General features: G+C 36.8%; 11 protein-coding genes, 2 long non-coding RNA genes and 1 pseudogene across 16 annotated transcripts; 8 read left to right on the top strand and 6 right to left on the bottom strand.

The window, feature by feature from the left end:
* The first annotated feature begins 17441 nt into the window (after positions 1-17441).
* LOC110887301 lies at positions 17442-19069 on the top strand. Of its 2 annotated transcripts, XR_002563215.1 has the most exons (3): positions 17442-17532; positions 18671-18767; positions 18850-19069. It is a non-coding gene; the product is annotated as an uncharacterized LOC110887301 (long non-coding RNA). The 2 variants fall into 2 exon arrangements; XR_002563214.2 differs by lacking the exon at positions 17442-17532 and having other exon boundaries at positions 18391-18767.
* Positions 19070-22152: 3083 nt separating this feature from the next.
* On the top strand, positions 22153-24660 carry LOC110891036. The gene is made up of 4 exons (XR_002564966.2): positions 22153-22383; positions 23011-23102; positions 24262-24358; positions 24441-24660. It is a non-coding gene; the product is annotated as an uncharacterized LOC110891036 (long non-coding RNA).
* A 6530-nt stretch (positions 24661-31190) lies between these two features.
* On the bottom strand, positions 31191-33798 carry LOC110891035 (ferredoxin). The gene is made up of 2 exons (XM_022138698.2): positions 33647-33798; positions 31191-31828 (listed from the first exon to the last, which is right to left on the bottom strand). Exon 2 carries the CDS (start codon positions 31813-31815, stop codon positions 31342-31344), a length of 474 nt encoding a protein of 157 aa, XP_021994390.1. The 5' UTR covers positions 31816-31828; positions 33647-33798; the 3' UTR covers positions 31191-31341.
* Positions 33799-45726: 11928 nt separating this feature from the next.
* LOC110888737 lies at positions 45727-48058 on the bottom strand. The gene is made up of 3 exons (XM_022136248.1): positions 47488-48058; positions 46010-47298; positions 45727-45933 (listed from the first exon to the last, which is right to left on the bottom strand). Exons 1-3 carry the CDS (start codon positions 48056-48058, stop codon positions 45727-45729), a joined length of 2067 nt encoding a protein of 688 aa, XP_021991940.1.
* Positions 48059-55549: 7491 nt separating this feature from the next.
* Positions 55550-58030, bottom strand: LOC110891034 (60S ribosomal protein L10a-1). Its single transcript, XM_022138697.2, has 6 exons — positions 57895-58030; positions 57166-57190; positions 56452-56671; positions 56194-56359; positions 55879-56084; positions 55550-55788 (listed from the first exon to the last, which is right to left on the bottom strand). The coding sequence occupies exons 2-6, from the start codon at positions 57168-57170 to the stop codon at positions 55735-55737; spliced, it is 651 nt and encodes a 216-aa protein (XP_021994389.1). The 5' UTR covers positions 57171-57190; positions 57895-58030; the 3' UTR covers positions 55550-55734.
* Positions 58031-65381: 7351 nt separating this feature from the next.
* Positions 65382-67000, top strand: LOC110891033 (beta-1,6-galactosyltransferase GALT29A). Its single transcript, XM_022138696.2, has one exon. The coding sequence runs from the start codon at positions 65682-65684 to the stop codon at positions 66813-66815; it is 1134 nt and encodes a 377-aa protein (XP_021994388.1). The 5' UTR covers positions 65382-65681; the 3' UTR covers positions 66816-67000.
* A 2829-nt stretch (positions 67001-69829) lies between these two features.
* LOC110888736 lies at positions 69830-74041 on the top strand (annotated as a pseudogene).
* Positions 74042-79626: 5585 nt separating this feature from the next.
* LOC110891031 (patellin-3) lies at positions 79627-86240 on the top strand. The gene is made up of 4 exons (XM_022138695.2): positions 79627-80603; positions 82632-82756; positions 85466-85616; positions 85718-86240. The coding sequence occupies exons 1-4, from the start codon at positions 79728-79730 to the stop codon at positions 85970-85972; spliced, it is 1407 nt and encodes a 468-aa protein (XP_021994387.1). The 5' UTR covers positions 79627-79727; the 3' UTR covers positions 85973-86240.
* A 2250-nt stretch (positions 86241-88490) lies between these two features.
* Positions 88491-93205, top strand: LOC110891030 (protein SUPPRESSOR OF K(+) TRANSPORT GROWTH DEFECT 1). Its single transcript, XM_022138694.2, has 8 exons — positions 88491-89156; positions 90175-90280; positions 90779-90977; positions 91054-91122; positions 91205-91279; positions 92373-92471; positions 92561-92716; positions 92879-93205. The coding sequence occupies exons 1-8, from the start codon at positions 88676-88678 to the stop codon at positions 93002-93004; spliced, it is 1311 nt and encodes a 436-aa protein (XP_021994386.1). The 5' UTR covers positions 88491-88675; the 3' UTR covers positions 93005-93205.
* Positions 93206-93885: 680 nt separating this feature from the next.
* On the bottom strand, positions 93886-95827 carry LOC110891029 (probable arabinosyltransferase ARAD1). Its single transcript, XM_022138693.2, has one exon. It carries the CDS (start codon positions 95431-95433, stop codon positions 94054-94056), a length of 1380 nt encoding a protein of 459 aa, XP_021994385.1. The 5' UTR covers positions 95434-95827; the 3' UTR covers positions 93886-94053.
* A 2262-nt stretch (positions 95828-98089) lies between these two features.
* Positions 98090-100070, top strand: LOC110890945 (60S acidic ribosomal protein P2). The gene is made up of 4 exons (XM_022138586.2): positions 98090-98195; positions 98334-98422; positions 99554-99780; positions 99870-100070. Exons 2-4 carry the CDS (start codon positions 98335-98337, stop codon positions 99894-99896), a joined length of 342 nt encoding a protein of 113 aa, XP_021994278.1. The 5' UTR covers positions 98090-98195; position 98334; the 3' UTR covers positions 99897-100070.
* A 5337-nt stretch (positions 100071-105407) lies between these two features.
* Positions 105408-111627, bottom strand: LOC110890946 (histone deacetylase 9). 3 transcript variants are annotated; one of them, XM_022138588.2, is made up of 15 exons: positions 111368-111627; positions 110386-110498; positions 110171-110288; positions 109529-109603; positions 109226-109445; positions 108285-108348; positions 108106-108198; positions 107909-108017; positions 107759-107808; positions 107581-107671; positions 107391-107461; positions 107013-107111; positions 106804-106870; positions 105847-105900; positions 105604-105743 (listed from the first exon to the last, which is right to left on the bottom strand). In XM_022138588.2, exons 1-14 carry the CDS (start codon positions 111402-111404, stop codon positions 105869-105871), a joined length of 1239 nt encoding a protein of 412 aa, XP_021994280.1. In that variant the 5' UTR covers positions 111405-111627; the 3' UTR covers positions 105604-105743; positions 105847-105868. The 3 variants fall into 3 exon arrangements, with proteins under 3 accessions (XP_021994279.1, XP_021994281.1, XP_021994280.1); XM_022138587.2 differs by lacking the exon at positions 105847-105900 and having other exon boundaries at positions 105408-105743; XM_022138589.2 differs by lacking the exons at positions 105847-105900; positions 110386-110498 and having other exon boundaries at positions 105408-105743; positions 111368-111626.
* A 1797-nt stretch (positions 111628-113424) lies between these two features.
* Positions 113425-118470, top strand: LOC110890947 (tRNA dimethylallyltransferase 2). Its single transcript, XM_022138590.2, has 11 exons — positions 113425-113653; positions 113722-113776; positions 114408-114487; positions 114583-114651; positions 114775-114841; positions 114933-115054; positions 115143-115217; positions 115634-116008; positions 116844-116919; positions 117086-117246; positions 117964-118470. The coding sequence occupies exons 1-11, from the start codon at positions 113483-113485 to the stop codon at positions 118081-118083; spliced, it is 1371 nt and encodes a 456-aa protein (XP_021994282.1). The 5' UTR covers positions 113425-113482; the 3' UTR covers positions 118084-118470.
* A 411-nt stretch (positions 118471-118881) lies between these two features.
* LOC110890948 (protein SRG1) lies at positions 118882-122593 on the bottom strand. The gene is made up of 4 exons (XM_022138592.2): positions 121995-122593; positions 121258-121505; positions 120067-120391; positions 118882-119282 (listed from the first exon to the last, which is right to left on the bottom strand). The coding sequence occupies exons 1-4, from the start codon at positions 122247-122249 to the stop codon at positions 119040-119042; spliced, it is 1071 nt and encodes a 356-aa protein (XP_021994284.1). The 5' UTR covers positions 122250-122593; the 3' UTR covers positions 118882-119039.
* Positions 122594-143567: the final 20974 nt, after the last annotated feature.

Below are 143567 nucleotides of genomic sequence, written 5' to 3'. Positions count from 1 at the left end.
TAGTATTCTTCAACATCAATGCATAATATTGCCAATCCATTTCATCTGGCAATGAATCAAACAATTTGTCGATTAGCTCATCTTGAGAATAGAAAATTTCATGCCTCGCCAGTTCCAGCTTCAGGTGCCCAAACCTTTCAATCATTTTAGAAACTGATTCATTTTTTAGACAACCAAATAACTCAAATTCTTTTCTTAGCAGTTTCTTTTTATTTTTCACTATTTCTGCACTTCCCAAACATTTAGTTTTCAACTTATTCCAGAGATCTTTAGAAGTCTTGTACTCAATCAAAGATATTATATCTTCTCGAACAGATTGAAATAGTAATGCGAGGCATTTTTGCTCAGCAACAAACGTTTCTATTTCTTCAGATGATGTTAAGCTTTCACTAGTTTTGCCTCCATCAATGTATCCGTTCTTTAGACTCTTCCAGCTGGGATAAGCGAAAGCCTTCAACCATTCTTCAAACTTCTTTGCCCACCGACTGTACTCTTCAATAGCCATCAACTTCGAGGGTTTGTTATAAGTTCCGAAAGCACTATCTATACCCAAAGCATCTAATAAGCTTTTCTTTGTACTTGGCGTGTTCTCATTGGTGTTGTCAGAAGAAGTATCGTCTCCAGAATTTCCAGCAAAGGCATACATGTTGCTAAATGGATTCATGAATAGATCATCCATCTTGCACGTACCTGAAAAATCAGCAAACACTTAGAAAAATTTTGAGTTTTGAAAAACAGCAAGTTTCGAGCGAAATCACTTGAAGCGGAATCAGCTTCAAGCGAAATCAACAAGTATGTTCAAGCGGAATAGCTTTCGAGCGGAATAAGAAACCAACTTTCAAGCGGAATCTGACTTGTTCTGATTTCGCTTGAAAATACAAAAGTATTTCAAGTGGGATCACGATTTCGAGCGAAATAAGAACAATAATCTCAAGCGGAATCTGATTTCAAGCGAAATCATACTGTTCTTTCAAGCAAAATATGATTTTACAACCGAAATCACCAAACAACTTTTCAATCGGAATTAAGTTTTTAGACCATTTTTACCAGTTTTAATCCGAATTTTAGTTTGATTCTTTGTAGGGTTTGCTAAAACTATGTTTTACACAATATACGTGAAAATCAGGCCATTTCAACCGCTAGAACTAGTTCAAATCAGAAAAGTATGAGAAGAAGTGAGTAGAAATAAGAAAATCTGGTAGAATCAAGCTGAATTGGTATGAACTCCTCGTCCTGAGCTCTGATACCACTTGTTGGATCGTGTATGTGACCCTAAACAGTCAGTAAAGGCAGTTCATCATTGATTACTAAGGCGGAATCAAAGCAAACAACGTCAAAACAGCTTGTATCCTTTTATCTTTCTTTCTATTGCTTTTCTAAGACTTTACACGTGTTTCTGAACAAATTTTAGCAGCACCTCGTCTCTCTCTACACACAAGATCTAATTCCGCTCCAACTATTATGAATGACAACACAACACACCTATATATACTAGTTCTGATTCCGCTTGAAACTACACAACCAGTTCAAGCGGAATACCTATGATACCTGTTTGAGCGGAATCACAAGTACTAGTTGGAGCGGAATCACAAGTTTAACAAGATTTCGCTTGAAATGACTTCTGGTCATTTCAAGCGGAATTACATCATAAAACCACTAAACTTGTTTCCAAACCCTATTCAACCTATCTAGACCTAAGACTCGATTAAGACGTAGTAAACATACATTCGGTGCACCAACAAACGTTGCTGTTTAACCATTATGGAGGCGCCAAAATCAAATGGCGACACATGAGTGCTACTCTATGCTATTCGCTATAGCGCTCGCTATGAGCACTATTAACAACTATGAGTCTGAATATGTGTATCTTAGATATGTGGTTGTTTTTTTACCTTTAGACCAAGAGCACTCGCATTTAGGAGATTTTGTAGGATAGTTGCGTTAAATGCGTTTTCGGGTAAGACCTCCCCAAAACCCTGTGTAAAAGAAGTAAAGATTCACCTCCTATAATATTTCATGTTGCGATGAATGGATCTAGGGGCGGGTCATGGAGCAAGTGACAGGGGTACTACTTGATGATAAAAGGGTCACAGATATTGGTGCAAAATAGGTGATTGGGTCACGGGTCAAAACAGGTACTTAGTGTGGGCCGGGTTGGTTGGGTTGACTGAGTCAACTTGACTCGAACAATTTTTGTCCAACTTTTTGAATTATATTTTATAAATATTAGCGTGTCAAATATGGATACAAAAGTCAAGTGAGTTCATTAGAAATCTTATGCATTAAAAAATACTTTAGGAGACTTTTGACCTGTTTCATTTTAGGCTAATTTCTTTCGGTTTTACCCGTTTGACCAATTAGAGATTAAAGACAAGCCACATTGACAAGTCGTAAGTAAACAGGTAGGAGCCACAGTGCACCAAATTCAGCTTATTTGTTAGATTCAGGAGCTTACCAACATAAATAAAGATCCTCCCTTTAGCAGCCTTTATCTTTCATCCAGATTGTCATGATCATAAAAATAGCTATTTAGCATTTCACTCAACGATCAGGTGAGATAATAAATATTCTGGACAAATAATAAGATATAAACAAATGATTGCAGTGTAGATTAGTCTTCTTCACCTTGAGTTGCAAAGTTTCCTCAGAAACAGTAGGTGGATCACTATTAAGTGGCATATCTATTAATGTTGTTATCCCACCTGGTATAAACGAAGATAACACATAAGGTTCTAATTGCAACAAAAGTATACGAATTTACATTTCATAAGATACTAAGTATTCAACATACCGGCAGCAGCAGCCCTTGTTCCTGAAGGAAACTCTTCCCATTCTTCCCTCCCGGGATCATCGAGATGTGCATGCCTGTGGTCAACACAGTGAATCACGTTTTACATGTAAAAGATTTAAAATTTGTCTCACTTTGATTTTATTAAAGTTCACATGTTTGATATTATATTAAAACAATAACATGTATATCAGAAGTCCTAGAGTTTTTTAAATGCAGCCATAAGCCCCGCAGCTAAAATCTGCAACATGAATGTAATCATGTACCTGAAATTAATTTAGAAATAGATAAACAATAATATAATCAGACACATTACTTGCTGGACAAAAGACATAAGATTATTTGGGGTTACAAGATGATTTTCACCAATATATTCACTTGGATGTGCCCTACTGGGTTGACATATCTTAACATTATTTTCTCCATCCAAAATCCAAAGCATATATATGTGTATATATATCATGATAAATATCCTTAATCATCAGTTGGATGGATTATAAAGATTAGGTTCATACTTATTACAAATATGTAAAACAAAGTGATCTGTAAATGAAATAAAAAACCTACGATGTGTAAATAGACTACAATAAACTAAACCCATAAAACCCAAATAAATTGCTTAAAAGCCCAAAAAAACTAAAATCAATCAGATAGAGGACCTTTGTTCATTAAATTTCGCCTTCGTCGCTCTTCAATCTCATGGTTGGGAGGCAATGGTGTCCGTATGGAACTCGATTGCAACAGAAGCGAGATTTGGGGCTATGATAATTGAAAAGGAATTGGTCATTAATATTAATTTACAAACATTAAGAATCACACTGATGAAAAGAAAAACTTAACCTAATTTCTAACAAACAAAAATAATGTATATTGATGGTGTTTCGGTTTGCTTCTCCTTTTCTTCTTTTTCATCTCCTATTTGAAAAAGTTACAACTATCTAACTTTTTCTTTTCTTTTTTTCAAACCACTAAAACTCATTCTCAAAACACATTATCCAAATACTACAGAAATGAGCTATTAACTTTTAAGAAGTCAAAAACTTAAAAGGAGCTCAAAATAAGCAATCCCAAACACCCACATTTAAAAAAATTATCAAATAACTAAATAATAATTACAATTATGTTTATTATATGGCAACGAGCGATAATGGTTGGGTTGAATGGCAGGTTGAAGCGGTCGGGTTACACACCAGTATACTAGACCAAACATTTTGTTTCTTTATATAAATTTTAAAAACTAAAATATTTTTAAACATACTGTTATTTAACTCTATAGTTTGGGACTCATGTCTTTCGCTCCTCCAACAAGTGTATGTCTCCACGCAAACTCAGATGTACGGGAATGGACTGTATCTAATTTAATTTTATGTACGCTTAATATAGATTAGCTTTGTTGTTCATGTTAGGGATGAGCTCGGTACCGTCCGGTACCGAAAATCCCCAAAAGTGGGTACCGGTACCGAATATATCTGGTTCGGTACGGTTTGGTACCGGTACGGTACCGGTATTTGAGGGTAAAAACTGGTAAATACCGGTACCAAACCGGTACTGAAGGGGTAAGGTCCCAAAAACCTTATAAAAAGTGCTTGGGACCATACCACAATTTTAATTTTCAGCCTGGCACCTTGCGCGGCCGCGCACTGGTCTCACAAAAGAGAGGTTTAAAAGGCCCACAACAGTCAACACTTGCGCCCAAAGGGAACCATAAAACCTTGCGCCTTTCCTACACAAAATAAAGGATAAGAATCCGGAGTTAGATACTTCCGCTTAATATTCAGACTTGGATATTATTTGCCCAGACTTGGGATTTATTCACCTGTTTCCACACGATAAGGTGTCACACCAGATTACAGCAGTAATCTTCTAGAAATAATACAATCGTGCACCACCAAGACGGTTACAACCGTCTGGACACATGTCGCTATATCAGTCGTCCCCAAATTCACAACGAATGCATGCAAATGAAGAATAATCTCCACTTAGTCACTTTACACGTGGCTAATCCCTAGCCCGTGATCTAAACCACGATCCGTGTGCTATCACGTCGGATCGAGGAGCACTACCGGAAGGAAACATAACCGCTTACGAGGTTAGCATCTTTCGTCTTCTTTTCACTAACGGGTTTTCCCGCCTTTGAACGACTCCCGGCTATAAATAAGAAAAAAAATCAGGTATGAACACAAGTTACACACACTTCTCAAATACATCTTCTTCTTCTTCATTACCAATACTTATTCTCACACCGGAGTCAGGTCAAGGAGAGAACCCTCTTCTCCCCTTGGTGAGGCTAACGGTGCTCTTTTTTGCAGAATTACCGGAGAAGAAGGTCTGTTAGACCTGAATCGATCGAGTGGAAACCAACCTTTTTATGCGGATTCAAACCCCCTAGATATCTCGGTTCCGACCATTTATCTAGTGTTTCTTCATTGGCGCCCACCGATTCCTCTGTTTTTTCCAGTTTTCATCTCGTTTCGATTTAGTTCTTTTCATCCTCTGTTTTGCACATGGCAAAGGATTCATTATTCCACTCATCAGACCCCCGATCCGAGTGTGAAGGTTCTACAACCCAAAACACTCAAAACAACGGTCATTCAGATAGGGAGAATTTCTTAGATCTAATCATGAAAAAATCCCCATCACATTGGTTCAGCAGATGTCAAGCTGCTTTAAACACAATCGTTACATAAATCGCCAGATCTGAGGTCCCGAACATCAGATCTGGTGAAGAAAGCAACATTACAGTATTGGACCCACCAACACCCTGTCGGGGGGACATCCAATCTAGTCGTAACATTGAAATGCAATTCAGAAATAGCAGCCATCAGGAAGTTAAACCAAAACAAATAAACATGATTCAAGGAGGTCCATCACGAAGGACAAACAAACGAAGTTATGACCAACATTGGAGGGAACAGCAAGTCATATTTCCCGTCGTCCCAAGCGGCCCTCAGGAAGAGCGACCAGTAATTATTACTGGCATCTTCGGTCATTATCGAACAGACTACATGTTTATAGATCCGGGTAGCTCGATGGACATCATATACGAGCAGTGTTTTAAACAACTTGACCCAGATGATAAAGCACGTCTAGAACCGGTCGATTTTCCCCTCACCGGATTCTGCAATGAAGCTGTATTCCCATTAGGGCAAATAGCTTTCCCCGTGACTTTATCGGATGGCGAACATTCACGAACAGTTACAGTTAATTTCATGGTCATGCCGGCAACATCACGTCATGATGTTCTGCTCGGAAGAAGATCACAAAGAGAGTTCAGTATAATCACACTATCCCACACGCGGCATGTGGGTTCCCAACGGAAACCAGAGTTGCAATTCTGTACTCAAGCAAAGAAGTCATGTACGTGGACGATGAGCCACCAGCAAAGGTAGTCAAACCTTCAGCATCAAACGAACCGGAGAAATGGGTCCTGAACGAAGAATACCCAGAGCAGACCATCTCACTAGGTCATGCCATCTCACCAGCAACACGGATACAATTAAAAGCATTATTGTCCAACAACAAAGATATATTCGCTTGGTGCCCAGCAGACATGACTGGGGTCCCACGCGACATAGCGCAACATTTCCTGAATATTAAACCATCAGCGGAACCTGTTGCCCAGGCGAGGCGCAGCTTTAGCAAAGAAAAAGCGAAAGCCATGGACGAACAAGTAGTAGAGCTACTCAATGCGGGAATCTTGCGCGAAGTAAAGTACCATACATGGGTTGCCAATCCAGTAATGGTACAGAAACATAGTGGCGGATGGAGAATGTGCGTCGACTTCAAAGACCTGAATAAAGCATGCCCAAGAGATTGTTACGCACTTCCGGAGATAGACAAAAAAGTCGACTCTCTAGCATCTTTTAGATGGAAGTGTTTTTTCGACTGTTACAAAGGTTATCATCAGGTCCAGATGAAGGAAGAAGACGAAGACAAAACTGCATTCCGCACAGATAAAGGCATCTTCTGCTACACTAAAATGCCCTTTGGCCTGCGCAATGCTGGCGCAACTTATTAACGATTAATGGACACAGTTTTCAAAAACGACATCGGCAAGACAGTTGAAGTATACATGGATGACCTCGTCATCATGAGCCATGAGGAAGACTCAATGCTCAACAACATTCAGCGTACATTCGACTTTCTGCGCAGCGTAAACTTAAAGCTCAGCCCAACTAAATGCTCATTCGGCATGGAAGAAGGAAAATTTCTGGGCTTCATAGTCACAAGAGAGGGCTTCAAAGTAAACCCAGAAAAAGTACAGGCTATCCAGCAAATGCCCTCACCCGCAACAATAAAAGAAATGCAAAGACTCGCCGGACGCTTAGCAGCCTTGAACAGATTCTTGGCTAATCATGCGGCTAAATCTTATCCATTTATTAGTACGCTGTGAAACTGCGGGAAGAAAACCCCCTTTCAATGGACACTTGAAGCAGAAGCAGCATTCAAACAAATGAAAGAATGTTTAATTCAGCTACCAACGCTGACTGCGCCAAAAGAAAAAGAGCCACTAATCTTATACCTATCAGCCGCGGAGGTAGCGGTAGGAGCAGTATTAATGGTGGAACGGGAAAACGTTCATACTCCAATTTACTATATCAGCAAAATGCTCACCGGCCCAGAAACTCGTTACTCAATGATAGAAACATTGGTTCTAGCACTAGTACACGCATCCCGACGCTTGCGCAGGTATTTCTCGGGCCACGTCATCACGGTTCTCACAAATTATCATTTAGGCCAAATCTTGTCAAAACCCGATGTGGCGGGAAGATTGGCTAAATGGGCCATAGAGCTGGGAGGATACAATATCTTTTACAAGCCAAGACCAGCAATCAAAGGGCAAGTTCTAGCAGACTTCGCTACTGAAGTGCCCATCGATAAAGTACAAGAATGCATGGCAATCCTGAACCCTACACCTGTTTTCGATGACAGAGTCTGGACCTTGCACACAGATGGCGCTTCCAATGATGACGGAGCAGGAGCAGGCCTCCGATTGGTCAGTCCGGACAATCACGAGCTCACATATGCCATACGTTTAGACTTCTAAAGTACCAACAATGAAGCAGAATACGAATCATTTTTAGCAGGCCTTCGTTTAGCGCTCAAAATGGGGGCAAGAAACCTTGAGGCCAACGTTGATTCAAAACTAGTAGCCGAGCAAGTTAACGGTCACTACGATGCAAAAGGAGAAGCCACGGCATTATACCTTGAACAAGCACGGATGTTAATCAGCCAATTCCAGACATTCAAGGTTAACCATATAAACAGAAGCGAAAATAAGCACGCAGACGCGCTTAGCAAATTAGCCGCTACCAGCTTCAAGCACCTAGCAAAAGAAGTGCGCATAGAGGTACTGTCTAACCCATCAATCCATCTCAAGCAAGTAAACGTTATAGAGGTCGGTAATCCATCCTGGATGTCTCCGATCATCTTATACCTACAACACGGGAAACTCCCGGAAGGAAAAGCAGAAGCCCGGAAACTCCAACACAAAGCGATAAATTATGAAATGGCGGATGGCGTCCTTTATCGAAAGTCATTCATGGGACCATTACTACGCTGTGTCGACAAAACAGATGCTCAATACCTGGTCAGAGAAATCCATGAAGGTTTATGTGGAATACACGCGGGAACGCGCATGTTCGTGGCAAAAATAATGAACGCCGGATACTACTGGCCAGGAATGCATATGGACGCAGTTGATTTATTAAGAAGATGCGCAGCCTGTCAACGCCATGCACCAAAGACACTCCGACCAAAAAATCCGCTAGTGCCTGTCACATCCGCCTGGCCATTCCAACAATGGTTCATCGATCTTGTTGGCCCATTCCCTGATGCGTCAGGCGCAGTAAAATTCATCATTGTAGCGGTCGATTACTTCACCAAATGGGTGGAAGCTAAAGCCTTGGCTTCAACCACAGCAATGGTAATTCGCAAATTTATATGGGAACATATCATTTGCAGGTTTGGATTACCATTGCGCATTATCTCTGACAACGGCACAAACTTCGCCTCAGAAGATCTTCAAAAGTGGTTCAAAGAAATGAAGATCGAGCATCATTTTGCCTCCGTCGCGCATCCACAAGCGAACGGTCAAGTAGAAAGTATAAACAAACAGATCGTTGACGGCATAAAAGCACGAATAGGGACAGCACGCAGAGGGTGGGTCGACGAACTCCCCAGCATCCTCTGGGCGCATTGAACAATGCCAAAGACTAGCACAGGTGAAACTCCGTTCAGTCTAGTCTATGGGTCTGAAGCCGTCATCCCAGCTGAGATTGGCTTACCATCACCACGCATGATAGCCATGGAAAAACAGAATAATGAGCAAGAACGAAGATTGGATCTAGACCTCCTCGAAGAACGGCGCGAGAATGCCGCTATCACAGAGGCCAGGTACAAATCCAAACTCGAAAAATACTACAATGCGCGCGTCCGCATATGTACATTCGTTCCGAGTGATTTCGTTTTACGCGATAATGAAGCATCAAATGCTGAAAAAACCGGGCAAATTAGCGCCAAGATGGGAAGGACCATATGTCATTAACGAGGTCCTAGGCAAAGGGGCATATACTCTCAAAAGAATTGACGGGACTCTAGTCCCACGCACCTGGAATGCGCAGCAGCTGCGCAGGTGTTACATGTAGGTCAAAACATTCACAGGCAATGTATTTCCTATTTACTCCTATATTACAAGCCTCGCGCTTTATCAATACAAAAAATTATTTTCATACTTGTTTCTGTTTGTTACAAATTGCATGAAATTCTTTGGGCTTACGCGAAAACAAAATGATAAACATTGTACACCTCATGAACAGTCCAAACCAGGCTATCACGCCTTTTAGACAAACGTTCACACATGAGCACAATACCATTTCTCATTCGCCTCACCTATCCAAAAGCAATTAAACACATGCAACATATTGTAATCCAAACATAGAAGTAAAATCTTACAGACTAGTAGTATATCACCATATACATATCATCAAAAAGTCCAGCACAAACACTTAACAAGATCATAGCAATGATCTTCAAAAAAAATTGTTTAAGATTTACAAAACATTAAACAAAAACTAAGTCCTATGGATAAACACCTAACCAGCACCAGAACCTTCGTCAACGACAGACACCTGTGCACACCGGCGAGATTTCCGGCGTTGATACACCAACCAGCATTCTTTCTTCCGAAGCATCGGAAACCGAGCTATCAAATTATCAGCATCCAGCACAATTCTAACATCATCAGCAACACCCGTATGTTGAGGAACTTTGCAGACAGAATCAACAGCTACCGGCGAAGCAGGTTTGATCAGATCCTTTTCCAGAACAGCAACACAAGGTGGTAACCGAGAAAGTAACACGAGGCCTTCAGCAGCTTCATAAACCGTAGGAACATCCAATAGAAGACGAGTATGATAAGAACGTTTCATCTTCTTCAAAAATCAACGAGGCAAAAAGACATCTTGAATGTACCTATATATAGAACTCAGCTTCGAAAAAAGAGAAATTTCAAATCATCATGATTAAATGTCAGGAAACATCACATCCTAACGGCGCTACAGGAACAGGAGTCTTATCTCCATTAATGAAGTCTGACAAAGCGCCAGTACGTATCCCAATGTAAGAAAAACAAACCCTCGCAAATACATTATGATATCATCACACGTCACATATAATCATAATTTTCAAAATCTTCCTTTTTCTTTTTTTTCTGACAAAATTTAAATCTTCTCGTAGAAGATTCTTTACATACCACACCCAAAAGCATTCCCTCTCATAAGTCCAGTGCTCCACTTATTTGCAAAAGTACAACACTAGACTGGGGGGACTTGAAGGGGTAAGGTCCCAAAAACCTTATAAAAAGTGCTTGGGACCATACCACAATTTTAATTTTCAGCCTGGCACCTTGCGTGGCCGCGCACTGGTCTCACAAAAGAGAGGTTTAAAAGGCCCACAACAGTCAACACTTGCGCCCAAAGGGAACCATAAAACCTTACGCCTTTCCTACACAAAACAAAGGATAAGAATCCGGAGTTAGATACTTCCGCTTAATATTCAGACTTGGATATTATTTGCCCAGACTTGGGATTTATTCACCTGTTTCCATAAGATAAGGTGTCACACCAGATTACAGCAGTAATCTTCTAGAAATAATACAATCGTGCACCACCAAGACGGTTACAACCGTCTGGACACATGTCGCTATATCAGTCGTCCCCAAATTCACAACGAATGCATGCAAATGAAGAATAATCTCCACTTAGTCACTTTAACACGTGGCTAATCCCCTAGCCCTTGATCTAAACCACGATCCGTGTGTTATCACGTCGGATCGAGGAACACTAACGGAAGGAAACATAACCGCTTACGGGGTTAGCATCTTCCGTCTTCTTTTCACTAACAGATTTTCCCGCCTTTGAACGACTCCCGGCTATAAATAAGAAAAAAATTCAGGTATGAACACAAGTTACACACACTTCTCAAATACATCTTCTTCTTCTTCATTACCAATACTTATTCTCACACCGGAGTCGGGTCAAGGAGAGAACCCTCTTCTCCCCTTGGCGAGGCTAACGGTGCTCTTTTTTGCAGAATTACCGGAGAAGAAGGTCTGTTAGACCTGAATCGATCGAGTGGAAACCAACCTTTTTATGCGGATTCAAACCCCCTAGATATCTCGGTTCCGACCATTTATCTAGTGTTTCTTCAGGTACCAAAAATGCTAAAGGTCGGTACCGAAAAAGTACCCGGTTCGGTAAATTCGGTACCGGTATCGGGAACGATTTGCTCATCTCTAATTCATGTTGTTACTATAATACATCAACGTAACCCGTCCACCGGAAGGGTATTAAACTAGTTCCACATGGAATGGCTTCATCTATCTTGCAGATCTTCGAGTTTGCTAATTCAATGTTTTTAAAAAAGGAAACAAAAAGATTCTCAAGGTGGTTTTTCTTACGGCTTCATGGTGCATATGATAAGCAAGGAACGATAAGTTTTCAATACCGAGGAGATATGCTCGAAGAAAATTATAGAGAAGACATGGTCGGTCCTATATTACAAGTATCCCAAGCTTGGGCATAGGGCCCCCGCCTATGAAGATGAATGTGAGTTTAAGGGAAGTGAATCAACAGATTCTTCTGTGCTTTGATATATCGCTACAAGACTACAATTCTGGTCATTTAAATTGCTTGGCTACAGTCATCAAAGTCATTTAAATCAGTTGGCTACTTCATGTAGGCTAATTCTGGTTGAACATGGTTCAATTGTTGAACCCGATTATTAATGATTGAATCGCAATTCTTTTCTGTTCGCAAATCGCAATTCTGCTTCTTCTCTTTTGGCTTCAACTGACTCAACAAAATAACATGTAATTTGATTGCTTAAGTTGATTTGTCGATTGATTTAGCCATTTAGGTAATAAAGTGATTACTTATTAAACTATTTTTGAGTTATTAAACAATACTCACCCATTCTATCAGCAATAGATGTAATAGATGATAAGTAATTTTCTTTTAATCTGACATTTAATATGTTGGCATAATTGGGTGTTGATGTTCGTGGATTAGGTTTAACCATAGAGGGGTTTGGTTTATAACAATCAAAAACGGACAAAAGGAACCCAAATTTTCATTTCATTTTAGGCCCCCAAAAAAATTGAGCCAGCCCTAGGAGGAGATCAAGGTTCTTTCACTAGATCAAACACAATGCTAATATAATATGGCTAGATTGGGAAAGTGGTGTAATTGATAGTTGATCTCTTTGTTGTTAACAAATGGTTAAACGGATCAACTATTAGTAAGTTACGCACCAAACCTATTTGGGATTGGGGTTGGTAAGGATGAGGTATCAAGAATGGCTACTATTTTGGGTTGCAAGAGAGGGAAGTTACCTTTTATTTACCTTGGCTTGTTAGTTGGTGCAAATATGAATAGAATTGCAAGTTAGGATTCGATTTTAGAAGTATTTGAGGCTCATTTATCTATGTGGAAATCCAAGATGCTATCTAGTGGAGGAAGACTAATATTGCTAAAATCAGTCATGGAAACAATACCAACATATTACTTCTCACTATTCAAAGCCCCGCTAAAGGTTTTAGAAAATATACAAGCAAAACGAAGATCATTATCTTGGGGAGGGAACTCGGAAAATGGAAAAACTTGTTGGGTTAAATGGAGAAAAATCACTTCACCTAAGGAGGCTGGTGGTCTAGGTCTCACACTGCTTAGAGACGCGAACATTTCACTAATAACGAAGTGGTGATGGGGTTTCAAAGAGGAGAAAATGCATTGTTGAGAAGAGTGATTGTATCAATAAATACATCAAACCGGTCATAGTCAATCCTTCCGCACCTAAAAGGCACAACAGGTACTTGGAACACAATTGCACGAATTGAGAACCAGTTGACAAACACAAACATTAGCTTGGAGAATTTAATAAAAGGTGCGATCAAAAACAGCATGCAAGCAAATTCTCGATTGATGCATGTTTATTTTAATCAGCCACTCAAAGTCTCAAAGATGCTTTCCCAAACATTTTTAAATTGGAATGTCACAAAAACAGATTGGTTGGTGATTCTTTAATTTGAAAGGCAAAACTCTTAACATTACATGGTTATGGTCATAGAAAAGGCCTCCACAAAGTGCTTTGGAGCTACAGGCGTTACAAGATTGCACTAATATCCTACTTAATTGTTGTACAAATGATAAATGGGTTTGGTCAGAAGATAAATCGGGTGTGTTCTCGGTTTCATCAATGAAGAAGGTCCTACACAACGCTAAAATGGTGAATAGTGGATATGTGATGTCTTGGAATAATTGGGTACCAAAAAAAGTAATATCCTGCTATGGAAAGTGGAATTGGGGCGGCTTCCAACGCTCGATGGTTTGGCAAAGAGGAACATACATCACACCTTGAAGGCTTGTTATTTATGTGGGGAGAATGATGAATCAGCGTATCACTTTGTTAACAGAATGCTATACATCAGCATTGGTGTGGAACAAAATTAGTTTATGGTGTAAAATACCGCAAATCCATGCTTTTTCGGTGCAAGGTCTACTAAGTTCCTAAATGTCTTCTATTGCCAAAGACAAGAGGAAATTGATTCATGCTATCATCATGGTGATGTGTTGGAATATTTAGAAAGCAAGGAACAAAAAGGCCTTTTCTAACAAAACACAAAATGACAATGGCGGAAAAGATTGTGGAGGATACAAAATCACTTGCCTTTCTTTGGATTAAAAAATATTCTTCTTACAAATTGTCTGGGTGGAATGATTGACGTAATTTTAATTTTGGTTGATTCGTAATCCTTGTATTGTTTTTCTAGCTCCTTGCTAGTGTCTAATGAAAGTTATCGTTAAAAAAAGGTAAGCTATGCATCATATTCAAGAATTACACCGATAAACAAACAAGTTGAATTCTAAAGAGTCAACAAGGTGTGGAAAAGAACTTACATGTAGGAACTTGTAAGGATAAATGTGAGGTTTCTACTTTCTAAATTAGAAAGGTTTTGAGAGAAATGAGTATTTCTCCTAACTTTCCTTTTTGGAACAATTTTCTTTAGGAAAAGTTACCAAATTGTCATTTGACCAACTTGATTTACAAAAATGTCACCTTCATGTGTCGATGGAGAAGGGCTTAACACATGCCTTGCGTCCATCGTTGTTATAGCTACACGTGCCGAGAATCTGGGATGAGTCGGCGGTCGGCGCATCAAAGCCAAAAAGGTGGCTGATGCGTTGGTCTTATGGCTTGGCTGACGCATCGAACATGGCTTGGTTTGGTTGGTTTTAGTAGCTCGGCTAACCACTCTAACGTAGACTTCTTTGGGTGGAGATTGATGCAAAGCATACTTCATATCTTGATTTTTTTTCTCAATGTGGTTTTTCTTACGGCTTCATGGTGCATATGATAAGCAAGGAACAATAAGTTTTCAATACCGAGGAGATATGCTCGAAGAAAATTATAGAGAAGACATGGTCGGTCGGTCCTATATTACAAGTATTCCAAGCTTGGGCATAGGGCCCCTTGCTTAATATATACACACATATTAAATAAAGGTTTTTTAAATAAGAGAATTAAGAATAGGGTTTTTATAGAGAAGGCAAGCAAGCAACGAAATCAGGCGGCTATGAAGATGAATGTGAGTTTAAGGGAAGTGAATCAAGAGATTCTTCTGTGCTTTGATATATCGCTACAAGACTACAATTCTTCATCAAAGTCATTTAAATCAGTTGGCTACTTCATGTAGGCTAATTCTGGTTGAACATGGTTCAATTGTTGAACCCGATTATTAATGATTGAATCGTAATTCTTTTCTGTTCGTAAATCGCAATTCTGCTTCTTCTCTTTTGGCTTCAACTGACTCAACAAAATAACATGTAATTTGATTGCTTAAGTTGATTTTTCGATTGATTTAGCCATTTAGGTAATAAAGTGATTACTTATTAAACTATTTTTGAGTTATTAAACAATACTCACCCATTCTATTAGCAATAGATGTAATAGATGAGGAGTAATTTTCTTTTAATCTGACATTGAATATGTTGGCATAATTGGGTGTTGATGTTCGTGGATTAGGTTTAACCATAGAGGGGTTTGGTTTATAACAATCAAAAACGAAAAAAAAAGGATCCCAAATTTTCATTTCATTTTTGGCCTCCAAAAACGTTGAGCCAGTCCTAGGAGGAGATCAAGGTTCTTTCACTGGATCAAACACAAAGCTAATATAATATAGCTAGATTGGGAAAAGTGGTGTAATTGATAGTTGATCTCTTTGTTGTTAAACAGATGGTTAAACTGATCAACTATTAGTAAGTTACGCACCAAACCTATTTGGGATTGGGGTTGGTGAGGATGAGGTATCAAGAATGGCTACTATTTTGGGTTGCAAGAGAGGGAAGTTACCTTTTATTTACCTTGGCTTGTTAGTTGGTGCAAACATGAATAGAATTGCAAGTTAGGATTCGATTTTAGAAGTATTTGAGGCTCATTTATCTATGTGGAAATCCAAGATGCTATCTAGTGGAGGAAGACTAATATTGCTAAAATCAATCATGGAAACAATACCAACATATTACTTCTCACTATTCAAAGCCCCGCTAAAGGTTTTAGAAAATATACAAGCAAAACGAATATCATTATCTTGGGGAGGGAACTCGGAAAATGAAAAACTTGTTGGGTTAAATGGAGCAAAATCACTTCACCTAAAGAGGTTGGTAGTCTAGGTCTCACACCGCTTAGAGACGCAAACATTGCACTAATAACGAAGTGGTGGTGGGGTTTCAAAGAGGAGAAAATGCATTGTGGAGAAGAGTGATTGTATCAATAAATACATCAAACCGGTCATAGTTAATCCTTCCACACCTAAAAGGCACAACAGGTACTTGGAACACAATTGCACGAATTGAGAACCAGTTGACAAACACAAACATTAGCTTGGAGAATTTAATAAAAGGTGTGAACGAAAACAGCATGCAAGCAAATTCTCGATTGATGCATGTTTTTTTTAGTCAGCCACTCAAAGTCTTAAAGATGCTTTCCCAAACATTTTTAAATTGGAATGTCACAAAAACAGATTGGTTGGTGATTCTTTAATTTGAAAGGCAAAACTCTAACATTACATGGTTATGTTCATAGAAAAATGTAACGCCCCAAAATTCAAATTATCTAGTTGTTAATATGTTAGCACGTTTAAAAAAAAAGAAACAGAATAACTAGGTTATTAAACCTAGTTAAAAGTTTGGTTAAAATAAATAAGGATAAGAAATCTAGTTATATAATGAATAGGTTACAAACATGAGGGGTGGTTTTTGAATAAATAGAAAGATTATATATAAAATAAAAATAAAAACCCCAACTACCCATATCTGGGCGTGGAACGATAGAACAGAGAGGAGAAAGAAAGGGGTGAAACCCTAATTCATGAGCAGACCTTCAAATTGAAAGGGGAATTGAAGCCTAGTTGAATGCATGAACTAAGAATGATGATCCTCTAAGCATACCCAACATCAAGTAAGTCGAAATTTGCAATTTTGTGATGTTTGATTTTGTGGGTCTAGTATAATTCGGGTATGTAATGCAAAAATTGGTATGAATAATGGTTGCTATGGTTGCTAAAACATCAAGAGATGTTAAATTTTGAATATGAGCATGGATTAGGCAAAACCCACTTGTATGTTAAAAGATGGTTAAAAAGTTGTGAAATTCTACTTGCAATTTAGATAAATGTTGATGATATTATGATTAATAGGTGATTTAGAACAATATGCATATGGCTAGGGTGGCAAATTGTGAAGTTGGGATTGCTTATGTGAATCAATGGGTGAACTAGGAAGAATGTGCTACAATTAGTTGTACAATGTGCACCAAATGGTGTACGCACACCAAGTGTATGATGAAATGCTTATGTGATGGTTTTAGATGAAATTGTACATAAGTGATGGATGAAAATGTCTAGAATGTATTAGTGAAGTGATCAATGATAGACTATTATGAGATATGAGTTTTGGTTAGACTTGTTGTCACAATTGTAAGATTTATGTAAGACATATGATACGTGTTATATGTATGTGTGTTTAATGCGGTGGTGTGATGAATTACATGAGAATTAAAGGATGTGAAATTGAGTATATGCTTTATACTTATTAGAATTAATTCATGTACCGCACGAGCATGGAAAGCAAGTGGTAAAGAAAAGAGGAAGCAAGGCAACGGAAGCATGTACGAAACGGACACTCGAGGTAAGTGATTCTAATTTCACTTCTTAGCTTGTTTAAATAAGGTAGTGTTCTAGATAATTGAGTATGTTACGAAGTCAAACATGGATTTGGTTGAATGAAAACGATGGTTCTCGCTAAGTAGATCGAATGGGTCAAATGAGGTTTTGTTGTCATAACATAATGAAGTGTAAGTAAGTTCCGAACCTCTTTTTAGTATTTAGAAAGATTTGTTAATTTTGTCATATGTTGCGAATAGTGAGATATCTAAGAACGTAAGATCAAATGAGGTTCTAAGTTTAGTTTTGTGGTAATGGGTCAAAAATGTTAACTAAGTCGGAAAGTGTGTATTAAAGATCAAACGGGTCAAAACTAGGTAGCGGAGTAAGGTAAGGATTCGACCATTAAGGCATGAGTGTTAGTATTAGAATGATTTAGGGGCTTGGACAAATGTTATTTTACGTTTTGGGACGTTCGGGGTGCACGAACAGGGGTCGAAACGGTGAAAATAAGCAAAAAACGGAGAGCAGATCTGCAGAGGGGCGTCGCCGACGCTGCTACCAGCGTCGCCGACGCTGGTGGGTTTTGGCCGACGCCCTATGTTGCTAGTTAAGTCAGTTTCTTTGTTTTCTTTGATTCTCGGGCCCCGTAAGCCCATTCCTAAGCCCCGTTAAACCCCCGTCATGCACCCTAACTTTACCAAATAGTTGTGTGAGTTATGGATGAGTAAGGAACCCGTTTTAAAGCTTCCGAAATGCAACCCAAATTTAAGAGAGAGTTTTTATCAAGTATGGATAAGAAGGGAACTTGCTTGTAGGTGTGCATAAGGATAAAATAAGTAGTTATACATGTGGGTATGTGTTTGATTGTATGTATGTAATTGGAACTCGTAGGTGAGTATGACTATGAACGCGTAAGTATGGAGATTTATGTGTATGTAATTTACATGTATAGACGTGTGTGTTTAGGACTTGCATGTAATATTGTGTAAGATGTAAATTGTAAGTATTTGTACGAATAGAAAGGTATGTATGCATGGATTGGAATTTAAATATATGCACGAATGAATGAGACTTGTTTATGCGTATATGTGGACTTATTCATATGAATGAAATCTAACGATGCTAACCGTTTTTCTATTGAGAATCAAATGGAAGTGCAGGTATACAAATAATGGAAGTTGTAGGTTTGACACTAAAATCCAATGATGGTGTTCGAATGGATGGATGAATGGATTAACATAAGCGAAAGCATGAGATGTTGACGCCTAACTATGTATGTTTAAAACTTATGTATGATGTCACTGGTTGCTAACGATGTGATTGTATGTGGTGTCTATAGGTTGCGTGGATTTAGCATCATTATGAAGGATAGAAAGATTGAAGATCGAGTCAAGAGCAAAGGATTGTACGGGAAAGATCGGTCACATAGTTTAGCAAATGTAGGTCCGAAGTATTAATATAATGGAACGTGGTAAATCCTTTTTAATGAATGTATGACATTTGATATTCGAACTTTCCTGTAAGTACTATGTCTATTAAAGAACGAAATTTTGGGTTCATATTTTCCGTTGTGTTGTATTTTTAAGTTATTACAAGTTAGTCTTACAGGGAATTGTTCATAATACGAATGGTCATGCCCGATTTTTGTTAAATTATAGCATGATAATATTACTTTCGGATTAAGAAATTTGGGCGTTACAAGTTGGTATCAGAGCCCAGGTTTGAGAGAATCAAGTAACGGGAGGTAAATACTTGAACTCAAACCGGTGTGCTCTCGTGACCAAGAGCCCGTACAATCCAAGACTCGATCGAGGCCTAAAGTTAAAAGCGAATGTATGTAAGTATTAGATTACGTAATTGAAGGAAACTAATAGTATGTTATGTGAAGGGTAAGCGCAATTGTTGGGAGAGATTAACTGTGAATGCGGTCTGGGACCGGCATCAAGGCAAGTAATGAGGCGAATTGACCCCAGGTACGTAAATCTGACGTGTGGGTGTATGAAATGGTACAATTAAGTAAGTGAAAGAAAAATTTTAAACAAATTATAATAACGACATGGTAAATAATTTTTGAAAATGTCACACATGCCGAAACTAAATCATTCGGACATAAGGTGGCGATTATGCGAAGACACGAAACTAGTACGTGGAAGGTGTACCTGGCCAGTACACAAGAAACGTATGACGTTCGTGAGACCGTGATAATTGTTACAGGTATATCCAATAGAATTTGGTAGCGGCTAGGTGTGTGTGTGAAATGGGTAGTAAGACTCTCGGGAGGTTGAGAGTACTATGTAAGGGTGAAAGGTATAAGTGATAAGAATGAAATATTGATTCCATAAGAAAGTATGGATTGATAGTGTATGAATGCAATGCTTGAGTCCGCGAGACGGATTCAAGGAATGAAAGATATGAATGCAATGCTTGAGTCCGCGAGACGGATTCAAGGAACGAAAGATATGAATGCAATGCTTGAGTCCGCGAGACGGATTCAAGGATAAAAGATGTGAATGCAATGCTAAAGAATGATGCAAATCCCTTGCGGATTTGGTTATGCTAAAGAATGTTATGATAAGCTATGCAAGTCGACCGGTTCAAGTTGAACAAGTCGAGTAAGGATAGGGTACCATCCGTTTAGAACGGGTGGTCGTGAATGCAATAATGAATGTATGAAGCTCATCCCGTTATACGGATAGAACGAAATATTTATGTTGAACACAATTAACTCGATGTTACCGAGTCGTAAGTGGTATGCTTGAATCTCATTATGAGAATATATGCCATTACCCATTTAATTGGATACTCGAATGCGTAAAAGAAATGAAAGTATATAAGCGAATGGAACTAAAATGTTGGTATTGTAAGCGAAATAAGTATTATGACTAACCTTTAAAACGGGAAGGGTAAGTATTTGCAAGAAAACACTGGAACAGTGAAGCTATGAGGTCGTAAGCATGTTTGAATTGAAAAAGAGTACAAACGTGTACTTCGATACGCATGTATATAATAAGAAATAAGTGGCAGTTGACCTTGAAAAGTCAAACTGCAGAAGCTGAGAAATAATTTGGTTTCAAACCAAGGGAGTGCTAGAGAAGAAAGGAAATGTGTAGTGTAGTACACCAAATGAGTTAAAGAATTACGAAATAATGATTATGTGTTTACCCATCAAGAACGGGTCAAACAATAAGAATGATATATATATTAAGAAATGGTCATGTATTGACCCGTTATAAATAGGTTTAACACACTAGTGCTTTAAAAAGAATCTTGGAAGTAGTAATATGTAAACAAGGAGAAGTAATAAACATCATGTTTAAATGAACTTGAATGAAATGTGATAATCCCCAATCTTATAATGAGTATGGCAGATATCATAGTGTGATAAACCTATCAAGGTCAGTGGAAGAATGTTCATAAGCGAAAGCTCGTCACACGGAAGAACGAGGTCAATACGAAACATGGTATGGATGGTGACGAAGAGGACCGACTCGTTGCTGCATGTTCAAGTACTGCACCAAGGTAGTAAGGTTAGCAAATTATTTAATATATGAATGTACGATGCTCGAATCCCTCAAACCTACGCTCTCGTGAAAGTGTGTTCGTTTCTAAGCGCCACGCAAGTAAGTGATTTAAGGATTTTGAGCTATGCTTTTAGATGAAAACGGAAATGGGTTATGGATAAATTACTATTATAACCTGGGTTGGGACGTTGTGGGATGTTATGGAAGGTTTCGGGACTGCCCGAGACCATTTCAGGTTGGAAAAAGGACCCGGGAACAAAAAATTTTGGTCAAACAGCGTCTGCACACCAGAGAGCCCGTCGGCGACGGCCTTTATGCCGTCGGCGACGGCACCCCTCCACCCGACGCGGTAACTGTCTGTCTACGGGCAATGTTCAGCGACGGGACCTTCCCGAGCCCGTCGGCGACGGGTCCCCCTTATCTGCTTATGCTGAAATTGTTTGTTTATTAGGCTAAGGTCCTTAATTCAGTTCTAGCATTCATTAAACACTAAGAACACCCCAGATTGATTAAGAAGCTAGGAAATTCAAGACAACTATCGTGTTTTAATGATGAATGTGTGGGAAGTTATGTATGCGAACGAATGAAATAAGTAACACATCTAGAATGTTTGTAAAGAAAGATTGGGTAAGTTTATAAAAATTTTACACTATCATTGAAAAAGTACCTCCATATGAATAGGTATGATATGTTTAATGTGTACGAATGAACGAGATTGTATGCGGAAATGAATAAATTAATGATGATTAGGGATTGGCTTTCGCAAAGAAATTTAAAATCTTGATAACTATAAATAATATGCCAGGATGCTGGTTTTAAATTATGGACTATGGGATGTGTGATTAGCCAATTCCTCATAACATATTTATGTAAGTCGTCCAATGTAACTTGAATGAGTGGACGAACGAAGAATAAGACTAGACGGGTTGTAGAAGAAAAGAAAGAGGTTTCGGGACGAAACCTTCTTTAAGGGGGGGTAGATTTGTAACGCCCCAAAATTCAAATTATCTAGTGGTTAATATGTTAGCACGTTTAAAAAAAAGAAACAGAATAACTAGGTTATTAAACCTAGTTAAAAATTTGGTTAAAATAAATAAGGATAAGAAATCTAGTTATATAATGAATAGGTTACAAACATGAGGGGTGGTTTTTGAATAAATAGAAAGATTATATATAAAATAAAAATAAAAACCCCAACTACCCATATCTGGGCGTGGAACGATCGAACAGAGAGGAGAAAGAAAGGGGTGAAACCCTAATTCATGAGCAGACCTTCAAATTGAAAGGGGAATTGAAGCCTAGTTGAATGCATGAACTAAGAATGATGATCCTCTAAGCATACCCAACATCAAGTAAGTCGAAATTTGCAATTTTGTGATGTTTGATTTTGTGGGTCTAGTATAATTCGGGTATGTAATGCAAAAATTGGTATGAATAATGGTTGCTAAAACATCAAGAGATGTTAAATTTTGAATATGAGCATGGATTAGGCAAAACCCACTTGTATGTTAAAAGATGGTTAAAAAGTTGTGAAATTCTACTTGCAATTTAGATAAATGTTGATGATATTATGATTAATAGGTAATTTAGAACAATATGCATATGGCTAGGGTGGCAAATTGTGAAGTTGGGATTGCTTATGTGAATCAATGGGTGAACTAGGAAGAATGTGCTACAATTAGTTGTACAATGTGCACCAAATGGTGTACGCACACCAAGTGTATGATGAAATGCTTATGTGATGGTTTTAGATGAAATTGTACATAAGTGATGGATGAAAATGTCTAGAATGTATTAGTGAAGTGATCAATGATAGACTATTATGAGATATGAGTTTTGGTTAGACTTGTTGTCACAATTGTAAGATTTATGTAAGACATATGATACGTGTTATATGTATGTGTGTTTAATGCGGTGGTGTGATGAATTACATGAGAATTAAAGGATGTGAAATTGAGTATATGCTTTATACTTGTTAGAATTGATTCATGTACCGCACGAGCATGGAAAGCAAGTGGTAAAGAAAAGAGGAAGCAAGGCAACGGAAGCATGTACGAAACGGACACTCGAGGTAAGTGATTCTAATTTCACTTCTTAGCTTGTTTAAATAAGGTAGTGTTCTAGATAATTGAGTATGTTACGAAGTCAAACATGGATTTGGTTGAATGAAAACGATGGTTCTCGCTAAGTAGATCGAATGGGTCAAATGAGGTTTTGTTGTCATAACATAATGAAGTGTAAGTAAGTTCCGAACCTCTTTTTAGTATTTAGAAAGATTTGTTAATTTTGTCATATGTTGTGAATAGTGAGATATCTAAGAACGTAAGATCAAATGAGGTTCTAAGTTTAGTTTTGTGGTAATGGGTCAAAAATGTTAACTAAGTCGGAAAGTGTGTATTAAAGATCAAACGGGTCAAAACTAGGTAGCGGAGTAAGGTAAGGATTCGACCACTAAGGCATGAGTGTTAGTATTAGAATGATTTAGGGGCTTGGACAAATGTTATTTTACGTTTTGGGACGTTCGGGGTGCACGAACAGGGGTCGAAACGGTGAAAATAAGCAAAAAACGGAGAGCAGATCTGCAGAGGGGCGTCCCCGACGCTGCTACCAGCGTCGCCGACGCTGCTACCAGCGTCGCCGACGCTGGTGGGTTTTGGCCGACGCCCTATGTTGCTAGTTAAGTCAGTTTCTTTGTTTTCTTTGATTCTCGGGCCCCGTAAGCCCATTCCTAAGCCCCGTTAGACCCCCGTCATGCACCCTAACTTTACCAAATAGTTGTGTGAGTTATGGATGAGTAAGGAACCCGTTTTAAAGCTTCCGAAATGCAACCCAAATTTAAGAGAGAGTTTTTATCAAGTATGGGTAAGAAGGGAACTTGCTTGTGGGTATGCATAAGGATAAAATAAGTAGTTATACATGTGGGTATGTGTTTGATTGTATGTATGTAATTGGAACTCGTAGGTGAGTATGACTATGAACGCGTAAGTATGGAGATTTATGTGTATGTAATTTACATGTATAGACGTGTGTGTTTAGGACTTGCATGTAATATTGTGTAAGATGTAAATTGTAAGTATTTGTACGAATAGAAAGGTATGTATGCATGGATTGGAATTTAAATATATGCACGAATGAATGAGACTTGTTTATGCGTATATGTGGACTTATTCATATGAATGAAATCTAACGATGCTAACCGTTTTTCTATTGAGAATCAAATGGAAGTGCAGGTATACAAATAATGGAAGTTGTAGGTTTGACACTAAAATCCAATGATGGTGTTCGAATGGATGGATGAATGGATTAACATAAGCGAAAGCATGAGATGTTGACGCCTAACTATGTATGTTTAAAACTTATGTATGATGTCACTGGTTGCTAACGATGTGATTGTATGTGGTGTCTATAGGTTGCGTGGATTTAGCATCATTATGAAGGATAGAAAGATTGAAGATCGAGTCAAGAGCAAAGGATTGTACGGGAAAGATCGGTCACATAGTTTAGCAAATGTAGGTCCGAAGTATTAATATAATGGAACGTGGTAAATCCTTTTTAATGAATGTATGACATTTGATATTCGAACTTTCCTGTAAGTACTATGTCTATTAAAGAACGAAATTTTGGGTTCATATTTTCCGCTGTGTTGTATTTTTAAGTTATTACAAGTTAGTCTTACAGGGAATTGTTCATAATACGAATGGGTCATGCCCGATTTTTGTTAAATTATAGCATGATAATATTACTTTCGGATTAAGAAATTTGGGCGTTACAAAAAAGCCTCCACAAAGTGCTTTGTGCTTTGGAGCTACAGGCGTTACATGATTGCACTAATATCCTACTCAATTGTTGCCCTACTGATACAAATGATAAACGGGTTTGGTCATAAGATAAATCGGGTGTGTTCTCGGTTTCAACAATGAAGAAGGTCCTACACAACGCTAAAATGGTGGGCAGTGGATATGTGATGTCTTGGAATAATTGGGTACCAAAAAAAGTAAATATCATGCTATGGAAAGTGGAATTGGGGCGGCTTCCAACGCTTGCAATGGTTTGGCAAAGAGGGACATACTTCACGGCTTGAAGGCTTGTTATTTATGTGGGGAGAATGATGAATCAGCGTGTCACTTGTTAACAGAATGCTATACATCGGCATTGGTGTGGAAGAAAATTAGTTTATGGTGTAAAATACCGCAAATCAATGCTTTTTCGGTGCAAGGTCTGCTAAGTTCCTAAATGTCTTCCATTGCCAAAGACAAGAGGAAATTGATTCATGCTATCATCATGGTGATGTGTTGGAATATTTAGAAAGCGGGGAACGAAAAGGCCTTTTCTAACAAAACACAAAATGACAATGACGGAAAAGATTACGGAGGATACAAAATCACTTGCCTTTCTTTGGATTAAAAAACATTCTTCTTACAAATTGTCTAGGTGGAATGATTAATGTAGTTTTAATTTTGGTTTATTTGTAATCCTTGTATTGTTTTTCTAGCTCCTTGCTAGTGTCTAATGAAAGTTGTCGTTAAAAAAAGTAAGCTATGCATCGTATTCAAGAACTACACCAATAAACAAACATGTTGAATTCTAAAGAGTCAACAAGGTGCGGAAAAGAACTTACAAGTAGGAATTGTAAGGATAAATGTGAGGTTTCTACTTTCTAAATATTCAAATTGTGTACATGTCCAATTTAAAAGTGTAATCCGCGCTAAAATAGTACCACATTTGACTATGTGTTATAATACTCTAAAGAGTTAGGGGCTGTTTGGTAGCCTCTTAATGACTATTCAGATGGTACCTCTTAATGGTTTAAAACCTCTGAATGAATAAGAGGTAACCTCAAGTCTGAATAGTTAAGAGGTAACCTCTGAATGGTAAATCATCACATGTCACATTCTTCTACCTTCTCATTGGTAAAAATTCTTAATGGTTCCATTAAGAGGTAGCCTCTTAATGACCATTCAAAGGCTACCAAACAGCCCCTTAGATTATATTTTTCGTTCCTATGGTTTAATGGAATGAAGTGAAGAGAGCTGGAAAAGGTTTGTGTTCTAAGTGCATGTTTGGCTAAGCTTTTCAAACCAATTATTGGCTTATTGACTTATCAAAAAGCCAATAAGGAGTTTATAGTGTTTGGCAAATGCAAAAGTGTTTTTTAAAATGACTTTTTGATATGATGGAAAAGGAGTTTTTGAAAAGTTAAGAGATTGTGACTTCTTGATCAGCTTATAGCTTTTCAAACAACAAATTACTAATATACCCCTTATTTTAGTCATTTTACATCAATAAGCTAAGTCAAACACTTTTTAAAAAACAACTTATTGACTTATTGGCTTTTCCCACCCCATAAGCTAATCCAAACACTTTTTTTAAAAACTGCTTTTCAAAAAGTCCTTTTCCTAAAAGTCTTTTTTAACTCTAATAGAGCTTAGAGCATTCAAATCCATTCCACTATATTTTCACCCTAAATTACACTAAAAAACACTACATTTTCTCTCTCCCTTTCAATTAAATAATATTTTTTATACCTTTATTATTACCTTTTCTCTCTCCTCCACTCACAACCACTTTCAAAATATATTAAAAAATTATAGGGGGTTAACAGTGTCCCCCCAAATATACAGATGAACAGTAACATTTTCTCTCTCCTTCACTCACAACCACTTTTTATACTTTTTATATTTTAAAAACACCCACACAGAATTTAGTTCTTTGGATGTGAATGCTCTTAGCCAAACATGCCCTAAATTTCTTAAAGAAAGGAAGTGGAAAGAAGAGAGAAAGATTTTTAAAAATGAGTATTTTGAGAAAAATAAGTTTATTAAAGAAAGGAAGTGGAAAAGGTTTGTGTGTTCTAGAAGGATTTTGAGAGAAATAAGTATTTCTCCTAACTTTCCTTTCTAGAACAATTTTCTTTAGGGAAAATTATCAAATTATCATTTGACCAACTTGATTTATAAAAATGTCATCTTCATGTGTCAGTGGAGAGGGGCTTCACACATGCCTTGCGTCCGCAATTGTTATAGCTACATGTGTCCAGAATCTGAGATGAGTCGGTGACCGGTGTTATAACGATGCGTCAGGCGGCGCATCAGCTTTGTTGGACACGTGTCAGATCCACGTTAACGGACGCCATAACTGATATGATCGACACAAGACATGCTTGAAGCCCCTCTCCACCGACGCATGAAGGTGACATTTTTGTAAATCAAGTTGGTCAACTACCATTTTTGTAATTTTCCCTTTTCTTTATCTGCCTTTCACTCATACAACAGATGCCTTATATAGGCTACAACGCAAAGAGAAACTACCCACCCGTACTAACTTACTCCCTGAAAATTAACAATTATCTTACTCACTACTTACTAACTAAAGAAGACTAAACATAAAACTTAAATATGGAAGACCCAACAGAACACTGTTATTGCTAAACCTGAGTTCTAATGTGCATGAAGCAGGGCGGATTTAAGTGGGTTCCAGGGGTTGCCCGGGATACCCCTCAACTTTCTTGGCGAAATGCAATTTTCTTTTTTATCTCGGTTTTATTTATCATGGATACCTCTAAGCATGTATTATGATACCCCTAAATGTATGTGAGGATGAAATGAAATGAAATTTTCCGGGTGACGGTCGAAGAAAACTTGCAGCGGCATAGTCAAAAGATGGAGAAGAAGATGAACTTATTTAATATATAATCATTTATTTAATTTAGGTTTGTCTTATTTCCACACCCCCTAAAGTCTTATTTCTACATTCTTTTCACTTTATCTCTCTCTAAATCTATATATCTACATTCACAGACACAGAGATAGAGTAAAGAAGTATAAGAATATCAACACCCTTAATTTATTGTAAGCATTGGAAACATGAATATGAAAAAGGACACACAACTCTGAAAAAGTAAAAACTAACATAGTCAATAGTCAAGCTTCTTTGGATATAGAATCATTTATTTAAGAGTTAAATCTCATTTTATTTTAGTCTGATTTGAGTCATTTTGACAATTTAGTCTAAAGGTTTCATTTTTTGCTTGTGTGTATAAAAAAAATTTACCGTTGTCATTTTAGTCCACTAGGTTAACTTCATCTATTATTTTTGTTAACGAGAAGGGCAATTCGGTCATTTTACATGGTGAAATTGTCCTTCTAGTTAACAGAATTACATATAAATGACTGAATTGCCCTTCTCGTTAACAGAAAAATGGATGAAGTTAACCCAGTGGAGTAAAATGACAACAGTGAAACAATTTTGGACCCACAGACGAAAAATGAAACACTTGGACTAAACTGGCAAAATGACCCAAACTACAGAGACTAAAAGGACATTGAGTAAACTGCCATTTTGGTCCCTGTGGTTTGGTCACTTTTGCCACTTTAGTCCAAAACTCAAACTTTTTGCATCTGCGTCCCTGTGGTTTCAGTTTTATTGTCATTTGGGTCCAAAAATGAAATCAGATCATATTTGTCTTATAAAATCCTGCAATTTTGTCATTTTCCTCAGGGGTAAATCAGGTCATATTTGTCTTATAAAATATGGTATTTATTTATAAAAGAGAAATGATTATTTTGCCCCTGCGAAAAATGACAAAATAGCAGGATTTTATAAAGTAAATATGACCTGATTTCATTTTTGGACTAAAATGGCAATAAAACTGAAACCACAGGGACCCAGATGCAAATAGTTTGAGTTTTGGATTAAAGTGGCAAAAGTGACCAAACCACAGGGACCAAAATGACAGTTTACTCAATGACATTTAACTCTTTATTTAATTTACTGTAAACATTTTTTGTTTGTTTTACTTCTTATTACTTTGTTTATTTATCGTATTAGATTTTTACTTTATTAATAAGTTTTCACTTCTTTTTGTTAAAGATATTTTTGTAACCAACTAAATATTATTTATAAAACATCTAAATTACATTTAAAGTTTTGTGAAACAAATATTTGATAATGTTTTTGTGTGTGGTATGCCTATTAATTAATATATAGTAATTAAGATATGCTTTAGAACGTAAAAATCAAATTATATTTTGATCTTATAATTAAATTGTTTTCATTCTCCCAGCGATGACCTTAGGTAAAACAAAAATTGTAGGGCCCATTTTTACTAGTCGTACACGGACTCCAAATGCCCTCGAATTCTCAAGGGCGCCTGTAGATAAAAAAAATAAGATGCCCCTTAAGTTTTCTTCTAGATCCGCTAGTGGGCGTGGGTTGGGTACGTATCAAAAGATAATAAAACATCCTATATGATGTAAAGAACATTATCGAGGATTGAAGACACAAAAGTAAACTTAAGATTATGAATCTCGCCTATGGGAGTTGTGAACTAGACTTGTAAGGTTGAGATTAGTGAAAATGGAAACGATGCTAGTTAACATGTGTAAGGTATATGAACTTCAACTTCATTGTTTGAAATGGTTAAATTGTTTACAAACACATTGGATAGTCGTGAAGTACAATTGATAAGACTGGGGAAGATACATAAGCATAAGCATAAATCATAATTTTATTGTAGCTTGTGTCTTGTGTGGACATGCACTCTTGGGCCTAATGTTTAATTGGTTGACTACTCGCGACCCACTTCTTCCCAAGTCCAAATCCCACAAGAACCATTTAAACTTTAATCAAGAGCCCAACTGATCTAAAATTTTAATAATTTTTATAAAAATAATTAACTTAGCATTTTGTAAAATAAAAATATATATATTTCATTTTTATAAAGTTAAGTAATAACTAACTTATCATTTTGTAAAATAAAAATAATTTATCGCATTTTTATAAAGTTGAGAAATATATGATTTGTATGTTAGATGAAGTGTGAAAGTAGATTTTTTATAAAATCTTTGTAGAGTTCAAAACTTTAAAAATATTTTCAAGATCTAATCTGATATTATTAGAAGTCTTATAATTTAAGGTAGACAAAGATGTAAAAAAAAAATAAGTTGTAATTTTATTGATTTATGAAGGGTTATCCGTACCATCTTTATTTTGATACCACCCGCGCCCCTACTTGTGAGGGTGATCAATACACATCATTGTGGCATCAATGACATGGCCCCACCCATGACGGTGAGCTAAGATTACGATATTTTGCATGCTTTACTATGAATAATAGTTGTTATTGAGACGTATGAATTGATACTAAGTTATTATTATAATTTACCTAGTGGTCACACATTGGCACCATACTTGTGTTCTGCTTGTTAGCATTTATGTCAACTATCGAGCTCAATGGGTTTTCCTTAGAAATAATAAGTTCATAAAATCTGTCATGTAATTATTTGTTTGCTAGGAAAATTGCTCTTTCGCTTTATTATGCACGCATTTTGAAGGCTAAATGAGAGGTGTGAAAAGAGTTGGAAAATCAGTTTAGCTGCCAATATAGTTTTTGACCGACTAATATTAAATCTTATGTAAACTCTTACATAAGATTTAATCTACTCTTAATTCTAGTCAACAGTCCATAGTTGACTCGCACCCTCGACCTCTGTGGGAAGAAACACCATTTTTAGTTCTTTTAATGGAATTAGCTTTGGAACAGTTTTAGAATTTCTTTACCAAGAGACACTAGGATTTCCAATTCTGAATACAAGTTGAACTCTAAACGACAAACCGTTCATAAGTTTCAGGTAAACATATCCGAATAAACATATCGAACTCAGTAAAGATCGCCTTCTTTGTGTATGTCCGGTATGAAACGCAAGTCAACAAATGACCCTCTTTCATTTGGTTCTTGTCAAGAAACAACCAATCAAATTGGTCAACGCCTTTGATTCTTTGATAGTGACGTCATATCAAGATCGTGAAAACGGCAACTTACACACTCATCTAATCTACTCTTAGGGGTTGTTTGTTTAGCTCTTAATGGTTTGATGTTTGTCTTTGAATGGTTAAGCATTATAGTGAATCTGAATGGTTAAGGTCTCTTGTTTGAATTGGTCAGACATTTGTCTTTCAATGGTTAAACATTGTACTGCCTCTTAATGGTTAGCAACATACTTACACATTCTGGAGTTGCCAAACAGCCACTTAGTTCTACTCAACAATCCACAATTGACTCAAACCCTCGACCTTCACGGGAGCAGACACCATTTCACACACCAAGAAACTACTGGGCTAAATGCCCTTTGTACAAACGCGTTTCTTTGATGGAGTTGGCTTTGGAACACGTTCAAAATTTCTTTATCAAAATCATGTGACAAGATTTAAAATGCTTATTGCTACCAAGAAACACTAGGATTTCCAATTCCAAATACAAGTTCAACTCTAAACGACAAACCGTTCATTAATTTCAAACAAACATCTCGAACTCAGTAAAGATCACCTTCTTTGTGTGTGTGAACAACACAATCACCAGTCGGGTATGAAATGCAAGTCAACAAGTAACCCTCTTTCATTTGGTTGTCGTCAAGAAACGACCCATCAGATTGGTCAACAGCACCAGTATGCAGCTTTCCGGCACATGTTGAGCATGCACCCGCCCTGCAAGAGTATGGCAGCTCAATTCCCGCAGCCTCAGCTGAGTCAAGAATGTAACAATCATCAGGTGCATCAAATTCGTGTTCACCATCAGGTGTCACGAGTTTAACCCTGTATGTAGCCATCGCAGTTGTCCTAAAAGAAGAGCCGGATTTTAAGCCAAAGGTTTTTGAGATACTCTTAACCGTCGGAAGGGTGGATGGGTACTTTAAGAAAGCACTGACAATGGTTTGTGGTGCGGTTTTGACCATGGTTTGGGGTGAGGTTCTGACCATGGTTTGGGTAGGAAGTGTGAATGACGACATGTTGATTGTTGACCTGGATATAAACGAAAACAAAAATTAATAAAGTTGATATCAATATAAAGTTGATTGCAATTTAGTATATGGGTTTTTTTAAGCGACACGGATGTTCTTTTAGGGGGTGTTTAACTATGTGTTTTTATAAGTAATAACGTGATATCGTAAAGTTCAGGAACACTAATTTAAGCACACTTGAGCAACCTTTTCTTTTCTTTTTAGCGAATAAAATGAAACAGAATCAGCATGTTTCACAGGTCATAATTTTTAGTTTTTATTTCTTCTCTACAAATGATAATTTGCAGAATTCTGTATAAGTTTTCCTTTAAAAAAAACTCACGTTTTACAAATTAAAACTGGTCAACACCGGAAGGCAGGAGGATCTGCCAACACTCTTTGACCAGCTTTACAAAGAATCTGTCCCCACAATAGATCACAAAGCCATTTCAAATACACTCTCTAACTACACCAAAACTTATGGTCTACCAAATAAAATCATGAAAACTAACATATCAAACAAATCATCCATGTGAACTTTGCAAATAATCTCTCATGCATGTAAGCCTCTGTCAAAACAAAATATTCCTTAAATTCAACGGAAGCAAGTAACGATTACACATTACTCCAAAGAGTAAATCGGTGAAACAGATCTAGCCGAAAAAACACAATAAAACCTAAGAAAACTTGATCCAAAGGACCAAAACTCAAACGAACACAAAAGTAACCAGTAATTACATTACATTAAAAACAAACAGAAACAAAAAAACAAGTACCATAATAACATCAAATCAAAAAAATTGATGAAATTGAAGAATCTGGATGAACCTACAGTAATAAAACCTAAAAAACTGCATCTAAAACTCAAAAAAGCACAAAATTGACCAGTAATCAAATTAAAAACAGACAGAAACACATAATACTATATTATCGATTAAAAAGTAGCGTAATAGCATTAGATCAATAAACACACGAAATTGAAAAATCTGGAAGAACTTACAGTAATAAAACCTAAAAACAGCATCTAAAACTCAAACAGGCACAAAATCAACCAGTAATCACATTATGAAATCAAAGGATTTGAAAGAACTTACAGTAACAAAACTTCATTTAAAACTCAAACTAGCACGAAATCAATCAGTAAACACATTAAAAACGAACAGAAACACGTAATACTATGAATTAGATCGAAGAAACTCATGAAACTGAAGAATTTAGACGAACTTACAGTAATAAAACCTAAAAACCTTCATCTAAAACTCAAACGGACACAAAATCAATCAATAACCACATTAAAATTCACAGAAACACATAATAATCTGAATATCGATCGACACAAATATCGTAACAGCATCAGATCAAACAAACACATGATATTAACGGATCTGGTTAAACTTACAGTAATAAAACCTAAAAAACTGTATCTAAAACCCAATCAGGCACAAAATCAATCAGTAATCACATTAAAACCGAACAGAAACACATAATACTATGAATTAGATCGAAGAAACTCATGAAATTGAAGGATCTAGACGAACTTACAGTAATAAAACCTAAACACCTTCATCTAAAACTCAAACAGACACAAAATCAATCAATAATCACACTAAAAACTCACAGCAAAAACACATAATACTATGAATATCGATTGAAAACAAGTAACGTAATAGCAATGATGAAATTGAAGGATCTGAATGAACTTACAGTGATTAAACCTAACAAAATTTCATCTAAAAACTCACAGAAACAGATAACAGCTACGAGTATCGATTAAAAACGTGTAGCGAAATAGGATTAGATTAAGGAAAAGTTGATGAAATAGAAGGATCTGGAAGAACTTACAGAGGCGAAATGCAGTTAGCGGAGAAATCAAGAGGTGAGTGAATTGGAGTGTGGAGGGTTTATTTATAAACGGAATAATAATATTTGGGGGTTGTTGGGGAAGGTGGCGTCAGGAATCAGGAGAAGTGTGTTAGGCAAAAGATACCCTAACTCCAAAGACAAACTCAATTTTTCTTTTTCAGTTTTTGTAAAATGAAAAGAAAATGAGAATGAAAGTGACTAATATAATAGTATAAAAGAATTTGTGCATATGTTGTTTTTCAATTAGTTTTTTTATTTTTTTGAAAAGTAATTAGTTTTTTATATAAGGCGTGTAACTATAAAATTATATCATTATGATATTTGTTTGAAAGCTTTTTCTTTACTAGGAATCTCTCTTTTAACTTGCTACACCAAATGTTGTGACCGAACTTTCTATAATATAAAGAGGGTAAAAAATGATTGTGAGTGGAGAAGAGAGAAAATATTACTGTTTATCTGTATATTTGAGGGGACTATTCACATCCTATATTTTTTAATATATTTTGAAAGTGGCAATAAGTGGATCATAGAAAAAGGTAATGATAAAGGTATAAAAAATATTATTTAATTGAAGAAGGGAGAGAAAATATAGTGTTTGTTAGTGTAATTTAAGGTGAAAATATGATGGAATGGATGTAAATGCACTAAGGATTATCGTGACAAATGCTAACGGGTAGATAATCGACTTCTTTCAACGACTATTAACCGAACAGGCTATTTGTTGACTTTATCAAACTAACTAAGATAATAACCGGTTTGGTTAACAACTTATTCGAGCATGCCTAAAAACCTAACATCTCCAAGCAAGTTTCTAACCTATGATGTTTATAACCTAAACCAGTTACTAGTGTAATGGTTAAAAATTCCGGTTAGTAACGGATACGATTATATAACTTGTTATTTTTTCATATCGATCTACGCACTGATTGTTGGTAATAATCACTTTTATCTGACTAATATGGCACCAATGTGTTTATTTTTTTCGAAAAGTCACAATGTGTTGAAAAGTTTCAAGGCATTTTTCACTTGGCTATTATTCATTATTCAAATTTAACATACCATGTTGAAATTATGACATGTAGAGTGTTACTCTCACGTTTTACACATCTCACATGTATATTTCATGTAATGCAAGACAAATGTAATCGGTTTTGCTACTTATCTTAGAGGTTGTTTGTTTTAGCTTTTAATGGACACTTAATGGTTCAGACTCCTTATTGGTCAGCACTTAATGGTTCAGACTGTTTGTTTCGCAAGCAGATATCTCAATGGTATTGAGTCTGAATGGTTAAGACCTCTTATCTGAATTGGTCAGACATTTGTCTTTGAATGGTTAAGCATTATACAAACTTTTAATGGTTCAGACCTCTAACTAGTTCAGCACTTAATGATTCAGACATCTTATTTGTTCAAACCTTACTCATTCAGAATTTGTCAAAGAACCCTTAGATTTAGATGTAAAATCTACTTCACAACATTGGTTGTATCGATTGTACGTCCAAAATAGGTATTACAACTTGCACCAACCATAGTTTGCACTGATGTAGCCTTTATTTCAAGCATATGACTCCAAACGTATAGTTTGGCGGTGTATAACATTAAATTATACCAATTGTACGTCATGTTAAGAGACTTATATGGATTAATTCAATATGGTAACATTTAAAATATACCAATGGTATCAGGGGCGGATCTACCATTATACAAGGGGTAGCCTCCGCTACCGCTTGGTCGGAAAATTTTTGACATTTTTAATGTAAATTTTGGAAAAATTTGACGTTTTTTCGATTTCGTTACCGCCTATTTATAAAACGTTCCCGCTTGGTCGGAATTCTAGATCCGCCACTGAATGGTATGTCATGTTAGGAGACTTATATGGACTAATTCAATATCTACTATATAAAATTATTGTATTAAATATAATAACAAAATGATAATAAGACGATCAAGCAATAAACCAATAAACGTTGCTCATAAGTAACATGATTCAATGGTTGTTCACAATAATCTTGTGATTACAATTGTAACCGTGCAAAATCATCTTTTGGTATATGCTACTTTTCAACATTGGGATGCTTATTTTTAATTGTTAGTTTTTGCTATTGCTCATTAAAAATATGTTAAACATTTAATTGAATTGCAAGCCAAAAACCATGTATTTTGACTTTTGAATAGAACCAAAAGTCCAAATAGGACATCTACAAATGATTAAGTGCCTCTTAACCATGACTAATAGTTTTTTCTCTGTTCATAAAGTTGGCAACTTGCGATCATGATTAAGTGCCTCTTAACCATGACTAATATTCAACCCCTACTCAACCTAAACAAAAAGGCGCTTGCTTACACTATTGTTACTCCTTTTTTGTAAAAAAATAAATAAATAAATAAATAAATGTTAGGGGTGATAAAAAACCGATAACCGAACTAAAACCAAATCCCTGACAAACTGAACAAAAATAAACGATTCAAAACTATAATTCGATTATTCGGCTAAAAACTCATGTCTATTCAGTTATGCTATTTTACCAAAACGGAAATTGTGGTTCGGTTTCGACTATACCGAGTTTCGAGACCAAACTAACTATGTTTGCATCTTTGTTATTTGATCTTAGAATCAACATTCATTATTTTGTAACAAAAGTTTCAGACACAAGTTTATTAGTAGTTGGTTAACAAAATAATTTAGGACATGTTTTCAGACACAAAATCGCTTTTTCAGTTTAATTTTTTCAGGCTAAAATGTAAAACTATTAGTGTTGTTCACGAGCCGAGTCGAATCGAGCGGACCTTTGCTCGTGCTTGGCTCGTTTACAAACCAAACCAAACCAAACCGAGCGGAGCGGCTCATTTCAACTGAGCCTCAAATCAAGCGAGCATTTTCCAAGCAGTAAATATTCCGAGCGAGCGTCGAGTAAAGTTCGAGCGATTTGGAAAATCGTGTCGCCCGATTTAAATTTGCTGAGAGAGATAGTGACAATGTCGTGTCTCAAGTTTTTATGTCTTTAAAAACAGACACGTTTCATGGCATAATATTTTTCTTATGAATAACAAAGTTGTGGCCGACGAAGCGATGATCTTATTGCACGAACCATGACGTCGAGAGCAGGAAATGATCGACTTAGGGTAACGACATGAAACATTGAGGTAATGAGCAGATTGTCGTTTATTAGTTTTGGGTTTAACTTTTAGATTTTATTTATATTTAAGTGTATATGTATGTGTGTGTATATATAGGTGTGTGGGTGTGTGGGTGTATATATATATGTATATACATGTTTATGTATGTAGGTATGTGTATATGTATAAGTATATATATACAACCAACTAGGGTAGCCCAGTTGGCCACCGACACCCACCTCTTCCCAGAGGTACCGGGTTCGAGTCTTGGGAGTGACATATGTCGCCCAGGGTAAGAACTTGGCAAGGGGAATTCACCGCGGAGTTAGCTTGGTCGGGTAGCGGCTCTCGGAGTGGGATCACTCCGACGGTTGGGAGGACCGTGCACTATCCCCCCCCCCCCCCATAAGTATATATACTAATTAGAAATAATAATTCGAGCCGAACCGAGCTGAGCAGACCTTTGCTCATGCTTGGCTCGTATACAAACCGAACTGAGCCAAGCGGCTCGTTTACTACCGAGCGTCAAATCGAACGAGCATTTTCCGAGCAATTTCCATACACACATCGAACGAGTAGCGAGCAGTTTGAACGGCCCTAAAAGCTATATGTAAACGCCTCTTCTCTTTTGTTCTAAGAGAAGATATTAAACAAATAGCGTCTTTTCTTTTAACACAAACAAAGTTGCAAACGGATTGATGGTTGGTCAAAGCCTAATTGACATGTTAAAGTGAAACCAGACGATTAAACGCATAGTCGCATATCATCGCCTAAACAGAGCCCAAAAGCAAATTTTTTTGAACAGCAAGGTACAGCGTGCCAACCACTGTGACATTGGGCGTTGTGGCCAAGGTCGACTAGTCAATACCCGCCAGCCCCTTGGCTCTCCCAGATGCGCGGAAACCCGACCTCCACCCGCCCGAAGGCACGACAGTGGAATAATCGGTAAAACCTCGCCTCCCATCCAAGAAGAACCGGCGCCACCCGTATTCGCCCTTCAACTGGATGCCGCATAAATTAATGGGGAGAGTGAGAGTCGAACTTGAGCCACAAGGAACATCAAATTTTCCCCAACCACTCCACCACTACCTCATTGACAGCCCAAAACCAAACTGATGAAACACCGATTAACACAGGGCTTATCGATGGGGTTATTTCGTCTATGGGGTTCAACCTCTTTTCTTGCTCGTAACAATGGCTGGAGATCTGCAAAACAGTAAACACCGTTAGTCTCGTTAAGAGGGGGAGAAGGGGGGTTTCCCTCTTAACCAGGCTCCGGCGTGAGAATAAGTACTGTTCTGAGGGAAATAAACAGTGTGTGTATAGGGTGAGTATGGAGAGAAAAGGATCCTGAACCTGAATGATGAAGGGTCCTATTTATAGCCGGAGGGTGAAGAAGGAAGGAGCAGCTGTGCCAGCTGTGGGCGCGTGCCAGCTGTCCGACCAAGGGGAATATCCTCTTGGTCTGCTCTGTCACGGCAGGTGTAGTGGTACACGTGGTGTCGTTACATTTGTCCACGCTAGATACCTCGTACTGGCGTCGTCAGCCCTGCTCCCTGGTTTGCCGCAAGCCTATGTGGCGTTCTGCGTGTGGTGACACGTGTCATCCTTTATGTCGGATAGGGCATCTTTGGTGCTAGCTGCGAGTCTTCCAGAAGTTTCTAGAAGCTTCTGGATTGCTTCGCTGATGTGGACGCCTTGTATGCTCAAAAGTGGTGTGGTCCCTGCCATGTAGGCAGGGAATTGGGACCATACCTCTTCAAGTCCCCCAGTCCAGTGTGCCTTCTAGTTGAGTTGATCGTCTAGGAGGGATTTTGGACTTATGAAAGTAGTGAGCTTTTGCGGCATGTGGAGTTTTTTGGCCTTCTATATATAAAAATGAGCCAAGTGGACGCATGGCGCATGGGTTTTGGCCTTTTGGTACAAGTTGAGCCAAATGGACGCATCGCGCGTGGGTTTTGGCTTTTGAAAAAAGTGAACCAAATGGACGCATCGCGCATGGGTTTTGGCCCTTTGTAAAAGGTGAGCCAAATGGACGCATCGCGCGTGGGTTTTGGCTTTTTGGAAAAAGTGAGCCAAATGGACGCATCGCGCATGGGTTTTGGCTTTTTGGAGAAAGTGAGCCAAATGGACGCATCGCGCATGGGTTTTGGCCCTTTGTAAAAAGTGAGCCAAATGGACGCATCGCGCATGGGTTTTGGTGCTTTGTAAAAAGTGAGCCAAATGGACGCATCGCGCATGGGTTTTGGCCCTTTGTAAAAAGTGAGCCAAATGGACGCATCGCGCATGGGTTTTGGCCCTTTGTAAAAAGTGAGCCAAATGGACGCATCGCGCATGGGTTTTGGCCCTTTGTAAAAAGTGAGCCAAATGGACGCATCGCGCGTGGGTTTTGGCTTTTTGGAAAAAGTGAGCCAAATGGACGCATGGCGCATGGGTTTTGGCCCTTTGTAAAAAGTGAGCCAAATGGACGCATGGCGCATGGGTTTTGGCCCTTTGTAAAAAGTGAGCCAAATGGACGCATGGCGCATGGGTTTTGGCCCTTGATGTTTCCTTCTGGTGGAAGTTTGGTGGTTATGGGGAAGTGTTTGGTGTGACTGTCTGACATCCCTGTCTTATCGGAGGTGAATAGTTGCTTTTTCAGTGACTTTCTGTCACGTCAGGCGGCCCTGTCGCTCATGCTTCCCGAAAAAAGAGATGACGTCTTCTCTCTCTTCTGACGTGTCACCCCTTTATTGGCTGCTTTTTAAAAGCTCTGACGGTCTACTACCCATCGCATTAAATGCGATGGGTATAAATAGGAGGCGGTTACCCTTTCTCCTTTACATTTTCAAATTTCAAGTGTGTTTTCCATCTATCTTCTTCCCTTATTCTCCGTTCTTCAATAATTTTCTTGAGTTCTTATCTCCCACTTCTTAGTGCTTACACCATGTCTGAGAAGAACCCTACCAGTCGGAAAAGAAAATATAAGGGGAGGGCCCCTCCTGGTCCAGATCAGGCTGTTATCGGGTGGAAGGAGGAGGAGTTTCTTAATCTTGTCAGGGGTATGAACTTCCATCCCGAGTGGGGGGCTCAGTACCCTCCTGCTGGATCTACTGCTTTGGATGCCCCTCCGGGCTATATCACCTTGTATGTAGCGTTTTTCCGGGAGGGTAGTTTCAGGTTGCCGATAACAAAGTTTACTGCTGCTGTGTTAAGGTGTTAGGGGCTTCATATTTCACAAATTAATGCGATTGGGCTTCCACGCATTACCCATTTTGAATATGTCTGTAGGGCTTATCGTATTGAGCCTACTTTTGAGATGTTTAACGTATTTTATAGTGTTACCTACGCCAATGGCTTCTATTCTTTTCAAGCACGAACGGGTGTTGCTCCGGTTTGTTCCGTGCCGTTAAAGAGCCTTCATGACTGGAAACAGAAATTCTTTTACATCCGCCGTGGTGTAATTCCAATAGATATGCCGTATAGGCATGTGAGTCAAGGGGTTCCGAAGGTGGATGTTATGGGAGACTTTGCTGCTCAGGATTGGTATAGGAAGATAACCTATAAGGCGACTGCCATTTCTCAACTGGAGGAGATGGCTTTGGTTGGTGCAGGGATGAGTTTGCTGTGGGTGCCTAAGCATCCATTGGGTCAACCTGTGTACAGCCATCAGGGCAAATGTATGTTTCTTTCATGGCTTATTGTTGATTTATTCTCCCTTATGTTTAGTATGTTTTTGTGTGTTCCTTTACCCTCTTGCTCCTTTGCAGTTGGTTATAGCTTGATCAATGTCTTGGACCTGAAGGTAGCGGGCGCCATGGTTGAGGCTATTCAGGCTGATGGGAACCCAACCTGGTTAGACCAGATTCGTGGTCGTTTTTTGCATCCTACTGATGAAAGCTTGGGGAGATATGCTAACGAAGTTTTAGGTGAAGATGCTTGGAATGACCCTGTCGACTCGGGTCGAGAAGAAGTCATTGTTCTTTCTAGTGGAAGTTCTGACCAGATTCTTGAGGGTCTAACTTCTCGTTGCGCGCGTGCAGGTACCGCGCGGGGTGATGTTTCAGAACCTGTGCTTGGTATTGATGATGATGACGATGAAGAAACGGTTGTTGATCTTTCCGTCCAATTGGAGACAAGGAAGAGGGCTAGGACGAGTAAGTCTGGGAAGAAGGAGGGAAGAACTGAGGGTAAAGCTGCTGGTTCTTCTCGTAAGCAACCTTCTACTCTTCCTTGTCTAGATTATGTTGTGGTTTCTGACACGTTCTCTGGCCTAGGGGTTGGTGAGAGGAATCGAGAGTCAGATCCTGATGATGGTGCTACATTGTCCGAGCATATGAAGAAAAAAGCCCTTGCGGATCAGAAACGCCAACTTGATGAGCAAGCTGCTGCTCTTCTTGCTGCTAAGAAAGCGAAGCTTCAAAAGGAGCCCCCCCCCCCCCCGCACCCTCGGAGTCTGAGGTTGATTTGGGTGTGTTTAGTGGGGTGATGCGTGTGTAGTGTAATATAATTTAGATATATAATTAAGCCCTTTTTACAACTTTAGCCAAGTTTTAAATTTATAAAAACACGATATTCACTAACACTAAACACACATATGGGCAAGTGCACCCATCGTGGACGTAGTATAGTGTTGGTAAGATACCGAGGTCGTCCAAGGACACAAGAGCTTTTAATACCGGTTTATCCTCAACGTCTAATCAAATCAAAAGTTATAAAAAATGTTTTTAACTAAGAAAATAAAACTAAGTAAATGCTGAAAAATAAAAATAAAATAAAAACAGATAGACAAGATGAATCACTTGGTTCCGACTCGTGTATTAGTATAACCTTTGATTATTTTCGCACTTTTGCACTTGTTTAAGAGATTATCTTAGTTATTGTAGTAGGCCCCTCTTTTGAAGGCGACGTTACCCTCAACCCAGTAGTTTGAGTCAGCAAGGATACAATCCTAAAGGGTTAGATTATTGGAAGATAATGAATTAAGTTATTAATGCAAATTATGGTAGGCCCCGCTTTTGGCGGTGACGTTACCCTCGGCAAAGTAATCTGAGTCAGCAGGGATACAGTCCTAAATAGCTGGGTTATAGTATTAATAGTAGTTAACTTATGAGGGGGTCAAAGAGTTTGGATCCCCGCCATCCAATACCTATGGGCATTGAAGGAGATCCTACTAAATTTGACCCAGGTCCCTTGCAGGACCTCTAAACGCTGAACAAGGGCAAGACCCTTACCAAACCGTTCCCTTAACCCCCGACCAGGTAGCCAACATACCTCCATATAGACCGTGGAGATATGAATGGTGAAAATCTTTTATTTTATATAGACAGTAAAATAATGCCAAGACACCACGGACAAACGATAAGGAAAGATCACCTTCAACATAAGCAACTAGTTATTAAAGTCATTAATACAAAACCAAATAAAAAGTGCAAAAGATTAAAAATAAAAAGTATTATACTAAACACTTGTCTTCACCAAGTGATGTAAGAGACTTAGGCAAACATGGCCTTGATTGTCAAGAACTCTTACTATCAATCTTGGATCCCGAGACAACTCACACACTCTACGATGGACAATGGATGATGGTGGTGGATGATGGTGTTATGGTGGTGGTGGGTGGTGGATGAAGTGTGAGAGAGGTGGTGTGCCAAGGGATGGATTGGAATGAAACCAAGCACTCCTATTTATAGGCTGAACAGAAGGCTGGGCACGGCCCCGTGTCCGCTGGACACGCCCCCGTGCCCGTCTGACACTATCTCTCTTCATTAATTGTAATTCGCAATTACAATTAATGCGCCTGCTGTACTTTCACCACGCCCCCGTGCTCACTGGACACGGCCCCGTGGTGGGCAATAGAAGCTTCTACAGGTTTGTCTTTTCTGCTGCTTCTTGGGCACGGCCCCGTGCTGGCTGAGCACGGGGTGTGTTCAGGCTTCTGTTTTCTCTTCTTTGCTTGGGGAGATGCCGTTGAGGGTTCGGGCAGTCTACTTTTATTCCTTTTCTTGTATTTATGTTAGAATTAGCTGTCTTTTTGCTTCTTTTGTGAATTTGAGCTCATTTCATCCTGAAAATACAAAAGGAAGACAAAAACACTCTTTTTCCAACATTAGTACTTAAAAAGGGTTAGTTTTATGCCTTAATTGATGTCATTTATATGTTGCATTTTACACACATCATGGGGGTCGTAGAAATCTTTTGGAGGAGATATATGCTGCATCTGCTCCTCCCCCTGGTAATTCATTTTTCTTTGTACGTTTGTCATATCTTTCATCAAGTTGTTTTTTAATTGTTGTCTTACGACAGTGGTCAAGACTGGCAAGAAACCTCGTGTGGTGGATATTTCTCAAATTACGCCACCTGTTTCTCCCCCATTGAGGACAGTTGGTTTGACCCCTCCTCGTGATGATGTTGATGTGGGCACAAGGGGTGGGGAAGGGTTTACTGAGGGTGTGGTTGAAGGAGGTGCTGATGCTGGAGGTGATGGTGGAGGTGATGGTGGGGTTGATAAAGGTAAGGGTGTTGAAATGGAGATGGAGTCTAGTGAGACTACTCCACAACAAACCGTTTTGACCAAACGTCCTCCTGGTGGAGGTGGGGCTACTTCTGGCGTGGTGCGCAGCCCGCATCTTGAACATGACCCTGCTGATTCTTGGGGTAATCCAGCTTGTGATGACTTGCCTCATGCCCCGCGCTGGAACCTTACCCAGGGCTCCAGGATGAATGATGTCAGCAATTGCCATGAGTTTTTGCTATGTCCCTTCCTCCTGCTGAGAGGATGTTTCAGAAGAACCGCAATCGTTTTGCCCTGTTGGACGATCACGTTCGTGCTGGGGTTAATTTCTTTGCTACCTCTCAGGAAATTCTTCGCGAGTGGCGGTTGATGGGGGAGGAGACCCTCGAGTTTGAGGAGTCCAAGAAGTTGTTTGTTGAGGAGAAAGAAAAATTTAATGCAGAGAAGAAGGGTTTGCAATGGAGGGTATCGGATGCTGAGCAGAAGCTTGAAGAGCAAAAACAGCTGAATGCTCAGAAGCAGAAGGATTGGGAAGCTGCGTGTGAGCGCACAAATGCTGAGATGCAGTCTCAGCGCGATGCGATTGTTCGCTTGTCTGGTGAGAAGACGAAACTTGCTGAGGAAGAAAATCAAGCGCGCCTTGCTGCTGAGAAGAAAGAAAAAGAATATGTTGATCGAATCGACAAACTGGAGGTTCTTGCACAGCAAAAGGCGACTGAGTGTGAAACTGCCCAGCGTCTTCTTGCTGAGAAAACGGCTGAGTGTCAAGCTTCCGAAGTTCTTGCTGAGGAGGCCTCAGCTGACAGCAAGTGGTTGCTTTCTCGTGGTGTGCCTTTGGTAGTGCTCTTTTCTTGCCTTATTTTCTCTTTTTCTTTTGCTTTTGCTTCGTTTTATATTTGAGTTCTCTTTCTTATTCGATCTTCCTTTTTGTGTAGCTTGCTGATCGTATTTTGCATTCGACTGAGCTTGCAACATATATGTTTGAGTTGGGTAGGGCGGCTTACAACAGTGGTCGGAAGTTTGGGTATGCTGAGGGCAAAACCGCGGTCATTAATAAGGAAAAAAAAGATTATCATTTTGATCTGTATAAGGAAGACTGTGAAGGTGCTTTTACTGCCAAACGCAAGGAATTTTCAACCCTTGAATTCGCTGTTGTTCGAGCTGCAGAGAAGTTGGCTCGCAAAGCGGATGGGGTTGCCTTGTTAAAGAAAGCTTTGGGAGAAGACGGTGATGCAGCAGGAGGTGCTGGCACAAGTCAAACTTGATTGACGAGTTCCGGCCTGTGCGCCGTGTATGGCCATGGATAGGCCTGTAATGTTGGCTGTTTAAGACAATTTTAATTTTGTTTACCTGTGGGTGTATATACATGATCTTCTGGTGAATGTTTTTATCGCTTGCTTATGTTTATGCGAATTTTGTTATCGTCATAATATGTGCATGTTTAATTACTTTGATCAGGTGTCACGAATGAATGATGGCGCTGACAGGTGATGTTATGTTACTACAACGTTTTTATTCTGTCGTTTGAATGTGTGCGCTTATAGGTGACGTACGAAGTGATCGAGTTGCAGGTTATTGTGTGGGCTCAGCTGTGTTCAGCCTTGGGAGCATTACAATGTTTAGTTACCTTGCTATCGATATTTTCGTGTTTATGTGGGCACGAAGTTATATTTTGGTGTTTTGTAGGATTTGGTTGTGTTTCTGACCCGGCTGTTCACTTGGTTGTGACGAGCCTTGGAGGTCTACAACGTTTCCTATGGTCGAGCCATTGATGTTTTCGTGTACGCCCAAAGTAATAAATGCAGTTGTCACAAGAAATTTGCATGAAATAAAAGTAGCCAAACACTTCTTGTATTAAAGTAAATGTGTTGGCTGTACGCCCTTTACGATTACATGGTTGTGTTACATGTAGCACTTTCGGAGTTTTTGGGCATTCCAGGTTCGTGGAACCTCTTTGTCGTTGATGGTGCGTAGTTTGTAGGCTCCCTTGCCGAGCACTGCATCGATTATGTACGGGCCTTCCCATTTGGGAGCCAGTTTTCCGGGCTTTTCTGCGTTGGAAGCTTCATTGTCCCTTAAGACATAGTCTCCCGGGTTAAAAGTGCAGACTCGGACTCTGGAGTTGTAATATTTCTCCAGCTTCGTTTTGTATTTGGCCTCGTTGATTGCTGCCATCTCTCTCCGTTCTTCTAGGAGGTCTAGGTCGATCCTCCTTTCTTCTTCATTGTTGATTAAATTCATGGAGAGCATCCTTGGAGATGGCAGCCCGATTTCTGTTGGGATAACAGCTTCAGACCCATAGACCAAACTGAACGACGTTTCGCCGTTGCTTGTTTTTGGCATTGTTATATGGGCCCACAGTATGCTGGGTAGTTCGTCGACCCAGCCTCTTCGTTTCTCGCCGAGCCTTGCCTTGATGCCATCCACGATGCTTTTGTTGACTGCCTCTACTTGACCATTCCCTTGTGGGTGTGCAACCGAAGAGAAGGTATGTTCGATGTGTAATTCTTTGAACCATCGCTCGAGGTCGTCTGCTGTGAAGTTAGTTCCGTTATCGGTGATGATTCGGAGAGGCAGGCCAAAGCGGCATATGATTTGTTCCCATATGAATCTCTTGATGACCGCCGAGGTGGTTGATGCGAGTGCTTTCGCCTCTACCCATTTGGTGAAATAGTCGACTGCGACTATTATGAACTTGACTGCCCCTGGTGCTTCTGGGAAAGGGCCTACCATGTCTATGCCCCATTGCTGAAAAGGCCATGCAGTTGTTACTGGTACTAGTTCATTTTTGGGGCGCATGGTCTTTGGTGCATGTCTCTGACAGCCGCTGCACTTTCTCAATTCCTTCACGGCATCAAGATGCATCCTGGGCCAGTAGTATCCAGCATTCATCACTTTTGCCACCACCATTCGAGGCCCGTCATGAATACCACAAATTCCTTCATGCACTTCCCGGATTAGGTAACTTGCGTCGTCGGCGTCTACACATCTCAGTAGTGGGCCAAGATATGACTTTCGGTACAGTAGCCCGTCTGCCATCTGATAATGTTCTGATTTGTACTGGATCTTTCGCGCCTCGGCTTTGTTTTCGGGAAGTATCCCTGACTGTAAGTACATGATTATCGGCGTCATCCAGGACGTTGTTCCTGTCTGGATGACACTTACTTCTCTGAGTGGCACGGATGGGTTGCTCAAAACCTCTATGCGCACATCCTTTGCTAGGTGCTGGAAGCTTGTTGATGCGAGCTTGCTTAGTGCATCTGCTGGCTTGTTTTCGCTTCGGTTTATGTGGTGCACCTTGTAGGAATAGAAGGTTTGCAGCAACGTTTTCGCTTGGTTGAGATAGAGTGCCATTATATCGCCCTTGGCTTCGTATTGGCCGTTGATTTGGCCTGCTACTAACATGGAGTCCACATACGCTTCGATGTGTCGGACCCCCATTTTGATCGCCAATCGTAAGCCAGCCAGGAAAGCTTCGTACTCTGCTTCGTTGTTTGTGCTCTTGAAATCCAGGCGTATGGCGTATGTGAATTCGTGTTTGTCAGGGCTTACCAACCTCAGCCCTGCGCCTGCTCCATCTTCGTTAGATGCACCATCTGTGTACAACAGCCATGGTTCTTCTGTTTGTTTTTTCTCAGCTTTCTCCATCGCTTTACATTCCCTTTCTTTGTCATCTGGAACTTCTGTCATAAAATCTGCCAAGACATGGCCTTTGATCGATGGTCGTGGTCTGAAAACCACGTTGTGACCTCCCAGCTCTATTGCCCATTTGGCTAGTCTTCCTGATATCTCTGGCCTTGCAAGGATATTTCCAATGTTGTAGTTTGTTAGCACGTGGATGGTGTGATTGGCAAAATATCTGCGCAGCCGTCTTGAAGCGTGAATCAGTGCAAGGACTAGCTTCTCCATGATTGCATATCGGGTTTCTGGATCGGTCAAGGTTCGTGACACATAATAAACTGGTGTTTGGACACCTTGACGATCGACGAGCAGTACAGCCCCGGCTGCCCTATCGGAAGCTGGGAGATAAAGTACCAAGGGTTCTCCTTTGTTTGGTGCGGTTAGAGTTGGCAGTTTGATGAGGCAATCTTTCATCTCGCGGAACGCGTTTTCTGCTTCCGGAGTCCATTGGAACTGGCTTTTTTTCATGCAATTGCGCAAGGTTTTGATGAATGGGAAGGATTTTGCAGCGTGATTAGCTAGGAAACGATTGAGTGCGGCTAATCGTCCTGCTAATTTTTGCATGTCTTTGATGTTTGACGGTGAAGGCATCCTTTCTATGGCTTGGACCTTTTCTGGATTTACTTTAAAACCGTCTTTTGTGACGATGAAGCCTAAGAACTTTCCTTCTTCCATTCCGAACGAGCACTTTGCTGGGTTCAGCTTGATACTTACGCTGCGTAGCGTGTTGAAGGTCTTTTGGATGTTGACCAGCATCGTGCCTTCCTCTTTGCTCATAATCACCAGGTTATCCATGTAAACTTCTATGTACTTGCCAATGGCGTCACTGAATGTTTCGTTCATTAACCTTTGGTATGTTGCACCTGCATTCTTCAAGCCGAAAGGCATTTTGGTGTAGCAATATAGCCATGTTGGCGTGCGGAATGCGGTTTTATCTTCATCTTGAACGGCCATTTGAACTTGGTGGTACCCTTTGTAGCAATCCAGAAAGCACTTCCACCGAAATGTTGCCAAAGAATCGATTTTCTCGTCTATGTCTGGTATGACGTAGCAGTCGCGGGGACATGCCTTGTTTAGATCTTTGTAGTCGACACACATTCTTCAGCTGCCGTTTGGTTTCTTTACCATTACTGGACTTGCTACCCATGTTTGGTATCTGACTTCTCTGATGATTCCTGCGTTTAGCAACTCTAACACTTGTTCTTTCATGGCGTCGTGTTTGACATCGCCTAAGTGGCGTTTGGCATGCACCACCGGCTTTGCGTCTTCTGAGACATTCAGACGGTGTTCTGCTATGTGCCGTGGAACACCAACCATATCGGCAGGTGTCCAGGGGAACACGTCCATGTTTTCGTGCAGCAATTTTTTGAGCGTCGCGCGCGTTAAGTCAGACATGGCGGGCCCCAGGGTGACTGTTTGTTCTGGGTATGCGCTGTTCAATACCCATTTTTCTGCCTCTATGCGCGGTGCTGGCTTGCTTGCTTTGGCTGGTCTGATTTCATCTGTTGCTAGAACTTCTTTACTTGCATATATCAGCGCAATGCCTGTTTCAGTGGGGAATCCAACAGCGGAATGTGGTGCAGAGCAGATCATACTGAAGTCTCCTTGGGATTCTCTCACTAGGAGGATGTCGTGTCTTGAGTGTGCCGGCAGGACCATGAATGTGACTTCTTCAGTTCTTGAATTTCTTCCATCCGAAAGTAACACCGGGAATGATATTTGCCCTAGGGGAAAGACGGCTTCGTTACAGAAACCAGTCAGTGGGTAATCGACTGGCTCTAAGCGCGCTTTGTCCTCTTGGTCAAATTGATTGAAGCACTGTTCGTATATGATATCCGCGGTGCTCCCCGGGTCGATGAAGATGTAGTCTGTTTGGTAGTCGTCAATCACTCCTGGGATGACTATTGGTCGCTTTTCTCTTGGACCCACTCTAACAACTGGAAAAATAACTTGCTTCTCGCGCCATGAATCATCCTGCGCGCGCTTGTTGTAGTTTTTTCTCGGTCTTCGTGGACCTCCATGCACCATGTGGGTTTCTAGCTTTCTGAGCTTCTTGTTATCTGGCCCTTCGTCTCTTCTTTGTATTTGGCGGTAATCTCGTTTTCCCCCTTTGACTAAGTGAGTGAGCTTTCCATCCCTTAAGGCTCTTTCAATTTCCTGCTTCAGGCTGAAGCAGTCATCGGTGAGGTGACCCGTATCCTTGTGGAATTCACAGTAGAGATTGGGATCTTGACCCCTTTTATTGCGCATCTGTAGGGGTGGTTTGAATTGGTGGTTTTCAGTGGCCAAGACTTCTGACGGGGTCTTGGTTAATGGCGTCCACTGTTTCTCCCTGTTTTCTCTCTTTACTTTTTTTCTGTGTGCTATCTGGTTGATTGTGTGCCGCGCGTCTTCTCTTGGTGGGCTTCTTTCTCTATGGCTGGAAGGCCTCCATGACTGGTTTCTTCCTTTTTTGCCATATCGGTCATTGGAGTTATGTGCGCGTTGACGGTGGTCATCACCGGTCAACTGTTTGTCTGTCTGTGCTATTGTTTTGGCGGCCTCAATGAAAGTTTCCCAATCTTTGGGTCCTCCATCTCTTCCTTTCACGCGCTTGATCAAGTCGTCACACTTGACTGCCCTCATGAAGTGTGCGCGCATCATTTTTTCTCCCACATCCCCAATCTCTAAGCATTCTTTGTTATATCTTGTGATAAAATCTTCCACGCTTTCGTGGTCTCGGCGCCATATGTTTAGACAATCTGTTGGGTCTCTGGCGTGCCTCCGCTGTTGAGAGAAGTGTGCCAAGAACTTCTCTCTGAAGTCGACCCAGGATTTAATTTTCTCTGCTGGTAAGCTGTCGAACCATACACGCGCTGCACCCACGAACGTTTGTGCGAACAGGTGGCACCAAGTTGGTAGGTTCCACCCACCTGTTGCTCCTGCGCCTTTGAAGACCTGGAGGTGATCGTCTGGATCTGTCAATCCGTTGTATTTGCCAACGTTGTGCGGCAGCTTGGTTTTGTCTATGGCAGCTGTGGCAATCTCTCTGATGAATTTCGAATCTTTGGCCATGTCCTCTGGGCGATAGCTTAAGGTATAGTCATGCTCTGCTTTCGGGTTGTACCCTGCGCGCTTTGCAGGCTTGTATGCTTCATGTTCTGGGTGAAGTCTGCTAAACACCGTGGTTTCCCCTTTGTACGTTGGGTCGTCTTCCTCTTCATCCCATTCTGTATTCATATTGCGCGCGCCTAAACGAGCTTGGATCGGTTTTCTTTGCACATTGGGGTTTTGCACAAAATTGCTTTCTGTTTCACCATAGGTATCGCGCGTGTCGTGCGCGCTTGGCCTTCTCACATTTTGAGCTGGTCCTCTCTCCGGGCGTAGATTCCACGCGTTAGTCTGCTGAGTTGTATGTGTACTCAGAGACCTTGGCGGTGGAGTTACGAATGCTGACTGGTTAGCTTGTGCCTGGAGTAGAGCTTGCTATGCGCTGAGTTGCGTATAAACGAGGTTTATGGATGCCATCTGTTCGGCATACCAGGAGGCGAGAGTTTTTCCTTCGGGTAGCCCCAAAAGTGCAGAGTAATTGAGTTGTGCTTGTTCCGATGGAGCTGAGGGGCCAGCACCATGGCTTGGTGTCAGCACTGGTGGTGGTGTCTGTTGCAACACCCCGGTCGGAGTTTGGAAAGTAGCTCCATTTGTGGTTTGAGTGATGATCCTTGCTGGTGGTGTTTGGAAAGTGGGTCCAGCTGTGGTCTGGTTAAAAACCCTGGACACACTCCCAAAGATAGAAGGAAAATCATTGTTCAGTTGTCCCTCTTGGATGGTTTCGTTCCTTTGACCCCTTTGGACGTGTGCTGTGTCCGAAATGAGATCAAAGGAAGAAACTTCTCCGTCGACTGGGTGTGAGGGAGTTTGTTCAGCTATTTTGACGAGTGTTTTTTCAGTAGAGAAAAGAGATGAGATTGGTTTTGCAAAAAGCGGATGGCGCCAATGATGAAACACCGATTAACACAGGGCTTATCGATGGGGTTATTTCGTCTATGGGGTTCAACCTCTTTTCTTGCTCGTAACAATGGCTGGAGATCTGCAAAACAGTAAACACCGTTAGTCTCGTTAAGAGGGGGAGAAGGGGGTTTCCCTCTTAACCAGGCTCCGGCGTGAGAATAAGTACTGTTCTGAGGGAAATAAACAGTGTGTGTATAGGGTGAGTATGGAGAGAAAAGGATCCTGAACCTGAATGATGAAGGGTCCTATTTATAGCCGGAGGGTGAAGAAGGAAGGAGCAGCTGTGCCACCTGTGGGCGCGTGCCAGTTGTCCGACCAAGGGGAATATCCTCTTGGTCTGCTCTGTCACGGCAGGTGTAGTGGTACACGTGGTGTCGTTACATTTGTCCACGCTGGATACCTCGTACTGGCGTCGTCAGCCCTGCTCCCTGATTTGCCGCAGGCCTATGTGGCGTTCTGCGTGTGGTGACACGTGTCGTCCTTTATGTCGGATAGGACATCTTTGGTGCTAGCTGCGAGTCTTCCAGAAGTTTCTAGAAGCTTCTGGATTGCTTCGCTGATGTGGACGCCTTGTATGCTCAAAAGTGGTGTGGTCCCTGCCATGTAGGCAGGGAATTGGGACCATACCTCTTCACAAACTATTGTTGATTTGTGTTGCCTTTAATGCTTTAGATAAAAGTATAAAACAAGACTACCTAAAATGAAAAATAACATGGGTGGAGGGTTCAAATGAACAGAATTTTTGTGTAAAAAGAAAAAAGGGATAACTTTGTTAAATAGTAACCAATTTTAATGAGTGTTCCAATTAAGTCACTCATAATTATTTTTGTTCCAATTAGGTCACTAAAGTTCACTTTAATCCTAGATATTTTACCTAAATAGAAGGCCATTCATCCTAAATGACATTTATTTATGTTTTCCTTTTTTTTAATATGTTGACATGCCTTGTAATTACAACAAAAATTTAAAAACTACAAAAAAAACTTTTTATGTGTATTATTATTTAGAGTTAATTGTCAAAATCGTCCCTGAGGTTTGGGCAGGTTTGTCATTTTCGTCCAAAATGACACTTTTGTACCAAATTGCCCCCAACGTTTGTAACTTTTTGTCATTTTCATCCAAACCACTAACTTATTTATTTTTTCTGTTAAGTTGAGGATATTTAGATGAAACTGACAAATATAAACCACAGGGACGATTTTGGCAATTTACTCAAACTCTTTTAAATCTCTTATTTAATTAATTTTGTTACATATATAATAAAAAGGAATATACATGCAATTTTTATATGAAAAAAATAATAGCTTTGTCACATAATTTTTATAAATTTTCATCCAACCACTAACTAAGTTAATTTTTCTATTAAGACGAAGGATGTTTATAAACTAAAACATAAACTAATTTCTAATTTTTTATATAGATCAGTCTTATAAAAATAAAATCTACTTGAACCTCTAAATTTTATAAAACTAAAATGCTGGTGACCTTATTGAAAAGGGTCAAATAAAAAAATCTTATCATATGTACCAAGTTTGTAATTCATCTTCTACTCTTTTAAATTCGTTCCTAAGGAAAAACAACGTATCGTTACCAAATCTTAAAATTACCCACCAAAGTGTAATTATAATGCTATGAACCAAAAATTTCTTTACTCAAGCAACTCAGAATAAGTATTAGCTAGTTACCCTCATAATCTTAATTAAATAAATATTTTATTTCTACCAACATATTTCATAGGTGCATAACACATTTAAAAAATATGTAACTTTTTACAATTTTTTTCTATCTCTACAACTGGTAAATACTAAAAGTTGTAATCGATTGTTTTGTGTTGCACACCAATGATGTTTTCTCTTTATAAAACTGATTTATATAAAGAAGCTGTAAATTAATTTCTGTCTTAATTTATAAAATTTAAAATATCCTTTACCTTAACAGAAAAAATAAACTGAGTTAGTGATTTGGATGAAAATTTATAAAAATTATGCAACAAAACTATTAATTTTTTTTTTCTAAAAACTCCACGTATATTCTTTTTTATTATGCAACAAAAATAATTAAATAAAAGAAATTAAAAAGGGTTTGAGTAAATTGCCAAAATCGTCACTGTGGTTTTATATTTGTCAGTTTCATCCAAATATCCTCAACTTAACAGAAAAAATAAACTAAGTTCGTGGTTTGGATGAAAATGGCAAAAAATTACAAACGTTTGGGGCAATTTGGTACAAAAGTATCATTTTGGACGAAAATGGCAAACCTGCCCAAACCTCAAGGACGATTTTGGCAATTAACTCTATTATTTATTTATTAATAATTAATAATTAATAATATTAATATACGCTAATGTGGATTAAAAATTAATTATATATTAAATAATTATACAACAAAAATCTCATATGAAAACCTTTTCCCTGCAATTTTCCATCGTAGATGCCGGTGAAGCATAATCAAAGTTCTAAATTGATGACAGCAAATAATATATTAATACTTTTTTTTTGCTAAAGGAAAAGTAAAATCTATGATATTTTCATAAGGACATTAGTTTACATTCTTTTGTGTGGTTTCAATGGTAAGAAACCTACTTTGAGAATAATCGCTCCGGATGAGTGGTAGGGTTTATGATGTAGGATTTTTTTTTATTTGAATATGGAACATCAATCGATGATCAGTGATGTTTTGAATTGTTTATTTGATCTATTTTGTTAATTAATTATTTTAGCATGTTTATAAAAGTTAAATAAATATATAAATGTCACATAGGATAGTTTACCTGCTATTCAGGTAATTTATATAAGATTAGAACATAAAATAAACTTTAATGACTTAATTAAAACAAATTTTTTTATTAGTGACCTGATTAGAACACTTATAAAACTTGATTACTATTCTATGAAATTTTTTTATTAGTGACCTGTTTTCTTTTATTTCATTTAATGTTTACATTTAATTTTAATGTAAGGGTATATTTGTAAGCTTACATAGATCATTAATTTCTAATCAACCTCTTTAATAGCTAACTACATTAAATTTGTAAGTTATTTTCAAAATATATTTTTTTCAAAAAATTTAAAAAAAAAATTGAGAGTAAGACAAATTGCTAGGTGTGTAGGATAAATTACGAGTTGTGTAAGATAAATTTAAATATGTGTAGAATAAATTTCGAAAATGTGTAGGGTAAGTTTTTATTTGTGTAGGCAAAAAAATAGTGTAAAGAATGATAGTTTTTATGACCAATTAATTAGTTAAAGATAGTAATTAATGAAATGAAAGAAAACTACTTAATATTTTACAATTGTACCCTTTATTCTTTTTCTTCTCAATTAAATTTTCTTCCCAAATGAATCTCCCTCTATTCAATAATCGATAAGAACATCTCCAACGCCTCTACGTAAAGAAGATCAGTGGGTCAACGTGCAAGAGAAAAAAGGAAGGGAAAATGGGCATAGATGACGTGCAGGGGACAATAGGTGAAATCTGTTAGAACAAGCGTCTACGGTTTGGAAATGCAGATAAGAAGAGTGCAGCCGCCATGAGCTTCTGGCTTGAGACCAACAGAAACTTTGAAAGCATCTACGATTCAGAGATGTGAGAAATAGTGGAGAATAGCCACCGGCTATGAGCCTCTGGCTTGAGACCAACATAAACTTTAAGACCGACACAGAGAAGAGGCCATGACAATGCTATACACATAGTTGTACCAAATGGCAACTGGTTCTTGTATTTTCTAACTAAACCTTGCTGGTTCTTGTGTTTTAGTTATACTTTTTATCTTTAACATCATACATTTTAAGGGGAAGGTTCAAATGAAAACCACTAGTTATTGTGAAAACTAGAAAACTAACTAAAACCCACTAAAAGGAGGGGGGAAGACTTTTAATGAAGGAGGGGTAAAATTGGAACAAAAAATATATAACTTTTCAAACATTTCCCATTTCTCCATACGTTATCATTTTCAAACAAAAATGGCACCATAAGATCACAAATTTTCTTATCTTTCATTCAAGTATATTCGAGCATATTTTTTATGACATAAAAAAAGATTTATGGTGTCGTCTTGTTTTCAATACTATTATTATAGTAGTGCACATGTGCAATATAACATGTACTACAATGTGCATTACATGCTTAAAATTAGTTTTTTGATTCTAGTTTAGCTTTTAGGGTTAGTTTTTTTAGAGGTTTAGGATTAGGTTTTTGGGTGTGGGGGGGAGGGGGGTTTAGGTTTTTGGGAGGTGGGGGTGGGGGGGGTTAGGTTTTTTTCGGGTTTATGTTTAGGGTTTAGTTTTAGGTTTTCCGTATTAGTGCACATGTGCAGTACAACCGAAAAATTTTTTTTTTTTTTTTTTTGAAAATTTTTTTCCATATATAAAAAGTAGCGATTTTTCTAAAAAAATTGTAAAAAAAAAAAAAAAAAAAATTTGTATGTTTTTTAGGTTTTTTTAGGCTTTTTTAGTTAGTTTTCGAGTTTTCACAATAAAAGTGGTTTTCATTTGAACCATCCCCTACATTTTAAAACCAATATGAATAATCTTACTAGTAAACTAGTACAGCTGCCATTCTTAATCTTCTGGTATGGCTTTCAAAACAAGAAACTTTTGGTTTGCAAATAACTCTTTTAAAGCATGTATTATCTTTAATAAATAACAAAACACAAGAATGTTCATAGCATCTACTAATTCAAAACGATAACGAACAGCCATAATCAAAACCGAAACAGCCTGCTAACACGAAAGGATTCAAGTACCGACCTCACAACAACGTTGAAAGAAAAACAGACAGGGTACTTAAAAGATGCGAACCGGCTTTCCCATTGTTGTCTTCAAGTACAAACATCTCACCTGAAACCCATATAAATAAATATCAACTTACATAGCTGTTCAAAAATTAGAATTAGAAATAAAAACAAATTTGATCGATTTAGAACTCACATTCTGCCAGTTCTTCTTCAACAATGAAACAAGGAAATTAACGCTCATCTGCACGTTTTGGAAAATCTGTTTTTCCTCCATGCTGCAGTTACCGACAGCAACTCCCATGCACAACACCTTTTTCAGTTGAAACTTAACTGTCGCCTTGGTTTCATTCACCTTAGCCTCAAGAGATTCTTGGTGACTAACAAGTGTCGGGAACTTTCCTGAAACAGTGGCATGAACAGAAATATTAAAACTATAATTAAATGAAACAGGTTAAAAAAGACATAATTCAATCAATTTAACCGAATTTTGGTTTTAACCGATACAGACCTGCCTTGTTTAGACCAGGGCCCAACAAACGAGGAATTTGCTTGATAACGGATTCAGAAGCCAAAAAAGCCTGGTGTTTCTTGGCAAGCTTCTTCACTAGCTTCTTATTCTTGTTGAGCTTTTTGAGTCCTTCAACATCCATGTATTCAAGACCAATCTTTTGAGCCTGTAAATATTAACAAACATAAAACATAACTGATTAGGCATTTGAATGTCATAAGTTTTAACCAAGGTTTATAACGAAATAACAGAAATTACCTCTTCAACATGCTGAGCGTCTCCAAGCATGCAAACCTTCAACTTTGGGCGAGGAATGTGAGGCAATTTTACGGTACCGCTGAAACGCTTGTCCTTTTGTGGGTCGTAGTTCTTGAGACCGATCTGAAGCTCGATAGTCTCGGTGAAGTTACGCTTCTTTTCTTTGGCATCTGTGGTGATTTGGGTAATGGCTTCCCTAAGGGCTTCACTCTGAAGCTTACTGTCAAATATAACATTCAAATGTCAGAAAACAATACCAAATCATATATGATGGAATGTGTGTGTATATATAGGATGGGGTTCTAGAGTGGAGACTAGTGTATTTGTGAACTGAGTGAACCAATCCTGGCCATTGATTTACATCATCAAATCGTAAAATACACTAGTGTATTTTCATCGTCAAATCCTGGCCATTGATTTACACTTGTGTATTAATAATCAAGGGCTAGGCTTGGTTCACAGAGTTCACGATCAAGGGGGTTGCTCACAAATGAACCTAACCCTATATATATACACAAAGAAAAATATTGAATGTTAAGATGGAATAATTGAATTCAAAACTCATACAAGTTACAAAAATTCCAACATGATAATTTTTAAAAATAGAAGGCAAACCAATTATCAGAAATTAATAGATCTAATAGAACATCGACAACTCTAGAAAAAAACTGTTTACAGAAATCAAAACTACAATAGCTGAATCTATACACGTACCTCATTTTTTGTTACGTGTTCCTTCCTGAAACAACAATTAGAAAACAAACGATCAATTTCATCTTCTACAGCAAAAGTTAAACACAAAGTGATCTAATTCAATGCAAATGCAGATATAGGGCTAACTTATTGAAAACAAAACATCTAAACAGACACACGAAAACAAGAACACGTCGACATAATGAAGAGTGTAAATTCGTTCAAGCAAATAATAAACAAAATAGATGCAAATAACAAAACAATGAGAATGACAGTAATGCACAGACAACAATTAGAGAATAAACTATCAGTTTCATTTTTCAACAACAAATCATAAACATACAGTGATCTAATTCGATACAAAATACGGACATGAGGCTAAATTAACGCACACAAAACTTCGAAACATCACGAAAACATGAAAACATTTCTATTTATCATCATTTAATCCAAATACAGCAAACAGATGATTCGTGTATATCCAATCAAACAGTTACGAGACGAAATCAACGCAAATAACGATCAGCTTCATCTTCAACAACGAAACATAAACATATAGTGATGTAATTCGATGCAAATACAGAAATGGAGCTAACTTACGGAACTAAAAACGTCTAAACAGGCACGAAAACATGAACATATTTCTAATTATCATCATGTGCTTAAAATATAATGAAGCGTGCAGATCAGATCGAGTAATTACGAGACGAAATAGATGCAAATTACAGAAGAATGAAGATGTTTGTTTACCTTTGGTAGAACCCGAACCCTAACCCTAACAGCAGCGCCGATGAAGTTCGAGAAAGAAGAGCGGCAGAGTTATATGACTGATCTTATCAGCTGATAGAAAACGAAACCCTAATTGGGTCCAGAGGCCCAAATCAGGTTGGTTGTTGGGCTACTCTTTATAAATTTGTAAGTGTAAAGCCCAAGGGTTTTACCAAACTACCAAGAGTAATTGAGAGTTAGGTATCACGATTAACATTCATCTAGATTTAGGGGCTGTTTGTTTACCTTTTAATGAGGTTTTTAATGGTTCTGACCTCTTATTAGTTTAGCATTTAATGGTTCAGACTGTTTGTTTCATGAGCAGATGTCTGAATGGTTCAGAAATTTGTCTCTGAATCATTAAGTATTATACAGAGTGACCTCTAATCTGAATTGGTCAGACATTTCCTCTGAAGGGTTCAGACCTCTTGCTGGTTCAGCACTTAATGGTTTAGCACTTAACCATTCAAAAGTTGTCAAACATCCCACCACCCTCTACTCGACAACTTGGTGTCACTGTTACCCCTTCGTTAAAAAAACACTAACTAAGTTAGATTTTTAATCCTACGTGGCAAAAGAGTTGTGACCTGGCATGCCTACGTGGACTCACCCCTTACAACTCATTTATACTTGATCAAAAGTCAAAACTTTCTGTAGTTCTGTATCCTCTTCTACGCCGCTAAACCCCAATCCTCCAATCCTTCATCAATGGCGGCGATTCCACCATCCATTGACGCCACCGTGGATGAGGTAATACAGTCCTTTATAAAACCTACTCTCTCTAACTCTCATTCTCTCTCTACCTTGATGGAGACGGCAACGACAACATCCCTCCACCTGCAACTCCAGCTGCCACAGGGCACCACCGCCACCAGTCCCCAGCTGTGGTATTTTTTTTTTGTGTTGAATGGAGCTTTTAACCTTCTGTCTTATCATATAGATCTGACTCAATTTTTGGGGCTTCTTTTGGATTGAGAAGAATCATTTAATTGGGATTTAGATGTGAAGGATGGAGGATTTTCAATGGTGACGGTTACAAGTGTGAAGGTTGGAGGTTGTTGCAGCGGCTCGAGGTGGGAGTGGTCGTCGGAGGTTGTTGCAGATCAATCGGAGATTTGAATTGATTGAAATCTGAGTATTTTGTTCATAACTCATCACACCTATAGATTTGAATTGAATTACAAATTATTTGAGCATCATGTTTGAGTTCAGATCTGAAATGATTCTTGTTTGATTGAGAGAACATTTGACGAAAAAAATCAGATCTGAACTAGAGTTGTAGAAAATCGTGTGTCATTGTTTTGATAATCTGTTTCCGACAGTTCAGAAGTATTTCGATTATTTGTTGATATGTTTAAACAAGTTTTGATATAACCGGATACATTTCGATTCGATTTCAGTTTGTTCATAGATTGTTTGATGTACTAAAAAGAATCAAAACTTTGAATCATTTTCGAAACATCATGAACCAAACATCATTTCAGATCTGAATTCAGTTGAAAAAGAAGTAGATTTGCAGTTTGTGAATCGAAAAAGACGAAGTGAAGGAATATGTGTTTGTGTTGAATTACAGAGATGTTAAGGGGGTGAGTCCACGTAGGTTGTCCACCTCATCATCCCCATGACACGTAGGATTAAAAACCTAATTGAGTTATCATCTGCATGCCACGTATGCTTCCAAGTCATCATCTGCATGCCACATAGGCTTAAAAAACTAACCCAGTTAGTGTTTTTTTAACGAATGGATGACAGTGACACCAAGTTGTCGAGTAGAAGGTGGTGGGAGTCAACTTGAAAGTTGGGCGTGGTATTGGCCAATTTTGCATAGTTTAGGGTGATAGAGTCCATTTCCTAAAAAAAAATATAATTATATGTCTTAGGAACTTTACGTTAATTAGCCTCTACACTATGTTACATTCATACTTCTTTGATATCGTCCTTAATCGATATTTGTTACTCTGTTACACATTTGCTCACTGACTGGACGTAGAGTCCAAAGCATGATAAATCATGATCGATTGATCGTTCATTTTGTGAAGAGTGTGGCATTTTGTGTGTAAATCTTGTCTTATTTTTTGTATGGAAAATGTAATGTGTTTCGTACTTTTTTAGTTCTTTGTCCCACATGTCATTGCACACCTAAGGGTATGGCGGTATGGGGTACGTCCCCCATGCCGTCGAGGACCGGCGCCGCCAGCACACCATCCCGCCCCCCACCGTCCTCGTCTTCGACGTCCTCTGCTCGACGTTGGGGACGATCCTCCCATTTCACAAGAAGACAAAAACTATTCCCTCTCCCTCTCACGCACCCCTATACATACAATATATACTTACACATTTTAGGTCCATCCTCCCATTTCCACACCTTCATCCTCTTAGCCCCATCCTGATACCCATCCTACGTGGCGGACCATCCTCCAAGGGAGGACCATCACCATACCGTGTAGCCTAATAATTTTTTTTTCAAATTAATAAATGCGACAATTGATGTAAATTAAATACCTTATGTTACATGTCATACTCTACTTGCTAGTTATTCTTTTTTTGAAAACAGAGGCGATTTTATAAAAAGAGCCCAAGCAAGAGGCTTCAGGCAAGTACAATACAGCAGCAAAGAAAAAGAAACAGTACAAAAGAAAAAGAACAAAATCGTTCAACAGTGAACCAAAAATTACAGCACAATTTTTTTTTACCAGGCTACTTTGAACTCGCACCAGGTTTTCCAATCAATCTTTAAGTTCTTTGACCTCGAATTCATCCAAAGGAAAGACAAAGCCTTTATTTCGCCCATTATCTTCTGCACATGACTTGCTAGTTATTCAAAAATAAAGTTATGGGTTAACCCAGAATCTATCAAAATATGTGGATATTTGTACCCATTTGTCCTGTTATTTTTCATGATTAAGAGGGAATAACTGAGATGGCATGAATTTATATATGGGCCTCTTCATAATCACTTTCTTCCATAATTATAAACTCCTCTTCTTCACCCTTCATCAATTGCAATATGTGGAGGTCTCAAGTTCGAGTTTAGGTGATAAAGGTTTCTCAGACTACATGGTATGGTGATGGACCATCCTTGGAGGATGATCCGCCACGTAGGCGCCACACCATAGTCCTCCCAAGGATGGATCATCCTCCAAAACTAGGGGGCATGGGAGGATGGTCCTAGTCATCATCCTCCACCACTTTTATATTTTTTTTTTTAAATCTCCATCTTTTTTTAAACATTTAACAAATAAAGTAATAAAATATTTTAATTAATATTATAAAACATTACATAAACATAAAAAAAAATTAAACTTAAAAAAAATAAACTAAAAAAAACATAAACTTAAAAACCTAAAGTTAAAAAAAAAACGTACAAATATCCTAACATACTAAAATAAGCTACTAGTCGTCGTCTTCCATGTGGTGGGCGGGTTCGTTTTCAGCGTTGTTCCAAATATGCTCCACCAAGTCCGCTTGTAGGTTGTGATGTGTGAACTCGTTACGTAGAGCGAAGGCGTTCAAATCTTGTTCTTCCTCACTAACTGGAACAGAATTTCCAGTAGACGCGTTTTCGTCGTAATCGCATATCGCTCTCCCTTCGTCTTCAATGATCATGTTATGAAGGATGATACAAGCGTACATAATGTGTCGTAACCTCCTTGGTGTTTGCGAACGTGCTGGAATAGAAATGATGTGCCATTTTTTTTGTAGAACACCAAAAGCCCGTTCAATATTTTTTCTTGCGCCCTCCTGAAACTTTGCAAATTTTTTCCGTTTGTCGTCGGTCGGGTGCGGGACAGTTTTAACAATTGTCGAGTACGTTGGGTATATCCCATCGGCTAGGTAGTAACCTCGCCTGTACTCCACCCCTGAAACCGTAAAGCTTGTGTCTGGACCTGTACCCGCCACTACATCATCAAAAATCTGGGACTGGTATATGATGTTGAGGTCGTTGAGTGAACCGGGTAGACCAAAAAAAGCATGCCATATCCAGAGATCCTGTGACGCAACAGCCTCTAAAATGATAGTCGGATGTCCCTGATCTCCCCTAGTATACTGACCTTGCCATGCAACCGGGCAACTCTGCCACTGCCAGTGCATGCAATCAATGCTCCCGAGCATTCCTGGGAAACCATGTCTCTGTTCGTGTGCCTGATATAATTTTTGTACGTCGCTTGCGTTCGGTTTCCGCAGGTATCGCTTGCTATACAATTTGACAACCCATTGGCAAAACTTGTACAAACAACGACGTGCGGTTCTGTCAGACATCCTAATGTACTCGTCTAATGCATCTGGTGCGTAACCGTACGCAAGTTGGCGAATGGCCGACGTACATTTTTGTAAATTGCTGAACCCCCTTTGCCCTCTAGCATCGTTTCGCAATGTAAAAAACGGATCAGACTGTGCCATGTCGCCTGCAATACGTAAGAACAGTTGACGACTCATGCGGAAACGACGTCGAAAAATCTCGGCTGGGTACACGGGTTCGTCGGCAAAATAATCAGCAACTAGTTTATCGTGGCCGGCTATAAATTTAGAACAAAAAATAAATGAAACTAATTAAAACATACATTTTAAAACATACAAAAAAAACATACATTTTAAAACATACAAAAAAAATTAAAATACCTTCTTGGTCTCGATTATATTTTGCTCGTCTGGTTAGCGGTTGGGACGACCCTTCAGCGGCCGACATGAACACTTGAGCCGCGTTCATAATCATGTTGTGCATAATAACATCCTCTTCCGAAGATGATGAATACCACTCGGACGAAGACGATGAAGACATTGATGAAATTGAGGAAATTGAAGAAACGGGTGAAGCCATGATAATTTTTTAGCGAGAAATGGTGTGGAAGCGGGTAAAAAATGATGCAAAATATGAAGACTTTTTATAAAAAGAAATGAGTGGTTTATAAAATGTGAGAGAGATGGGGTGGTAGTGGGTGAAAAGTGGTGAAAATAGGGGTTAAGGGTGTGAGTATTTATAAAAATGGTATTGAAATGGGTGTTTATTTGAAAACTAGCCGTTATTTTTTTTTTTATTAATATTTCAAACGGTCATATGGAGGGGCCCACAACATTTTGCTTCGTCGAGAACGTCCGAAAAGGGACGCTGAGGACGGCGACGTATGGGGGCGGCACGGTGTTTGGACCGTCGCCGACCCGCGACGGGCCGGGGCCGACCCCCATACCGTATAGCCTCATTGAGAAATTTAAATTGGAGATCTATTGTGCGAGGAGGCTCTCTAGCGCGGTCGCGTGGACCCAGTTAAGATAACTTATGCTAGACCTCCCAAGATTCGAGAATAATTCACACCTTTCAAAAAAATTACAATAACAAATAATTGTTTGCTCTTGTCACTTGATACAAAGTTATATGAACACCAAAAACACTCTCATTTGTCTCTTTTTATGACCCAACTCCTTTCTCGTTAATCATGTAGAAGTGTTGAGCATTCTTTGTATTAGGCATGCCATTCTCATTTCAATAATTGTAGTTATTTTGTAAGAGCTCCTAGTACTTCCATTACGTGACAAGACATCTAATGTGACAACCCGTACTTTCCGAGATTAACGTCGTTCACTTTTTCGATTATTTATTTACGTTTCGTTTACGTTTTTTTATTTTTTACTTTTCACATCGTACAAAAAATCTCAAACGTGAATAACTATATTGTACAAAAAAGTTGTTTTTGATAAAAAAAAAAAACACAAAACAAAACAAGACCGGGACAATTTTGACAATTTACTCTATATTATCCAACCAAAACAATTGATATATTAACTTATATTGATATTACCAACTTACTTAAAATACAAAGTCGGTGGCAAAGGCCACCGACAATGCATATGATATTTCCCTTTTTCACATTTTGGCCCCTTCTTTTAGTTTTGTTAAATTACGTTTTGAGTCTATTTCGATATTTCCTCTTTTCACCTATACTTTGAGTAAAATACATTTTGGCCCCTTACTTTTAGTTTTGTTAAATTGCGTTTTGAGTCCCTTGCCTTTCCAAGTTAAACTTCAATTTTTCACCCATACTTTGAGTAAAATACATTTTGGCCCTTTGCTTTTAGTTTTGTTAAATTGTGATTTGAGTCCATTTCCTTTCCAAGTTAAACTTCAATTACATTGCGACATTAGACCATTGAGGTTTAATCTCAAAAGTTTATAATGTTTCAACTTTATCGTTGTACCGTATATATATACATTTTTAGCGTATTGTTTTCTTTAATTATTTTCGTTCGCTAATTTCTTTTTTAAAAAACTAAACGTTTGGATTCAACCATATATTGAGTTGAACCGAATACGTCAAGATATGCGCTTTCATATAGTTTGCGCATGACATAACGCTTGGACTAATATGTTTGCAACGTGCCAACGACGCATCGCTCGCGGGTTGTATTATGAATATTAAAATTTATGTGTCGGTATAAATTCAAGTTGGTATACGTTTCGATGTAAACTTTTTTGGGGAACAAGTCAGGTCAAATATATTTTGTTTTTTTATTGTTTTATGTACGTTTCCAAGTCTACATTTCGACCCTACCGCAACACGCTAAGGGTGTAATTTCTTCCGTTGATATGAATATCACTTTTGATTACATGTGTTAGTTTTCCCTTGATACACCATTTATGCTTTTTTTACGTTTCCTATGTACGAGTCGGATCTCATATAAATACGATATACTTTACATTTTTATCCAGCTACAATGCTATTGAGTTAAATTGGATACGTCAAAATGTGCGTTTTCGTATGTTTAACGCATTACGTAACGTTTTAACTAATCTATTCGATGTTTGCAATGTACTCGCACCGCAACGCGCGCGGGTTTCCCACCGACTTTGCCTCCCTGCCCCTGTACTTTCACGATGTTGCAATTTTAGCCCCTTGACTTTGGTATCTTCAAAGTTTTATAAAATGACAAATTTAGTCCCTACACCTTCTACTTTGAATTTCCAAAACCACAACCTCATCTTTCAAAATTTGCCAGCACCAACCATCTACTTTGGTTTTCCACCATCACCCCCTTACCTCTTACACAGTTACGCCACCAACCCTCTTCTTTTACATTTCCACCAACACCCCTTCATCTTTTACACAATTCCGTCACCACCCCTATACTTTTACACTTTGTCTTTTTTAGACTTTGCCTTTTTACCCCTTGCACTATTACTCCATTTTTACACCCGCCCAACTTTAAAAAAATTGCAATTGTAACCCCTAGGCTACAACTCCTACTTTTGCAAATGCCAATGCATTGTGTTTTACGAATTGTCTTTGGCATTGTGTTACCTTTGTGATTTACATTTTTTTTTGTAATTACCTTTAACGCACTGCGTTTTATGAATCGTGTTTTATCTTACTATATGTTTTCACTCGTCGCGCGCCGCCGTAACGCTCCGCAGGCAAAATCCTAGTTTTTAAAACACCACAACCAAAACGATTGATATTTTTAAAACACCAAATTGACGCACATTGTCATCGTCTTCTTCGTCTCTTTCTCCATTACAACACCGACAATTGATTATCATTTATTAATCAATCAACTAATCACAATTAATGATCTACCTTCTTGATATCATCTAGTGTTTCCCCCTATTTCTACCCACTTAGGCACACCAAATCCTCAAATCTCATTCAATAATCGCACCTTATGTGTTTCCTCATCACCATATAATTTGGGTATTTTCACAACAATGAATAAGAACCAAAGAGTTTTGATCTACTTACATTCAATCTGTTACAAACTCTGAGTTGACTGAAGTCAAAATGAAGAGGTCAATTCATCCGATATTCACCCTTTTGTTTCTGGGTATATTCGCCGTCACACTCTGCTTCCGAATCATGTTTTCCGGCACCATTTCCGCCGGTTTTCAACACCCGGTTCACCGGAACAACCCACCGGTGTTCAACGACACGTTATTACGGTTTGCAGCAGTTGATTTGGGTGAAAATTCGTTCAGGCAAAACGTCGAACAGTTGGTGGGTGGTGATTTCAGAGGGTTAACTAGCGGTCGCCAGCGCTCGTCCTTGTGGGCAGGACGATACCGTATTGATTTCCGAGATAATTCACCGAAGTTTCACCGGATTTGGTTGGATTTCCGGCGGTATTTGCAGACATGGTGGCGAAACCACCGGTTTGAGCCTGATGTAATGGCAGATTTGGTAAATATTGTAAAGATTTTGAAAACAGGTGTAAATGGAAGCGATTCGGGTTCGAATTCGAAGTTTAAGACATGTGCTGTGGTGGGAAATAGTGGGATTTTGTTAAAATCTGATCTTGGTAGTGTGATTGATGATCATGAGTTTGTGATCAGATTAAACAACGCGAGAACGAGCGGGTACGAACGCAACGTGGGTTCAAAAACGAGCCTTTCGTTCGTGAACAGCAACATTCTGCACACGTGTGCGCGGCGAGAGAGATGTTTTTGTCACCCGTATGGTGAAAAAGTGCCTATCATGATGTACATGTGTCAAATGATGCATTTTCTTGATTACGTTGTGTGCGGTGAATCACACAAGGCGCGGCTGTTGGTCACTGACCCGCGGTTTGACATCTTGTGTGCGCGGATTGTGAAGTATTATTCGGTTTCGAGGTTTGTGAAGGAGACTGGGAAGCCATTGGAAGCGTGGGCGGGTTCACACGACGGTTCTAGTTTTCATTATTCTTCGGGTATGCAGGCGGTCATGCTTGCATTGGGGATTTGTGAAAAAGTTAGTATTTTCGGGTTTGGGAAGTCAGATTCGGCTAAGCATCATTACCATACGAATCAAAAAGTCGAGCTTCATTTGCACGATTATGAAGCGGAATATGATTTGTATCGTGATCTTGTGGAGTCGCCTAAGGCGATACCGTTTATCTCGGATAAGTTCAAGTTCCCTCCTGTTGTTATGCATAGATGACACGGTTTATATTGTTTATATACATGTTGGTGATAGTTAAAGAATGGTAAAGGAATATAGAATGTTGGAATATTGAGTTTGAAGAAACTCATGTTTCTTGTTGAAGACATTTGTTTAGGGATTATGTTTTAAGTGTTCTTGATCTGGCCACTAGTGTTCTTATTTATCTTTTAAGAATTTGTGTACATCCATTTTATATTCTCATCTTGATAATATTTTCATCTTGAGATTCATGAAGATAATAAACAAAATAAACAAGAAACATTGGATCTCATTAACCAGAATATTAATATATTTATTTTTCTTTTTTGTATATATTTATACATTGCTGTCTTTGTTTCACACGTTTTTAACTAGCATATCTACTATGTTCGTGTCGTGTATCATCATAAATCATAATGTCTTGGAATGTACAAATGTGGTCCATTTATGTTTCTTTTTTATACGTGTCGAGCGTCTACTTTATTCGTGAATCTAATTTACTTTTTTTTAAGAAATCAAGTTTGTACATTATTAAAAACTATAAATTAGGAACATATTTGGGCATATAAGTATTGTAATCAAATCTATTTGACCTTTTATTTTTTTAATGAATCAAGTTTGTACAACAACAAACTATAAATTAGGAACATATTTGGGTAAATCCCACATCGGCCGTTATCAGGAGAGATTCCGGGTTCATAAGCAATCTAATGCCTCTTATATCACCAAAGCGTCCTTTGTAGGTTGTGAAACACATAAAAACTCCACAGTTAAGTGTGCTCAGATGGGAGTAGTACTAGGATGTGTGACCTCCCGGAAAGTCTTCACCGGAGCAACAAAAAACAAATCCGTGAGTTCTTGGATGGGCAATCCATCGGGGGCAAAGCGGAATCTTGTCAAACCACTGTTTGGGTATACCCAAAAACTGATTATCCTTGTGATTTTTCTGGATTGGATCAAGTGGGTGTGTAAATGAGTGAAGCTCGATTACGCTCGAGCTCGTTTAACTTAGAGCTTGAGCTCAACACATTTCAAGATCTATGTCTAAAAGGCTAACTCAGCTCGAGTATTTATTATCTGTTTATTTATCTTTTGAGTAGTATTTGACATGTAGCGTAGAGTTACAGTCGTAAGGGTAGGCGGTATGGTTTGTTTGAGTTATGGTGTTTGAGTTTTCTCTACCCAATGATATAAAGCCATGTCAACTCCTCCCTTCACTCTCCATTTTCTACTCAAACACTAGGTATAGTTCACACACCCACTCAATTAAAAAATAAAAAATTTTGATTGGTTCTTCTCTCCTCTCTCCTCTCTCTCTCTCTCTCCTCCATCACTCCTTCTCCACCTTCGGTGAATAGTCACCGATTTTTTTCCCTCTCTCCTACTCAAACACCCTAACTCAAACACCTGGTGTGGTTCACCGATCGGTGAATGCTATCCCCGAGCAAGGTCCCCGCAACCACACCGCCCGCCCTAAGTCATTTGAATCACAAACACAGTAAATAAACAAGTAAAATTGAACAAGTTAGATTGAGTGGGAGTGTTCGAAAAGTTTTCGTGTTTGTTTCTACCCTCATTCGATTTGGGACAAGAATTATGTTCTCTCTTGGCCAATGGATCTTGAAGAAGAATTAGGCTCTTGATGAACATGAGTTGTGGGGTCTATTATCAGAGTTTATATACTACTAACTAGAGGCCAAATTTGAGGGGTGTACCGTCACCCTCATTTTAAATTCAAGGTCTAAACCAAACCAGATAGAAGGTATTGTATAGTCACAATCCTGTTAACTTTATCTGCCGGTATATGTAAATCTTGATTGCTAGTACAACTTTGTTCATGGACAATTTTCACACATCAAAAAGTTGATATTAACATTACATCTCACCAAACCAACCTTTTTTGGTCCACAACATAATTTTTAAAAATATATATGAAAAATAACTTTGATTTAATAAAGTTTATAAGTACTTAATAACCTATTAGTTACAAATTTTTTTCAACTGAAAAATAAGACACCTTGATAAAAATAATATTTTAGACATATTAGAGCAATTTTAAGAGTCCAGCCACGTGCAAACATGGAAGAGAAAGTGATGAGGAAAGACAACATTGTGAAGAAGAGAGACTGAGAGAGTAATTGTGAAATTCATGAAAACGGATGGGACCAGGTGAGGTGAGGATTAGGGAATAGAAATAATATATATATATATATATATATATATATATATATATATATAAAAACATGATAAATAAGGGCTTATGTGTTATGTTATAAGGACTTGGGAAATGATGTGGCATCACCATAGGGCTTCTAAATCTAAGTTTTGGCTCCAAAAATTCGGGTCAATTTTTTCTTCATTTGGGTAAACACGGGATCCGGATTTTGACCCATGTATATATTGTTCTAAAATTCTAAATTTCCTTATTCTTTTCATTCAAGAACCCTGACAGAACTCTATTCTCTCGATCTTCCCTCTCAAAACCCTAGGGCCGCCTACGTATTTTGTTCAGTTGAAGGGTTTTTGGTTCAGATTTGTTCATCAGTTTGATGTTAAATTCGAATTTGATCTTACAACCATCTTCGTCTTTGTCATTTTCTTTTGTTCTGATTACGATTTTCTTATGAATCCATTTACAATTACCACTATGGAGATTTACACCATTAAAGCTTCAAGGGTTTTTCATTTTTCCACAAGTTACACCATTAAAGCTTCCGTCTTTTATCACTCTAGGGTTTTATGCTCATCGCTTCTTCCAATTTCTCACCTTTGTATTCAGAATTTGAGATCCAGTTCAATAGTATGTATATTCTTTCGATTCGTTCACTTTAGGGCTTAATTCAATTTCTTTGATTTTTTTATTGGTTTGAATTTGTTTTATGCATGAGGTTGTTTTTTGAGCTTTTAGTAATATTATTAGTATTAATATTAGTTGTTAAAGAAAGTCAGACTTGAGCTTTAATAGAGTTTTGGTGTTGATCTGAGTGGAAATTGTGGGTTTAGGTTCATTTAGTTTAGAAGTGGGAAAGTGAATGTCTGGTTCAGGGATGGATTTTGGCCCGGAGAGCGGTGGCGCTGGCATAATTTTAACGCCGGCACGGTTTGTGTGGCCATATGGGTGAAGGAGTGTGTACTTAAGTGGCTCTTTTACAGGGTGAGTTTTAGTGATTATGTTTGTTTTTAAGGTTACACGCCAAGTGTTTGTGATATTGCCTGAATGAATGGATTGAAATATTGGTTGATTGGTGGTCAATTGCAGCAGTTTTGAGTTATTTATGTTTGAATTTGTTTGAAATAAATCTCAGGTTCAATAATAAGAAACTGAATAACCCAATTTAAGTAGAATTATATGCTCTTTACTTTTGTGAGTATGATTTTAAACATTCTTACACATTTACAGGATAAGTAAGAGAACGCTTCCAACAAGGTTTGGGAAGCATAGAGGATTTGCTTTTGTCGAGTATGTAAACCAAACAAGAGACGAAAAACGCCCTTCAAGCTCTCTCTATCAAACACTAATTTTTATGGACACAATCCGGTACGTTGTTTTCGTGAAAATATTTAATTAAATTACCAATTTGGGTTCTTAGGTGTCCATCTAACGGTTTTAACAACTTTTTTTTGTCAATAGAATACTAATGTGGGCTTGGAAGGTCTCATTTCAATCTTTTTTAGGCCTTTTTTATACACATATTATGGCAAATATCAATTGGGTATCAAAATATATTTGTTCGAGGGTTATCAAAAAAAATTTTAAAAGACCATTTAAATATAAAAAATTGAGTTTAGTCCCTTAATCTAGATTCAATACAACACGGATTTAAAAAGAATATTGGTATGGATCATGAAGGCCTAACCGGAGATATCACCATATCGATTATTGTGTTGAGTATTTAAGAGATATTTTACTTTTTAGGAAATGGTGAAGGCTCGATCAAGAATAATGGTATACGAAGGAGGAGTGTTGTAGGTGAAAACATCTTTGGTTTTAAAAAGTGCGCATATGGCCCAAAGTGCAAGCCGTTAACCCCCCTGGGCGAATGTTTTCCTATGTAATCCATCATGCTTGATTACATATTTGCGCGGGCTATTTTAAAATTTGTTTACACATGTTACTATTTGAAACATGATGAAGTACAAGTGTATGGGTTAGGGACTCTACCAGTTTTTATTTTTTGAATTAAGGGTTTATTAGTTGTGTCATGATTGTTTTGTTTAAGGTCCCCAGATTTAAGTCGTTTTGCTAATATCACCATATTATTCTTGATGAGTGGGTTGGGTAACAGGTCATATTTTAGTATGGTCCAGCTCAACCAGCAAACACTTTCTAGATTTTTTTTATAAATATTATGTCCTCATCTTCGTATTATGGACTGTAGTGGCTGCCATTTGAAGGTTAACTGGAAGTTTATATGTGCAATTAATTAAGTTTTAATTGTTGTTAGCTTCTTGATGACGTAGTATACCGGAATAGTGATTTTTTTGCCACTTGGCGGTTTGTTATTGGTGGCTTTTTCCCCATTTATCTGATCTTGGTATTGTTTGTGGTTTGTTATTCGTGGCTTTTTTTTTATAAATATTGGTGGATTTTTTTAAATGATTTTGCCAGTAGAGTTTTATATATATTATCTTGGCACTAAATTGGAAGGCAAGAAAACGCATGCCCTTTTTCTGCTTTTTGAGTCGATAAGTGTAGAGGGTTTGATTTCTTCGATAGATTAAAGAGTTTACTCGAAGCCGAATGCCCTGGCATTGTTTCTTGTGCTGATATTGTTTGCTCTTGCTGCTAGAGACTCCATCGTTGTCACCGTAAGAATTCATATTTCATTACCATAAATCTGACCCTAATACAAACATACTGATTTCTTTCGGTTTTATTAAAGGGTGGCCCTTCTTGGAAAGTACCAACGGGCCGAAGAGACGGGGTGATATCAGTTGCATCAGAGTCGTTAGCCGAAATCCCCGCTCCATTCGACAACATCACCACCCTCATACAAAACTTTGCCAATAAAAGTCTTGATATAAAGGATCTTATTTTGCTTTCAGGTTAGTTATATTACAATACAAGATGTTTGATGCATTTTGTTTGACTAAATTATATGCCTTTTATATGAATCAACTTAATGATAAGTAAACGAGTCAAAATTGTCACCAGAACTGATACGAAGTTTACTATATTTTGATGTTATTTTAGGTTCTCACACTATTGGAATCTCGCTTTATACCTCATTTTCAAACCGTCCATACAATTTGACGGGTGTGGGAGATCAAGACCCGACACTCGATAGTGAAAACGCTGCCAATCTTAAATCAAGAAAATGCAGGACACAAAACGACAATACAACAATAGTTGAGATGGATCCTGGGAGCCGTACCACTTTCGATCTTAGCTACTACTCGCTATTGCTAAAGCGTAGGGGATTGTTCGAGTCTGATTCGGCTCTGACTAGGGACTCGAACACGTTGGCATTAATAAACCAACTCCTTCAAGGATCACTTCAGAATTTCTTAAGTGAGTTTGCAATGCCCATGGAGAAAATGGGTCGGATTGACGTGAAAACGGGTACCTCTGGTGAAATCCGAAAGAATTGTGCTGTTGCAAACAGCTAAGTGTGTAGTCCTTTGATGTTTTATTTATTTTGATTAGTTCTTATTTATGTTTGTTGGGGTGTTTTTATTTTCTATCTATCAGTTAGAGACGCGTGGCCAGATACGTTAACATTATCGATTTTAATATTTCAGGTACACAACCTTTTGAATTCTGCTCATTATCACTAAGCTGGCTTTCAATTACTATTTAGAGGTTCTGTACTCCCATATTCTTAAGATCTGGTCTAACTGGACAAATTTTATATTCTGTGATGACGGTTGTAAACTATTATTGCAGATAAAGCCACTTGTGGGTCCTACAAAAGCTATCATGCGTGTTCATATCAGAACTTACGCATGGCATGAGTTCTTCCCTCAGGGTAATAATGAGAATATTAAATGAATTATGAAAAGTTCAAGACTCAGATATGAGATACCCTTATATTTGTTTTCCGAATTTGGATTGTGCGGTTTTGCAGCAAGGAACAATATTGGTGTGGTGGTTGCACTCTGGGCTCCAATTTTTGTGATTCTCTTCCTTATTTGGTTTATAGTGAAAAGGTGAAAACCAGCAGCGTATACATTTGGGACTCCACAAGTATATCGGATTACGCTTTGCTAATGTTTGGTGGTAATTTAATTCCAAGCAAGAATGGAGATGTCATTGAGATGCTCGATGTGTATCTTCAGTTTTCTGCGTCCAAGAGTGTGTTGGGATTGATAAAGGTACGTTTTTGCGTTAGATATGGTGATATGGGTGGGATGAGTAACGGGTAAAAATTGTTCGGGGTCAAAATGGGTGATTTTCCATACAGGTATGGTTCGAGTTTGATTGGTCTAAATTCTAAAACACTTTCTTTTTTGCAGATTTGCTAGCTTCCATTGAGGTTCTTACCATCTATTGTCCAAATAATCTTCTGGGGATCACACAAATTACTCAAGTTTTTCAAGATACTGACATTGGTTAATCAAGATAATGACAAAACTGCACTTCAGGTATATGTTTTTATCTAAATGTGATGCTATAATATAAAGAGTACAAAAATCTTGATGCACCAGTTTGGTTTGTTTAAACTGTAACCTGATACTTGATCGTTTCTTATTAGCCTTGTGAAAGACTTATAAATATAATTTAGGCGATATTGAATCTCAACTTTATCGCCCGGCTTTTGATTTGATCATAATATTAATTATGCTTAATCCGCCAATTCGCAATTACCGGATTTGTGAAGGTGAGAAACTTTCAGGTGTTCTTGTAACAAGAATCTTTGATTTCAAATTAACAAAAATCTTTGTTTCCATTCAGACAATTGCTTCTTTGAAGAAAGGTGCATATATTTTGAAGTACGATCGAAGAGGATAGCCTAAACTTTGTCCTTTCAGGTACAAAAACTTTGATCTGATTTTCGATCAAGCATCAATGTGGTCATCGGACTATAAGTGCGAAGAAAACGAACAAAAAAACATTCTTTCTTCATGTTTTTTGATAAACTTGGTAGCTTATAACTGTTGTTTGTTACTACGTTTCACCAAAAATGTTAGTTGAACTGTAGCAATGGTTCAAAAAGACGACAAGTGCACCACATGGTGGTTAATGTTATGTTGAGAAATTTTCATATATTGTCATAACAGATTTCTATTTTTTTTTGGCCGTATCAGTACGTTGTTATTTGACCCATTTGTGTTGGAAGTTGTACCAAATTGAAAGGAATTGTGAATTATAAATTAAAGAACTTAGTTTAGATGTTGAACTAAAGTGAAGTGAAGGCACCAGTACATATCTCATGAAATTGATACGTAAAGTGGGAAGTGATTGAATATATTGTGTGGAATTGACTTGGACATGTTAGAAATGATGAGATGGGTCGAACTTTACAGATGGCGTTGCTTACACCATGTCTTCAAAAGTGTGGGTTTTTTTTTGCATTACTTTTATTGATACACGTATGATTAATGTAATTTAAATTTTCCAACCCGGGTTACCACCCGGGTGATAACCTAGTATATATATATATATATATATCTATACTATATAATAAAAGAAACCACTTTGGAGACACATGTCACTCATTGGAGCCATCTATTTTTTAGCATATTAAAATTAAATAATTATTTAAAATTAAATAATTATTTATGAAATATACGTAGAGATATACTATTTAATATATATATATATATAATTATGAGATAGGGGAAGGTTCAAATGAAAACCACTAGTTATTGTGAAAACTCGAAAACTAATTAAAAAAAGCCAAAAAAACATACAAAATTTTTTTTTTTTAATTTTTTTTTTTGCAATCAAAATTTCGCAGGTTTTTTAATATAAAAAAAAATTTTCAAAAAAAAAAAAAAAATTTTTTTGTGTAGTGCACATATGTAATACTGCACATATGTATGTGTACTACACATGTGTATTATTACACATGTGCACTACACAAAAAAATTTTTTTTTTTTTTGAAAAAAAGTTTTTTTTATATATAAAAACTAGCGATTTTTATAAAAAAAAATTGAAAAAAAAAATTTGTGTGTTTTTTAGGCTTTTTTTAGTTAGTTTTCGAGTTTTCACAATAAAAGTGGTTTTCATTTGAACCATCCCCTTATGAGATATACGTAGAGATATAGTATAGATTAAAAACTTATTTAGAAAATATACTATTAATATTAAATTATTATTTTTATAATATATTTCCTTAGATATAGGAATAGGTTACATTATAGTTTTATTATATCGTAGAGACATTTTATTTTAATATTTACGTTTATACTTTTACATCCAAATTTAGGTAACATATTTAAATTGTCTATGACTCTTTATAATCAGTAATATGTTTTAAATATATTTAACTTTTTATAATCAGTAAATGTTTTAAATATATTTATTTTAAATAAAATATTATATATTTTTTAAATATGTTTTATAAAAATAAGAATAGGACTTAAGATGTAACTTTAAGGAGAGAAAAATTATTATTATTTAATAGGAGAGAAAATGCAGGAAATCAAAATCTGAAATTAATCAGAACTCAACTCGTGTATTACACGAGGTTTTTTAAAGATATAAGTTTTTATTATTTACTATATAAAATTACATTTATTCATCCCGTGTAACACACGGGGTTTTTTAAGACAACTTTTTTATCATTTACTATACAAAATTACATTTATCCAACCCATGTAATACATGAGGTATTTAGAAATATAATTTTTTATTATTTGATATATAAATTCAACCCGTGTAATACACGGGGTTTTTAAAGATATAACTTTTTTTTATAAATTACTATATAAAATTACATTTATACAACCTGTGTAATACATGAGTTTTTAAAAATATAACTTTTTTTATTATTTGATATATAAAATTAGATTTATTCAACCCGTACAATACACGGGGTTTTTTAAATATATAAATAATTTATTATTTAGTATTTTTTTTCATTATTTGATGTATAAAATTATATTTATTCAACCTGTACAACAATACAAAGGGTTTTTAAAGATATAACTTTTTTATTTTTTAGTATATAAAATTATATATATTCAGTCCATATAATAAACAAAGTTTTTAAAGATATATTATTTTATTATTTAGTATATAAATTCACATTTATTCAGCCCGTGTAATACACGGGGTTCTAATCTATACTATATAATAAAAGAAACCAACTTTGGGACACTTGTCATTCATAGAGGGCATCCATAATTTTATTTTTCTGCCTAATATAAATTAATTAATTAACATTAAATACAAAGGATTTAATGGATAAATTTAAATTTTTTTAAAGTTAACGTGTAATTATCATTTAACTTAGATTTTGTGAAATATTCAAAAGTAAAATACTAACGAATAACATCCGGGCTGGTTCAGTAAACAAGAAAAAAAACTATGGTTTTAGGTCCCAAAAATTACATATTTTACGTTATCCTCATGCTTGCAAATGTTTTAGATTAAAGGTCTTAACCATTCAGACTCTGTATAAATCTGAACCATTCAGAGGCAAATGTCTGAACTATTCAGACATCTGCTTGTGAAACAAACAGTCTGAACCATTAAGTGATCAACCAGTAAGATCTAGTAAGATCTGAACCATTAAGAGCCTCATTAAGAGGTAAACAAACAACCCCTTAATGGGTTCTTAATGGTTCAACACTTAATGATTCAGACTGTTTGTTTCACGAGCAGATGTCTGAATGGTTCAGACATTTGCCTCTGAATGGTTAAGCAATATACTGAGTCTGAATGGTTAAGACCTCTAATCTGAATTAGTCAGACATTTGCCTCTGAACGGTTAAGCTTTATACTAGCTCTTATTGGTTCAGACTTCTTACTGGTTCATCACTTAGTGGTTCAGACATCTTATTGGTTCAGTACTTAACCATTCAGATGTTGCCGAACAACCCCTTAGAATTCAACTCCACTTCATTCTACATACTTGGTATGATATTTTGCTCTTCATATGCTATACATATTATCCATATAGATCACATAGAAAAGATCATGTTTTTTAGACAAATTTACCATGTCAAATAAGTAATAATTTATCCCCTTTAATCAAAGGAGGAAAACTATGAGTTATTTAAAAAAAAAAATTTTGAGAGGGTAACTTTCATTAAAACACACAAGACAACCCAAACCGGGCCGACCAAAAAAACAACTACAAAATTACATATCTACAAAGGAACTCCATTTGCCCCAATAATCGAGTTATATAATAACGATATACATGTACCACGAGCTGTAACTAACATGTGTTTTAAAACAAGGTACCTTATAAACTCTTAACGTACATAATTTTTTCCTAATATTTTTAATATAATTATATACTAACGATATACATGTACCACGAGCTGTAACTAACACGTAGAGGTTTGTGAAAGGTATCTTTACATTCGAAATATCATAATTTTTTTTAAATTTTGATTTATATAGCTGGCGTATAGTGTCCTATGTCTTTGTTTTTATTTTCACTTATAAATATGTTTCCTTGGTTTAGTTGTACATGTAAAGTATTGCAATACACATAATATTTTCTCAACTACAGTTAATTGGTTTTATTAATTGTGATTCAGCCCGTGTATTACACGGGTCAATAACCTAGTCTAGTATATATATATAAGACTGTGGGGTATGGTGGGGCGGGGGTTGGGGCTTGGGTTGGGCATTTGGTGACACGTGTCCGCGGAGCCAGCCCACTGCCGGGTTACGTGTCCGCGGGGTATGGCGGGGCATGGGTTGGGCTTGGGTTGGGTGAACCGCGTGGCATAAATGTTTTTTTTTTAAAAATACAAAAAATTTATAAAAAATCACACAACATTTATAAAAAAAACCTACAACTTCATTAAAATTTTAAAAATTACATAATCCTAATAATTACATAATTTCTAAAAATTACAAAATAAAAAAACCTAGAGCGTTAAAAAAATTTCAAAAAGGTCGATCTTGTCGAACGCCTTGTTTTCCTTGCCTCGAAACTCTATGTTCGCCACCGCCACCCGGTCCTCGTGGCTTAACTCGCCACCGGGAACCGCATCGTAGTAAGCCTTGAAACGCTCGAGCTTGGGCCGTAGCTCGCGCCATTTATGTTGGCACGCGTTGAGGTTGTGGCGGTTGTTACCGACGTTATGTCGGTAGGGCGCAAATGCTTCCGCCCAATATTTTGTTTGGCCCGGTGGTCGTCCCTTCATAGCGTCGACGACGCTAGTTACGAGTGACATTTCTTTTTGACGGGTCCAGGATGCCATTTCTTCTTGGGTTCGTGGGATGGGGGGACCAGCGGGGTAGCGGGTTCAAGACAGTGGGTGTAGACGGTGGGGTTTTTGGTTCGTGGGATAGGGGACCGGTGGGGTTGGGGTTGCAATATATAGGGTCTTTGGGTGACCCGGGTGGCGGTTATAGAAGATGGGGGGATGGGGGGGACCAGTTTGAATTTTAAATTTCAAAATTTTAAACACTCGCCTGACGTGGCGACCTGACGTGACGGGTGACCCAATGAGAATAAGCCTGCTCGCTTCGCCATACCGCCCCACGCCCGGCTTGAAAGCCAAGCCCCAAGGGGCCACGCCACAACCCAAGCCCACCCGGGATGATGACTTGGACGTTTTCCCCCAAACTCCCGCCCTATACCCCACGGCCTAAACACACATTCTATTCAAAACCAATCTTCTATTAAAACTATAAAAACCATTTTCTAACACATACAAACCCATGAGGGGCAATAGTGCCCACTGTCTATTGGCTGAAATGGACAGCAAAGTCAATAGTGCCAGGCAGCTTTTCACAATAAATTTACGATTTTGCTATCAATTTAAAATTATGTTTTTACTCCCACTTAAAAATAAATTTACGCTTCTGCTCCCAGCTAAAAATTTTCAACTTTGCCCTGGGTTCAAAATTACGGCTTTGCCCCGTTTAAATTTACATTTTTGCCATTAGTTTTTCCCCTTAAAATTACGATGTCGCCATCAGTTAAAAATAAATTTACTTTGCTCCCAGCTAAAAATTTCAACTTTGCCTCGGTTAAAAATTACTATTTTGCCCCGTTTAAATTTACAGTTTTGCCATTAGTTTTTTTCTCACAGCCACGTTACGATTTTACCCTCAAATTAAATTTACATTTTCTCCATTGTTTTTGTTTGTTTTCCTGGTTAAATTACAATTTTTCCCCAAGTGTATAATTACAGTTATGCCGGCAACTGTCTGGCATTCCCCCATTGATCCATTTAGTTTACAATTTTATCCATGAATAACAATTATAATTTCGCCCTTAGCTCAAACTTACGTTTTCCCATCGTTTTAGTTTTTTTCTGCAAAAGTAGAAAACTTTTTTTATTGGTTCACTCGATTTAGTTTTTTTCTGTGTCAAAGAGCTGCCTAACACTCGCTCATTAGTCTTGAAAAACTACAGTTTTGCCCTGAGCCGAAAATACAGTCTTATCATCATTTTTGTTTTTTCTTTTAGTAAAATTATAATAATGTTTTTTTAATTAGTTAAGAATTATTCAGCCATCATCTCACAACACGGACATGACATCACTGAGTAAATTATTAGTTATTTAAAATAGATAGATGGTAGGTATTGTTTTCCTCTAACGTTGTCTTGTAGTTCTAACGCCTTGCAAGTTTTTGGTAATGAAATTTGCCGTTAAAAAATGGTAGTTATCTCTTATATATCAAGGAGAGGACCCCACACTTACCTCGTAGAACATAGATTCTCTTCCCTTCCATAACCTTCAAGACAAATATAAAACACACACACATCGTTACTTCTCCCAACAAAAGCTCTTACTTTTGTACACCTAGCTTTCACTTTTGCACACTCATCTCAATACTCACTTCCCCAATGGCCGACGACAACCACTCCACCACCGCACCTCCGCCGGACCTCCCACCCATTTCCCCCCACTCTCCACCACCAGAACACCAAGAAACCCCACCACCAGAAAACCAAGAAACCTCACCACCACATCCTGCAACAGACCAAGAAACAACTCCACCACCACCACCCACCACCACCATAGGTGACGTCATTGACCAACCAGAAAAACCCATCAAAACCCCAGAACCCATGCCATCTTTCAAAGAAGAAAGCAACCAAATCAAAGATCTTTCACCATCACAACAAAACTCACTTCAAGACTTCAAAACCCTAATCCAACAAGCCATAACCAATCAAGACTTCACCTTTTTACAAAACCAAAACCAACCCATTTCACAACTCTCAATTTGGGGCATACCCATCTTCCAAGACGACCGAACCGACGTCGTTTTACTCAAGTTCTTGCGAGCCAGAGACTTCAAAGTCCAAGATTCTTTCACTATGTTCAAAGACACCCTCCAATGGAGAAAAACATTTGATATTGAATCTTTATTAGAAGAAAACTTAGGGGATGATCTTGAAAAAGTTGTGTTTAATCATGGGTTTGATAAAGAAGGACACCCAGTTTGTTATAATGTGTATGGTGAGTTTCAGAATAAAGAGTTGTATAATAAAATGTTTAGTGATAATGAAGGAAGATTGAGGTTTTTAAGGTGGAGGATTCAGTTTCTTGAAAGGAGTATAAGGAAGTTGGATTTTAGGCCTGGTGGGGTGAATACTATTTTTCAGATTAGTGATTTGAAGAACTCGCCTGGACCGGCGAAACGGGAGCTTCGGTTAGCCACCAGGCAAGCTCTGCAGATTCTGCAGGATAACTACCCTGAATTTGTGGCAAAACAGGTGAGTTTGTGTTGTTATAATGTTGAGGTATGTGTAGTTTATAGATGTTTGTTTCAATTGAATAATTGGTTATTGTAGGATAGATAAGATTATCTTTTTGAGCAGGAGAAAGTTGCCAAATTTTGTGTTCATATTTGTGATTTTCTTTTTGGTAGAGTTAATTTCATTTATACCCTTTTAAAAGTCTAATGTTTCATATTTTATTAAGGCAATAATAATTCTAACTGAGTTTATTCCCGACGGTGGTCTCACCTTTTTCATTTTGTTTGTATAATGGTCCGTCGCCATTAAAAAAATATAACAAAGTTAAGTTTTTGTCCAAGTTACAAACCGATGTTTTAGGGCTTTTGATCAGAATGAGGGTACGAGTCGATTGATGTAAAACTTACCTTGTAAACGATGAAAACGGTGCTTCAATTCGGGTGTTTAAACTTCCAATGAACAAAAATCAAGCCGTTTGGAGCACCATCTCGAAGTAAGTTTTACATCAATCGACTCGTATCCTTGTTCTGATTAAAAGCCCTAAAACATCGGTTTGTAATACAAACAAAATGAAAAAGGTTGGACCACTGTCGGGAATAAACTCAGTTGGGATTATTATTGGCCAAAAACAGCCAGATCGTATTTTTTAAATCCAATTTGCCTTTTATTAAATAATAAGGGATTAGGATCAAATACAAAGGATCCTGATTGTAAGAAGTGTAAGAAAGATTTATAGAGTGACAAGTGTCCAATAACCTAAAAAAACCCACTACACAAAAAAAACCCACTACAAAAAAAAAAAAAAAAAAAAAAACCTTAAACATCCACCACCACCAAAAACCTAACCCCCCCCCCCCACATCACCCACCCAAAAAAAAATTTTTTTTTTTTTTTTTTTTTTTTGCCAAGGGGGTGGGGGTTTAGGTTTTTGGGTGGGGTAGGGGTGGGTGTTTAGTTTTTTTTTAGGTTTTTGGGGGGTGGTGTGGGGGGGGGGGTTAGGTTTTTTTAGGTTTTTGGGGGTGGGGGGGGGGGTTATTTTTTTTGGTGAGGTATAATTTTTTTTGTTTTTTTTGCCGGGGGGGGGGGGGTTTAGGTTTTTGGGTGGGGGTGGGGGGGTTAGGTTTTTGGGTGGTGGTGGGGTGGGGGTGGGTGTTCAGATTTTTGGTGGTGATGTAGTGGGTTTAGTTTTAGCTTATTGGACACTTGTCACTCTATAAATCCTTCTTACACTTCTTACAATTAGAAGCCTTTGTAGAATAACTTGACCCTAAATAATATACGTAGTTTATATTTTGTTAGATATTTGTAGTTTATAGATGTTTGTTTCAATTAAATAATTGATTATTATAAGATGGATAAGATCATAACAGAAGGAGAAAATTGCCAAATTTGGGGCCAAATTTTTTTATTTTTTTAGAGCTAGTTTCATCTATACCCTTATAAAAGTTTAATGTTTCATATATTTGTCAAGAAAATATATGAAATTTATAATTTTTATAGATGTTTGTGATATATGTAGTTTATAGAATTATAGATGTTTGTTTTATTTGAATAATTGGTTATTGTAAGATAGATTAAATCATCTTTTTTGAGCAGGAGAAAGTTGCCTAGTTTTGGGTTGAAATTTGTGATTTTTCTTTAGAATTAGTTTCATTTATACCCTTATAAAAGTCTAATGTTTCATATATTTAATATTTGCAAAGAAAATATATGTAGTTTATAAATTTATAGATTTTGAGATATTTTTGGTTTATAGATGTTTGTTACAATTGAACAACTGATTATTGTAAGATACATAAGAACATCTTTTTTAACAGAAGAAGAAAATTGCAAAACCAAGCATGGACGGACCTAGCCTTTGTCGAGGGTGGGCGGCTGCACCCCTTGAAAAAAAAAATTAGCGTATATTTTAGGCAAAAAACCCGACCGCACCCCTTGAAAATATGGTTGAACACCTCATTCGCACCCCTAACAATCTAGCTTTTTCAATTATATTTTATGCAATAAGTGTGTGATTATTCATTATTGATATTAACATCTTTGAAGGTTTTCATCAATGCCCCTTGGTGGTATTTAGCTTTCTATACAATGATTAGTCCGTTCATGACTCAAAGGACTAAAAGCAAGTTTGTATTTGCTAGCACGGCCAAGACACCCGAAACCCTTTTCAAGTGAGTTCTTTTTTTTCTGTTTATACATCTCGGTTAGTCCTTAAAAACTAGAGATGACAATTTCAACTCATTTATATATAAACTAGGTTATAACCCCGTGTATTACACGGGGTTTAATAAATAAATTTTATATACTAAATAATAAAATAATATATTTTTAAAAATCTCATTTATTGTATGTGTTGAATAAATATAATTTTATATATTAAATAATAAAAAATTATGTCTATAAGAACCATATTGTATGGGTTGAATAAATGTAATTTTATATACCAAATAAAAGAGTTATATCTTTAAAACCACGTGTATTACACGGGTTGAATAAATGTAATATTGTTTACCAAATAATAAAATAATACATCTTTAAAAAACCTCATTTATAACACAGGTTGAATAAATGTAATTTTATATACCAAATAATAAAAAAATACATCTTTAAAAATTTTCTGTACTAAATAATAAAAAATATATATCCTTAAAAATCCCCGTGTATTGTACGAATTGAGTAAATTACTCAATCTAATTTTATATATCAAATAATAAAAAGTTATATCTTAAAAAACCTCATGTATTACATGGGTCGAGTAAATGTAATTCTGTATAGTGAAAATAAAACTATTTAATATATTAATATAAAGTTTGATTTTCGTGATAAAAATAGATTATTCTATTGTTGAAAAATTTGTTAACGAACTCTAATAAATTTAACCCTTTATTTAAAACTCCGCAAATGTATAAATGATAAATAATATTAGTTAATTTTATTTTAAGTTTCGTAAAATCTATTTGATACCAAACTAAACAAAACGTTCAAATAATTAATTCAAATAAATCTATACTATATAATAAAAGAAACAACTTTTGGGACACTTGTCATCATATTAGGTCATCTCTTATAGATAATTATTATTTTAATTTAATCTTTTATAGATAATTATTATTTTAGTTTAATATTATTTAGTTTAATATCTTATATTATAGATAACCATTCTATTAAATATTATTAGTTTAATATCTTATGGATAATTATTATTTACTTTAATCTCCTTCTCATTTATAATATTATTTATTTGACTTAATAATATTTGAACGTTTTGTTTAGTTTGGTATCAAATAGATTTTACGAAACTTAAAATAAAAATAACTAATATTATTTATCATTTATACATTTACGGAGTTACAAATAAAGAGTTAAATTTATTAAGACTTCGTTAACAAACTTTGCAACAACAAAATAATCTATTTTATCACGAAAACCAAACTTTGTATTAATATATTAAATATTTTTATTTTCACTATACAATTACATTTACTCGACCCATGTAACACATGAGGTTTTTTAAGATATAAGTTTTTTATTATTTGATATGTAAAATTAGATTTATTGAATTCGTATAATAAACAGGGTTTTTAAGGATATATGTTTTTTTATTATTTAGTACAGAATATTACACTTATTCAAACCGTGTAATGCACATATTTATAAAGATGTAAATTTTTTTATTATTTGGTAAACAATATTACATTTATCAAACCCGTGTAATACACGTGGTTTCAAAGATAAATTTTTTTTATTTGGTATATAAAACTACATTTATTCAACCCGTACAATATGGTTCTTATAGATATAACTTTTTTATTATTTAATATATAAAATTATATTTATTCAACCCGTGCAATAAATGAGGTTTTTAACGATATATTGTTTTATTATTTAGTATATAAAATTTAGTTATTCAACCCGTGTAATACACGGGGTTATAACCTAGTAATATTATAAATGAGAAGCAGATTAAACTAAATAATAATTATTCATAGGATATTAAACTAATAATATTTAGTAGGAGGATTATCTATAATATAAGATATTAAACTAAATAATTAATTAGAAGATATTAAACTAAAATTATAATCATCTATAAGAGATGGCATAATATGATGACAAGTGTCCTAAAGTGGTTTCTTTTATTATATAGTATAGATGGGCCGATTAAGGTTATCGTTATGTTATATCTCTAACATGCCAAGTAGGTAAAATAGAAAAAAGAATCAGCTAAAAAGATAATGGAGTAAATTGTCATTTCGTCCCTAAGGTTTGATCGGTTTGCGACTTTCGTCCAAAGGTTTGTTTTTTTGCATCTGGATCCAAAAGGTTTGAAATCTTGCCATTTTCATCCGGCTCGTTAACTCCATCCATTTTTCTCCGTTAAGTCGGGGGTATTTCCGTCTTTTTTGTTAACTTAAAGGGTAATTCGGTGTTTTTCACATTATGCTAAATGCTTTTACATAAAGTGAAAAAGACCGAATTGCCCTTTAAGCTAACAAAAAAGACTGAAATATCCCTGACTTAACAGAGAAAATTGGATGGAGTTAACGAGCAAGATGAAAATGACAAGATTTCAAACCTTTTGGATCCAAATGCGGGAAAAACAAACCTTTGGACGAAAGTCGCAAAACTGGCCAAACCTCATGGACGAAAATGGCATTTTACTCAAGATAATGGGTCAAAATTCGCCCAAACTGTTTTATTCAAGAATTTAAATCATTATGCTATTAATATAGTTTTATAAACATATCTAACATACTAATTTATCGAAAGGCTTCTAATAATCTTTAGACAAAACTGAACCATTTTGCAACATATATATAAACTTATGCATCTTGGTTCCTATACCGCTTTAGGTTCTAAGTGTGTTGTTTTTTTAACAGATACGTGAATCCGGAGCACGTACCAATTCAGTACGGCGGGTTGAGCGTAGATTACTGTGATTGCAATCCCGAATTCACAATTGATGATCTGGCTTCAGTGGTCACCGTTAAACCAGCTACCAAGCAGACCGTGGAGATTATAGTAAACGAGGTACGGTTTACATGAAAACATTGAACACTCGTATTTCTTTTTGTTGTATTCATGTGCGGTTTTGGATCCTTACGGTTGGTCAAATGGGTACACTGTTGCAGAAATGCTTATTTGTATGGGAGCTACGTGTAGTCGGTTGGGAGGTGAGCTATAGTGCTGAATATGTGCCGAACAACGAAAGCCATTACACGATAATCATACAAAAGGCTAGAAAGATGACTCCAACCGATGAACCAGTGATCAGTCACAGTTTCAAGATCAGTGAGCTTGGTAAGATACTTCTTACTGTTGATAACCCGACCTCGAAGAAGAAAACACTGCTCTATAGGTTCAAGGTGTGCCCTCTTTCCGAATAGAATAACGTACATCAAGGATCGACAGACAGACAGTCAGATGATCGCGCGAGTTTATTATTTATTTATGTTTTTATTTGTTTCTTTTTGGTAGTTGTTATGAGTTTGGGTCCATGGTGTTGTGTTTGGGTTCAAAAGGCTTGTGGTTTTTGTATTAATGTCTTTTGGCTTTCACAAAATCGGTTGCTGAAATTTGACTGATCGAGTTCTATTTTTAATATGCAATCATCAAACCGTTTTGTGTGATTAAATATATTTTTGTATTCTCTTTGTTTTTTTTGTAATAAGTGTTCATATTTCTTAAGATTTTTTCTTTGTATTTTTTGACATTTGTTTTTGGAAAAAGTTGAATAAAAAGTATACGATGTCACTCAAATGCCAAAACGCCTGATATAAATATAACAAACACATTGACAATTGTTCATTTGTGACATCTGTTATCCGAGTAGATCCGCCCATGTACATATGTTACGGACAGAAACCATTGCAAGGTATCAGACTTGTCATACATCGGTTGTATTTGAAACGTGGGGTTTATAGACCAAACCACCATGTGATACTTGAAGAGCTACGCTTCGATCTAGGGGTGTTCAAAAAGCTCACGTCTTGCTCGAAAAAGGCTCAGTTGTAAAGCGAGCGAGCTCAAATTATTTTATTTTATATAGATTAATATGGATTTTAAATGTACTAAAATGTACAAACATATCTGGGAGGGGATCGAAGTGTTACATTTTAACTTTAATGCCTTCCGGTCTATAAGATATTAGAAAAAAATAAAAATAATACATATAGATATAGATATATGTTTGATTTTTTTTATATGCCAATATTTGTGAAATAAATAAAAAAAATTAATGAGCCGACTCCATTTGGCGCGAGCTGGCTCGAAAATTTTACTAGCCGAGCTCGAGCTCGACTTTTCAACTTGACAAAACAAATGATCCGAGCCCGTTTAAGCTCAAGCTCAACCTAGCTCGATTACAGCCCTACTTCGGTCACAAGCGGTCATAATGGCTACAAAAGTCAAAAGGGTTGTTTCCAAACTAACACTGATGATAGTAGGAACGCCAAACCTTTTCTCAAACGGAGAGTTTTCCTTCGTGATGAATGTTTTTCCAATAGCAATACTCTCGTCCATGGGTTAAAGCATCTAACAAAGCCCCACCTAAAACCTTATTAGATTGGTTGAAGGAAAGACCCGCCATCCAAGTGAATGAGAAACCTATAATCAAGAGGTCATTGTGATGTGGTCGATGTGCATGCATCTTATGTCCTCTTTGTCAGATCTTGGCAACATAACGTTGATGCAACACATTGAAGGAATTACAAAACGTTTATGCAACACATCGAAGGAATTACAAAACATTGATTCAACACACGGAAAGAATAGAATATGCATCTCTTCACCTAGGAAAGGAAGTATATAGCTATCTTGTCTATCTAGTAAAGATGACAATGGGCCGCATATGGCTTATCCCAGTCTCATACCCCGAATGAGGTTCAACTCAATTAGAGCTTTAGGAAGTCAATTTCGAGTAGCTAACAAACGACGTGTTTACACACCTACAAATATCACCGAATAGTGAGTGAATAATAGTGTTATTGATTAATTATGTTTCGTTTGTGTTTTCCTTGAGTGACCATCGCTTGTTTCAAACAACGAGCGTGGCAAGGGCTCAAATTAATAAGAATCTATAAGTTGCAAAGATAGTGTTATTGAAATTTGATATCAAAAGGGAAATCGAGCTTGGGTTATGGAGAATGAAAACATAGTGTTGCTTGTTCATCAAGAAAACAATACATATATAAACCTTGTGTTTTAGTCATACGAGTACATGTGTTTTATCTCATACTCTAAAGGGGGTGTTTATTGCTTAACAACCGAGTCAAGCCAAGCAGTTTAAGTATGAGCTTAGGCTTGAACTTGAAGTTAAACAATACGTCCCAACTTGACTCGGCTTATTTATTCTTGACGAGCTAAAATTTGAGCCCGAGACAAGTCCATAAAAACCCGACCTAACTTGTTTACTATATTTTTTTTTAACTTTTAATATTATAGTTGAATATATTAGTGGCTAATGACACATTATATTGATTTAATCTGGAATTTAAGTTATGACTTATAAATAAATAAAATATATAAATTTAACTCAAACGAGCCAACAATCGAGCGAGCTTACCTTGGCTCAAACTTAGTTCTGATTTTAAGCTACAAGCATTTTAACAACCCTACCTCCAGAATTGTTTCATAATTTTGTTAAATTGTTTCATAATTTTAACAACGAATAAAAGACCATTTAAAAATTTATCACGATACATTTTAAAGATGAAATAAAGTTTAGAGATAATTACGTCTATATTCAACGTTAGTGATTCAAATTTACCGTTAAAAAATCAATATTGTGTATAGATTCTTTCAAAGACAACTTAATTTTGATCTGGATTCTGATCAAACGACTTTTGAATCCAAATTCATTTTAGAAACAAACAATAATACACAAATTTACTCATTAAACACCCCAAAAAAGACATAATAAATCCAATCGCGTCTTTAAACATATTTCTTCACCTCCACATCACCTGATCACCATCATCATCATCATCCCCTTTTTCCCCAAAATCAAAACCCTAAATCCACCAAATTCACCCATCGATCCACCAAATTGACTTAGGGTTTCACTCCACAACCACCCCAATTTCATCACCATGTACAGCAACTTCAAAGAACAAGCTATCGAGTACGTAAAGCAAGCCGTACAAGAAGACAACGCCGGAAATTACGCTAAAGCTTTCCCTCTTTACATGAACGCCTTGGAGTATTTCAAAACTCACTTGAAATACGAGAAAAACCCTAAGATTCGAGAGGCGATTACGCAGAAATTCACCGAGTATTTGCGCCGTGCAGAGGAGATTAGGGCTGTTCTTGATGACGGTGGCGCTGGACCCGCGGCCAACGGCGGCGATGCGGCCGTGGCGGCCAGGCCGAAGACGAAACCTAAGGATGGGGAAGGTGGAGGTGGAGGGGGAGATGGTGAGGAGAATTCGAAACTTAGGGCTGGATTGAACTCTGCGATTGTTAGGGAGAAACCTAATGTGAAGTGGAGTGATGTTGCCGGACTTGAGAGTGCGAAACAGGCGCTGCAGGAAGCGGTTATTCTGCCCGTTAAATTTCCGCAGTTCTTTACTGGTTTGTGGACTTGATTTGATATGATCATGGTTAATGTTTTGTGTTAGTGATGTTGCTGGATTAAGGTGTTTGGCTAGTGTTGTTAGAGATTATAATGATTAGTGATTAGTTGAGCATTTATCAGGCGTTGTAGGAACCGGTTATTCTGCGTGTTAAATTTCTGCAGTTCTTTACTGGTTTGTGGACTTGATTTGATATGATCATGGTTAATGTTTTGTGTTAGTGATGTTACTGGATTAAGGTGTTTGGCTAGGGTTGTTAGAGGTTATGATGATTAGTGATTAGTTGATCATTTATCAGGCGTTGCAGGAACCGGTTATTCTGCGTGTTAAATTTCTGCAGTTTTTTACTGGTTTGTGGACTTGATTTGATATGATTATGGTTAATGGTTAATGTTAGTGATGTTACTGGATTAAGGTGTTTGGTTAGGGTTGTTAGAGTTAGAGGTTATGAACTCATGATGATTAGTGATTAGTTGATCATTTATCAGGCGATGTAAGAAGCGGTTATTCTGCCGGTTAAATTTCCGCAGTTTTTTACTGGTTTGTGGACTTGAGTTGATGTGATTATGGTTAATGGTTAATGTTTTGTGTTAGGGTTTGTGGTTTAAGGTGTTTGGTTAGGGTTGTTAGAGGTTATGATGATTAGTGATTAGTTGATCATTTATCAGGCGTTGTAGGAAGCAGTTATTCTGCCCGTTAAATTTTTGCATTTTTTTTTACTGGTTTGTGGGCTTGATATGGTTATGATTATGGTTAATGTGTTTGGTTATGGTTAAATGGTTTGTGTTGGTGATGTTACTACTGGTTTGTGGACTTGATATTGTTATGTTAATGGTTTGTATTAGGGTTGTTAGGGTTTGTAGTTTAAGGTGTTTGGTTAGGGTTGTTAGTTAATTAGTTGTGGGATTGACTGGTGTTGATGCAAAGTTAATGAGGTTAATGATGCTTGACATACGATGTTTCATGGATCTATACTATGTCTTTGTCGACAACTTAATAGTTTGTTTTTGTGGTAGGTAAAAGGCGGCCTTGGAGAGCTTTTCTTTTATATGGTCCACCTGGGACAGGAAAGTCATACTTGGCAAAGGCTGTTGCCACTGAAGCAGACTCTACATTTTTCAGGTGTTAATCCTAATAAACATAGATTAATTCGGTTACGTTATTTTAATCCTACATACAATGGAATGCTCTTCATTGGATTAGTTTGTACATAAAAAATGCTGACAACTGTGGTTAGTTTATATCAGACTTTAGACTAGTTCACACTTCACATACATAGGTATGTATCTATGCAGTTAATATCGGTGATATATCAGTGATATATCGGTTATATCGGTCATATCGGTCCCTTAGTAAAATATCGGTGTCAAATATCGGCCAAAATATCGGTACCGATATTATCGGCGATATTGATCGCCCATCTTGCCATCTCTAGTTGAAAGAACTTGCATATATCAACCATATACGGAAGTAGGCCACCAATCTGACTTACAGCTAACAATGTTCGTATTTCTGCCTAAAAAGGACTTTTAATACGGTTTTCATAGATTTTGGGTTCTTTTTTACGTTCATGAACTTACGCCAATGAGTTGGCAAGTGCCAACTGGTGGTTTGGTGCAGTGTATCTTCATCAGATCTTGTTTCAAAGTGGATGGGAGAAAGTGAAAAGCTGGTGTCAAATCTTTTCCAAATGGCTCGTGAAAGCGCACCCTCCATTATATTTATCGATGAGATTGACTCTCTAAGCGGTCAACGTGGAGAAGGCAACGAGAGTGAAGCTTCAAGGCGTATTAAAACCGAAATTCTTGTTCAGATGCAGGTAATTATTAAAGTTTAAAACCCAAAAAAAGAAAAATAAATCGATATGAAGATTTGCCAACTTTTTATTCTTTCAGGGTGTAGGACACAACGATGATAAAGTTCTAGTACTTGCAGCAACAAATACACCCTACTCTCTGGATCAGGTCTTTTAGAAAAAGAATAATCATTTTGTTAAATACTAAAATTCTAGTCAGCTTAGTTAGTATTTTCAAATAATTGTTGCAGGCTATCCGCCGGCGTTTTGATAAGCGTATATACATTCCACTTCCGGATTTGAAGGCCCGACAACACATGTTCAAGGTAATGATGGCACTCTACACATATTTACTATTTTTGCTGCTCTTTTTATTGATGTATTTTTTTTACTCGTGTAAATTATGACGTTTCTTTAAATTTGGGTTATAATATTTTCAATTGTTTGCAAGTAAAGGTCGCATAGTGAGCTGGTCAAGCAGGTCGCTTAACAAGTCAACATGGGTTTGGGTCAAAAAGAATAATCTTTTGTGTGTCTTGAATGGATCTGGTTGCCAGGGAGAGCAGAAAACCGAAAAACCCATAACCGAACCGAAAAAACCAAACCGCACAAAAAACCAAAAAAAAAAGACGAACCTAAATTTACGGTTTGGTTACGGTTTTGCATTTTATGAGAACTAAAGAAAAATGAACCTAACCGAATAACCTAAAAAATCATTTTTTTAATGTTTGTTATATATTTGATTTAGGATTAATTTTATTCTTGAACGGTAAGTATTTGTAATAAAAACATTAGCATGTTTATTTATCTTTGAAATGATTTATCAATTTACTACAAGAAATAACAAGATTTAACCTAAAAATTAAATGATTTTCAAAATATTATGATATAAAATGTCTTGATAAAAACTTTGGAGAAAAATAAAAATAGATTAGAAAGTTTAGGTTTATGTGAACAATATTAATTAAAAAGGTTAAATATAATAACTTAAATGTAAACATCTAAGAAAGATTCTTAAATCTTGGATTATAATTTATAACTTTTATATATGAATTTTACGTAAATTTGATTCAAAAAATGAAAAAACCGAACCGAACCGTTGCTAAAACCGAAACCGAACAGTTTTCAAAAACCGAGAACCAAACCGTGCACACCCCTACTGGATGGCTTGATTTTTGTCCATTTATGGCTTAAATTATTTGAAATAACTACGACAACTATATTATTACAATAGTAATGTGGCATTAAAAGTACATTATGGGAGTTTTTCGACTCCTATAACCCAGTGGACCCGTCTCCTTTTTAGCTTTGCTTTTTTCTTTATTCTACCCATTTGACTTCTTAGAGATAAATAGGCCAACGTGCCACCGTAATTGCATGTTTATGAAAAAAATGTATAACATGTGGCTTGATATACAGGTGCATTTAGGAGATACACCAAATAACTTAACTGAAAGTGACTTTGAGGCCTTGGCTCGTAAGACCGAAGGATTTTCTGGTTCTGATATTGCCGTTTGTGTAAGTGCAGTTCTTACATTTACTGCCAAAATTCCAAAATAACACTTTGAAATGCGTATCTATAAGTCTAATATTTATGGCTTTTGTAGGTTAAGGATGTTTTATTTGAACCCGTACGTAAAACTCAGGATGCCATGTTTTTCGTTAACACAAATGATGGTTTGTGGGTACCATGTGGTCCAAAACAACCCGGGGCTGTCCAAACCACCATGCAGGAGCTTGCAGCACAAGGATTGGCGGCGAAGGTAATGAAAATTCTCTTCAGGGTCAAATGGTTGACCAATCAAGTAAAATTACCTGATATCTGATTTTTTAACCGCATTAACTGTATAGAGTTTAGGTTTTGTTATTGACAACAGGTCAAATTGGTATAATACTAAAAAGAGCTAATATGAGATTTATTGCAGATTAGTCCACCACCGATCATGAGAGCAGATTTTGACAAGGTGCTTGCGAGGCAGAAGCCGACTGTGAGCAAAAGCGACCTTGAGGTTCACGAGCGATTCACAAAAGAGTTTGGGGAAGAAGGCTAAAAGAATGGTGAGTTGCACCAAATTATTGTCAATTGTATTTTGCTACTTTGTTCTTTTGGATTTTTATTATTGTTATTATTGTATAAGATATTTCTACAAAAAAATACCATGTTTTTCTTCGGTACTAATGAAGGTGTAATTAACTTTTTACTTTTTTTTATTGTGTCTTGACCATGTATGTAATAAGACTTTTTTGTGATATATTGTGTCTTGACCATGTAATTAGACTTTTTTTTTTTTGTGAAATTGTATGTAAAATTAATATTCCTTTCACATACTATATCATACATCATATCATAATTATTATAAGCATGTAACATAAATTTTGATTATTTTAAACATATAAGTATATCAAACATGTATGTTGCGCGACCTCAAATGAGAACCATATGAAATATTAGAGTTTTTGGAACGAAATTTGTTCGTGATGTTTTTCTAAATAAGTGAAAACATTATGCCAATATCTCTAGATCAAGTGGTGGAAAGCTTGCATTTCTCTTGAGAGATGCAGGTTCAACTCCTACTTGGTGCAGAGTGAGGCACTGGTGGGCGATGATAGGAGACTCAAGGAAACCTGGGTTCGATTCTTGAGCCAAACAGGGTTTACTGGTAATTTCACCGTCGTGCCTACGGGCGGGTGGGTTACCGGGTTTTCCCCGGAATTAGTGGTGGACTCCGGTTACTTTCGGAGTACTCCGTTTGGTCCAGTGGGTGCTTCGAGAGTACTCGTTCCTTTGATTTGAAAGGAACAAAAAATAAATAAAATTAAAATTTGAAAAAATCACTTCAACTACCGGTCCAGTTGTCCCAAGTAGTACATAACCGGACCGGTTATGTAGATGATTTTCAATCCGGTTCGGTTCTGATAACACTTATTCAAATACATCCTTACCAACATTACTCAAATTTGGTCTGACCCACAACTATTGTCTAGCAAGATCATATTACATTACAAAACTGTTGATAATCCATGTATTAATGAACAAACTTCCATCTAAAAATCCTATTTCCTTGTACATTCTATCTTCTACCATCAATCTCTTCTTCTATCAAGACAATAAGTTTCTCGGCAACGGAAAACTAGCCTTCCTCGCAGGTTTTCCAAACCGCGAAAACCGTCTACTCGCGTGTAATCTCCTCTTTATAACCGGAACCTTTTTCCCCACAGACCGCCATATCATCTGCACCGCATCACCCTTCTCGGATGGATACTGGTACTCGAAAAAGTGTTCAACTTCTTTTAACTTTTCCCATTTTCGCGTCCACTCGTCTCTACCGATTCTTCGTATAAAGTTTATAAGAAATTTCTCTTTCAAAGCATCCGACGTTCGAACGAAGATGCAAAACTCGGAGTAATCGATAACATCCTCAAAGGGTAGCTCGATGTCATCACTGATGATCACAGGAACACAGTGGCTAGCAATGGCGTCAAACAACCGATTCGACGACGGGGTGTCACCCGCTATGTTCAGACAGAATTTCGACGATTGCATTCCTTTTGTCGCCGAAGGAATACCTTGTTTTTTAACGCTACCGAACGCGAAATGAACGTCTTTTTCTTTCTGTAAAAGATAAAAGATTTCTTGACGGACGAAGCCGCCGTCTTTTCTGTATATCGCGCCCTGGAAAAACAGCAGGATCGGGCGGGAATCGAAACCGGATGAATCGTTAACGTAGCTTTTGATGATGTGCTTGTAAGGTGCGATAACATCTTTGTTGATGTTTGCTATAGTTGGTGGGTACCTTCCGAAATCCGAAAGAATGAACATGGCGGGCCATAGCTGCATTCGCGCGTCGAGTAAGCTATTCGGATGGTGCGCCGCGATTACGTGATCTATCCCACCCGACCGTTTCCATTCGGGCTGACCCGTTACGTATGTAACTAACTTCTTTTGCAGTTCTTTGTTCGTGTTGGTTTTTTTATGTGCGTTTAGCCTCGAAAACCGATTAAAACATATGGAAGAGAAAAAGGGTATGAATATAACATCCGCTTCACTCGAGTTATGAACTCTAATCGCGTATCGACCACCTGCATTGTCGAATTCTGAGGCTAAAAGGTCTAGCGTAAGCCAGTACGCTACGCTATGTTGCACGTTTAACCCACCGGCGTATTCGGGTACTTCTGAACGGATATCGGGCCAAGGAGTGTCACCATCCGGCTTCCAATCCAACAGCTCGAAATGAAACTCAGAGGGTAAATCATACATAAACACTTTTAAACTTGCTTGTTGATCATGATCTATAAATAGCGGATTATAATGTTTCAAATGTGGAAACAAATTTTGATCAATGAATTGATACCGGCCCGAGTTCAACAGTAATGACCACGATAAGACGAACACGGTTAACGCGAGTGACAACAAAGCGATCAAAGATTTCCAAGATAGTAACCCAATTGAATACAATGAACCCCCATTTCTGTCAGCCATTTCGTCGAACAGGTTGTGGGCATTAACATGTAATGTTACTTCATGATCAATTTGGGTTGATTTGATTGAAGAAAACTCAGACCCATTAACCAACAAAGATTAAACCTCTGAATGATGACAGTTTTTGATCGAAATTGTTGCGATTTCATGGGTCATTCGAGTTCTTGGAGGGGGATTGTTTAGAATATGAAATGCGGATAAACCCTATGTGAAATTGGATGAAAAGATCTTGAAATCAAGCGAAATACGGGTGAATTTTGGATGCCCAACAAGGAAGAAAAGAATCAGAAGCAGATGGTTATGAATGTAACTGTTTTGTTTGGGTTCTCACCCTCCAACCAAAACTGGAAAAGATTTAAGTCGGCTGAAAATGGGGGGATCCATTCCTTTTCATTTTTTTATCCATTGGGGAATCTATTAAATTAAATTAAAATAATGTTAATTAGGAAAACCGAATATTAATATTTCAAACCTTTTTAACGGCCAACAAATAAAAGTCCGGAAGTCTGGTTATCTGAGGTAACCCAATGACAAAAACCGACCTCATACGCATGTGATCACAGACAACGCTGGGTAGCTTAAGCTCATCATCTTGAGTTCTGGAGAAAATCCGCTGCCCAAAGGCTAACTGCTGTAAAACCTGGTGAGGATTGGATTCGAACTAGAGACATGTGGCCTTCAGCCTAAATCTTCACTTCCCATCCAATACCAGTTGAGCTGTAGCTCATTGGTCAATAATTCAAACTATAACTCGTTGACTGATAATTCATACTGGTAGTGTGATTAATGACACTTGTAACATTCATTTTTGATGCTAGAGGCAATTCTGAACTAACATAAAAACGACATAAGTGAGAGTTAGATGAAAGCGAAGTTACTTTTGTGTTATGATTGAATTGTCTTAACAACAAAAATAGAAGTTAAGAATGTCATTGTTAATATGGATTATTATTGGCTAATAGGATCAAAATTATATCCAATATGAATAGTAATTGTTGTTGTGGATATACATATAATTGGGCTAAAAATCTGAAATAGTTCAAAAAGGGTGGTGTTTTCGATATGGAGTGGTACTTATGTTCACATTTGGCCATTTATTCCTGGAATAGTCAAGCAAGTACATGTATCTAAAGATTGTGTGCTATGGTTTAATGGCCCATGCTATGTTAGCGTCTTAAACACCCCCTAACTACATAATTTTAAAATCAAATCAATGCTATGACATTATAGCCTATTGACATTTTAGAGGTGGGATAAGGTCTTAGGGAGCATTAGGTCCTGTGTTTGATTTACACAAGAGGGTTTTCATCAGATTTATTGAATTTCTCCCTGAATTAGTGTATAGGCATTATTGCCTAGTGGAGATGGATATAATCGGGTGGTTCCGCTGATGACACGATGATACTCCAATGATCCGTCAGTTATTCAAATTTGTCGTTCAAAAAAAATCAAATCAATATTTAATCTCTCTTTAACATCCTATTGAGCATATACCCTATCCTCACATCAATCAATCTTTAAGCTTGTGCACATATTGTTATTCCATTTATTTTAATATCACACATTTGTGATATCTAGCCCTTGTGAGTTGTTATATATTTGTTAATCTTGTGCGTGACTTGTATGATCTGAGGGTAGTTGATCTTGATACTTGATGTGCACATAACATTAGAAAACATTACGTACATATTATATCTTATTGAATGTGTATGTATAATATTATTCACCACCACACTGGATTTAGGCACATTTTGTGGGTCAGTTTGGAAAAAGAAATTGAGAATTAGTGAAAGCCTTGTATGATTTGTAAAAGATTAGTGATAATCTATCAAAAGAAACCCATTAGAACAAATTTTCTAGATCCGCCACTAACACCATGCAAAGATTATCTCCGTGATCAAGTTTAAATGATTAATTTTTATCATTTGTGTTTATATATCAATGTATAATTTTTATCATTTGTGTTTATATATCAATGTAAGTAATCTAATTATTATGTGTCTAGTGGTTCTCAAACACGTCAATTAATCATGATAAATTAAGTTGATTAGAACTCAAAAATACTAATCACCTTATCATGCTTGAGCTTGCAATTTGCAAATGAAAGCTCGGTCGAATTTTCAACGTGAAATTTTAAAGTCAAGTTGAATTTAAGCGTCATTTCTTTAATTGGATTGGCTAGTTTTACGTTTTTTTTACCGAGTTATACTTTCATGTAATCATTTATAATTTATAACAATTGCTCGTTAAGTAAATTATATGAAAATATGATTATAGTTAGAGGTGTACAAAACTCGGCTTTGGCCCAAACCGGCTCGGGTTGTAAACCGGTTCATGGTTTTTTTACCCTGGACTCAAATCAATTTGCCCTAAACCGGTTCTGGTTATAAACCGATTTTAAGGTTGAAAACCCCAACCCACTCAAACTAATTTGGACACATGTTCAAACCAGTTTGGAGTGTTAAACCCATTTTTTTGGATCGGACCCAAATCGGTTTCGACTGGAACCGGTTTTTGTAGCTTTTCTGGGATCGGGCCCAGACCAATTTTTTTGTACACCTCTAAATTCATAGCATATAATAAGCCCATAAGGTAACTATAACAACCCGGCCCATTTAAAACAAATGGGTTGTAGCCCACATCAGAGTTTTGTGTCACAAACCTATATAAACACTCATATAAATAAAATTAGGGTTTCAATCGGACTGCTAAAACCCAGTCGTCTTCAACCGTTACAGAGCGTCTTCTTCAACAGATTACAGGTATTGTCCTCTTCAATCCATTGCTAGAATCAGTAGATCCACTTTCATTGTGTAAAAAAACGATATGATTGTTTGAACTTTTAGTGACGATTTTGTGACGATGTGTTTAATTGAAATTTGTGTTGTTTGATGCATCAGAATGAAGGTTGTTGCTGCTTATTTGTTGGCTCTGTTGGGCGGTAACACGTCTCCATCTGCTGATGATTTGAAGAACATTCTTGGTTCAGGTATGGTTAATGATTTATAAGTTTATTTGTAGTTTGTGTATGTATATTTGAATTGGTTGTTAGTGTTATTGGTTTGTAAAGTTTTGAATTGTTACAATGTGAAACCCTAATTTTGTTGATTGGTACCTGATTAGTTCTTATTTTTTAAAAATATATGATTTATGGTTAAATAAAAAAAAACCTGAAAATAAGTTTGAAAACACAGCCAAAGAAGGCATTTTATTCAACAAATTATAATATTTTTATTTGAACTGCCTCTACACGTGTTTGTTTATATGCAAAAGCTTCGAAAACATTGTGTAAAATATTTTTGAGTAAACTTCCGTTTTGCTCCCTATGGTTTGGTCACTTTAACGGTTTTGCCCCAAACCTTTAAAAATAGCCATTTTACTCCCTGATGTTTTGGTTTTGTTGCCAGTTTGCTCCCTGCGGGGAGCAAAATGGAAAAACAAACAATTTGGATGGAGTTAGAGGAGGGGAGCAAACTGGCAAAAAAATTGAAACATCAGGGAGTAAAATGACTATTTTTTAAAGGTTTGGAGCAAAACCGTTAAGTGACCAAACCACAGGGAGCAAAACGGAAGTTTACTCAATATTTTTTTTCTATGTAAAAGGGATTTTTTACTGAATATTTTGCGTGTAAAATTAGTGGTTCTTCGTTTCCCCGCTTTTTATAATTTCCCATTACTTATTTAGCATCTTGAATTAACATGAATGTTATTGAATAAGGATTGGGAATTAGGCGTTGTTTTGTGCATTTTTAATGAACTTAAATTTGATAAATGGTGACATGGTTGTGGAGTGTTTTCATTTAGGACTTAATATTTTCTACTTAAAATTTGATTTTTTGTCTTTTGTTTTTTGGCACAAATGGGTGATCTTTATGACTCCATGTTATTTAGTACTGATCTTGAGGTTTATTTTTTCTGAACTTACTTGAGAATTTCGTTTGTTTTAGTTTCTGTTAATTGTAACGAGTGACGTTTCTTTTTCTGTTCAAATTTTAGTTTTGATATTTGTTTAAGCTATGGGTGACAAACTGAAACCTTAATTTTATTGTTTGGTATCTATTTAGCGTTCAGTTTTACAAAATATACATGAGTGAAGTAACATTTAAGTTGTAAACTACAGTTGGAGCTGATGCAGATGAAGATACAATAGAATTGCTACTAAAGGAAGTCAAAGGTAAAGATATCACAGAACTAATTGCTTCCGGAAGGGAGAAGCTGGCTTCAGTTCCCTCCGGTGGTGGTGGTGTTGCAGTTGCCGCTGCAACTGGTGGCGGTGCCGCACCTGCTGCTGCCGCTGCTGAGACAAAAAAAGAAGAGAAGGTGGAAGAGAAAGAAGAATCTGATGATGTAAGCTTCTTTTACTTTGTCTTTGATCTTGATTCATTTTAGTCGGTTATTTTGGATTATTCGCTTACTTTTTTTGTTTATTTTTTCAGGACATGGGATTCAGTTTGTTCGACTAAGTGATTCAGCCACCGTGTGAGAAGCATGCTTTCGTTTTGTTATGTTGGTGTATTTTCGCTTTGTTTTGTCATAAATTATTGGTGTTTTCTAGACTTTGCAAAATTTTTGGGGTTCCAAGTTTTGTTAGTTAAAGATATTATGGTTGCACATATTTCTAAAGTGTTTTCAAGATACTTTTCTTTTTGTCTTTTCAAGATTATTTTCAACTATCTTTTCCAAAATTTTAGGGAAATTACTTTTTGAGTCTCTGTGTTTTAGTAGTTTTAACTAGTTGAGTCCAAAATCAAAAAGTTTAACGACCTGAGTCCCTATAAGCATTTTCTTTAACCATTTGAGTCCTTTTGAGTCCAAATTTTAACCTTTTGAGTCCAATTTTTGGACTCAAATCGTTATAAAATGAACAAAATTGGACTTAAAACGTTATAAAATAAATGGCTAGGGACTCGGGGCGTTAAACTTTTTGATTTTGGACTCAAGTGGTTAAAACTACTAAAACACAGGGATTCAAAAAGTAATTTACTCAAAATATTATTAACCTAAATCTGTACTTTGTCTATAAAATTGTTTTAAAACCAAAAAATTTTTGCTGTTAAAAAATAAATAAAAATTAGGAATAATGGAATTTAATAATCCCAACTTTCACTAGTTGGCCGGCAACGGACCGAACTTCAAAAATAACCACTGGCAGTCCCACCTTTTGACATTTTGTAAAACATTGGACGTTTGCTAACACCGTTATAACTTTGATGATGTGGCAAAAATTTTTAACTGAGATGATTACATGGCAAGTTGACTGATTATGTGGGCCTGAATTTAATAATGTGGCATTTACAATTAATTAACACTATCTAAATAATATCTACAATCAATACTTAAGACTTCACTACTCTCACTATCATTCAGACCACATAAAATTCAAGCCCTAATTTCATCCTCTCTCTCGCTACGAAGAACAAACCCTAATCTCTCTCACTATCGATCAAACAAACGAAGAAGCGATCATCATCAATGGCAGAAATCATCAAGATCAACGTATGGACTGGTGGGACACTCGAAGTTGCAACTCCGAATATGAGGTATGTTGGTGGTAAATCCACACTTTTAAGCTTAGATGTCGACAAGTTGTCGTTTTTTGAGCTAGTAGACTATGCAATGGAGTATGGTTCATACGATTCCAAGGATTTTCATCTTTATGCAATGGAGCATGGTAGATTTAGCAGGTTAGCTAGTGACAAAGATGTCATGGACATGACATTGTTTGTAACGGATGATGAATTAGTTGATGTTTATGTTCAAATGGGGCCAATAACAAACCATCAGGCACAGTCCAGTAGCCAGCCCAATAATTCTGAAGCCCAACCCAATAACTAGCCCATTATAAAGCCCAGTTCACAGCCCAGTTCTTCTAGGTTAAGCATGAGCCCTAGTAAACCTATAAGTGGTTATAGGAAGTCTACTGCAGGCAGACTTGCATCTCCAATTGCATCACCAAGCAAGAGTGTTAGGTTTGCTGAGCCCCCTGTAACACTTGAACCAATTGAAACAGAACCACCTGCTTCAACACATGGTGTAACAACTGAGGAAAGTTTGGATGAAGAGGGAAGGTCAGAAGATTCTGATTCTGATGATGTGAACTATGAACCTGATTTGGTTGATGATGGGACTGACAAAGATGATGAAGAGTGGTTAGGGTCAGTTACTGCAATAAAAAAAGCAAATAAAGAAGAAGTTGTGTCTAAACAGAAGCTGGTTGCTGAATGTTTAAAACAAAATGATGATGTAGCATGTAAGTTGAATGATGCAGAGTGTTCTCATGTAGAAACATACAGCAGTTCAGTTATGAAGATTCCGATGGTGATGTTCCAACACCAGGAGAAAGTGAAGAAGATGACATAAGAGGTAAGAAGCATAGACAAAATGTTCCTATTGTTAATGAGCAGACAAATTGGAGTACTTTTAAATGGGTAGTTGGGATAAGGTTCCCCACTAGGGATGCCTTCAAAGATGCTGTGAGAAGGTATGCTGTGTCAAATGGTAGAAACTTGGTCATTTCTATTAGTAACAAGAAGAGAGGTGGTAGATTAGGTGTCAGTTGTGTGACTGGGTGCCCATTCAAACTGTTCTGTTCATTTCATGAGGGCAAGGGTTGTTACATGGTTAAAAGGGTAAAGGATAAGCATAATTGCCAAAGGAATATGTTAAAAAATCAGGCAATTGACTGCTCACTTTATAGCAACTGAGTTCCTGCAAGTTTTCAAGTCCAATCCTCAGTGGTCAACTAAACAGTTCCACATGAAGACCCTAAGAAACCTGGCAAATTGACAAAGCATGGGATACAAATGACATGTAGCCACTGCAAAGAAAAAGGCCACAATGTAAGGAAGTGCAGTTCGAAGGGTAAGGCTAAGGTTGGTGCAGCTGATGGAGAGGAAAGTGGGCCTAAACAATCAAGGGGTAGGCCAAAGGGGAAAGCTGTTAAGGTGAAAGTTGCTGTTGGTTCTAAAAGGAAAAGGGCTAAGTCAAAGTCAAAGGTTATCGTTGTTCAATCAAGCCAACCATCTCAGCAATCAACTGGTTCAAAAAGGGTATGCAGGGGAAGGCTGCAGGGGATGGATGCTTAGTTACTGAAGATGTCATGCTATTTTGCACAGTTTGATCAGTGAATCTTATATGTTTATGATGTTCATGCTTTTGTATGTATTAACTTTGTAACTATCTTGATGTGTCTCTTTTGAACAACTTCTACTAGATGCATCATGTATCTTGTGAACATCTAACTTATGGGATCATTCTGTGGCTTTAATGTTAATAGCTGTTATGTTGCAGCATTACTATCTACCTTTGGTCCAGTTTTGGTCATTTTTTGTGTGTCAACATGTATGGTCAGTGATGAGTTTGGTCAAATTTTGTTAAGTTTTGGTCATTTGCAGGTGTTGCTTGTAGTGTGTATATGCAGTGGGATGTTTTGGTCATTCTTTTGTGTTGGTTTAAATATGGTCAACATGTAGTGTGTTTGCACATTTGTAATGTTGGTTTGAATGTGTTCCGAACAACCACAAAAAACATAGGCGACTAACACTTTGCATACAATGGCAACAACCAAAATAAGTTGCATTACAAAATCATTAGGCAACAACCACATAATACAAACACTGCATACATTTCTAGGGATTCCCATTTCCTATCACAAAATACTAACAATTGCCAAATGTTTATCTAAGAATTATCCAACTTCCTATCACAACAATGGCCAAAAAGAGCAGATTCTTCCAAGTTGACTTTTTATTTGCAAGTTGCTGTTTCAACATCTTGTTCTCTTCCTGCAATTTGAGATTCTCAATCTCCAATTCTTGTTCATTTCTTCCATGTTCAATACGGAATGCCTTGATGTCAGATTTCCACATGAAAAATTTGCAGTCTTGTTTCTATCAGAAGATAAATAACCAAGTTAAACGTGAAACTAGAACCAAAAAACCCTAATTTAACATACTAACTTACCGGCCATAAAGCGCAACCATAAAATGCTTCCCCACTTTGAGCACTTCTTCGTCCAGCAACCCTAGATATGGCTAGGATATCGTGATTGCAGTACACATTTCCTTCTATATCGACTTTGAACTTTTTAGGGTTTTTCTTGGTACCAGAGGTTGAAGACGATGAGCAGCTGAGTTCCATCTTATGTTTGTTTTAGGTTTTAGGGTTTAATTGGATTATATATGAAGGCAAGGAAAGATATAAAATAAATAAATGTTATTATAAATGCCACATATTCAAGTTCAGGCCCACATTCAGCCATGTAATCATCTCAGTTAAAAATTTTTGCCACGTCATCAAAGTTATAACGGTGTTAGCAAAGGTCCAATGTTTTACAAAATGTCAAAAGGTGGGACTGCCAGTGGTTATTTTTGAAGTTGGGTCCGTTGCCGGCCAACTAGTGAAAGTTGGGATTATTAAATTCCATTATTCCTAAAAATTATACAAACTTCAATAAGTATCTTCGTTTTCATCACCATCAATGGCTTTCACAACGTAGCAAGATTACAGAAAACCTATTGTCTGTTCTCTGTGTGTTTGGAAACTTCTGCAGAAACCTAGCTGCTTATGAGACACTGATTTGGTTGAAAGGTTTCCAAGTTGCAAACTTGCTATTGATTCTGCTGGTTATCTTTTGAGGTTTCTTGCATTGTTCTTGATTTTAGAATTAATTTACTTTTATTATGTGTTTGGCTTGTGTGTTACGTCGGGTCATAGCTTGTTCATGCGAGCCAATTGATTTATTAAAGTTTGAGCGGATTTTGACAACATGAGCTTGCTCGACTAAAATTCGTGTATGGTTTCGGTTAATGAATAGAACTTACGACCCAGCCAAAATGTCATAATTTAAACTAATCTTCCTAATGACATCTGTGTAAGCTCTTCTGACCGTGCCGCGCGGACCACGCGCAGACTGTTTGTTTTTGTGAAGACGTTTTATTTAAAAACGTCTGCGCGAGCTCTTCCTGGTGTAGACTTGGCTTCTAAGGTCTGCAGAGAGTTCAACACCACCACTTACCACCGCCCATCACCACCACCACGACAGTTCACCACCACTGTTCACTACCCACTATCGTCCACCGTCCATCACTACCACCGTCCACCACCCACTACCATCCATCACCACCACCACCACCACCGTCCACCACCATCACCGTCTACCACCATCACCGTCTAGCAACACCAGTTTATTTTAGAAGTCTGTATACATTAAAAAAAAGTAACCTTATTGCAGATTATAAAGGTATGATTCACCTCTTCTTCTACAGATGCGGTCCACAAACTGCAGACATTTTACCTCTTAAAAAACAAACAGCACCTAAGTCTTATATAAACGATACAATCTCTTGTAAAAGGTTATATTTTTTAGGAGATAAAAATGACTTGTGTAGAACTCTAAATAAAGTTGCAATACTAAGAACACTCACGACTCTTTTTTTTTTATTATAATTAAACCACCAACAAATTACAAGACACTAAACCCCTATTTATACTAAATATTACTTGATCACCAAGCTAACAAATCTTTTTTTTTAAACGGCAAATTTGGATCTTTGACGGACCACTAGAGTATCATCATGCCACCAGCAAAACCACCCGATCATATCCATCTCCACTACGCATAATGCCTATACACCAATTCAGAAGGAAATCCAACAAATGTGAAAAAAACACCTGGTAGGAATCGAACACAAAACCTATTAGTCCCAAAGCCTTATCCCACCCCCAAAATGTCACTAGACTATAATCTATCACGACTAGACCAAGACACGTAAATACGTAATCCCTAAAATTAAGTAAGTAGGTATACATTAATTAAATCCCTAACTAATCAAGATTAACCCAACATCTTTATATATTAATTTTGTATTACGATAACATCAATTTAGAACAAATAGACCTTCTTAGTTCAAGGCTTTAGTTGTGTTTTGGATTCCTTTCTATCAAAAAAAACAAAAAAAAAAAACAAAAACACAAAAAAGGAAGTTGGTCATCTCTTTCTTTATCAGTTTGACACTTGTGCAAGTCATCCACACATGACAAGAAATCTGCATACAAGTACAACTTATATACAGCTATCCAAAAACAACATAAATTACAGCTTTTGTTGTTAGCTACATTGTAATTTCAACCCGGTTCAAATGAACCCTAATTTTCTAACATCTAGTATGTAGCCCTAAAACAATATGCAAAGGTCAATCATTGTTATGACCGTCAATGCGAGTTCTAAACATCATCCATGTTATGATCGTTGTCGTTGTCTCCTTCGTAGTATTCATCATCACGTTGAACTTGTTTGTCCCGTGTATGCTCTGTGAGAATGAAAAGCAACTATATGAATTATGGGTAACTTGGCCCAGTTTGGATTGTAGTTTAACACTTAACGGGTTAATGGGTAAAATCAGGAAACTTAACCTGTAACGGAACGGGGTGGAAGTCACCAAAATATACTTTCAAAATGTATACAACCTTGTAAAATATTTTATTAAAATAAATTAGATTATTATTGCACTAATGTAGTTTTTGTGATGATAAATAAAATATCAACTCTTTATAAAAGTCAATAAATGATAGAGTTAATTGCCCGGATGGTCCCTGTGGTTTCATGTTTTTTCACATTTAGTCCCCAACTTTTGAAAATTGCAGGTATGCTCCCTATGGTTTGTTATTTTGTTACTCGGATAGTCCCTGAGTATATGTCAGTTAGTTTGGAAATAGCATGTATGCTCCCTATGGTTTGTCATTTTGTTACTCGGATAGTCCCCTGAGTAAATGTCAGGGGACTATCCGAGTAACAAAATAACAAACCATAGGGAGCATACCTGCTATTTCCAAAAGGTGGGGACTAAACGTGAAAAAACATGAAACCACAGGGACCATCCGAGCAATTAACTCTAAATGATAAGACAAAAAAACTTCATATGATCAGGGCAACCCAGCCCGTTTCAGTTTTACTCATTCTGATCCGTAGGCATGTAAATGAACCGATCGTTCATGAAGTTGTTCAGTGGAAAGTTCTTTTATGTTCGTTTATTAAATAAACGAACAAACATGAACGCATTTTTTTGTTCATTTAATTAAACGAGCAAACATAAACACATGTTTTGTTCATTCATTTATGTTCATGCACGTTCGCCAACTGTTCATTTAGGTTTTAAACGAACGTAAACGAACACACCCATTTGTAATGAATGAACATGAACAAAAAAAATGTGTTCGATTGTATGTTCGTGAAGGTGTACGTGTTTGTGTTCGGTTAAAGTTAAATGAACGAACGAACACGTTCATTTACATGCCTACTGATCCGAACCCGTTTTGATCTCTCCAATAAACAACACAAGTATTGCTGTTTAGGGGGGGTTTTGTACTTACGATCGATTCGTTCATCAGGGTTCTTCTCATCTTCGTCAAAATCAGGAATATAGAAATCAGGTGGAACCTGCAATATTTAGAGAAACAAGAACAGATTTAATTCAATCTTTACCGTTAATCCACATAAAAAATTCACATTGTTTGGGTTGGGACACCGCTGAAGAAGAACAGTCAACTATTCAGTCAACATTAAAATTTCCGTTAATTACCTCTTGCATCTGTACGCTTGGAGCATGTTGAATGCATCGAAGATTTTCTAGAACTTGCATCTTTATAGTTCCTAGGTATGATTTGCTATTAAAATTTTCCTGTCAAACCAACAAAAATATAATTACGATACGAGATTAATGCAACGAATCAACGCAGGTAATCTTTTTGTAAAGATTGGTAAAAGTGATTTTGAAGGTTGTATGTGATAATACTAAAACAATATCACAACAACTTTGTTATTATAATTTTTTTTAATAAAGCGCGTTTGAAGGTTGTATGTATGCATTAAAACAAAATATACTTTTAGCTGCTTTAAACTTGTTTGAACCAAAATGATAAAAAGAAGAAAAAGAAAGAAAATACAGGAAATGACATACGATATGAGCAGTTGGAATCCTTAACGAACACTCCGGAGCGAAATACTTGATATAATCATTATCCGGGATCTCTGCATTGTTCACACATTTTTAAGGTAAATATATATAATAACTAAGCAATATGGTTTTAATGATCAAATTTGAGTAAATATATGAATTTTTTGAAAAAAATTATGAAAAAAGTATATACCATCAGGAAGCTCTGTATCTAAAAGCACTCCTGTTTCAACAGTCCAGCACCGAGCAACGTTCTCTTTGGTATATCCTCCACCTCCAGTTACCTGCACAAAAACCTTCGATATTAGTTTCTAATACACAAAATTAATAATACAAACAAAATTTATTTAAAAATACTGAAATAGACTTACCAGCAGAGGCAAACCAAATTTTTTTACAATCCTAACACATTCAGCATGTCCTGTAAGATATTCAGAAGCAACAGAAAACAAGTATTACAACATCACTCAATAATAACTACGATAACCGAGCAGGTTTTGATTACAACAAGACTAGCGCACCGTCTATAGAGAGGTTGAAGCAGCCTAAGCGGTCCCCAGCGAGCGAATCTGCTCCACACTGGAGAACGATCACACCCGGTTGATATGTTTCAACAACCTTTGAAATTATCTACAAAATGAAAAGATGAATAAAATTATAAAAACCAGCCCCCACACCATAAATATATATATAAAAGATATCGAGCTTTAAAACATACTGTTTTAAACAAACGTGTAAAGCTGCTGTCATCTATGCCATCCTTTAAAGGAACGTTAATTGCATAGAACTTTCCTTCTCGCTCCCCAATTTCCTACAGAATCAAAATTATCAAATAGATACATGAGTATCATTCTAACACGGGCTTTATAAGAGTCAGAAGTGTAGACCGTAGGATACCTTTACATCACCTGATCCGGGAAAGAACAGATTTCCGTACTTGTGAAAACTTACAGTCATCACCCTAAAAATTTAGCGCATAATATAGTCAGAACGAGTGCAAAAAACGTTTAACAGTAATTACATAGCATACTGGCCAGTCACCTGAATTTCAAATATGTTTGTAAAATATCCCAATTAAATTTATGAGTAAAATGCCATTTACGTCCCTAAGGTTTGACCAGGTTTGAAATCTTGCCATTTTCATCTGGCTCTGATAGAGATCAGATTCTGATTAATAGGAATATAGATTGGAATTGAAATACAAATTGAAGATAAGCAATCACCGAAGTGATCCCAGGGCTACGCCCTCTCTCACTGCACAAACGCAGGAGCCCTAATCGATCTAACAAACTCAATCCTATCTCTAACACGCCTTATTCTCTATTACTTATACTACCCCCATATTACACTTTAGCCCCTTAAGAATACCTATAATTCCCTCTCATAGCAGATTCCCATCAGGCTCGTTAACTCCACCCATTTTTCTCTGCTAAGTCAGGTTTTTTACTTTATGTAAAAAGACCAAATACCCTTGAAAAAGACCAAATTGCCCTTTAAGTTAACAACAAAGACAGAAGTATCCATGACTTAACGGAGAAAAATGGATGAAGTTAACGAGCCGGATGGAAATGGCAAGATTTTAAACCTTTTGGATCCAGATGCAAAAAAACAAACCTTTGGACGAAATTCGCAAAACTGGCCAAACCTCGGGGATAAAAATGACATTTTACTCTAAAAATATGCTCTACATACATTGTTTGAAAACGAAAAAAGGGTCAAAGAATACTAGCTGAAGCAACTTATCAAAGTTTTTCAGTTCAAATTTTGATCAACGCTAAATGAATCTACCATACATATCTTACCTTCAATAAAATTACAGAATACGAGATTGTTGTTACCTGTCGGTGAAGTAAAATGCTTCTTCTACACCATCACCATGATGCACATCGATATCAATATACAGAACACGTGCGTGATACTTTAGAAGCTCCAAAATGCCCAACACTAAATCATTGATGTAACAAAATCCCGATGCTTCACACTTTTTAGCATGATGTAATCCCCCGGCCCAATTTATGGCAATGTCACAAAGCTGATTATTTAATCTTCGTGCAGCGTCTGCTAGCAAGCATTAATAGTTAAATACAATGTACGCATAAAACTAGAAGTTTGAATGTAATTCTCGTTAACATGAAGCTTACCGATTGTTCCACCAGCATATATTTGGCAAAATTCAAACATGTCATCAAAGACGGGGCAATCTTCTCCAAGTTTAACTACGTATAAATTATGTGTTAGATTTTAGATATACGTAACAGTAAAAAAAACAACACTGAACGCCCTTTAAATCACGCATTAAGAAATATCTAATTTGTATAAGAGTAAAATTCCATTTTCGTCCCTGAGGTTTGGCCAGTTTTGCGACTTTCGTCTAAAAGTTTGTTTTTCCGCATCTAGACTTAAAAGGTTTGAAACTTTGTCATTTTCATCCAGCTCGTTAACTCCATCCATTGTTCTCCATTAAGTTAGGGGTATTTCTGTCATTTTTGTTAACTTAAAGAGCAATTCGGTCTTTTTCACTTCATGTACAAGCATTTAGCATAATGTACAAGTATTCAAAATACCCTTACTAAACAAAAACAAGTAGGTAAAAAGACGAAAATACCCCTGACTTAAGAAAGAAAAATGAATGGAGTTAAGGAGCCGGATGAAAACCGCAAGACTTCATACCTTTTGGATCCAGATGCGGAAAAACAAACCTTTGGACGAAAGTCGCAAAACTGGCCAAACCTAAGGGACGAAAATGACATTTTACTCTTTGTATCACCAAACAAGTTTCTTACACTTTGCCATTTCTTCTGGAAACAAATGTTGTGTGTCGGGGTTTATCCGCTGCAAGAACTCCACATAATCAGCCGAGTGAAACTGTGCTAGCTCAACCGGATATGCCTTGTGAGGCCTCTGAATTAAAAATCACACATTATATTATATACTATCAACAGAGCACATCAACTTCATAACCAAAAACCAAGTAAAAGACCATAAAAGTAAAACTAACATAAATTTCCATCTTTTTGTGAAGATCATACGAGAGCACCAAATGATGAGTCATACATAACCGATGCGGCTTCATTGGATGGTTTGGTCCAAAGTAAACATTACCAACGTCTCCTGCAAAAGTCGATCACCCTAATTTTCACAATTGATTGAAAACCAATTGACCAATTCTACTCAAACAATCACCTCTCTTACACGAAATGTAAACTATTTTCATTCATTTTTCCTTCTAAAACATACAGCTACCTCAACACCCAACACCCAACAGTCAACAAAGTTCTAGGGTTTGATAATCAAAAGCTGATTACCCTAATTTTCACAGTCAATTCTCAATTTGACAACCAGTTTTAGCAAAACAATCACATCTCATATACGAAATGTAAACTAATTCATCCATGTTTCCTTTGAAAACATACAGATACCTCAACCAGGGGTGCAGCTTCTACTGGGCGGGAGGGGGCGGCCGACCCCCCCCCCCCCCCAAACGTTTCGCTCATTAGTGAAGAGTATGTAGTTTTCGTATAGAAATTTTTTGGCATATACGTATTCGACCCCCCGGTCTTATGTAGTGGATAGTATTTAGTTTCCGTATAGAAAATTTTGGGTATATACGTATTCGACCCCACGTTCGGAAATCTCAAGCTTCGCCATTGACCTCAAATGTCAACAACACACAAAGTTCTAGGGTTTGATGATCAAAAGCCAAACACCTAAATTTTCACAATCAATTCTCACTTTTATAACCACTTTTAGCCAAACAATCACATCTAGCATACGAAACATAAACTGTTTCATTCATTCTTCCTTTTAAAACATACAGCTATCTCAACAGTCAACGGTACATAAAGTTCTAGGGTTTCATATCATCAAGCAAAAACAAAACTAAAACGATACAGTATAACTAAATCAAATATCGCAAAAGTACTGTCTCAACATCGATATGCACATATACGGATGAAAAAAATGAAAAACGAGAAATATACCATCGTAGAAGTATGAAATTCGATCTTTTGACCGCATGTTATCGCTTATCGGTGAACGAAACCGGATTTTCAGATGAATATTAGTAAGGTTTTTAAGTAGTGAAGGTTAAAGTCGTCATTGATGAAGGTTTTCCATAGCTGTTGAGAGCTTTGTTGCTGTGTAACAATGGCGGATGTGAGGATTTTGGTTCGAAGATGGTAGTCAAGTATCTTTTGGCATGTTAGAACTTTTGGTCCCTGTGATTTCACATTTTGTAACTTTTGGTATTGCGTTATGATGTACCATATAATATAATTCTCGTCTTTTTAAATTGTGATGAACTACAATGGTTTACTAGCTAGTCTTACGGTATTTTTATGTGATTAACAATAAAGAAGAGTCATGTAACAGAAGTGCTTGCTATTTTAGTGTATTATTGGTTAGAAGGTGGGGTCAGTTACCTTTATAAGTCTATAGCATGATGAAGCCAGTGACTCGTATAAGTAAGTAGAATGAATCAGGAGATTGTCATGCAATAGAGGGCGTTGTAGGTCTTAGTAGAAGGCCATGTGTCAAATATTATCAAAGTGGTTCAAGTCTTCGGATAGCTTGTGATCCCAAAGGGAGAAGATCGAAATGAAACCTATTTGGTTTGGTTGTGGGGAAAGCACTTGTGATAGAAGCTAAAGATGGCCACAACTCGCAACCAAAGTCAAGTCTTAACGTGACTTTGTTCGGAGACAACCATAAAGCTAAAGAACATGGATCCTTGTTCCCGAGAGTGTTATGGTAACACGAAGCTGCAAAGATATACATGTGCTCTACTCAAGCTGATTTCCAATCTAAGGGAGAAAACTCAACCGACCGGTTCATATTGGTTGTGGAAGTCGCAAGTTTAACATAGTTAATTTCTACGATGGTGAAGCTGCCCACATGACCAGCATAGAGAAAAGTAATTGTGGTAAAGTACAACTAGCATGGGACGTAAAAGGAATATCTTATCAACATAATGAGTAATGAACCTACTCAAGCAAAGGGTCTTGAGCATAAACTATCCAGGAAGTGATGAAAGTTCGTTACACGATGAGATCAATGTTTATAAGTTTCTATTCATCAAAAAGCCACAATGGAGCCATTATTTGGTGTTGCACTGATGTGCAACATTGCACGAGGACGTAAATGTGTTGGTGGTATAAGAATGTGAAATGCCAAATGTTACTCAAATTTTGTAACCGTTTAGGTTTAGCATATACCATTTGTAAGTAACAAAATGATTAAGGAAGTCGTACAATAAAACTACTCACATTTTCCACATACTAATGATCAAGGTTAGGATCACTTTCTAAACGAGTCCATATACCGATGTCACGTGATATATAAAAAAATTATGTGCAAACGATTTAGGTAGCTTTTGTTTAACAAAATAAAATGAAATTTTGATGGAATTTGAATGTTGATTCCATTTCTTGTTTTGTTGGTTACGAGAAACAAATGAATGGCAATTGAACAACTATATAAGGAAGGGAATCCACATTCCAATTACATCCAGATCCCATTCAATTATGTGAAACAAATACAGCTAAATTTCAAACCAATTTCAACTCCTGAGCAAACTTTAATTTAAATTTCATTAACATTCCACAAAACAAACGCTACCTTAGTGTTACATTAACTTATATATGGAAAAACATATGATTCAAGTATACAATAAAGTTAAGAGTAAATTGCCAAAATCGTCCCTGAGGTTTGGATGAAACATGGCAAATGGCAAAAAATCCCAAATATCCGGGACGAATTTAGCAAAAAAGTCAGACATTTGGATGGAAATGACAAAAAAAACCTAAAAATGAAGGACTATATGGGACAAAAAAGTTGTTTTGGATGAAAATAGCAAACATGTCCAAACCTCACGATTTTGGCAATTTACTCTAAAGTTAAACATTGAATGAAGCAATTGTTCAGAGTAATTTGATGCACCTTAATGAATAATAGAATCTAATCCAAGGGCAAGGAAGATAAAATTGAAAAGTGTAGGAACTTCCATGTAATAAAGTTAAACTTAAGTGCCTTTTTTGAACTTTATTATTATTACCACTTTTTATTCTTTCAATCAATCTCCGGCAACCGCATTAGAGATGGAGGGTGACAGTCTCATAAACCCTAATGAAGAACAAAACCCTAAAATGTCAAATTCAAAGCCAAAGGTAGTGGTGATAATGGGAGCAACTGGTTCCGGAAAATCACGCCTCGCAATTGACCTAGCTTCACAGTTCCCCATTGAAATCATCAACGCCGATTCTATGCAGGTTTGCACATCACAAATTCACAAGTTTATGTATCGCGTTACGTAATTTGTTATGTGTGTTTCATTCAGGTGTATGAAGGACTGGATGTTCTCACCAATAAAGTTCCAATTCACGATCAGAAAGGTTTGATTGATATCTGAGTACACTTTGATGTTTCAGGTTGGACCCGTGTACCGGTTCAACTAAACGGGTCAGGTGCGGGTCAACTAAAACTTAAAAGAGCATTGGACATATACTTATAATTAAAATAAAATGTAATTGTTTTATATACCTTTGTTGTAAAAATGTAAACTTATAGAGTATTAATATGCGAAAAAACAAATTTATAATCTTTTTTGGGTCAAACGGGCAAATTTTCTTGTCGTGTTCGGGTTCATCTGTCTAACACGGTTATCGGGGGTTCGGATTGTCTTCAGATTGGACTGACGAACACGACTCGTTAGCACCCCTACTGATGATCAGTCATCAGTGGTCAGTGACATGGTTTAACTCGTAAAATCCACACTAACAAGGAGGAGATAAAATGGAATAGGTTTGTTATCAATTCTAAATGATTCCATTTGTGTTATACATAATCTGTTAAACTTAATCTGACATAGTTGACTGATTGACTTACTAACTGACCTATGCACCTTTTCTTTTAAGCTAACTAACTGATTGAACTAGAAAGATCCCTATCTATTAAACTGACACACATCGTTTTGTTATCGCCTAAATGAGCTGTTATTCATTTCGGGATTCTATGTCTATGCAGGAGTGCCACACCATCTGTTGGGTACAATCAGCCCTATGGTTGAGTTCACTGCCAAGGATTTTCGGGATTACGCAATTCCTGTGAGTTCTTCTCCCCTGTATATACACATAAAGCGCGTAGATACAATACAACATTCTTTGTTTGTATAATAAAAACATTCTTAAATGATTTTCAGCTTATCAGTGATATAACATCCAGGAATCACTTACCAGTAATTGTTGGAGGCACAAATTACTATATTCAGGTAAATGGTATTTGTTATTAATACTTATTATTGGACTTCATTTTATGGGTTTGTATGATTTAGATTCTTCTCGATCTTAAATTTTAGTGTAACTTGTAATATTGTCTCTTCTTGCTGTTTCAGGCACTTGTGAGCCGATTCCTTTTAGACGAATCATTTGGAGATACAGATGACAGCTGCTTAGATGAAAGTAACGTCAACGCCATTTTTGACCAAAACTTCGTGTGCTTACTTTTAACAGGTAGACATAAATTGACTGAACACCTTTTTTTTGTGAACAGGAGATAAAGAACCACATATTCAACTTGTGTCGGAGCAAGAAAATTTTAGTCGTAGTTACGAAAGTCTCAAGGCTATTGATCCCGTTGCTGCAAATAGAATTCATCCAAACGACCATAGAAAGGTAACCGGATAATTTTTTAAAAATGTTCTAGTATTTTTACTCACTCGTTCTTGAGGCATACACGCTAATTGTTAATTATGTTCTGCAGATAAGTCAATACCTTCATTTATATACTTCGTCTGGTGTTCTTCCTAGCAAATATCTTCAGGAAAAAACTATGGAGGTTGGTACTGCATGTTCCTCTGAAACATAATCGAGTAATGTACACGGACGGTCCCTGTGGCTAACCAAAAATTTGGATTTAGTCCTAGCTTTTTTAAAGTACACGGATGGTCCCTGTGGTTTGCACTTTGTAACACATTTAGTCCCCAACTTTTGCCAAAAGTACGTGGATGGTCCTTGTGGTATGCACTTTGCGTTACAAAGTGCAAATCACAGGGACACTGTGTACTTTTAGCAAAAGATGGGGACTAAATACGTTACAGATGGCAAACCACAGGGACCATCCATGTACTTGTAAAAAAACTAGGGACTAAATCCAAAATTTTGGTAAACCACAAGGACCATCCGTGTACTTTACTCTTTAAAACGTGACCTATACATATACAAGTAATTGTAATCTCACATGCGGTTGAGCAGAACTGGGGAGATGCTGATAATTTGCGATACGACTGTTGTTTCATATGCGTGGACGCTTCTCTCCCCGTTATAGACAAATACGTGGATCAACGGGTGGACCAGATGATCAATACCGGTTTACTTCAGGAAGTTTATGACATTTTTAACCCTGATGCTGTTTACACTCGAGGTTTACGGCAAGCCATTGGTGTCAGGGAGTTTGAGGATTTTTTACGAGTTTATCTTTCTCAAGGGTTGACGGTTACATCTGTTGAGACATTGAAAGAAAATATGAACACGATTTTGAATACGTCTATTAAGAATCCACTGAAACAACTTCTACAAGATGCTATTGACAAAGTTAAACTGAATACCAGAAGGCTCGTTCGTCGTCAGGTGAATAACATTTCAACCATCCTTTTTTATTAATTGTGATTTATTACTGTTATTATTATTATTATTGTTAGGCATAGCACTATAGATTTTTTAGATTCAGATGATTTACATATTTTGTCCTACTCTTGTGATCATTATAAATATAAATATTATTAAAATACAAGGTGGGGTTACTGTAGCGTCCGTCACATTGACGCTACAATAACTTTTTCTTTTTGTTTTTTGTTTTTTTTTTCTCTTTTTTACTTTAACCCTTAACTTTTAGTTTTTAAACCACACTCCCTTAACTTTCTAGAAACTTTATAAAATGTCATTTTGACCCCTCGAGTTTTAAGTGCTTATTTTTATATAGGTACGTGTCGGTATAAATTTAAGTTAAATTTTGTTGGGTCAAATATAATACGTTTTCGTGCATGTATTTATGTACGTTTTCAGTTGATCTACGTTTTTAGGTAAATGCTGTTCAGAAACGGATTGGGTCACATATAAGACGTTTTCTTTGGACGGTATAAATTCGAGTTACTTTACGTTTCGACGTTGCCGCAACGCGATACCATCCTTTAAATAAAAAAATACACTATTTTCTTACGTTTCGACGTAATTTTTTAGGTAATAAGTCCGGTCAAATATGAAACGTTTTCGTACTTATTTTTATGTACGTTTTCACTTGATTTACATTTTGACGTAAATTTTGTTCGGAAACGAGTCGGGTCAAATATAACACGTTTTCATTAGTCTGTATAAATTCATGTTACTTTACGTTTCGACGCTGCCGCAACGTGCGGGAGAAATTTACTAGTTGTCTATAATTTAGACCTATTATGTTGTTTTCCAGAAAAGAAGGCTTAATCGGCTGCAGACATTGTTTGGGTGGAACATACATTATGTTGATGCAACGGAATGTCTCTCATGTATGTCTTTTTCTCATATCCTTTTTAAAAAGTAGTCTATGGTATCATTATAATTTAAGTGAAAAAGTAACGACTCGTTTCTTAATCTATAATATGGACACACTGTGTAATTTATTCAGCGTACGAATGTCAACTTCAATATATTCATTTTATTTTTAATTATCAGGTTTCTCCGAAGAGTCATGGACTGCAAATGTGGTTAATCCATCAACCCAAATAATCAAATTTCATCTTGAAAAAGATATGAAGTGTGATATTGATGCAAGAAATGGTATTAATGGATTAAAATTGATGGAAAGGGATTTATGGACACAACACATATGCAAGGTTAGTTCCATGCCACTGTGTTACTTGTTTTATAATATATTTAGTGTACTGTTTATAAACCGTAACCACCTCCCATTCCTTCAACTTTGAACGTGAAAAGTTTTTTCAACTACATGCTTGTAAATGGCGAATCAGATGGGTTTCTTTTCCAATACTTTTACTTTTTTCTCATAACTAGTTTGTGTGCCGAATATGACATTAAATATCTTTCTTTTGATAAAAAAAGTTCAACCTTCTTGAATAAAGTGATTTAGAGCATTCACAGCAGGTTCTGCATATATTTGTGATTGAGTTCTGCATATTTTTGGACGTGGTTTTGAGTGGAGGAGAGAGAAAAAGTTACACTGTTGGGAAGACATTGTTCCCCCGCGTTTCTTTTTAATATTAGTTGAAAGTGGTTGTGAGTAGAGGAGAGAGAAAATAATGATCAATGTATAAAAAAATATTATTTAATTGAAAAGGAGAGAGAAGATGTAGTGGTTTTTAGTGTATTTTTGTGGATGGAGATAGAGAAGCTGATGTGAATGATCTTAGTAGGTTTTTGTTTTTATAACCGTTTTAACTTGTTTACCTTGGGTCGTGTTATACCCTCTTGATTCATTTGATATAAAACATAACCCTAATGAACTCATGGATCAGTATCAGAATGAAGTATTTTTTTTTTTAAATTTTGGTGGCGATTTGCAATTGATAATTTATAACTGCTTCTACTTGTAGGCGTGTGGAAATAAGGTGCTTAGAGGGGCATACGAGTGGGGACAACATAAACAAGGGAGGAGTCATCGCAAAAGAGTTTGTCGGCTTAGGAAGTCCGGAGTCTCTGGCTTGGATGAGTGACCACCCGACCCTGCGTAATTATCAATTATCTATTCCAGGAATCACAATGGCATATGTTGGTTAAATCTGGTAGTTTATTAGGATAGTTCTTTATGTAGTACCATACTTTCACAATCTTACCAATAATAGCAGCATACTTTCACATGTGGTAAATATAAATTATGCTGCTAATTTGGTAAAAAAAAAGATAGAATGAAACTATGTTGTTATAATTATTGGAGAAAATGAAAGTGTTATTACCTGTAAAAGCATAAAGATTTGTAATTTTGCAGGATTAGCCCTAGTCATTTAGAATGTTTGGTACAACCAGTTGTCTTTGTGGCAAAAAAGATGTAATATTACATCAAAAGACATATGATTGAAGTATGTTATACATATTATAAGGAATATGATCAGTACCTGTGTCGGACCGAACTGGTATTGTATCACATAGTACTGAACTACCGTTACCGTAAAAAACTGAAGATTGTACCTTGTATGGAAGGTCGGTATTGGTAAAAAAACTGAAGATTGTACCTTATATGGAAGGTCATTTTTGGTACGGTACCGACATCGGTACAAAGTTTTTTTTGGTACTTTACTCTTGTTTAAAAGTGGTATATTTTTTATTTTGAGACTATAATGAACAAACAAAGTAATGGTTCATTCCATTCCCATAAGGTAATCAAATAAGACAAATGAATGGTATTTATCCAATTCATTATCTTGTTCATTCTATCTCATTGTCTATTTCGTTTCCTCTTTCATTCTATTACCTGATACCAATCAGACCCATAATGTATTTGGGATCAATCAAAAAAGGGTGAACTACGAAACTCCTTGTTGACTCCCATATATAACTAAATAGTACAGAAACAAGGGCGAAATTTATCATAGATCTAAACACAACACTATGTTTTCAATATATTACACAGCTCATAGTATATTGCATGGTTCATCTGGCAGTGATCATATAATCATATATAGTATTGCTCAATGTTGCTTTTGCTGTTAAGTTTTCGGGCATAGAAGTTTTTCAAGAAATCCGCAAAAGCTATCCTAGTAAATCTTGCTGGTGCTTCAGGAGTAACGAGGCTTAGCGCGGGTCCTATCTCTACACCCAAATTCGGGTTTATAAATGTGCCGATGGATATTCTTTCTTTCTCTGCATTCACAACTACTCGATGCTCAATGCTTTTATATTCTCCATTGGATATGATCTGGATGAGTACCACATGTTATTTTCAAAGCAAACATACAATCACATTTGCAAATGTGAGACAATGTTAGGTTAAAAGGGTAAGCCTGTAAACGAACCGAACGTTCATGAACTGTTCGTGAACTTGTTCAACGAACGAACATGAACACGTATTTTTTGTTCGTTTAACATGAACACAATTTTTTGTTGGTTTAATTAAACAAACTCAGTTATGTTTGTTCATTTGTGTTCATTTATGTTCGTTCATTTATGTTTGTTCATTTATGTTCGTTTCAATTTAAATACCGAAGTATTTATATAAATATTAAACATAAAATGAACTTTCTAACTACTTGTATAAATATAATTAATTGGTAATTGGGTTTTCTAGTAATAAAATGGGGGTTTTCATTGGAATGTATCGTAATTAATCACTAATTTATATATAAATTACTTTATGTTCAGTAAATTGTGTTCAATTTGTTGTCTATTGTTTGTTAAATTATGTTCGTTTAAGTTTGTTTATGTTCGTTTACGTTCAATTTGTTGTCTATTGTTTGTTAAATTATGTCCGTTTAAGTTTGTTTATGTTCGTTTACGTTCATGAACGGTTCGTTTCGGTTTTAAACGAACGAACATAAACGGACACAAACATGCCAATTTTTTTAATAAACGAACACGAACAAATAAATGAATTCAATTATATGTTCATGTTCGGTTAAAGTTAAATGAACGAATATGAACATGTCTTTGTTCGAGTTCGTTCTGTTCATTTACAGGCCTACAAAAGGGGAAAACATAGTTACTTGTAAGATGTCACCAATATTAACAATGAAAGCTTTGGGATGAGGTATAACGGAGATCCAAGTGTCATCTTTCTTTATTTGGAGACCTTCTACTTGATCTACTTGAAGAAGGAAAGTGATCCCGCTACCGTCCACGTGCGGCGAAATGCCGATGACTTGTTCGGGTTGTGGACATGGTGGATAGTAATTCATCCTCATATATTGGAGTCCATCGGAGAATAGTGCTTTCATCTCTTCATCATCCATCTTCAAAGCTTTTGCCATGAACATTAGAGTTTTCAATGCAACCTTTTCAACTTCCTTTGAGTATTCTTCTATGGCATCTCTATGTTAATTATAAGATTAGGAACCAGATTACAACTATTGGACTAAAAAGGTTATTTTGATTAAGCTACATGGCCTAAAATCACAATTTACTCTAGTAATATTTATGTTTAACGAGGGACAGGACAAGAGTGAAAATAAGTGAACAATGTTTGTACTTTAATAAGTTGGTTTAAGTTATTATTTTATCTTACTTGTTTCTAAATGGAATTATTTTTTAATACATTGATGTCTATAGCTTGTTTATTGGTTTAATATATAGATTAATGGTCTCTAGTTTGTATTTGCATTCCAAGTAGCCTCACCTTATAAAATACTAAAATACCAACTTTAATATGTATGAAAAAGAAAACCAGATGGCTTTGCTTATTTTTGTTATATCTTCTTGTCTATTGTTATTTGTGCTCATGTGATTCATAGAATAATTACAAATACAACACAATTTTTTTTAATTCTAAATAAATAAAAATTAAGCACATAGATAAAGACAGATATAGAGATAGAGATTGAGATAGAGACAGAGAGTAGAAGATAAGAGTATTTAGAGTATTCATATTTTTTACCATATAATTTAACTAAAAATTATAATTTTAAAAATTTATTTCTCATTTTAAAAACATGTCACAGTCCATCCATCATTTTTATCTTACACACAAATCACTTATTTTATTGAATTTCTCGTTCTTATACATACAAAATAATTTGATGGATGATAAATAATAGTTTTTCATATATAAAAAGTACTATAGCAAATTTTTAAAATTTAGGTTTAGGAGAGAGATATAGAAGACGGGATGTAGTGTGTTTTTACAAGAAGTTTTAAAAATTTGGCGATGGAGGATGGTTTGATGGATGGATATATATAACCTGAATGCATGAGGTAGTTTAGGTAACAAATGAGGCTTTCTAAGATCATGAGGCAGTGTAATCATACGAAACATGTCACACCAATCAAGCTTCTGCTCTTCCGAGATAACAAAAGCTTGTCCAAATCCTTCAGCATCTCCCAACTTTTGTGCATACTTCTTTTTCTCCTCTAATGGCAACATAAAGAATTCTCCTGTTTCTTCCTTTACTTTCTCCACTAATTCACAACTCACCTCATGATTTATCAACTGTACAATATCAATCAATAAAACTACTAAATAAACTCTCTTCAAATGCACACCTTAGCTAATTTTCATGGTTACACAAGTCCCTAGGCACTCGCAGGTCGATCGACCCGAGAGTTGCGAGTACTCACCCTGGGCAGAGAGTACTCAGGGAGTACTCGGACATGTTAAATTATAAAGAAATTAGTTTTTGAAAAATTATATATATGTCAAATATCATAAGTTTACTGTTATTTATAGCAAAATACGTGAATATCAGTATAAATAAACATAAGAATTATGAATTATAATTTTTTTAAGTTAAACTCAGCCCCGGTTGAGCAACTAGATCTGATTCTGGCCAAAGTTGACTAAGTTTGATCGATTTCGAGTAACTAGGCGGAGTTGAAGAAAATTGCCGCGGCAGCCTACCTTGCAGCAATTACTCTGCGAACACTCACCCTTTGACCTTGTTTTACAACATTGACTAATATATGTGAACCATACACGTACCTGAAAGAAGCCCCAATCTCTACAAGCGAGGTGTAGTTTTTCGATTTCCGAATGACCATAATCTTTAGACAATAAGCGTTCCATATCAATGATGGGTAGTTGAGGCCTTGAAGACGTCGTGGATGATATGATCGGAGAGTCTTGATCGGGGCGAGTATACCGAGGTGGAACCCTGTCGAGTGGTTCCTTAGCGAGTTCTTGTACGTTTGGAACCGGAAGTGAAACTCCAAAAATTGTTGTTCCCTTCGATTCCATGATCGTTTCCTTCTATGTCACGTTTGTATTTCTTTCATTTTACATATGAGGTTTCATTTTATATCCACCTTAGTGATGACTTATAATATTAGTTGTTATTAATAAAATTTTCACATGGAGTGATACTTTATTATGTATTTCTTTCATTTATCCACCTTATTGAATATTGATGACTTATAATACTAGTTATTATTAATAAAATTTTCACATGGTGTGATACTTTATTAATATCTAAACATAAGGATCTTATTAATGTGAGCATGGACCACTCTTGTTCGCAATCATGGTTGTGTTGAAATGTAAGCTTAATTCAAGAAGACAACAAAAGCCACAAGGAAAATTAAAATAACCTAGGCACTAGTCACGGGTGATTAAAAAATAAGTGTGGCACAACAGAAGCCACAAGGGTCTGTTGTAATGGATCATTACTATTCCATGTCTTGTTTGTTACTATATAGGAACTGAATGAGTTATTATTTTGTGCTGTTTGATAGGAAATAAAAAGATGATGAATAAAATCAGTGGTAAGTAGCAACGGTGGGTGGATGGCAACGACGGTGGTGGGTTGTGGTGGTGACGGTGGGTGGTGGTGGTGACTGGTGGGTGGTGGGTTACTTGTAGTGTTGTTAATAATTAACAAAGGGTGAAAGAGGGAATGAAATGAATTTTTTATAGACAAATACATGAAACAAACTTCAAAATTTAAGAGGCAGAATAAAAAAGAAAACTCATTTGCTTTGATGATGAGCAAATATGTTTCAACTTAAAATCTTTCCTGGAATTGTTGCCATTTTCAAGGGATGTAGGAAGAGTTAATTACAAGATGGTTCGTGTGAATGGAATTGTTGCTATTTTTATGGGATGTAGAAAGAGTTAAATGGTTCGTGTGGTATGTTCATATTATGGATTGGGTCATTGTCTCCTTGCTTTAGCAATTTTGTAGATTTTTTGCCACTTACACTGTGTTCCAGAGTTCACTAATGGAAGGAAAGGAAAAAAACAAAAAGAAAGTAAAAATATTTTGTGTTTCAAAGTTTCATTTTAAGGAAGAAAAAGAAAAGAAAATAAAACATGTCGTGTTCCCCAGTTTCATTTAAGGAAGGAAATGAAAGGAAAACTAGGCTAAATTTTCTAGTTTTTTTATCCTTTCGATTTGGAAGGAAACGGGAGAAAGACATCTTTTTTTCCTTTCTGGTCTTTTTTTCTCACTTTTACTTTCTTTTATTTCCCCTTTTTAAGTTAACTCTGGAACAGAGCGTTAGTAACGGGTTGGTTTTTATAACTAATAAACATTACAAATAACTGTTAATTTGATGTGAAATGATCATTTTACCCCTTCAAAATTAAAACAAAAGATGGAAATTATACAAAAACACAACCCCAAACCTCCCCCAGCTCTAAACTTGAAATCATTATCAAAGTCTCGGATGAAAACATCAAAGACAAAAACTTAAACCCTAGATTAACACATCTTAGATTTGTACACCTAAACTAACGAAAACTAAACAAAAATGACATACATAGGTTGTATATGTAGGTTTAAGAAAACAAAATTGAATCGTCATTGACACAAATTGGATCTATAAAAGACACTATTGCGGTTTACAATTCAATCGGAATGCTCAAATCTGTAAACGGTATAATGAACACCTTTATGAAGGAAGGAGATGTCGTGGAATACAAACGTGGTGACGATGATGACATGAATAGTGGAAAAGTCTTCAACAAAGAACTGATCACAGTTTATGCAACTAATAAGGTGGAGGCAGACAAATTGTTTTTCTTGAAGGCGCGAATAAGGAAAAAAACAAGAAATAAGGGAGCCATCGAACCACCATAGAGGATGATGTGGAGGCGCGAGAGCCAATTTCTTTCGATGGCTATTATGAAGATGATGTGGCAGATCAGACAACTAGTAGGAGTGGAAGGAGGGATGTGTTGGGCGATTTGGTGTGGAGGCCCAATCAAGGGAGGGCAACTGAACCTAGCCTGGGTTGGCCCACATTTTTTATTTTGGCAGTTAAGTTAAGGTTTTAATTTAGCCAACCCTAATGAATTTTTATGTGGGCTTGGGCTTAACTTGGAGATTAAGTTTCCTTACGCTAGATTAGTCTATATATACTAATTGTTTTGTACCTGTAATTCCTTAAAGCCAAGATAATAAATGAAACCCTAGTAACAACACATTGGACGTGGGTCAGCCGATTGAACCATGTTAAATCTTCGGGTTCGTTTATTATAGCATCAATGGCAGTGGTGAGTGGGAGTTCAGTGGTGGTTGGTGTTCATGGTGGAGATGAGATGGTGGTGGTGGTTTGGGATAGAAGAAGAAGAGGGTAGGGTGGGACCCAAAAAGCTTTATTGTTTTAATTTTGTTTTTCTTAATAAATAATAAAGGTACTTTGGTCATTCAAAAAGACTTAACTAGGAAACTTGACATGGGTTAGTGATAAAAATCACCCAGATGCAAAACTTGTAATCATTGGGACCAAGTCTGCAAACCACAAGAACCAACCAGTAATTTAGGGTAAATTACATTTTTTATCCTTCATGTTTGTACTGGATTGCAACGGATAACTTCAATAATTACAGTCACAATCCTTTATTTGCAAACTCGTTACACTCTACGTCCTTTAGTACTAACCAGCTTAAAATTTTCGGTTAAGTTTATTCACTTAAGGGTATTTTGGTCAATTCATGTTTTTATTTAAATATTTAATAAATAAAACAAAAAAAATACATTTACACTTTATCTTCCCCAAATTTTTAACCCTAAAACCCAAATTCAAACCTGAAATATAATGTAGATGGGGTGTGTATTAGCTGTTGAAAAACAAGAGAGTGCAAGCATGACATCACAATATTTTACTTGCTACAATTTTATATTAAACCAAGTGCTGTGTATTTTACTATTGGATGCTATTTTAAGGATTACAAAAATGTGTGTGTCAGGGTACTTTTATTGGTCGATACCCTTAACACTTCATATTTTTTCATGTTAAGTATCCAATGACTCATTCTATTGGAAGTTTCCATATTTTAGTTCTAAATTTGGTAAGTTACTGTAATTGTTTGTACTTGATAAGGTTTGAGTTAAATTACTGGGTAAATTACACTTTTCGTCCTTTATGTTTGTACTGGATTGCAACGTATAACCTTTAACTTCAATAATTACAGTCACAATCCTTTATTTGCAAAACTCGTTACACTCTACATCCGTTGGTACTAACCAGGTTAAAATTTTCGGTTAAGTTTATTCACTTAAGGGTATTTTGATCAATTCATGTTTTTATTTAAATATTTAATAAATAAAACAAAAAGAATGCATTTACACTTCATCTTCCCCCCAAAATAAAGTGTAAATGCATTCTTTTTGTTTTACTTATTAAATATTTAAATAAAAACATGAATTGATCAAAATACCCTTAAGTGAATAAACTTAACCGAAAATTTTAACCTGGTTAGTACCAACGGATGTAGAGTGTAACGAGTTTTGCAAATAAAGGATTGTGACTGTAATTATTGAAGTTAAAGGTTATACGTTGCAATTCAGTACAAACATAAAGGACGAAAAGTGTAATTTACCCAGTAATTTAACTCAAACTTTATCAAGCACAAACAATTACAGTAACTTACCAAATTTAGAACTAAAATATGAAAACTTCCAATAGAATGAGTCATTGGATACTTGACATGAAAAAATATGAAGTGTTAAGTGTATCGACCAATAAAAGTACCCTGACACACACATTTTTGTAATCCTTAAAATAGCATCCAATAGTAAAATACACAGCACTTGGTTTAATATAAAATTGTAGCAAGTAAAATATTGTGATGTCATGCTTGCCCCTCTCTTGTTTTTCAACAGCTAATACACACCCCATCTACATTATATTTCAGGTTTGAACTTGGTTTTTTCTCAAAAAAAAAAAAAAAAAAAAAAATTGCCTTTTATCACATGGCTACAAATCTCCAACTAAGTGGTAAGTGAAAGTTAGACCATTTGTTGTGGTAATGCCCTATCTTTGGGTGTTTTACGTAATGTGGCAGCCCAGTCAGTAATGGGGTATTATGGGGCGTTTTTTAATTGAGTGTAGTGGGGATGTGGGCATTATTTTAAAAGGGGTGTTAAAATTAAATTAAAAAAACCATCAAAATAGGGTATTAGCCAACCAAAAAGAAGAAAATCTGTGATTGGCCAAAGATCTTGAACATGGGCGTGGAAAAAAGGACGCCATTTGCGTTTTTTTTTTTTTTGAAAAAAATCCCACTACGCATTGCCTTACACACTCATAGCCATTTTCTTATTAATACTGTGACATAACTTTTCACAAATTACATGCTATGATCAGAGTATTCACTAATTCACATTACTGTTATCTTTTACTTATTGACGTGTTATATTATAAAAAGGTCACTAAACACTTAATATAAAAAAACCAATTATATTATAAAAAATATAAACTATCTAGTCATTTTGCTTCCTTTATACTCCTTGCAACAGAAACAAAATCCCCATTTAGTTGGTTTGGCTTAGGGGCTGTTTGGTAGTCTCTTAATGACCATTCAGATGCTACCTCTTAATGGTTTAAAACCTCTGAATGAATAAGAGGTAACCTCAAGTCTGAATAGTTAAGAGGTAACATCTGAATGGTAAATCATCACATGTCACATTCTTCTACCTTCTCGTTGGTAAAATTCTTAATGGTTCCATTAAGAGGTAACCTCTTAATGACCATTTAGAGGCTACCAAAGAGCCCCTTAGTCGGATATCTTGATGGTAAAGTAATGTACTCTACTCTTTTGATTAAAAAAAATGTGATGTACTTCATAACCTAAAAGATAGAAGTTTAAATCCCAGAGGCTACAAACGTTCATGTAAATATCCTATAAAATTTAAGAATTGCTGTTAAAATAGATGGTTTGGCTTAACTTTTTTTTTAACGACAAATTTCTTTTATTCCTGTCGTCTATCGGTTTAGTTTTATAATTTCATAACCAAAAACGAGTTAGCTTCCCAAGTTGGATTACCACTACATTCCGAACTAGTTTACAACTACTTTTCTTTATTATTTTCCTTACTTTTTAATATAAATTTCATTTTATAATTTTTAGCCAACCTATTAACCTTTTTATAAAAGTGTTAACCGATCTATTATACCTTTTTTCAAGCTACCCATTATACTTTATTTTATTTTTTTACCGAAAAACAACCATTATACTTTATTCAATATACATTTTTCAATATTAGGTTGATGACTCATGAACTCTTTGGCCAAAATCACAATAATTTTAATAAAAACTCTCTTTTTATTTGTTATATAGATATATAATATTTGTTATATACTTATCTATACTATATAATAAAAGAAACCACTTTTGGGACACTTGTCATCATATTAGGACATCTCTTATAAATAATTATTATTTTAATTTAATCTTTTATAATTAAAATTATTAGAAAACATAATATTTATTTACTATAATTTGTAACCTAATATTTATTTCTATTAAATCTTTACGGCTCTATACCATGATCTACACAAATTATATGCGGATATAAATAATAAATATTATGTTTTCATGGTATTAGAAAACATTATATTTATTTAATTATTAGTAATCATTTAATATTTACTTATACAAATTATCTCTTATAGATAATTATTATTTTAAAGTTATATATAACTTTTTTTTAACCATTTTGGCCCCTAACATTTAATGGATGAGGTTAGTGTTATGGGCCAAAAGGGTTAAAAAAAGGACGTTAGGGGCCAAAAAGGTTAGAAAAAAAGACGTTGGGGGCTTAGATGTTAAAAAATTCTTTAGAGAAAATTACGATTTTGGCCCCTGTAGTTATATCACTTTTACCCTTTTAGCCCAAAAAACAATTTTTTAACATCTGAGCCCCCAACGTCTTCTTTTCTAACCCTTTTGGCCCCTAACACTAACCTTATCCATTAAATGTTAGGGGCCAAAAGGATTAAAAATAGACGTTGGGGTCTTAGATGTTAAAAAATTCTTTTTTAGGCTAAAAGGGTAAAAGTGATATAATCAAAGGGCCAAAATCGTAATTTTATTATTTGATGTATGAAATTAGATTTATTCAATTCGTACAATACACGAGATTTTTTAAGGATATATATTTTTTTATTATTTAGTACAGAAAATTACATTTATTCAAACCGTGTAATACACATATTTTTAAAGATGTATTTTTTATTATTAGGTATATAAAATTACATTTATTCAACTCGTGTAATAAATGGGGTTTTTTAAAGATGTATTATTTGGTAAACAATATTACATTTATTCAACTCGTGTAATACACGTGGTTTTAAAGATATAACTTTTTTATTTTGTATATAAAATTACATTTATTCAACCTGTATAATATTGTTCTTATAGATATAATTTTTTATTATTTAATATATAAATTATTTTTATTCAACTTGTGCAATAAAGATGGTTTTTAAAGATATATTGTTTTATTATTTAGTATATAAAATTTATTTATTCAACCCGTGTAATACACGGGGTTATAACCTAGTATAGATATATAATATTTAGCGACACCAATTTAATATAAAAAATTATTGAACTGACGTGACCTCAAATAAAAAAGTTACTAAATCAAGTTAACCTTAAACCTTCAGGTCATGTAAAACCCTACAAGTTTTTGGTTTTGGATATGTTTCTAGAAAAAGTAAACTGCTATTTTGGTTCCTGTGGTTTGAGCACTTTTGTCATTTTAATCTAGATCTCAAACTTTTTAAATTTGGGTCCATGTGGTTTCACTTTTATTGTCATTTTAGTCCAAAATTCAAAAACCTTTTTTTTGTCTATTGCAACCTATCTATTTTGTCTTTTTATGCAGGGGCATTTTTGTCCAACTTATTTTCATTCAACATATTAATAATTAATAAACTAAATTAAATATATTTAATTCATTTATACCCCTTATTTTAACATACAGATCATCATCTTCCCTATTTACAGTTCATCTTCCCCCCAAAATAAACCCTAACCCATAAAAATCCGAAGCAGATCATCCTCTCCAAAACGAATCCACAAAAATCGAAGCATCATCATCATCTTCCCCATTTACAGTTCATCTTCCCTAATCCCTCTCCAAACATCCCCGCAATCGCGCTCACTATCCCCATCCTCAAGCCCCCGGACGTCCGTCTCACAATTCTTCCAAATCCGATTCTCATTCACAATTTCATAACCAGCCAGATCACAACCTGTTCACAAACACCACGTCAAATCACCTCTAAATCACATGATAGGTTACCACTGAAAACGATTCAAAACAGAACCAACCAAACGAGTAAACGTAAGTTGAATTGATTGTGATTCGCTCATGAAATTACAGCATTAATAAGAGAATTAAATGCATTATATATGGATTATTATTATTATTAAACATTGGAGTTGAAACGGAGATGAATGAAGGGGTGGATTTTGGAAGGCTTACCTAACGGATTAGAAGAGTGTCGGCAACGGTTTATCTGCTCCCATTTTGTATGAAGATGAATGTGTGTTTTGGCGTGTTTTGTGCCTGTGAGAGAGGGATCGGATTGGTCTCCATAAATATCAATGTCATCTCCCTTGCTTGCCTTTTTGTATCTTTCGTTGTGGGATTAGGGTTGTTTTTGGAGAGGATGATCTGCTTTGATTTTTGTGGATTAGGGTTTATTTGGGGGAAAGATGAACTGTAAATGGGGAAGATGATGATGATCTGTATGTTAAAATGAGTGGTATAAATGAATTAAATATATTTAATTTAGTTTATTAATTATTAATATGTTGAATGAAAATAAGTTAGACAAAAATGCCCCTGCGCAAAAAGACAAAATAGGTAGGTTGTAACAGACAAAAAGGAGTTTTTGAATTTTGAACTAAAATGACAATAAAAGTGAAATCAAAGGTACCCAGATTTAAAAAGTTTAAGATTTAAAATAAAATAACAAAAATGACCAAACCTTAGAGACCAAAATGACAGTTTACGTTTCTAGAAAAAATATTCGTACATATCGAAATAATACATGGGTAATATAGTCTTTTCACTATTCCAAAGAAGTTCACTTTTTCATGGTGGGAGACAGAATAAATTAAAGTTCAGGTAATGACCCCATTCCAATTTCCAAATTATGGCATGAATACGCTCCGCACGTGCACCAAATAATTTTCAATTTCGCTAAGGATTAAATCAAAATACTATGAAAAAAAAAGTTACAATATGCTTTGCATATTAGTAGCTGTTTGACAACATTTAAATGTTTAAGTACTGAATCAGTAAGAGATCTGAACTATTAAGTGTTGAACCAGTAGGAGGTTTGAAGTCTGAACTATTAAGAGCCAGTATAATGCTTAACCGTTCAGATGCAAATGTCTGACCAATTCAGATTAAAGGTCTTAACCATTCAGACTCAGTATAGTACTTAACCATTTAGAGGCAAATGTCTGAACCATTCAGACATTTGCTCGCTAAGACCATGTGTAGTGGTAGAACCTTATAATGCCCCCACCATGGGGCATTATACGACACGTGGCGTCCTAGTCAGCAAGGGGGCATTATAGCAAAAGTGGTGTAGTGTGTATAATGCCCCATAATGCCCATTCAATCATAAAAAACAAAAAAAAAAAAAGAAATCAAAAGTGGCTACACAATCACATGCAAAAGTTAGAGTGTGTCAGCCCACTTGTTCCCTTTCCATTGGTCCACCCTTTGTTCTCATATGCATCCAATTTGTAGTGTGGGCGTTTTGAAGAAAACGCCGAAACCCTTTTTTTTTCAAAATTTTTGCAATAAAACGCCCCATGTAGTGGTAGTGGGGGCGTTTTAGGGCGTTATTTTTCAATTTTTTTTTAAAATCACGCCCCACTACACATGGTCTAAATAAACAACCTGAACCATTAAATGCTGAATAAGTAAGAGGTCTAAACCATTCAAATCATCATTAAGAGGTAAACAAACAACCCCTAGTTCTTTTAATATAGTATAAAAGTTTCTAAAACTATTAAAAGCATAAAAGAGTTTATCAACCTAACTCTTAAATATCAAGTTCTCCATAAATGATTACTCCTTAAACCTTAAATTTGTCAAAATTAAATTATAATTTTACATAATTACTCGTTAAACCTTCAATTTGTCAAAATGAAATTACTTTTTTTTTCCATAAAAGTTAAATGTCACATTATCAAACTTTTACAAATTTAGGCAACAAGTAATTGTTTTATTTATTTTCTAAATTAATCTAGATAAGTGTATGAACTTTAATATAAAAATTCTATGTTTTTATATATAATTAGAATTACGACCCGCCGCATTGCGGCGTGGATTCTTTAGTTATAACTAAGTCGATTTAGGACGCACGCGTTATGTTGAACCTGTCAAATAGGAAAAAAATAGTCGATGTAAAAACGTTCACCCACACACGCACGTTGCGTCATATTAACTCGCAAAATTTAAAACGAAACGTAAAAACGTTAAACCAAAGACGCATGTTGCGATGTGTTAAGTCACAAAATTTAGAACGAAGCATAAAGTGAAAAATTTTCGGAAAACGAAAACTATAACGGACCAAAGTTGAAAGTAAAAAAAGTTGTGAGGACAGATTAAAAAGTTTTGTGTCTAAAGTAAAAAAACAAATAGTTTTTGGTTAAAAGTAATTCATGAAATACTTTTGGGTGAAAAGTAAAAAAATCATTTTTTTTTTTAAAAAACCCCAAAGCCAAGATTACAACAATCATATGCATAACCATTTTTTCTTTGAAAAACCCCCAAAGCCAAGATTACAATACATAAGTAAAAAAATTAAAGTGGTTAAATTGCAAAAGATGGAAACTTTTCAATTAGAAGTGAAAAATCAAATTAATCAAAGGGGTTAAATTGTATAAGATGGAAAATTTTGAATTAGAAGTGAAAAATCAAATTAATCAAAGAGGTTAAATTCCTAAAGATTAAAACTTTAAACTTAAATTGTCAAAGATTAAAACTTTAGGGTTAAAAAGGAAACAAAGATTAAAACTTGAAACTTAAATTGTCAAAAAATAAAACTTTAGGGTTAAAAAAGGAAAAATCTTTTTTTTTTAAATTTAATTTAATTATGTATGTGATGCATATATTATGTTATATAATAGTGAAGTCAATCTTTAGTGTATTTTCACCCTTATTTTCCCTCATTTCTCTCTTATTTAATAGTGAAAAGCGTTGAATCACACAAGAGAAGCGTAAAACATAGAAAACAGTAACTAAGTCGATTTAGGGTCCGTGCGTTGCGACGGATTGTTAAACGGCAAAAAATTAGGCATAAAAACGTTAAACCACACTTGCACATACATTGTTGTATATAAACTTGCAAAATTTATACCGAAAAATAAAATGGAAATTTTAAAAGATAAAAAGTATAGGGCCTAAAGTTGAAAGTGTAAAAGTGTTATGGCTCAATTATAAAAGATGCAAAAGTATTAGGTTAAATGTATTAAAACTTAAATATAAAACTACATGAACTAGGCTTACTATTGTAACTTATCAGTTCAATTTTTTCAGTTATTGGAAATGGTTATCCAAAAACCGAACCGAAATTTTCGGTTATTAAAAATCCGAAAACCGAACCGTCGGTTTTTGTTTCGGTACGGTTTTTTTCGGTTTGGTCTTTTTTGTTATTTCGGTTATGGTTCCGTTAGATCCTAAACTATGCTCGAGCTTGAAATTTTACTTGTGAGCCGAGCTCATGCTTTACACATGGATCTCAAAACAAGCCTAGCGTGCTCTCTTAAAATTAACTAGTCGAGTCGAGTTTGCTCGGTTCTACTCATTTACACATCTAGTAGTCATAAAATAAAATAAAAAATCATTTTGCATATTTGCCTTTTTAGGTATTTTATTTATTTTCTTAAAACTCGACTAATGTTTTTTATATATCACTTATGATGATACACAAGTATGAAATAAAACTTGTTCACATATTTTAGATCGGCTTTTTATCATGGTCGGTTTGAGTAAAAGGAGCATTCCAGTGGAATCATTGGTTTATAGGTTGTGTAGTGGGTATGCCGAATTGAGTGAACACCTTCTATGTTCGTGTTTCTTCACTAAGATGGTTCGGCATAAAATTAGCAAATGGTGCAGGGTTCCTCTGGTCTTCGTTTTCTCAGTTGGGGATTTACTTTTGGTGCATAAAAATAGTCACTTGGATCTTCGGAAAATAAAAGTGTTTCAAAGAGTGATATTTACGGCTTGTTGGTATATTTGGAAGGCGAGGAATGGATCATCATTTCAAATAAAAGGCGTTTATATCAAAACAGTGGAAGATATTAAATCGCTCGGTTATCTATGTATTAAAAATAGATCACCGCTTAAGAATTTGTCTTTGAAAGATTGGTGTAATTTTTGTTTGTAATTTGTCATTTTTTGTTGTGTTTTGTTTGCTCAGCTTTGTTTTGATGAAACTCATCTTTTCAACAAAAAAAAAAATAAAATAAAATAACTATAAAGATAATGTATTACGATTATTTAAAAAATCTTTTTCTTTTCAAAGTTGCAATAATGGTAACTTTTAGGACCTGCAATACGTAACTGAAAGAAGAAAAGATTAAGAAAAGATTGACAAGAACACCATCCCATCCCATCCCATCCCATGTTAGCTGCCTCATGCACTGAATATTATGGTCCAGATTATTGTTTTCTAAGGGTGAGCGGGGCACTCCCCTCTAAGGGGAGTCCCCTCTCTTACACACACTAAATCAGGTTATAACGTCAACTCCCCTCTTAAACTTCCCTCACACCCTCAATTTGATGGCATCACTCCACTCACACAATTATTTTTTTTATAAAAAAGGAAGAAAAAATATGATTGGTGGAAAAAGATTGGACCCACATTAACAACCAATCACTCCCCCTCTCTCTCTCCTCTCTCACGCGGTGAACCCTCCCCGATCTTGGTCACCGAATTCACTCACCGCGAGGATGGCGGCGGTGTTCCCGCTCGGGGACTTGGGTCACCGCTCCACTCCCCGCATGGTGCCCCGTTCACCCTAATAAAACGATAATATGGAAAAGAATTATTCATTGAATAATATTTATAAAACTAGGGTGAAGATACAATAGAAAGTTTATTTGGCTAGAAAGGCTAGGAAGTGATCTTGACCATCCATTTAGTTAATCAATGGCCAAGATTAAATGAATGAAATTGAAGCAAAAAAAAAAAAAAAGAGGCGCGTGGGTTTGTTAGGGCATTCTAGTCAATCCAGCACAATAGTTTCTCTCTCCTCCAATTCCCCCCATTTTTTAAACTTTAATAACTTTTTCATACGACATTATTTTTTTCTAAAAATTGCACCAAAAAAAACGAGCGTTTTTTTATCTTTAAAACGAGTATACTATTGCTATATTTAAAAAAAAATTAAAAACCCAGTTGCGTAAAACCCAATAGAAAAACCCCCAGTTACGTAAAACGCAATGAAAAAAAAAAACCCTAAAAAATGACATTTTTCTAAAACGCAATGCACTAAAAACACAAAGAAATGTCTTTTACCTAAAACGCAATGCACCTAAAATACTTAAAAATGTCTTATTTCTAAAACGCAATGCACCCAAAACACTTAAAAATGTCTTATTCTAAAACGCAATGGTCAGAAAACACTTAAAAATGTCTTATTTCTAAAACGCAATGCCTAGAAAACACATAAAAATGTCTTATTTCTAAAACGCAATGGCTTAAAAACACAAAAGAAACTGTTCTCTCTAAAACGCAATGAACTGAATACACATAAAAATGTGTTTACCTAAAACGCAATGAGTAAAAACACTTAAAAAATGTTTTATTTCTAAAACGCAATGACCAGAAACTCTTGTTCACAGAACCAGAAACTGTCTAAAACGCAATGACCAGAAACTGTTGTTCACAGAACCAGAAACTGTCTAAAACGCAATGACCATAAACTGTTGTTCACAGAACCAGAAACTGTCTAAAACGCAATGACCAGAACCTGTTGTTTACAGAACCAGAAACACTATCTACGAATGCAGTTTTCCAGAGGCAATTTACAGAAAATTAATTTTTCTGATGCATTTTTATTACAGCAATTTAATCGGAAAAAAATTTTCCGAGCCAGGGGCTCTGCCCCTTTGTCACACCCCGATTTCCACGCATCTCACCGGTGGGCCCGGTGGGGGATTACCGTGACGATGTTGGCAACAATATAGTCAAACCACACAATTATATAATGCACAGCGGAAGCATAATTTAAATATATAATTTCAACCTCTGATTATAATATCAATGTATTACAGAGTTGAATATCCACAGTGGATCGTAAATAAAGGTAAAGTATTGTTCCATTAGATACTGCAATCAAGCTTGCGAGGCTTATCCCGACGCTAGGGAGCTAATACCAGCCAATTACGTTTAGGTACCTGCACTTAATCTTTTTGGGGAAAATACGTCAGTTTACACTGGTAAATACATTCAACTGACACATTTGAAAATGTTTATCAAAATTGATTTGAATGCACAAGGCACAAACTCTTTTATAACTTGGGAAAATTCATAATGATCTTGTGAACGTTTTACATGTTCTTTTATGCGTTCAGTAGCCCGGGTCGTGCCGGGTTAAAGATTTATAGACACACCACGTTTGCGTAAAACCGTAGTACAGAAACCAACGGCTACGTCTTTTAGTTTTAATGTCGACACTTTATACCGGGTGTACGCCTACACCGGGATGTCGATGGTCGTGGCCATTTCGTAAAATGATGCCAAGGATATCCGGGACAACGGTCATTAAACCCCCCAAAGGCTTATAAGCAACAAAACTGTTTAAATGAGCCGATCATATTTAATCAATTAACCACCTCAGCGATGGAATTATATAATGCTCAATCAAGCGGTATTAATATACCGTAACCCAAGCCCATATAGGGGAAATAAGTCAAAAGTATTTACCTTTGCAAGTATTAATCCTTAATTTAGATCAAGTCACCGATAGCTTTTACTGGGGCTCCTAATCTGGAACGAAGGTTTTAATTAACCTCTTAGAATCCTAACGGTCCTTGTATTAGCCGTAGCTTAAACCGGTTGATTCCGATATATAGATATGGTTAATTCGCACGGAAAGGCGAAAACCGAGAATGGAGTATGATTTGGACCCGACAAGTTCAGTGACTTGTTTTATATGGGTTTATAGTTCATACTCTGGATTTTGGGGTTCAAATAATATAATTTGACCCATATCGGCTATTGCACGAAAACTAGTTCCGTGGGCCGTACCGTGTGCGCAAATAGGCGAAACGGTTAACCATAAGAGTCGTACGCTTATTTCCTAAGTCAATATGCCTTAAAAGTATTTTGGTATCAGTAGGATACCTTCCGTAATGCCCGTAACGAGTTTAAGTTTATATTATGCCCCGTAGGGGCTTTTTGGTCATTTTAAAGACTTTAAAAGGGATTTTCGAGTTCTACAGGAAATCTGAGTTTCCCGAACAGCTTATAAAGCTTAAAATACTTTATTTATTATTTAAAACCAGTAGCAACTGGAATCGGGTCAAAAGACCTTGTAGAACTCCCGTTTTGGCCAAAAAGGGCGTATTCGGTATTTACCGAACCGTAGCCATAACCGCAGGTTATGAGCAAGGTAAAAATTATTAAAAATCTTTAAAATTCCCAAAATATTATTTTACCACAGTGGGTAAAAGTTTTGGTGACGAAAAGTTGGGTTAGATGGGCGTTATGCTAATTGCGCCGTTAATTACAAAACTTTCTTAAAAGTGCGTCTTTTAGCATAACTCTCATTCTAGACCTCGGATTGACGTGAAACTTCAGGGACATGCTTATAATTTAATAAGCAAGGTTTTGGTCCGTTCACGTGTCCGAAATACTCGTTTTAATTTTAAAAGGCCGTTACGGTCAACTTTTAGGCGAATGACGGAAATACGTAAAAGACTCGGATAACTCATGAACCGACCACAGAGGCTTATACCAACATGTGACCAGGTCCTAAGAGAGTCCTAGGGTATATTTATACCTCACTAAAACGGGTCAGAACTGAAGTCAAAGCAAAAGTCAAACTTTTGCGACATTCGGCTCCGAACCGGTTCTATATAGTAAATGATCGATTCAAACGAGCGCAAACAAGTTTATATACTTATTACCATGATTTATGATTGTCAAAACAGGTTCCATAACATATATATTACAGATTATGCTTAAATCGCTAAAATAGCTTTCTGTTGACTTTTTAACCGCACGTTTGACTCGATAATTGACATAGTTAGAGTGGTGATCAGGGGGAACCATTTTAGAGGTTTAATACCCACATAAATACCAACTCATAACCATTTTTGATTCGTCATAAGACTGAATCATTTGCAAGATATTGCAATGACAACCGCTTGTTACGACGGTTGCGTTTATGAGCCATAACTAAGGAAATGTGATACCACAAAGGGTTAGATCACTTACAGAGGTTGTGTTCTTGCTTATGGAACTTCAGAGAAGTCTTGAGAGCTTGAGAGATGATTAGTAGAAGTGTTTTTGAGTGTGTGAATGTTATGAGCCAAAGAGGCCTATTTATAGTCACACAAGACCCTCAAGATCATTACACAACATGCTATAACTGAGCATGGATCATGGGCAGATGTCCCTAAGGGGTATGGGTCGTGTAGGGGGCACCCATGCTGCCATAATTGATCAAATGATCGTTCAAGAGCTCAAAAGTCAAGAAACTACAACCATTCTGCATCTGGGCGTCGTACGCGACCCGCATGGACATTCCATGCAGCTTTTACGCGGGTCGCCTGGGATCAGAAGATCAGACGCGTTATTGAGGAGGCTCGCGGCCCGCCTCAACTTATGTTGAAACCTTACGCGGGTCGCGTGAGGTTATATTTTCTGGATTTTCAAATCTTTTATAATGATTACAGAATCGGGCCATTAATAACGAAATCTTTCGTAATGATTCACCTGGCCTTTCGGTTCTGAAGGGGTAACTTTGCGGTTTGGCCCTCGGTTATTTACCGATAGGGGCCTCGTGTTAATTACCCGCATTATTAAGTCCCCGGTTTATTTATTAATTATTTTGGAAAGCCTTAACTTTCACTGTTGACGCTTTTAACCCTTCTTCTACGAATTCGATCGTAACTTTCTCGTTTCATATCGAAACTTCGCGAAATTCATATATATTATTTTAGTGAGGGTATAATACCGTTACAAAGTCTTTGGGACGTTAAAGGGTCACTCAGAGGTATTATTAAACATGTTGACACAGTTAACCCCTGTAGTTTGTAATCTCTCACTTTCTTCCGCGTTTTATATTTGTACGATCTATAATTTATTCGTTTGAAGGTTTAAGCATTATTTAGGGATACTATACAGTATATTTACCCTTGTTGACATTTATAACCCTCGAATTTATATACTTTCAAGGTTTGTCCAAATTTGTCCTTTATTTATTATAGATGCCACGTGTAAACAAATGACACGTGTTAACACATCATTGGACACAAAAATTCGAGGTGTTACATCCTCACCCCCTTAAAATAAATCTCGACCCGAGATTTACTCAAATAAATAGGGGTATTTTTCTTTCATTGTAGCTTCGACTTCCCACGTATATTCAGGACCTCTACGAGCATCCCATTTGACCTTTACAATCGGTACGTGCTTTCTGCGAAGCTTCTTCACCTGTCGATCCTCAATCGACAAGGGTTTTTCTATAAACTTTAAGCTCTCATCTATATGCACATCTGTGTGTGGGATCACCAACGATTCGTCGGCGAAGCACTTTTTAAGATTGCAGATGTGGAACACATTGTGAATTCCATTGAGCTCTTCAGGCAAGTTTAGTTTATAGGCAACTGATCCGACTCGTTCAATGACCTCAAAAGGCCCTATGTATCTCGGACTCAGCTTGCCTTTCTTGCCGAAACGCATCACCCCCTTCCAGGGTGACACCTTAAGTAATACTTTTTCACCCACTTCGAAGTGAAAATCCTTACGCTTTGGATCAGCGTAGCTCTTCTGCCTATCGCGGGCAGCCTTGAGACGTTCCCGGATCTGGACAATCTTGTCCGTTGTCTGGAAAACAATCTCTGGTCCCGACAATTGGACCTCTCCTACTTCCGCCCAACAAACAGGCGATCTACATTTCCTACCATATAATGCCTCAAAAGGCGCAGCCTTTATGCTGGTGTGGTAGCTATTATTGTAGGAGAATTCGATCAGGGGTAGGTTTTTATCCCAGTTACCACCTAAATCGATCGCGCATGCACGAAGCATGTCTTCTAGCGTTTGGATAGTACGCTCACTTTGACCGTCCGTCTGTGGATGGTAAGCCGTACTAAAGTTTAAACGCGTGCCCAAAGATTGCTGGAAACTCTTCCAGAAGTGAGATGTGTATCTAGTATCCCTGTCGGAGATAATAGACACAGGTATGCCGTGTAAGGCTACAATCTTATCAACATAAAGTTGGGCTAACATATCGGAGCTATACGTCTCCTTGATGGGTAGAAAATGAGCTGATTTAGTCAGCCTATCGACTATGACCCATATTGTATCGTTTCCTTTCCTGGTCTTGGGTAACTTGGTTATGAAGTCCATAGTTACGCATTCCCACTTCCACTCGGGAAGCTCAGGCTGTTGTAGCAAGCCAGACGGCTTTTGGTGCTCGGCTTTGACTTGAGCACAAGTCAAGCACCTTGCTACATGGGCGGCAACAGACTTTTTCAAGCCTATCCACCAATAATTTGCCTTTAAGTCTTGGTACATTTTATCAGCACCAGGATGGACTGAGTATTTGGAACTATGGGCTTCCTGGAGAACAACATCTCGTAATCCTCCATAAATCGGAACCCATATACGTCCATTCAGTCTAAGGATTCCATCCTTGCTAAGAGTCAACTGCTCTGCAGTTACTCCCAGCTTTTCATTAGGATAATTAGCTTCCAACACAGCCTCTCGCTGTGCAGCCAAAATTCTTTCAATCAAATTATTTTTAACTTCAATGCTCTTGGCATTGATTCGAATGGGTTTTACCCTTTCTTTCCTGCTCAATGCATCGGCGACTACATTCGCCTTGCCGGGATGGTACCTGATTTCGCAGTCATAATCATTTAGGGTTTCCATCCAACGGCGTTGTCTCATGTTCAACTCCTTCTGGTTGAACAGGTGCTGGAGGCTTTTGTGATCAGAATAAATCACAAATTTAATACCATAAAGGTAATGCCTCCACAACTTCAGTGCAAATACAACGGCACCCAACTCTAAATCATGGGTGGTGTAATTCTTTTCATGCACCTTTAATTGCCTTGAAGCATAGGCAATCACTTTGCCCTTCTGCATAAGCACACACCCCATGCCCGTGTGCGATGCATCGCAGTAAACTACGAATTCATCTGTACCCTCAGGTAATGTCAACACAGGTGCGTTGCTTAGCTTTTGCTTCAGTATTTCGAAGGACTCTTGCTGCTTCGGGCCCCAAATGTACTTTTCTTTCTTCTTGGTCAAGGAAGTCAAGGGCGCAGCAATCCTCGAAAAATTTTCAATAAATCTTCGGTAGTATCCTGCTAAACCCAGGAAACTACGAATCTCGGTAGGCGTCTTTGGCTCTTGCCAGTTCATGACTGCCTCTACCTTAGCGGGATCCACTTGGATACCACGCTCACTCACAACGTGTCCTAAGAATTGAACTTCTCGTAGCCAGAATTCACATTTCGAGAATTTGGCGTAGAGTTTCTCACGCTGTAGTAATTCGAGAATGCAACGGAGGTGCTTCTCGTGGTCATTTTGATTCTTGGAATAGATAAGGATATCGTCAATGAAGACTATGACGAATTTGTCCAAGTACGGCTTGCAGACGCGATTCATGAGATCCATGAACGCAGCCGGTGCATTCGTGAGCCCAAAAGGCATCACTAGGAACTCGTAATGACCATAGCGAGTCCTAAATGCAGTCTTGTGTACATCTTCATCTCTGACCCTTAGTTGATGATAACCCGACCTTAAGTCGATCTTGGAGAAGTAGCTTGCTCCTTGCAGCTGATCGAATAGATCATCGATCCTTGGTAAAGGATATCTATTCTTTATGGTAACTTTATTCAGCTCTCTATAGTCGATGCACAACCGCATCGATCCGTCCTTCTTCTTTACAAACAGGACAGGAGCTCCCCAGGGAGATGAACTAGGTCTGATGAAACCTTTTGCCAGCAGTTCATCCAACTGGGTCCTCAGTTCTTTCATTTCCGTTGGCGCTAATCTGTAAGGTGCTCTTGCTATCGGAGCTGCTCCAGGAATGATGTCAATTCTGAACTCCACTTGTCTATCTGGTGGTAAACCAGGCAGTTCTTCAGGAAAAACCTCGGGGTATTCAGAAATGACTGGAAGATCCTCGATCTTCGGCTTTGGTTCTTCAATTATCACTTGAGCCATGTAAATTACACAGCCTCTGTTCAAACACCTTGAAGCTTTCAGCATAGATACGTCTTCGGGCAATCCGTAATGCGTATCACCTCGAATGGTAAGAGATTCACCACTCGGAGTCTTTAAGACTATTTGCCTTTTGCCGCAAATGATTTGGGCCTGGTTATGGGATAACCAGTCCATGCCTAGCACGATGTCAAAGCCCGCAAGTTTGAAAGGAAGTAGAGATAAAGGAAAAGAATGGTTCCTAATGGACATTTCACATCCTTCTAGAACAGTAGAGACGGTTTCTATCGTGCCGTCTGCTAACTCTACCTCGTAATTCACGTCAAGGGTTTTGATTGGCATATTTAGTAGTTGGCAAAATTTCTGGTCTACAAAGGATTTGTCAGCGCCAGAATCGAACAGTACTCTTGCAAATATATTATTTACGAGAAAAGTACCTGTAAGCACATTGTCGTCCTTGACCGCTTCCTTTGCATCCAAGCGAAAAACTCTCGCATTTGTCTTTTTAGTCTCTTCTGCCTTCTTGGCATACTTCGGGCAATTACTCTTTATGTGCCCCTTTTCATTACAATTATAGCAGGTTGCGTCCTTTATCTTTTTGCACTCCACTGTCTTATGCTCCTTGGACTTGCATAGCCCACAGGGTGGAGTCCTTTGTTGCGACTGCGAACCAGACGCAAACCTACACTTCCCGGAGTGAGGTTTCTTGCAGATCTTGCAGTAAGGTCTTCCATCAGCTTGCCCCTCCTTCCTTGCCTCCGACCCTTTCTTGCCCTCACCGTTTCCACGGTGCTTTTTACCGGACTTTCGTGAGGTATCATCCTCACGTTTTCGCTTTTCAGCCTCCTTGCTCCTTTGTGCCCTCAGACGGACAACATCAAGTGTAAGAGACAAGGAGAGGTCAGTAACTGACCTGAAGGTCGTTGGCCTAGAGGCTTTTACGCTGGCCTTGATTGCCGGCTCTAAGCCCCCAATGAATCGGGCAATTCTTCGTGGTTCTGGTGTCACAAGATATGGCACCAGGCGTGACATAGTGTTAAAGCTTGTCAGATAAGCTTGACAATCCAGGTTTGTCATCACCAGTGAGACAAAATCTGCCTCAATCTTTTCAACCTCGTGCTGAGGGCAGTAGTTTTCTTTTATGAGGGTAATAAACTCCCCCCATGTCATTTTGTACAAGGCAGACTTACCTGAAGCCTGCACCAGAGCTCTCCACCACGCCAGGGCCTCGCCCTTGAATGACTGGGACACAAACTTAACCACGTCCCTCTCAGCGCACCCGCTGATGTCCACAATCGTGTCCATCTCGTCCAGCCAGGTGATACAATCAACCGCACCCTTTTCCCCTGTAAATTCGCGGGGCTTGCATGATACAAAGTATTTGTAGGTGCAACCCTTAGCACTGGACGCATCAGTATATTCTCTATCGCGGTGAACGCTGTGCTCAGTAGACGAATGCTTGTCGTCATCTTTCTTGGGTTCAGAGGGTGGTTTGGAGTGTGTCTTTGGTTTAGAGGGTGGCTTTGACACAGATCTGCCTTGAGACTCAGTATGTTGACGATCAATAGCTGCCTGGACAGCATTGTTGATCAGAGCCTTTAGCTGTGCGCCTGTCAAATGTACTGACGCATTGTCATAGTCATCTTCATTCGTGTGGCTGTTCTCTCCATTGGGATCCGCCATTGTAACTTGAATCTGTTACAGAAGATAACAAAATTTTAATTTAGGAGATTATTATATAATTGTCTTTTATGACAATTTGTCAACCATGGTACAGAGACCATATTTGGTTAACTTTTTATTTCATTAAATATTAGGATCGGAATATATCCTACTTTAACTATATAAATAGTATTGGTGGCGTAAAGCCTAATCATGATGATGTTTT

This window comes from Helianthus annuus, chromosome 11 (genome assembly GCF_002127325.2).
Source record: "Helianthus annuus cultivar XRQ/B chromosome 11, HanXRQr2.0-SUNRISE, whole genome shotgun sequence".
In the NCBI taxonomy this organism is placed as follows: Eukaryota; Viridiplantae; Streptophyta; class Magnoliopsida; order Asterales; family Asteraceae; genus Helianthus; species Helianthus annuus.
Note: the sequence above shows the minus strand (reverse complement) of the source record. Positions and strands in the feature narration are given on the sequence as shown.

Excerpts from the sequence above, each read along its gene's own strand:
- LOC110891035 (XM_022138698.2), bottom strand. The coding sequence starts at position 31,815 with ATGTCGTCATTCACACTTCCTACCCAAACCATGGTCAGAACCTCACCC.
- LOC110890945 (XM_022138586.2), top strand. The coding sequence starts at position 98,335 with ATGAAGGTTGTTGCTGCTTATTTGTTGGCTCTGTTGGGCGGTAACACG. Across the intron at positions 98,423-99,553 it reads GAAGAACATTCTTGGTTCAG|TTGGAGCTGATGCAGATGAA; the intron begins GTATGGTTAATG and ends TGTAAACTACAG. Across the intron at positions 99,781-99,869 it reads AGAAAGAAGAATCTGATGAT|GACATGGGATTCAGTTTGTT; the intron begins GTAAGCTTCTTT and ends TTATTTTTTCAG.
- LOC110890946 (XM_022138587.2), bottom strand. The coding sequence starts at position 111,404 with ATGCGGTCAAAAGATCGAATTTCATACTTCTACGATG. Across the intron at positions 109,604-110,170 it reads TCCAGAAGAAATGGCAAAGT|TTAAACTTGGAGAAGATTGC; the intron begins GTAAGAAACTTG and ends ATTTATACGTAG. Across the intron at positions 106,871-107,012 it reads CAAGCGTACAGATGCAAGAG|GTTCCACCTGATTTCTATAT; the intron begins GTAATTAACGGA and ends TAAATATTGCAG.
- LOC110890948 (XM_022138592.2), bottom strand. The coding sequence starts at position 122,249 with ATGGAATCGAAGGGAACAACAATTTTTGGAGTTTCACTTCCGGTTCCA. Across the intron at positions 120,392-121,257 it reads AAACTACCTCATGCATTCAG|AGATGCCATAGAAGAATACT; the intron begins GTTATATATATC and ends TAATTAACATAG. Across the intron at positions 119,283-120,066 it reads ATATTGGTGACATCTTACAA|ATCATATCCAATGGAGAATA; the intron begins GTAACTATGTTT and ends GTACTCATCCAG.
- LOC110891029 (XM_022138693.2), bottom strand. The coding sequence starts at position 95,433 with ATGGCTGACAGAAATGGGGGTTCATTGTATTCAATTGGGTTACTATCT.
- LOC110891034 (XM_022138697.2), bottom strand. Across the intron at positions 56,085-56,193 it reads CCCTGGTCTAAACAAGGCAG|GAAAGTTCCCGACACTTGTT; the intron begins GTCTGTATCGGT and ends CCACTGTTTCAG. Across the intron at positions 55,789-55,878 it reads TGAAGAAGAACTGGCAGAAT|GTGAGATGTTTGTACTTGAA; the intron begins GTGAGTTCTAAA and ends TATGGGTTTCAG.
- LOC110890947 (XM_022138590.2), top strand. The coding sequence starts at position 113,483 with ATGGAGGGTGACAGTCTCATAAACCCTAATGAAGAACAAAACCCTAAA. Across the intron at positions 114,842-114,932 it reads TGACAGCTGCTTAGATGAAA|GAGATAAAGAACCACATATT; the intron begins GTAACGTCAACG and ends TTTTGTGAACAG. Across the intron at positions 116,009-116,843 it reads GAAGGCTCGTTCGTCGTCAG|AAAAGAAGGCTTAATCGGCT; the intron begins GTGAATAACATT and ends GTTGTTTTCCAG.
- LOC110891030 (XM_022138694.2), top strand. The coding sequence starts at position 88,676 with ATGTACAGCAACTTCAAAGAACAAGCTATCGAGTACGTAAAGCAAGCC. Across the intron at positions 90,281-90,778 it reads GCAGACTCTACATTTTTCAG|TGTATCTTCATCAGATCTTG; the intron begins GTGTTAATCCTA and ends GGTTTGGTGCAG. Across the intron at positions 91,123-91,204 it reads CACCCTACTCTCTGGATCAG|GCTATCCGCCGGCGTTTTGA; the intron begins GTCTTTTAGAAA and ends TAATTGTTGCAG.
- LOC110888737 (XM_022136248.1), bottom strand. The coding sequence starts at position 48,058 with ATGTGTGTCGACTACAAAGATCTAAACAAGGCATGTCCCCGCGACTGC. Across the intron at positions 47,299-47,487 it reads ACGATTAGCCGCACTCAATC|CTTCCGATAGGGCAGCCGGG; the intron begins GTTTCCTAGCTA and ends TTTATCTCCCAG. Across the intron at positions 45,934-46,009 it reads AGCAATGGGGCATAGACATG|AGGCGAAAGCACTCGCATCA; the intron begins GTAGGCCCTTTC and ends CCAAATGGGTAG.
- LOC110891031 (XM_022138695.2), top strand. The coding sequence starts at position 79,728 with ATGGCCGACGACAACCACTCCACCACCGCACCTCCGCCGGACCTCCCA. Across the intron at positions 80,604-82,631 it reads CTGAATTTGTGGCAAAACAG|GTTTTCATCAATGCCCCTTG; the intron begins GTGAGTTTGTGT and ends ACATCTTTGAAG. Across the intron at positions 85,617-85,717 it reads TGGAGATTATAGTAAACGAG|AAATGCTTATTTGTATGGGA; the intron begins GTACGGTTTACA and ends ACACTGTTGCAG.
- LOC110891033 (XM_022138696.2), top strand. The coding sequence starts at position 65,682 with ATGAAGAGGTCAATTCATCCGATATTCACCCTTTTGTTTCTGGGTATA.